This window comes from Caretta caretta, chromosome 2 (genome assembly GCF_965140235.1).
Source record: "Caretta caretta isolate rCarCar2 chromosome 2, rCarCar1.hap1, whole genome shotgun sequence".
In the NCBI taxonomy this organism is placed as follows: domain Eukaryota; kingdom Metazoa; phylum Chordata; order Testudines; family Cheloniidae; genus Caretta; species Caretta caretta.
Genome location: NC_134207.1, coordinates 268264856 through 268371774, shown reverse-complemented (window position 1 = coordinate 268371774; position 106919 = coordinate 268264856). Strand labels below are relative to the sequence as shown.

Below are 106919 nucleotides of genomic sequence, written 5' to 3'. Positions count from 1 at the left end.
ATTAATGTTGATTTTCAATAAGTCTTGGAACACTGGGGAAGTTCTAGAAGACTGGAAGAAATCTCATGTGCTAATTTTTTAAAAGGATATTTATAGGCCTGACATCAGTCTGGGGCAAGATAATGTAGTGGCTGATACAGGACTTGATTACCAAAGAATTAAAGGAGGGTAATGTAACTAATGCAAATCACCATGGGTTTATGGAAAACAGATCCTGTCAAACAAACTTGATTTTTTTTATGAGGTTACAAGTTTGGTTGATAATGGTAGTAGCAATGGCATAATATACTTAGTCTTCTGTAAGGCATTTGACTTGGTACTGCACGACAATTTGATTAAAAGACTAGAATGATATAAAATTAACATGTCACACATTAAATGGATTCAAAACTGGCTAACTGATAAGTCTCAAAACATAATTGTAAATGGGGAATTGTCATCAAGTGGGAGTGTTTCCAATAGGATCCTGCAGGGATTAGTTCTTGGCCCTACACTATTTAACATTTTTATCAGTTTCCTGGAAGAAAACATAAAATTGTCACTGATAAAGTTTGTAGATGACCCAAAAATCGGGGGAGTGGTAAGTTATGAAGAGAGCAGGTCACTGATTCAGAGCATTCTGGATCTCATGGTAAACTGGGTGGAAACAAATATGTATTTTAATATGACTCAGTGTCAACATATACATCTAGGAACAAAGAATGTCGGCCATACTTACGGGATGGGAGACTCTGTCCTGGGAATCAGTGACTCTGGAAAAGATTTGGTGGTCCTGGTGGATAATCAGCTGAGCTCCCAGTGCCCTGCTGTGGCCAAAAGGACTAATGCAGTCCTGGGATTTGTAAACACAGGACTCTTTTTTGAAGCAGCAGAGAGGTTGTATCTCTGTATCTGTATCTCTGTATCTGGCTCTGGTGTGACCGCTGCTGGAATCCTGGGTCCATTTCTGGTGCCCACAATTCAAGAAGAGTGCTGGTAAATTGGAGAGGATTCAGAGAAGAGCCATGACAATAATTAAAGGATTAGAAAACCTGCCTTCTAGTGATTGAGCTCTTTGAGTCTATCTATTTAACTCAACAAAGAGAAGGTTAAGGGGCAACTTGATCACAGTCTATAAGTAGCTACACGGGGAACAAATATTTAATAATGGGCTCATCAATCTAGCAGACAAAGGTATAACATGAGCCAGTGGCTGGAAGTTGAAGCTAGACAAATTCAGATTGGAAATAAGGCTTAATTTTTTTAATGGTGAGACTAATTAACCAAAAGGGTCGTAGTAGATTCTCCATCACTGACTATGGAGTGTTTGGTGAGAAAGCGCTTATCCCTGAAATCCTTCTCTCTCTGAGTGCAGTGGGACGGCATCTCTGCTGTGTGAAGGCTGGTGTGTTCTCAGCGAAGCTCCTCTCTTGCCATGGACAGCGGTAGAGTCTGTCTGCGTGGGTTTTGGAGCGCCTGGTGAGCAGATGTTTCTCAATGAAGCCCTTCCCACACAGAGTACAGCAGAAGGGCCTCTCCCCGGGTGGGTCCATTTGTGAATGGGGAGATACGATCTAAATCTAACACTTTTCAGGCACTTAGAGCACCGATACGGACTCCCTCCAGGCCTTCCAAGACCCTGCTCTTGGCTAGAGCTTTCCACACAGCTATATGGTTCCTTTGCCACGTGGGTCGCTGGTGTTCAGTAAGATCCAAGATGCATAGATCCTCACATTCAGTGCATAGCAAGAGTCAGAACTTTGGCACATTCCAAGAGATTCCTCTGCCTTTGCCCAGGATCCGTGGAGGTACATGGCCCCTCTTCCATGTGAGCGTCCTCCAGAACAAAAACAATGAGGAGTCCTTGTGGCACCTTAGAGACTAACAAATTTATTTGGGCATAAGTCTTTCGTGGGCTAGAACCCACTTCATTGGATGCATGGAGTGAAAATACAGGAACAGGTATAAATACATGAAAGGATTGTGATTTGAAAGGAGTTCACTGCAACCTCTCTTATACCGAACAGAGTCCTCAGGGTTCTTTCCAGTCCTGTCAGTCTGCTGTCTCTCTCAACTCTCATGGGTCATTTCCTGCTCTACCCTTTGGAAAACCTCTTTATGATGGATTGCCCACCCCTCACTCCAGGGTGCCACCTGATGTACTGGAGTCCCACTGAGACCACCTGTTCCACCAGCCTAGGCTCCCTCACCCCATCCTGCTATGCCAGGCCCTCAAGCCTCCTCTAGCACACACACAGGTAGGGACATGCCCAGCTGTAGGAAGACACAGACACTGAAGACTGCACTTGAGTGCTGGGCAAGCCCCAAGCTGAGTCTGCATGGGAAGACTCAGCTTGGGGATTGCCCAGCACTCAAATTCACGCCCCCTCTGGAGTTTAAATGCAAAACTGTATTGTTTTGCGCTGCACAGAAATCTGTACAGCATAAGCTCAGGAAAATCAGCCCCTCCCTCAATGTGGAGGAAGATATGCATAGCTTTTTGCCACCCTAGTTATTAATTGCACAAACTGGTTTATAGAAAACAAAAACAAGTGTATTAATTACAAGGAATAGATTTTAAGTGATTATAAGGAATAGCAAACAGATCAAAGTAGATTACTGAGCAAATAAAGCAAACACACAAACTAAGTTTAATACACTAAAGAAACTGGCTACAAGTAGTAATTTCTCACCCTAAATGTTGTTTTAAGCAGGTTGCAGAAATTCTTGAAGACAAACTTCTTTTGCTTGCAGCTTAGAATTCCAGATATTCCTTTCACAGACCAGACACCTTCTAGCCTGGGTCCAGTCCTTCCCCAGTTCAGTTTTTTTTAGCAGTCATCTTGGGCCGGGATTCAATGAAGAACCAACTCTGATTAACTCACACCCCAGCCTTAAATAGGATTTACATATGGCAGGAATCCTTTGTTTCCCAGTTTGAACCCCACCCCCTAGTAGTGGCAAAATACTAGCAGCCCAAGATGGTGTCCAGTAGCAGGTGACATGATCACATGACCCTGCAGTGTCAAAGCAGCATCCCAGGAGGCTACTCAGGAAGGTGGGAGATTAGCATCTTCAAAGTCCTATTGTTCTCCCTAATGGCCCATTCAAGCTGATTGCATACTGTCTGGTGGGCATTGCCCAGGTGTAAACACAGTTGTAATTGTTACTTTGTCAATATTCCTAACTTCAGATACAGAAATGATACATGTCTACAAATAGGATAATCATAGTCAGTACATCATAACCTTTCCAATGATACCTCACATGACTCATCTGCATAAAACATACCTTAGTTATGCCATATTCCTATCATAACAATATCTCGATGAAGAATATAGGATGTGGAGCACACTCCTCTTCTGAGCGTCCCCCTGGTGGTGGTAGGCTTTTAGGCTGCTTCTCAGTTTTGATCATGGTTCCCCCATCTGCTGGAATAAAGGGAGGATCTATTTCCAAAATCTCTTATGAGGAAAGCCTAATTATACTCAGTAATAATAGCCATAGAGTTGGGTGACCTCCAGCACAGGAACTAGCATAATCTTATGAATATGCTGGCTAAAGTGAGTCTAATCTGTTAACGACATCAAGAGTCTGAAATTGATGGTAGTTAAGAGTCTTTAAAGCAAATGTAAAAGGTTAAGTTTTTGGTAAATCACTTACCTAGGAGATCGAGAATTAGCACACAACTGCATCTCAGGGTACAAGGGAGAACAACAGGGACAGAGATTCCTTCAGAGTAAGGCCACCCATTAGAGTTGTCGAGTGGTTGGAACAGACCAAGGGGTCAGGTACTCTTGGACATACTCCTGGCTCCCCACTAACTTCCTGCCTTCCACAGGGAGCCAGTGACAGAACTGGGACTAGAACCCAGGTCCCCGACTCACAGTCATTTCCTATGACCACTGGAGAAAGCTGCCTCTGTTATGAAGCTGCCTCCGTATCAGTCACATGCACCTGTTCCCTTCAGAAATCTGTCTCTTGCCAAAAAACTAGAGCAATGGTGGTGCAGCTCCTCCCCTTCTTCTGCTTAGTAAGAACTTCAGAGTCTAATCGGTTTCATCTAAATCCTCACAGTTTCCTTATGCTCTTTACTAAAAAACTCAGACACTCACTTGGATGCACCTGCTCCTTCTCTCAAGATGAGTATAGCCCAAAAGAACAATAGCGTGTTGTGACGAAGTAGGACTGTTCTTAATGTTTCCTCTGAATAGTGTGGGGGTGCCTCAGTTTCCCCTAGGCAGTTCTTAAGTATCTAGGGGGTGGAGTAAGGGTGTATGATCATTGCAGAGCCCTAGAGGGCATGTGTGTGCAGGAGTCTGGACACAGAGAATGGCCGACACCCTGTTTCCTGGCAACTGATGGCCTGGGCCCTTCCCCCCCTGCAAGGTGAGAGCTGAAGGGTTGGAGAACAAAGGAATCAGGTGACCACCTGGCCTGGGAAAGGAACAAAGCCCAGAGGAGGAGGGGCTGGAGGGGGTTTTCAGTTTGGGGCTGGCTGGGACATGGAGTGAAGTGCAGACGTGGTTGTCTGGCTCACTGCCCCCCAAAATGGACCCAGCTGAGGGGTCCCGTTCTCTGCACCTGCAAGCTCTGTTTTAGACCATGTTCCTGTCGTCTAATAAACCTTCTGTTTTACTGGCTGGCTGAGAGTCACGTCTGACTGTGAAGTTGGGGTGCAGGACCCTCTGGCTTCCCCAGGAGCCCCGCCTGAGCGGACTCGCTGGGGGGAAGCGCACGGAGGGGCAGAGGATGCTGAACGCTCCGAGGTCAGACCCAGGAAGGTGGAAGCTGTGTGAGCTGTGTGTCCTGCAGACAGGCTGCTCACAGGAAGGCGACTGCCCCAGAGTCCTGACTGGCTTCATGGGGAGCAGTTCCAGAGCATCGCCCAGGGACTCCGTGACACGTGTAAAGAGTATTTGGCAAGAGTCAGCCCACCTCCCATTTGGGGCCCAGAGGGGACAGACTAGGAAGGCCATCGCTTCAGCTTGGTTTATGTCAGAATATTAGGCTTATCTAACAGTGGCATTTCATTATCAGGTGCAATCAGTTGCTTTGGTCGCAATGCTGTGTTCTCTGAAGTGACACATGTTCCCTTTCCCCACTCTAGCCACCCCTTGAGCCCCTCTCTGACGGGCTTTGACACATCACTGTGCAGAAGCTGTTTTCCATAATCTAGTTCTTGCCTCTGGTCATTGACCCTTCAGCCACTTTGGACATGTCTATCCTAGAGTTATTTGACAGGTTTCAGAGTAACAGCCGTGTTAGTCTGTATTCGCAAAAAGAAAAGGAGTACTTGTGGCACCTTAGAGACTAACCAATTTATTTGAGCATGAGCTTTCGTGAGCTCCACGGTATGCATCCGATGAAGTGAGCTGTAGCTCACGAAAGCTCATGCTCAAATAAATTGGTTAGTCTCTAAGGTGCCACAAGTCCTCCTTTTCTTTTTACCCTAGAGTTATGTCGCCCTACGTTACGTCGGCATATGGCCACGGCACTTAGTACATCGCTTGTGCGTGTGCATACCTGGCTGCTTGTGTTGGCGGTGCTCAGGGCCGGCCTTAGGGAAAATGGCACCCTGGGCGAACTTGTATATTGGCATCCCCCCATCACTCCTGGCCCCCACGGGCTCCCTGGGCTTCCCTCCCCCCATCACCTCTGGGCCCCGCTGCCTCCCGCAGTGTTTAATTTGTATTGAAAGAGATGCCAGAGCTGAGCCGTGGCTCAAATTAAGCACCGGCAGGGCGGCCTGATGCTGGCGGGTGCTGGCCGGGCGCCCAGCTCTGAAGGCAACTCCACTGCCAGCAGAAGTGCAGAAGTAAGGGTGGCCTGGCATATGGTGTGTTGCCACCCTTCTGCACCTTGGCTTGTGGTGCCTGATGCTCGGGCATGTGGCTCAAGGCAGGCTTCGCACTGTCGCAGGGTGACTGCATCTTGTCAGAGCCCACGGCCCTCCTGCAGCCCTCTGGCCACCCCTGGCTCACCCAGGGCACTGGTTCAGATTTTGGGGGGTGGGAGGAATCTTTATTCATGATTCCAGGGACTACTTAGGCACCTGAAAACTCTAGGGTTTTTTCAGATAATAATTTAGGGATTAGCTGACAGGAGCACTTTCTCTAATTGTTATATAAAGAAAGAAAAAATATATACAGTACAAATGCCAATTAAAGCCACGTTTAAAGTTTATATGTAAATTTAGAACAATCAGGAGATAATACAGCAAGATATTCCCCATCCCAAGCCTTGAGGTGTCAGTTCACTATCTTTAGTGGAGATAAATAAAAATAAATATAATCTGCTTACCTTCTCTAACAGAAACACTGTGTTACTGCCATTATCTCCTCTGTTCTAGTCAATTGTTGTTCATTTAAAACATATTTCAACATGTGTGAGTAAGGGTTTTTTTCTCTTTTATTAAGAAAGGGAATTAATTTTTCTAATTATCTCGGCATCTATGTTTACTGATCACAATCATGTCTGTGACTCACTAACATTTGACTCCATCATTGCTGTTGATATCAGAGCTGGAACTGCGTTTATTTTCATGCAAATTTTAAGCTATTTTACAGATATAACTAAAAATATAATTTGAACATAAGCCACCTTCATCTGCCCAGTGTCTAAAGTTATGTGTTTAGCTAATGTTTTTTAAACTGGCATTACTAAATGAGTACAAGCTAAAGGTGCATTCTAGGAGGATACTATTATTTGCTTGTACCACTTTAAATAATGAATGACAAAGCACAATATGATAATAACAGTAATAATTATAATTACTCCAACGAGGACAGGTTAGGCATTTTAGAACTCACTACTCAAAGAATTCAATGTAAGCATAAGAAAGAAATAAAATTATGAAATGCACAGACCAGTCAAAAAACTAAAATAACAGCACTTTGAAAGAATAAAATTACAGAGACTATATGTGTATTGCAGGAAGTACCAACAAGTACAAACAACAATATAAGTATGTGTTGGGGGGCGATGAGTGTGAAAGAGACAGCATTTGTGAGCTGCCGGCATGTGTGAGCTGGGGGAGTGTGTGAGAGACCGCGTGCTGCCCCTTGAAGAGAGCTGCACTCAAGAGTCTGAAGGAAAGCTCCTTCAGATACAGCAGTAGCCACCAGCAGCTCCGTCCCTCTCTTGGTGAGCCCTGTCCTCACACACACACCCGCCCCCGCTCTGTGGAGACAGGGTACATGGGCGGGGGGGGGGGGTGGAGGCAGCCTGACATCAGAGCCCCTCCCCGCCCCTTTACAGCAGACAGGAAGTTCCTGGGAGCAGCTGGCTAGGGGCAGCTCCAAGACAGGGGGCAGGAGCCATGGGGTTGAAGATGCCAGCAGGGGGAGGGGCACCCCTGCTCCGGAGGTGCCCCATTTGTAACAGTGCCCGGGCTTGCACCCCATTCACCCATGCCTAAGGCCAGCGCTGGCGGTGCTTGCACTCACCAAGAGCACTTGTACTGATGCAGAGTGAAGTGCACCATGGGTAGGTATCTCACTGGAGAACTCGCCACTATCCAGCACAGGGTCTTTTTGAAAGATTTTGCAATGCTTGATGGCTTTGGTGGAATGACAGTAGAATGAGCCTTTGGTCATTTGAAGGGTCGCTGGCGTAGTTTATTTACCAGATTGGACCTCAGTGAGAAAAATATCCTAATGGTTATAGCTGCCCACGGTGTCCTACATAATATGTGTGAAGCAAAGGGGGGAAAGTTTCCACCAGGTGGATGGTAAAGGTGGAGCGGCTGTCTGCTGAATTTGAACAATCAGATACAAGGGCTATTAGAAGAGATCAACGTGGAGCTATACATCTCAGTGAGGCTTTGAAAGACCATTTTAATAGCAAGCCAGAGTAATGTGTGTTGCTGCAGTGTGCTTTACCTGGCCTTGCTCTTTTGCAGCCTAGTCTGAATCTTGTGCTGATTGCTGTATATGTAGGAGTATTGCATTGTCAATGGACCTATTAATTTTGTTTGTGAATGATGTTATGAGTTGTGTGACACAGTGCAGTAACTGGGAATTGGTCACTTTCAGAACTGATCTGTATCAGCCAGCATATGTTGTGAACCAATAAAGATCAATTATGTTCAAAAATATAAAATGTTATTCTGTAGCATTCAAAAGAAAACCATTTCAAATTTTATAAACCTTAATAAATTTAGCAAACAGAACTTATGAAGGGGAAAGAACAGTCATTTCCATTTCAGGTACACATACATCAACTGGGGCTTTCACAGGTCAGTGTATGTGAAGCTGTGATTGTCTTGTCTATGCACTGACCCCTGATGCCACATGGAATGTTCAGGGGCAGGCCAAGGGAGGTCCTGATATTGAATTCTCTGTGGGCTCCAGAGGAAGGTGAGCATGGGATTGTTGAACCTGCAAGTCCACCAGAGTCTGCAGCATCTCTGTTTGCTGTCTGAGAAACGCAGGCATGTCCTACTGCATGTCCCTCTCCTTCTCCTGCATTTTTTCCCTCTCCCCTCTATCCTTCTCCAGGATGTCTGCAAGAGTGACCCTCCAGGCCCTGTGTTTGTTCTCTCATGCAGCACTGGCTTGCTGGATCTCCTGCAACTTGTCATCCTGAGCCCTCTTCTTTCTCCTCCTTATCTGGCGTAGACATTCATGGGTGAGTAGGAAGAGACCCTGAAGGCTGCAGTGGTAGCAGCTGTAGAGAAAACACACAGAGACACCGTGGTCATTATATTCACAATGGAAATCAAAACTTAAGAGGCGGAACTCACTCCCCTTGCTCTCCAAAAGTTGTAAGCACATTCTCACTTCTGCTTGGGATTGCTTGTGCACAGCACCAGTCACAACCATGGTGAATATGGTCTGTCGGGGTTGGGGAAATGAGGTGGGAATAGCTTGGTTACATGGTTCTAGTTGTATAGGGCAGCAGCACTGAATACTGGCACTGTTTTCCACTGTAATTTTAGCTGATATCTCACTCCTGAGGGTAAGAGGCAGACAGAGCTCAGTGGCTGCTGACATCCCCATGCTGCCTGGGCCTGTATACTGCTAGTCTGAGTGCTGCAATATTGCCTGCTGGAATAATCGCTGAGTGGTATGGGACAGTGTCCTGCTGCAGCAGAAGAAAGAAGGCAGCCCTCCCCAGAAACCTTTGGCAGAGGATTGCAGAGTACCTCCATGGAAGAGTCACTTAGATCTCTATGGAGGGTTCATGGGACATCTTAGTGCACATACACAAACTGCTCCGCATGGCCCCCACTAACTCTAGAGTAAAAATGAATAAATCAAAATATGAGTGCTGCTACTCTGGGGGGCCAGCCTTGTAATTTCAAAGTCAAGTGCACACGTACCCAAGGTTCCTTCCCCTGCATCAGGTTTGCCTGTGCTCGACTGATGGGACTGGCTGGACTGCGGTGGAGTAAAAAACAGGTCCTGGCTTGCTGCAGAGCTGGATCCCCCAGTTGCCTGTCCCCCATACTCCTCTTCTTGCTCCCACCTTCTCCTCCTCACTGTTCGAGGCAGGGGCCTGTGACTCAGGCTCTTCTGAAGTATCCACGGTGCTCTTGGGGATGGTGCTGGGGTCTCTGTCGAGGATGGCATGTAGCTCTTTGTAAAAGCAGCAGGTCTGCATTAGGCCAGGGAGTGGGCAGTCAGGCCTAGGCGATGGAGCCACAGTCAGGCCCAGTGGTTAGGGCCAGAGTCAAGGGTCAGAGCTGGAATCAGAAGCCAGGAACCAGAGCCACGGGTCAGAGCCAGAAGCCAGGAAGGCAAAGGAGCAAATATTCCTCTGTCATAGCAGAGCTGTTGGTGGTGGCATGTCGGCAGCAGTTGCTCAGGAACCAGTTGTTTCTAGCCCTGTAGAGTCTTAGCACATGAATGGGTAAAAATCCTTTTACAGATGGGAAAAGTGAGTCTCAGAGAAACTACAGGCCTGAATTTTCAGAAGTACTGAGTGGGGATACAAGAGCAGAGGGAAGGTTTGTGCTGGAACTTCCACTGTGACTCTCTCAGTAGGCTCACTGGACCATTGAGAACGTAGTTCAGACAGTTATCCACTGCATCTGATTAAATTGTGGACTCTGGTGCTGCAATAGCTTTGTCCCAACAACTCCAGCTGCGTGTTTTGTCCAGGTCGGATTTCTTTGTGGGCAGGATAGTAGCATTCCCTTTTTACTGTGGCTTTAGTCACTCTCAGAAATATCTACCATCTAGCAGGGGGTATTCAGAAACATTTTGAGTGGCTGCTTTCGCATCACAATTAAAAGGGAAAATGTTAACAGGGGCAGTGGCCTGGTAGGAGTCTACTACTGATCACCAAATCAAGAGGAGGAGGTGGATTTCCAGAACTAATAACAGAAATACCCAAAACACAAGAAAGACCTTGTAGTGATGGGGGACTTTAACTACCCAGACATCTGTTGGAAAAGCAATATGGCAAAACACAATATCTCCAGTAAGTTCTTGGAATGTGTTGGGAACAATTTCTTCTTTCAGACGGTGGAGACAGTAACCGGAGGTGGTGGTGGGGCAGCCATTTTAAACTTGATGCTGATTAGCAGGAAGGAACTGCTTGCAAATCTGAAGGTGGAAGGCAACTTGGGTGACGGTGCTCACAAAATGATAGATTTCATGAGGCTAAGGCCTGGTCCACGCTCCAAAGTAGATGGGAGGGAACAAATGCCCTCAAGAACTAAATCTAGGGGATGACTAAGGGGGACATGGGGGACATCCACCAATATCTGGGGCAGATCCTCAGCTGCTGAAAACCAGTGTAGCTCCATTGTAGTCAATAGGACTCTGACAATTTACACCAGTTGAGGATCTGGCCCATGCATCCATATTAAGGAAGCACAGGAAAGGGTTAGGGAGGAGAACCTTTAACTGATGAAAGGAAGATGAACCAAGAAAAAATCAGATTGGATCTCACCTTATTTTCCTCTAGGCGCTTACAAATTGTTTAATCGTTTGTTCCAGTATCTTGCCAGAGATCAAAGTAAGGCTGACTGTCTATAATTCCCCTGATCTTCCTTTTCCCCCTCTTTAAACATAGGTACTCTGTTTGCCCTTCTCCAGTCCTCTGAACCTCACCCATCCCCCAGGAGTTCTCAGAGACAATCACCAATGGTTCAGAGATGGCTTCACCTAGTTCCTTAAGTACCCTAGGGTGCATTGAATCAAGCTCTGCCAACTTGAATACATCGCACTTATTTAAATATTCTTTAACCTGTTTTTTCCTATTCTGGCCTATTTTCCTTCCCCTGATTATTAATATTAATCATGTTAAACATCTGGTCACAATTACCCTTTTTAGTGAAGACCGAAGCAAAAAGGTATTAAACCCTTCAGCCTTCTGTGCCATCTGATAAACTCTCCTTCTGTGTCATTAGCTCTCCTTTCCCATTAAGTAATGGACTTGTACGTTCCTTTGTCCTTGTCTTACTTCTAATCTATTTATAGAACCTCTTTGTCCTGCCTTTTATGTCCCTTGCTAGTTGTAACTCATTTTGTGCCTTATCTGTTCTGATTTCGTCCCAGCATGCGTGTGCTGTCTGTTTGTAGTCATTCTTAGCAATTTGTCCATGTTTCCTCTTTTTGTACAATTTCTGTTTGATTTTCAGGTTATTAAAGATCTCCTGCAGTAGCCATATTGGTCTCATATTATTCTTCCTGTCTTTCCTTCACATCAGGATAGTTTGCCATTGTGCCTTTAATATTGTCTCTTTTACAAACTGCCAGCTCTCCTGAACTCCTTTTCCCCTTAGATTTTCTTCCTATGGGACCTCCTTACCTACCAATTCCCTGAGTTTACTGAAGTCTGCTTTTCTGAAGCCCAGTGCCTTTGTTCTGCTGTTCTCACTCCCTTTCTGCCATTAGAATAACGAACTCTGTTATTTCGTGGCCACTTTCACCCAAGCTGCCTTCCGCCTTCAGATTCCCAACTGGTTCCTCCCTGTGAGTCAGAATCAAATCTAAAATAGTGCCCCCCGGGGTACATCCTCCACCCTTCTGAAACAATATATTGACAGCTCTATTTAATTTAGCCGGAGGAGTGGCGTTTCATGCTTAAAAGCAATTTTAGGGATGTCTGAGAAATATGATGGGGTTTCTCAGTGTAACAGCCACATCGTAGAGGTTCAGGTGCTTCACCACCAAGACAGCAAGCAACCCCTGCCTTCCCTTGGGGCCTGATCAGTTCTGTGGCTGCAATGTGGCTCCCTGTTAACAAACTGCTGTGGGAAGGCACAGGGTGGGATTGCGGTAAACCGGGCAGCTGGAACGTTTCATTAAACCACACCAGCATGGACTGTGACCTGGTGTGATTTTGCCATTTAGGTTAGGTCAGCGCTTGGCTGGGAGACCCCAGGGAGAAGCCAGGTACTGCAGAGAACAGTGTTCCTGAGGCAGGGGTGCCTCTCTTGTATCAGTCAGTATGGAGCAGTCCCCCAAGTTTTTAATTCCCCCAGGATGTCTGCACTGCCAATTCTCTGATCCTCAAGGGTCATTCTAGCCCCAGGACCTTGCACCCCCAGAGGACAAGGCAGGCTTGGAGTCCATGGGGTAATATTTAATCATCATGGCCGGGCGTCCTGACAATGGAGGAAGTTGTAGGAGGCAGTGGCAGATTAACTGCGGGAGCTTTGGAACCTGTGTAGAAGAGTGGGGGCATCAGTGCCGGAACTGTGGCCAGGCTCTCTGCTCCTCTTCTTCTCCCCAAGGATCCTCCCCCTGGCAAGGCTGGAAGCCAGAGCCGGGCCATGGTAAGAGCCGCCCAGGGAGCCCAGTCAGCTGTGGGGAGCTCTGGATCCTCCACCTGCCCTGCGCTCAGGGCCAGGGTGCCCGAGAGCAGCCCCTGGCCCATGTTCCTACCCCTCCTGGCATGCCGCCCAGGGCAGATGGAGAGTCCAGGGCTCCCCACAGCAGTCCAGGGCTCCTTACCATGGCCTGGCTCCGGCTTCCAGCCTGGCCAGGGGGTGGGGCCTCGGGGAGAAGAGGAGGAGTACCTCAGGGGGCAGGGCTCTGTGGCGAGGGGGTGGGGCTAACTTAAGGCCCATCTCAGCCCCCCATTGGGAAAAGGGAGGTGCTTTGTGGTGGGGGAGCTGCTCACCCTGCTGCGAAGCGCATCCCCTACTGTTCTGTACCTGTCCGAGGCGAGGAGGGACAGGAGGAGAGGCGCCCTCAGGGCAGCAGTGGCCTATGTGAGTTAAGCTACAGTCCAGTTACCACATCTCCACATCACAAAACCCCGCCATTAGCTAACTGGGTCCCTCGGCGCTCTGCATTTAAGGGGGATCCTTGCTACCACAGCCTTTGTTTGGGCAAAATGCACGTTACCATCCACCTTAAAACGTCCCCTGAAGGTCCCCTGAGGTCGCAGGGCAGTTGCCCCGTTGCATTTCTCCATCCCAGTGGGACATCGTGCCGTGTTTTATTACGGCACGAGGACACAAGTGTCATGGGGAAATTATGTTGACCTGGGAGACAAACTGCTTGGAATGTCTCCTGCTCTGTAACAGGTTGGGGCCGCCTCCTGTGCACCCCCTTGTGGCCACTGGCCGCTCCGGGGCACCGTGCCTCAGTTGCCATCTTCCTCAGGCCCTCAAACTCCACACACTGGGTCAGTGCTGGAGATGTGGCTTAGCCTTCTGGCCAAGCCACAAACAAACACGTCCAACTGAAAAGTCCCAGCACATAAAGGGTTCTTCTGCCCTTCATGGGCTTTTCTTCAGTCTGCCCTCTGGGCCCTGTTCTTAATCCCTTTCTGGGCTACCTTTGAGTCTTCTCCCTGCCCCAGTATAGCGCTCTCAGCCCCCAGGCTAGCTCCACTGGTATCCTGTCTGCGGACGCTGGCTCCATGCCTTCTACAGGAGGGGTCGGGCAGCCAGCCCCCTTCCTGTGATTCCTCTCCTAGCCTGAGCTCTCTCAGTCCTTGTAGAAGGCCCAGGTGTCCATTAAAGCATCAGAGGGCCCCTCTAGTCGCACCCCCTCAGACTGGGTATGTCTACACTGCAGCTGGGAGCGTGCCTCCCGGCCTGGAGAGACACACTCATGCGAGCTCTGCTCAGTGTAGTGTGCTAAAAAGAGCAGTGTGGACTTGGTGGCATGGATGGCGGCCGCCCAGGCTCGGACCCCAGGGGTCTCGGACACCAGTGGCTAGTCTGAGCTGCCGCCTATGCAGCAGCAGCCACATGGCTCTTGTTAGCATGCTGGCTCAAGTAGAGGAAGAGGTATGATATAGTAGAGGAAGTAGCTTACCATTTTACAGAAAGGGAAACTGAGGCACCAAGCAACTAAGGCCAAAATATTCTGACTTGGGTAGCTAAAGTAGACCCCTGTATCCATATTAAAGCACTTAAATAAGTAGCCTCATTTGCAGACAGGCTGAGTACCCAGCAACTCCCCCTGAAATCAATAAAATATAATCCAGTTCCATACCATTCAGCACCCAGGTTTGAAAGGTTTGGCCTAGCTCATCTACCCAAGGTCAGACAGTGAGTCAATTACAGAGCTAGGAATGAAGCCAAGCTCTCCTGATTCCCAGTTTTGGATTTCACCACCAACACCCTCCTCCCTGGCCCCTTCAGACAGACGTTGTGTCTGAAGACTGCACAGTGTGTTCTTCTGTTGCTGGACAATCTCACTAGCCTCTCCCACTGCTGAGGGCTCCGCGGCCGACACTTCTGAATCATGTGGTCTCTCCAGGTACTCACCTGGCCCCAACACCTGAACACCTCACGCTCTGTAATGTATTTATCCTCACAGCTCCTGGGAAGGTCAGGACGGGCTATTAGAATTGTATAGATGAGGAATTCAGGCCTGCCTGCAGGGGTTGGGTTTCTGTCCAGGAACCGGGCTTAGTTGCTGGCAGGAATCAGTCTCATGGCAGGAATCGGGCTCACCTTCTCTGTGGCCGGTGTCAGGGTCCTGAGTCCCAAAGAGATCTTGGCTCCAAGGGAGGTTGTGGAATCCCCATCACGGGAGGTTTTTAAGAACAGGTTGGACAAACACCTGTCAGGGATGGTCTAGGGGTTTATTTGGTTCCGCCTCTGCACAAGGGGCTGGACTTGATGACTTCTCAAGGTCCCTTCCAGCCCAGCATTTCTATGATTCTATGAAAATCTTCTCCAGCTCCTCAAAAAATGGACAGGTCATATTACTACGACCAGCACCCCTGGTTTTAATAAAAAGAAAAGGAGTACTTGTGGCACCTTAGAGACTAACCAATTTCTTTGAGCATGAGCTTTCGTGAGCTACATAGCAGTGGCCTATGTGAGTTAAGCTACAGTCCAGTTACCACATCTCCACATCACAAAACCCCGCCATTAGCTAACTGGGTCCCTCGGCGCTCTGCATTTAAGAGGGATCCTTGCTACCACAGCCTTTGTTTGGGCAAAATGCACGTTACCATCCACCTTAAAACGTCCCCTGAAGGTCCCCTGAGGTCGCAGGGCAGTTGCCCCGTTGCATTTCTCCATCCCAGTGGGACATCGTGCCGTGTTTTATTACGGCACGAGGACACAAGTGTCATGGGGAAATTATGTTGACCTGGGAGACAAACTGCTTGGAATGTCTCCTGCTCTGTAACAGGTTGGGGCCGCCTCCTGTGCACCCCCTTGTGGCCACTGGCCGCTCCGGGGCACCGTGCCTCAGTTGCCATCTTCCTCAGGCCCTCAAACTCCACACACTGGGTCAGTGCTGGAGATGTAGCTTAGCCTTCACGAAAGCTCATGCTCAAATAAATTGGTTAGTCTCTAAGGTGCCACAAGTACTCCTTTTCTTTTTGCGAATACAGACTAACACGACTGTTACTCTGAAACCTGGTTTTAATGTAAGTCCGAATGAACTGTTTGTTTTTATCCGGCACTGATTGGTGTCCTGGTTCTGGCCCCTCACAGTCATCTGCTTAGCAATGGCCACAAAAAGAGCTTCCTGTACCGACTCCTCTCCACAGATGTGATGAGATTCAGGGTCTCAGCATGGTTCCAAGCAACTGCTCAAGGCATGCTGTAGAGGCTTCTGGAGTAATATCACAGCAAGGCGGATATACTCAAACCCAGGACCAAGGGGGCAAAGTCTGGCCCCACACCAGATTTTAAATGGGGGACAGGACATCTGGTCAATGTGACCCCAGAGCAGCGGAGGGCACACAGGTAAACAGACAGGTCATTAATGGTTGCCTGCAAAGCAATGTGGGATAGTTGTTGGAGGACTGCCAAAGTAATACACTGCAACATTGCCTGCACGTGAGCAATTGCCTAAACTAACTCAATTTGCAGCAAACGTAGTTCTCTTTGAAAGAGGGCTCTTGTGTCCTTGATAAATCCAGAGTTTTAGTGGACTATAATGAATTGCATCGTGTGTACGCAAGTATTTTCAAACTGGTTTAACTCCCCCCAATCCTATGTCGACAAGCAGGCCTGGGCCGTATCCAAAGCCCAGTGAAGTCAGTGGGAATCTTCTGATTAACTTTAAAGGGCTTTGGGGCAGACCCCAAATAACTTGTTCAAGATGTGCAGGCTGTCCATGGCAGTGTAGGGCACTGAACCCATGGCAGAGCACTAACCACTGGGCCAGGCTTCCTCTCCAATCACAAATAAGCATGTGAGGTCTTTAAAATCATTTTGCGGTTCCCATCTTGTGATGAATGAAGCCCGGCTTGCTATTTCCTGGGGAGAGAAACACAGCTTCGCCAATGCTTATCACACGGTTTGTCCAAACTGATGCCTCATGGTCCATATAAGCTGATGCTGCACAGTCCATATAAGCTGATGTCACTGATATAATATTTAGCACTTTATTCTCAAAGTGTTTTGCCAACAGTAACTGCTCAGATACTACAGAGATGAATGCCATGGATATGCCTATAAATAAATATTAATGACCCGGATCCTGAGCTGTGCTTCGGACGCTTGCTCCTGGGGCTGTTTTATATCAGCTACCCATGGCCCCAAGGGGCCTTTCCAGTAGCCAGGGATCAGCATAACATAGGGATGCCTGTGCCACCCCCTGTTTTCTTGGCTATGTTCTCTGCTAAGATGGGGGCATGTAAGAAACATTATGGTGGCTCTATGCCCCCCAAGATACTCCCCTACACAGCCTTATACTGGGCTTCACAAGCCATAGTTAACCCTCCTGGCATCCCCCTGAGCTGAGAGGCAGGCGGAATTAGCTCCGTTTCTCAGGGGGAGGAAGTGAGGCACACAGAGCTTAAGTGATGTGCCCAAGGCCGCAGAGCATTGTGTTGCAGAGCCAGGACCAGGAGCTGGCTTAGCTCCTAGCCCCATGCTCAGGACACACCTCTCTCTGACGGACCCCCCCAACGACATGACACTGAGCTCCAGCTACTGACACACACAGACCATTTCTGGGCCTGGGGGCTGCTTTCTGCTGCAGCTGGGGAGGCGTGACGTTCCCATTGCATGCCTCCTACTGAGCTTGAGAGCCCCAGCCCTCGGTCCTACCAGGAGAGAGAGGCCTGGCTTGGCTTAATGGAGGGGTGCCAGGGCCTGGGAACGCTTTGGGGTTTACCTGAGAGTAGTGTGGGACCCAGAAGTCTGTTGGCAGGAGCCCAGCTTCATCGCTGTCCTGGTGCGGCAGGCCGAAGATCCAGGCTACCCCAGAAGAGGGTAAACAGGGTGCTCATCGGGAAGCCTAGAAATCCGTTTGCCAGGGGGAAAAAGGTGGAATTTGCATTTTTACAGAGAATCTTGAGTTTTTACATTGTGTGAAAAAATAAAAGCCTGTGTTAACAAGTCACTATTTTTTACTGACAGCACCTGTGTCCCCTAGTGAGTGCAACCTCCCCCTCCTGGCGTCGATTTTTGAAGGTGCTTTGAATGTACAGCGGAGCCCCGTTTATCTGCTGGACCTGGGCCCGGATGGATAACCAAAACTCGGGAGAACCGGGAGAACCGGCAGAGAGCTTTCCATCCTTTGTCCTCAGATTCTGACCGCTCCCGGCCCAGTTGCTGTCAGCCCAAGGAGGCCGGTGGTTCGGGTCATACAGGAGCCGGATAACGGAGGCTCCCATCAGTGGGGTTCTCCGGGGCATAAGGAACACATTGTGTTCAGCAGGGATACCTGGATATGGACATCTGTGGCTAGGGAAACTCACGTTCACTTTAAACCTGGAAAAACACGGATTTTTAGGGGTGAATTTGAGGGGTTTATCACGGAAGATCCGGATCCCCGGTGATCCGGTTTCGCACGCCTGGGGCCGCCCCAGCGATCCGGTTTAGCAGGCTGGGGCCGCCTGGCGCTCTTGGGCTCGATGATCCGGCGCCCCCTCCCGGCCGAGGCATTGCAGTGACCCGGGCTCTGTGCCATGGCCGCATGCCCGGAGCTCGCCCCGCCGCGCCGCTTTGTGTCCAGACCTGTGCGCGGCTGGTGCGGGCAGATCCGGAGACATCCCGGGTTCCGCGCTCCGCACATCGCCCGGCTCCGGCTCCGGCTCCGGCTCCGACCTCTCCCCGCTCGCCAGCCTTTGTCTCCGTCCGCACCCGCCTCTCGCCCCCGCCCCCTGCTCCAGTTCCAGCCGGTGCGCGCCTGAGCCCGGCTGCGGCTGCCCTGGGGAGCGGAGCCGCCGAGCGGGGCGGAGGAAGGTGGAAACCCCCCGCTGGAGCCGGAGCCGGAGCCGGAGCGCGGCTGTCTGCGGCTGAGCAGCCCTGGCCGCTTTGCCATCTGCCAGCCAAGCCTTTCTCCGCCCGCGGCCCGTCCGCGGGGCACCAGGACAATGCCTGGAGGGGCCTCGGCTCAGGTAGGGCATTTTACAATCAACTTCCCCGGTGTGGCCGCGGAGGCGGGTGCGGGGCGATGCGCCGCGCCTACTGGCAGCCGGGGCCGTTCCCCTCTGCACCAGGTACATCAGGGATGCGTGCAGACAGGTCCGGAGTGCCCGGAGCGCCGGACCCTGGAGGCACACGCAGACTGGCTGGCTAGCCACAGCATCTGAGCCTCTCCCAAGGGTTTTAACCAAACAAGTAACAGTAACAATGTCTTCCTTCCTAGCCTATGGGGGGAAAGAACTCGATTTATTCAATTGGGGGGGGGGGGGGCATATGTTTGTTTATGTGAAAAACTCCTTAAGGGACCAATAATGGAACAGTTCTAAAGCTACCAGCAGGATTTGAACCTGGGTGCTTCAGAACCAAAATAGGAGAGGCCACCACTTGAGTGGAAGGGGCAGCACTATTACATGGTAGCAATAGAAGGCTATTATCCTCTATGCAAATCAGCCACTGGCAGGAGGGGAGCACACTTCATAAGCATATTGCATTAGGATGTGGTATGAGTTTTGCATGGGAGGCACAGTGCACCGAGGCAGAAGATTGGTGCATACTCAGTGCAAGAGAGAATATCAGAAGAATTTGCGAGACACTGGGGAGGGAGTGGTCAGTAGGTGTGCATTGCACCTGGGAGAATTACAGTTCACTGGGTCCATGTGAACTGAAAAGATTGGAAACAGAAAAGGGACCAGATAGGAATAATCCGTCTGTGAAATCAAAAGATAAGGGCAGGAGAAAGGATGACCTTGCGGCAGCTGTCTGGGGTTTTTCTCTGGAGCTGAGTTAGTAACTGGGTTTTTGGGTCGGTGCCCAAACCGAAACAGCCAGAAAAAAATCTCATTGGCTTCATACCAAAGCTGAATTTTAAAAAAAATTCTCAGCAAAATGAAAAACACAGAAATTTCATCTGGGTCCAACTAAAGATTTCAAATGTCGATTGGAAACAAGATTTGGTTTGGAAATAGTCATTTCAGAACGAACTCGCCAAACGCTTCAAAATGTTCCACCGTTTCTGAAATGTTTGTTCGTTTTGGGTTTTTGTCCAAAACTATTAATTGAATTCGACTCACATCCACAAATCATTTCGGTGCCCTGGAAAAATGCCTTTTCCAGAAAATTCACTATTTGCCAAAAATATGTTGCCTGCATCTAGTTGTCTCCCAGCACCTCTCGTGCCAAGCAGAGGGGGGACTTCCAAGCCATCCTGCACTTCAGAATGGCCTGGACCCATCTGAGTAGGACACCTCATCACAGCAGCTAAGAGGAAGAAGAAGGACTTTGAAAATTATGGTGATTTGGGGTAACAAAAAAATGCTGTAGGAAAAGGTAAGGCCGGGCGTGAATGCAGGGGATGAAATCAATGAGGGCTCCACAATGGCTCGCCTAATAACGTGCTGCTTAAATCTGGCCATCGGTCAGAAAATTACCAAAGAGGAGGTGTGGTCGCCGAGGCTGGAGCTGTCGATGGACAGCAGGAGACGGGATACATGCAGAGAATCAGAATATATACAAAGCAGCTCATCCAGATAACATGCATTGTAAGGCTTGAAAGGAATTCGCTAATGACCCTAGAGGCCTGAGCAGACAGGAAGAAGGTAGATCTTGGTGCATTGAAAAAGAGAGAAAGCTTAGCAATCGCTGTGTGGTTTGTCACACTTTAATCTCTAGCAATGTCTACTGCTATATGGATAGATATTGATGGTAGCCTAGAGACTGACGTCAAGATCTGAGCCCCATTGCGCTAGGCACTGTAAAGACATGTGGTAAGAGATGGTCCCCTCCACCAGAGGTTACAGTCTAAATAGACAATGCTGGGGAGGGGAAACAGACAGGAGGTGTTTTGCCCAAGGTCACGCAGCGTGTTGCCAGGAATAGACCCCAAATCTCCTTCATTTCAGTCCAGTTCTCTCTCCACTGGATGACACTACCTTTCCTCAATGGAAGGAATATTAAGCGTTAAAAACCCTGTAAGCAACTGGAGGCTGGTGGAACCATGAGCAATAGGCAGCGAGGGCTAATAAAGAACCAATCACGCCAGACAAATGTTATTGCTTTTATTCGGATGAATTCACAAAAGTAGCGGCTGTCAGGAGCTCACTGGCAGCAGTGAAATTAGACGCTAAGGGAGCCTAAGTGCAGGGTGTCACGAAAACTTAAGTTTACCACTAATTGGAACTGGTTTGGCCACGGAGGTATGGCTTGGAAATAGGGGGTGCAGTGGGGTGGGGTTATAAACGGAAATTAAGGGGACTGCGTCACAACGCCAGGTGAAGCTGGAGAGAGATACTCAGGAGGGTTTTGCTGGGCTTGATTTTAGGCTGGGTTTTAGTTACGGCGTGTTTCATGATCTGGAAAAAGAGGGGAGAGGCCCACAAACTGCATGCACCAATGGCATTGCAATGGGAAGCCTTTTCAACGCCAGGGAGGACAGAGGAGGATATGAAGGGGCCTAGAGAGGTCGGTAGGCTGGGCTGGAACCCCACAACTGCCAGGGACAGGTGGTGACTGAAGCAGCAGGTGCTGAGCGTTTGGTGCTTGTGATTGCAGGTGCCGGTGACGTTCGATGATGTCGCCATCTATTTCTCCCGGGAGGAGTGGGAGATGCTGGCGGAGTGGCAGAAGGAGCTGTACCAGGAGGTGATGAGGGAGAATTATGCAAATCTGATTTCTCTGGGTAAGGATCAGCCTTCGTTGTTTTACTGGGTGCAGCAGGATCATTGAAATCCCTGGGCTGTCTTTAGTCTATTATTATTCATTATTTGTTTTACAGTAACCCCTAGGGGCAACCAATCCAGGATCAGAGCCCCACTGTGCCAGGTGCTGTATACACTGGCTTTAAAAAGCTAGTCCGTGCTCCAGGGAGCTCCCAGTCCTAGGATAAGTCTTGCCTACTAAGCATGCAATGGCCCAGATCATCAGCTGATGCAAAGGTCCGTAGTTCCATTGAGGTCAATAGAGCTATACTGATTGATCCCAGCTATGGTTCCGACCCCTGGCGTGGCATCCCTGGGGAAAGACAGTGTGCTCCTGAGGGTCAGTAACAGACGACCACCCCCGAGTGATGCTGCACCCCGTGCTGCTCCAGCCTTGACCCTCTAACCTCTTGCATGTGGGAAGCACAACCCTTTCTAATGCTGCGGTCACTGATGTGAGCCTCCGGCACCTACCCAACCCCCACAGAGGCTTCCTGTCTGAGCCCCACTTGGTAAAACAGGAAGCCTCGTTCTTGGAACCGCTCCGCAGCAAAGCAGGACACTGGAAAGCAGACAGGCGCTTTCGGCCCTCAGTGCTGCTCTGTTATCAGTGGAATGAGTCACAAGCAGAAGCAGGTCATTTCTCAGTTTTCCCGAATGGAGGGAGAGAAATTCGCCCATCACATGGCTAAAGGACCAGACGTGTCCCGCTCATGGTAGGGGAGTGGACTGCTATAGACCAGCAAATCGGGAGGAGGAGGTATTTTTAGAACAAATAACAAAAGCATCCAAAGGACAAATCCCAATGGTAACGGGGGACTTTAACTCCCCAGACAGCTGTTGGCAAGGCAATATGGCAGGGCACAGACTCTCCTAACAGCTTGGAATGTGCTAGGGAGAACTTTTTGTTTCTGAAAGTGGAGGAAGTAACTAGGGGGCTGCCATTTTAGATTTGATGCACGATTTGTACGCATGATTTCTCCCTGTCATATAAGAGGCTAACAACAAAAACAGCACCCCGAGCCCAGCGCCGCTCAGGCCTAGCACTCCAGGCTGTCGCCTGGGTCACCTGCCCCTAAATCCAGGCCTACCACAGAACACCCTGCCATAACAGAAGGAGGGGGTAAAACGTACTTTGTTGCGGGTGGGATGGGGTGGGCAAAAAAACAGACTGTGGGAGTTTGCAGGAAAACACTACATCTCTTGTCAGTTTACTAAGAGTAGCCTATTTGGGAAATTGCTCATTTTGGGAAATTACTCATTGCTCAATTGTTTGAGTTTCTCTTTCCCAGCCGTGTTTATTTCCCTCACTCCGAAGCCGGTGCAGTACACCAGCCCAAGTCAGGGCCAAGAATCACACTCCTGGGTCGTGCTGTTCTGTGATGCCACATATGCGCACTCAGTCCCTGGTGTATCAGCTTGCTGCCAGGGCTGTGAGCAGTTTTTCCGTTAAATGTTTTTTGAAAAGCAGTAATAATCCTGACACATAAATAACTTGAATGGGATGTTTCAAAGTTCTCAAATCGGTGCTCAGAGTCCAATATAGCTGCCTCAGGAGATCTTTAATGACCTGAAAATCAAACAGGACTTGCACAGGAAGAGGAAACATGGACAAATTGCTGAGGATGACTCTAAAAAGACAGCACCCGCATGCAGGGACAAAACCAGAAAGGCTAAGGAACAAAATGAGTTCTAACTAGCAAGGGACATGAAGGCATTAGGAAGACATTAATAAATAAATACATCAGCAGTCACAGAACACAAAGGAGAGTGTGGGTCCAGTACTTAATGGGGAAGGTTTTGCTTCAGTCTTCACCGAAAAGGTTAATAATGACCAGATGTTTAACACAATTAATATTAACAACAGGGGACAGGAACACAAGCAGGAAGAGGGAAAGAACAGGTTAAAGAATATTTAGATAAGTGAGATGTATTCCAGTCAGCTGAGCTTGATGAAATTCACCCCAGGGTACTTAAGGAAGTAGCTGAAGCAATCTCTGAACCATTGGTGATTATTTTTGAGGACTCAGGGGGGACGGGTGGGGTCCTAGAGGACTGGAGAAGGGTGAACATATAGCCGATATTTAAAATGGGGAAAAAGGAGGATCCAAGGAATTATAGACCAGTCAGACTAATTTCGATACCTGGAAAGATACTGGAATAAATTATTAAACCCATCAATCTGTAAGCCTCTAGAGGTGGTGAAGATGATAAATAATAGCCAACATGGATTAGGCAAGAACATATCATGCCAAACCAATCTAATTTCCTTCTTTGATAGGGAAATCTGCCTAGTAGATGGGGGGAAGCAGTAGATGTGATATATCTTGACTTTATAAAGGCTTTTGGGACATCCCATGTGACATTTTCATTAGCAAATTAGGGAAATGTGGTCTAGATGAAATTACTATAAGGTGGGTGTAGAACTGGTTGAAATTCCGTACTCAGAGTAGTTATCAATGGTTCGCTATCAAACTGGGAGGGTGTCTCTAGTGGGATCCTGCAGGTGTCCGTCCTGGATCTGGTACTAGTCAGTATTTTCATTAATGACTGGATAATGGAGTGTAGAGTGTGAAATGTACAGATGACACCAAGCTGGGAGGGGTTGCAAGCACTTTGGAGGACAGGATTAGAAATCAAAACAACCTTGACAAATCGGAGAATTGGCTGAAATCAACAAGATGAAATTCAGTAAAGACAAGTGCCAAGTACTACACTTAGGAAGGAAAAATCAAATGCACAGCTACAACACGGGGAATAACTGGCTAGGCAGTAGTATTGTTGAAAAGGATCTGGAGGTTGGACTGGATCAGACTGAATTGAATATGAGGGACACAGGGTGGGTGAGGTAATATATTTTATTGGACTAACTTCTGTTGGTGACAGAGACAAGAAGTTGGTCCAGTAAAAGATATTATCTCACCCACCTTGTCTCTCTAATATCCTGGGACCAACGCGGCTACACCACATCCCGCTTTGCTCAGCACTGGTGAGGCCCCAGCTGGAGTTCTGTGTCCAGTTTTGGGCACCACAATTTAAGAGATGTGGGAAAACTGGAGTGGGTCCAGGAGAGCGACAAAATGATGAAAGGTTTAGAAAACCTGACCTACGGGGAAAGGTTGAAAAAATTGACGTGTTTAGTCCTGAGAAGATGGGGGCAGGGGAAGGGGGATGGACCTGATAACAGTCTTCACATATGTAAAAAGCTGTTATAAAGAGAACCGTGATCAGCGGTTCTCTATGTCCATTGAGGGTAGGACAAGTGGTAATAGGCTGCATTTGTAGCCAGGGAGATTCAGATTAGATATTAGGAAAAACTTTCTGAGGATGGCTCAGCCCTGGAACAGTGACCTCGGGAGGTTGTGGAATCCCCATCATTGGAGGTTTTTGAGATCAGGTTGGACAAACACCTGTCAGGGATAGTCTGGGTCTACTTGGTTCTGCCTCAGCGTGGGGGCTGGACTAGATGACTTCTTGAGGTCCCTTCCAGCCTGACATCTCTAGGATTTGGGAAAGCATATGCTGGCTTGAGTGGGACTTACGTTGTGCCTCAGCCACATGCTGGCCCCCTGCACAGGGTAAATTTCACCATTTCGAAATCGCTTTAAGATTGTTGCTAAAAAATCCACCTTCTGCTGTTACTGTGCACGACTTTGAGAGGGTCAACAAGCACGTGGACAAGGGGGATCCAGTGGATACAATGTACTTAGATTTCCAAAAAGCCTTTGACAAGGTCCCTCTTTGACAAAGGCTCTTAAGCGAAGTAAGCAGTCATGGGATAAGAGGGAAGGTTCTCTCATGGCTCGGTAACTGGTTAAAAGACAGGAAACAAAGGGTAGGAATAAATGGTCAGTTTTCAGAATTGAGAAAGGTAAATAGTGATACCCCCCCACCCCCGGGGGTCTGTACTAGGCCCAGTCCTGTTCAACATATTCATAAATGATCTTGCAAAAGGGGTAAACAGTGAGGTGGAAAAATTTGCAGATGATACAAAACTACTCAAGATAGTTAAGTCCCAGGCAGACTGCGAAGAGCTACAAAACGATCTCTCAGAACTGGGGGCCTGGGCAACAAAATGGCGGATGAAATTCAGTGCTGATAAATGCAAAGTAATGCACATGGCACAACATAATCCCAACTCTACATAGAAAACGATGGGCTCTAAATTAGCTGTTACCGCTCAAGAAAGATCTTGGAGTCATTGTGGATAGTTCTCGGAAACATCCACTCAAGGTGCAGCAGCAGTCAAAAAAGCAAACAGAATGCTGGGAATCATTAAGAAAGGGATAGGTAAGATGACAGAAAATATCCTATTGCCTCCATATAAATCCATGGTACGCCCACATCTGGAATACGGTGTGCAGATGTGGTCGCCCCATCTCAAAAAAGTTATATTGGAATTGGAAAAAGTTCAGAAAAGGGCAACAAAAATGATTAGGAGTATGGAATGGCTTCCGTATGAGGAGAGATTAATAAGACTGGGACTTTTCAGCTTGGAAAAGAGACAACTAAGGGGGGATATGACAGAGGTCTATAAAATTCTGACTGGTGTGGAGAAAGTAAAGAAGGAAGTGTTATTTACTCCTTCCCATAACACAAGAACTAGGGGCCACCAAATGAAATTCATAGGCAGCAGTTTTGAAATAAACAAAAGGAAGTATTTTTTCACACAACGCACAGTCAGTCTGTGGAATTCATTGCTAGAGGATGTTGTGAAGGCCAAGACTACAACAGGATTCAAAAAAGAACTAGATAAGTTCATGAAGGACAGATCCATCAATGGCTAATAGCCAGGATGGACAGGGATGGTGTCCCTGGCCTCTGTTTGCCAGAAGCTGGGAATGAGCGACAGGGGATGGATCACTTGATGATTACCTGTTCTGTGCGTTCCCTCTGGGGCACCTGACACTGGCCACTGTCAGAAGACAGGATACTGGGCTAGATGGGCCTTTGGTCTGACCCAGTGTGGCCGTTCTTATGTTCTTATCACTCTCAAAACATTGTGGGCCAGACTCATTCCTGATGTTCAGGGAAGTCAGTGGAGCTACTCCAAGGATACATGTGAGTCTAGGATTTTCCTTCAGTTTATCCAAGAGACGGTTAAGAGATGCCTAGATCACAATCTCTGAGAACCTCCATGGAGAGGAGATTTTTGATAGTAGATGCCTCTTTAACCTAGCAGACAAAGGCCGAATGGTAGGTGAAGCAAGGGAAATTCAGGTTATAAATAGGTCACACATTTTGTAACAGACAGGGTAATTAGCTATTGGAATAACTAACCTAGGGATGTGCTCACTTCACCATCACTTGAAGGCTTTAAATCAAGACTGGATGTCATGCTAAAAAGCATGCGTTAGCTGGCCCAGAAGTTTTGGTCTGGATGTAGAAATCACTTGGTGAAATTCTCTGGCTTGTGTTCTGTAGGAGGTCAGACTGAAAGATCGGAATGATCCCTTCTGGCCCTAAAATCTATGACTCGTTACCACCACCCCATCCATAAATAATGCCTGGACTCTTTTCTCCGTCCAGCAGGGGACTGGCCCAGGCAGAGAAGCAAGAAGAAAAATGAGGAGGAATGTGCTGAAAAGTTGGAAGCCCCTGAGCTTCCGACTGGAATCGGCTTGGCCAAAGGCTCAGAGAAGGCAAAGATCTGCAGCACTCGGATCGCCTGCGTCCCAGAGCCAAGCAGCGAGGAAGGCGGCTGGCTGGGGCAGCTTGTTGAAGGTGGAAGAGGGAACAGCCACTGCATGCGGCCCAGTGGGAATCAGGGACCCAAGAAAAGGGCGAGACCACACAAGTGCGATGAGTGCTGGAAAAGCTTCACCTGGAGATCGGAGCTGGTTCAGCACCTCAGGACTCACACCGGGGAGCGGCCGTATAAGTGTGCTGAGTGCGGGAAGGGCTTCAGTCAGCACGTCAACCTGACCATCCACCAGCGTATCCACAGCGGCGAGCGGCCCTACCGGTGCAGTGAGTGTGGGAGGGGCTTTACCCAGCATATCAACCTGACCCTCCATCAGAGAATCCACACTGGGGAGCGCCCGTACCAGTGCTGTGAGTGCGGGAAAAACTTCATCCGCAAATCCAACCTGGCCAAGCACCAGAAGATCCACACGGGCGAGAAGCCCTTCCAGTGCGCCCAGTGTGGGAAGAGCTTCGTGCACAAGTCCGGCCTGGTGTCGCACCACAGGACCCACACAGGGGAGCGGCCGCACCAGTGCGAGGCGTGTGGGAAACGCTTCGGCCACAAGTCGGGCCTGCTCTCGCACCGGAAGACCCACACGGGCGAGCGGCCCCACCAATGTGCCCAGTGCGGGAAGAGGTTCCGGCATAAGTCAGGCGTGGCCTCACACCAGAGCACCCACACGGGCGAGCGGCCTCACCAATGCTCCCAGTGCGGCAAGCGGTTCTCCCGCACCTATGAGCTCGTCTCCCACCAGCGCCTGCACACGGGGGAGCGGCCCTACCCATGCGCCGACTGTGACAAGAGCTTTGTGCGCAAATCTAACCTGGTGAAGCACCAGCGTGCGCACACGGGGGAACGGCCGTACCAGTGCGGCCAGTGCGAGAGGAGCTTCTCCCAGAGGTATGAGCTGGTGGCTCACCAGATCACCCACACTGGGGAGAGCCCCTATACCTGTGCCCAATGCGGGAAGATCTTCAGCCAGAAGTCAAACCTCGTGAAGCACGAGCGCATCCACACCGGCGAGAGTCCCTTCCCCTGCACCCAGTGCGGGAAGAGCTTCAGCCAGCGCGCCAACCTGGTGAAACACCAGCGGATCCACACCGGGGAGCGGCCATTCCAGTGCGCCCACTGCGGGAAGAGCTTCAGCCAGAAGTGCGAGCTCGTGTCGCACGAGCGGATCCACACTGGGGAGCGGCCATTCCAGTGCACCCACTGCGGGAAGAGCTTCAGCCAGAAGACGAGTCTGATCGCTCACCAGAGGATCCACATGGGTCAGCGACTGAGTGAATGTGCCCAGGGCGATGCCCTCCCATCCAGCTCTGTCTGGCATTCCAGCTGATGCCATGGGGGGCTGACGTGCAGATCAAGGGTGGCGCTGGGTATGGATCCATCAGTAAATATCTTCTTGCCTACCAGGGAGCAAACAAGGGAGGAACTAGGGCTTTCAAGTGGGGACAGCTTGAGATTTCCAAACACATCCGAGAAAGATTTGAAATGGCTCCTTGAATCTCCCTTGTCAGGAGAGGGTGGATATTTCAAACCTGTCTTCCGGTTAACAATCAGCAGATTGGGAAACACCATGTAATTGTTGAGAAGTCCAGGAAACATCTGGCAAAGCAGGAACCATGTTGAATAGCAGAGTGTTCCCCCAGGAGAAGAGGGGGCAGATTTGGAAGACGCAGGGCTGATTCAAACCTTGGGTTTTCCAAATGTCTGATGATGAACCTTGTGAGCTTGACTGACTCTCAGGAAGACTGTAAGATGGGGGTAGACCCCTCATCAGTACCCTCAACTAGCCAATGGGAACATGGAGGGCTGGAAGGGGTGGAGAATGATTAATGGGGTATGAAGAACAGCTGGTCAAATAATATTCAGCAAATATATGATCTGGTTCTTGTTGAGCAATGAATCAAAGAAGTAACTTTTTGAAGCGTTCATTCAGCTGTTGAAAACTGTTCCTCAAAGAAATTATATGGGGCCAGGTTCACAAAGGTGTTTAGATGCGTAAAGATGCCGATAGGTGCTAGTGAGATTGACAACAGCACCTAGTGAGTCAGGCACCCCACTCCCCTTGACTCTCAGTGGTATCTCTGGCCCAGGTCCTCAAAAGTAGTTATGCACCTAACTCCCAGTGGGAGTTATACTTGGAGGATCTGGCTGGAGGCACCTAACCTGCTTAGGAACTTTTAAAAATTCTTGTATGCGCTTAGCTGCATCTCTAGACACCGAAATGCTTTTGTAAATCTGGCTGTTGACCAGGGCTGGCCATACCATGAGGCAATCTGAGGCAGCCACCTCAGGTGCCAGACTGGGGGCGGGGCGGCACCACTAGGACCCAGAGTTTCAAAGTTTTGGCCCAAGAGAGGGGGCATAGGGGCGTCATTTTGAGCTCCCCGCCTCAGGTGCCAAAATGTTGTGGGCCGGCCCTGCTGTTGACCAATAACAGCAAAGGCCAGTGCGTAATGCTGAGCCCTTTCCCTGGTCTTCTCCCAGAGGCAGTTCTATTTCTGTGTGGCAGGTTTAATCACATCCTGGTGCGATCAAAAGCCATTATGCCTGATGCTCTTTCAGTGGTGAGTAAGAAATAATGTCAAAACTATCCCAATAATAGTTATTTCCTGGATGCTGAATTGATTAAACTTATCCCAACTACTTCATATATATAAACCCGTTCTTTCAAAAACATCAGTAAAGGAGGACACTGCCCTGATTATGTGGAAATATATATGCTATGACATGGCTAAGATCATGAAACCATGTGTTCTGATAGCCTTCTCTCCAGTGTGGTCCCCACACATAACCCATTAACTGAGAGACTCTTTTCAGAACCATTGTTTTAAATTAACAGTATCAACTGGATTTAAATTGGTGTCTTCTTTAGCCCAAAGAGGAAGTTATATTTTCTTCTGATCTGTCTGGATAAACTTAACACAGTGGCCTCAAACTTGTAAAACTGCCTCTCAGGCTGGTATTCCTCTCTGCGCTCCTCACACGTGATCTGACTCACCTCTTTAATGAATGCTGTTTCCTTTTTATTTATGCACTGATCTAATTATTTCCATTATGTACCATATAAAAAAGCCTTCCCCGTGTTAATAGATGCCTTTTTAAAGCACAACGTGCAGTTCAAAGATAGGAAAATTCTTCACGGTCTTTGACTCATTGGCTTTTTTTGGTCTGCTTTATGTTTTGCTTCCTGTAGTGTAACTTCCATGTCTTGCTGCCTGCACGGAGGCCTTGGTGTGGAGCAGGGAGCTGGCTTGGTTTGAACTCTGCAGTCCTTATTGCCCAGGGGTTGGGTTATAATTTGGGTATGATTCTGTAAGTGCTCCGTGCCCGGGAGTCTGGTTGACTCCGAAGACAGTTCTGTGATTGGAATGCTCATGGGACTGGGGCCTGGTGTTTCAATTCCTCTTAGCCATGGATGGCTCCCACCTCTACGTCACCTTCTCATCTGACAGGAATGCTGTGACTTCCATTACGCCGGAATGGAGAGCTGGGCAAGGAGCAGCCGGCAAACGCTCAATCCAGACAAGGCACAGAGGTGATGCAAGTGGACAGGGGAAGTGTTTTGAGGAACTGTTTGCAAAGGTGACCTGGCCCTTCACTGACAGAGTACGTTTACCCTGCCACTCACAGCAGAATCCTGCTTGGTTACTCATTGCTCTTGAGTTTCAGCTAGCTGCGGCGATCAGAAAAGCCAGCTGCTACTTCCCATTAGCCAAACAATTATGCTCATTCCTTTCTGATGTGGACCCAGCCACAGAGACCCAAGAATGTGTTGCAACCTTCTCTATCTGGGCTTACCAAGGAGCTGCATCTTCTAAGCAAAACTGTCTGGCATCAGTCAAACAATGGGTCCATTTCTAGGTGCTTGCCCTGAATGGGCTAGAGTCCAGAGACCTCTGGGACCACCTGTCTTCTCCATTCCCCGCTATCCTTCCTACACTCAGCGGGGACGCTGAGGGTGACAGAGCCCAGATTTCATCTTGTGGCAGCAGAAGAACAAGGTTCTTGGTGAAAAGCCCACGCTTGTGACAACCACTTCCCCAGCACATCAGCTCGATACACACATCTCACTACCTCGAAAGGATGCTGTAAGAAGACACCTGCTTAAACTAGCATTTCCCCATGCAACCAGGTTGTAACGACGCCGTTCTCACACATCATCAGCTACCAGTGTCAGAAAACAGATTAAAGGGAGAAAGGTTCAGAGTTTTACCTCCTACATGTAAAATGAAGGCTCAATACCCTGAGTCACTCCGCCCCTAGCGATGAGTGAGACAGCAATACCTACGGATAAATGAAATCAAATAGTGCATTCAGGGAACAATGCCAAAGCCTCCTTGTCGCTAACTTCACCATGTCAGTTCAGATACAGGGCAAGAACAGGCTGTGTAGCTGAGTGGACAAGGTCTCTGGATCAAATTCTTCCTGGACATAAGCAGACAAAACTCCCATTGAAATTGCTGGGAGTTGCCACCACTCACACCAGAGTGGGACTGGATTTCGGGGCTTGCAAAGGTGGTGAATTCAAATCCTGTTACTTGAGGATACTTTCTTGTCTTGGCATCAGATCAACTGTTATGTTTTCACTACTTAATTATCATCATCAACCAAAAATGTGACTTTATCCTTCAAACACTTAGTATCTGGAGTGATGCTTTCTATCATGTAGGCAGTTCTCCTCCTGTCATGAATATTTACGGGATCAGAGTCTTGCTTTGTGTTCAATGAAAGTATTTAAATAGTTTTCAGAGTAACAGCCGTGTTAGTCTGTATTCGCAAAAAGAAAAGGAGGACTTGTGGCAACTTAGAGACTAACCAATTTATTTGAGCATGAGCTTTCATGAGCTACAGCTCACTTCATCGGATGCATACCGTGGAAAATACAGAAGATGTTTTTATACACACAAACCATGAAAAAATGGGTGTTTATCACTACAAAAGGTTTTCTCTCCCCCCACCCCACTCTTCTGCTGGTAATAGCTTATCTAAAGTGATCACTCTCCTTACAATGTGTATGATAATCAAGGTGGGCCATTTCCAGCACAAATCCAGGTTTTCTCCCCACAAACCCACTCTCCTGTTGGTAATAGCTTATCCAAAGCGATCACTCTCCTTACAATTGGCGAAAAGAAAAGGAGGACTTGTGGCACCTTAGAGACTAACCAATTTATTTGAGCATAAGCTTTCGTGAGCTACAGCTCACTTCATTGGATCCTTACAATGCGCACGATAACCAAGGTGGGCCACTTCCAGCACAAATCCAGGGTTTAACAAGAACGTCTGAGGAACAGTGGGGGAAAAAACAAGGGAAAATAGGTTACCTTGCATAATGACTTAGCCACTCCCAGTCTCTATTCAAGCCTAAGTTAATTGTATCCAATTTGCAAATGAATGGCAATTCAGCAGTCTCTCGCTGGAGTCTGGTTTTGAAGTTTTTCTGTTGTAATATCACAACTTTCATGTCTGTAATCGAGTGACCAAAGAGATTGAAGTGTTCTTCGACTGGTTTATGAATGTTATAATTCTTGACATCTGATTTGTGTCCATTTATTCTTTTACGTAGAGACTGTCCAGTTTGACCAAGGTACATGGCAGAGGGGCATTGCTGGCACATGATGGCATAGATCACATTGGTAAATGTGCAGGTGAATGAGCCTCTGATAGTGTGGCTGATGTGATTAGGCCCCATGATGGTTGCCAACTGTGCCCACATATCTATTCAGGGGACACCAACAGGAGAGTGGGTTTGTGTGTGTGTGTGGGGGGGGGGGCATGGGGAGAAAACCTGGATTTGTGCTGGAAATGGCCCACCTTGATTATCATACACATTGTAAGGAGAGTGATCACTTTAGATAAGCTATTACCAGCAGGAAAGTGGGGTGGGGGGAGAGAAAACCTTTTGTAGTGATAAACACCCATTTTTTCATGGTTTGTGTGTATAAAAACATCTTCTGTATTTTCCACAGTATGCATCCGATGAAGTGAGCTGTAGCTCACGAAGGCTTATGCTCAAATAAATTGGTTAGCCTCTAAGGTGCCACAAGTCCTCCTTTTCTTTTTTAAATAGTTTGTTTCTCAGTGAAGTAACTAATCATACAGTACATCATAGATGGTTTGTTTGGTTATTAACTATTGTTATTTGATTGTATTATTTATGTAGTACCAACGCTGTACATTAAATGTTACATGCATGCAGGTCGTGGTCTGAAGATCCTTGCTGGTGTCTATCAGATTAGCTCTACTGGCTTCAAGAGCTGAGGATCTGAGTGGTGGAGAGAGGACTTTGCAAATCTATTCCTACGCATTGTTTAGTTATTGGCCATAAAACGCTTTGAAACTGGCAGGTGCTGTATTCCATAGAGTGGTTGCCATTTGTAACAGGTCGGGGCACTCACTGACACAGTGCCTCCTGCTGGTCAGTCCAGGAATTAGCTCATCCAGCTCAGGAGCGCCCTCTTCTGGCCGATTTCCCTGCCCTTACCTGCCTCTCTGTAGTCCCTTCATCTCCACCACATATAGGCCCCATGTCCATCCTGGACCACGGTGCCCCTTACCTTGGGGAGCTGCCCCTCACCCAGAGAAACCCACTCTCCTGAGCCCACCTCATCTCAGTGACTACTGCCAATTGTCATCTAGCCCCTTCTCTCAGGGGCACACCGAAGTCTGAAATGGCCACTCATCACTGGCAAGGGGGTGGTTGGACCTGCTGCTTTTTCTTGCCCTGGCTGCCTTCCTGCAGCCCTAGTACGTCCTCAGGCCTTTGCTGCAAGGCCTCAGACTGGGAGGTCGCCAGGCCAGAGCTCCCCAGCTCAGCCTGCCCTTCCCCAGCACTGCTCTGTCCAAGGTACCCCTGTCCCTACCCAGCAACTAGGTCCTTCTTGCTCCACTACTGGAACAAGACTCACCTCCTTCTGCCCAGGAGCCTTTCTTATACTGGCCCAGACGGGCCCTGATTGGCTGCCTCCAACCCGCTCATGATTAGCTCCCTGGGGCAGCCCTCTCCCAGGGCTGTTTTTAACCCCTTCCAAACCGGAGCAGGGTGACCGCTCCACTACACCATTATACAGCCAACATTTATCGTCACCCTAGAGATGATGTCACAGTGATTTCCTATGCTAAGCATGTCTCTGATAGGCCAAAGTTGGTAGCGGCTTGCCTTTCATTGGTGATCATCAGGGATCCTAGTTGTCAGTGATAAACAAACTTCAAAATTCTCCAATAAAAAAAAAATCCATGTTTTCCCACGATTAAAATTCAGGTTATGTTTAGCGCTTTCCGTGTGTCTACAACTGTCTGCCTTCTCACAGAGTCTACAGCCTTGCTGTGTACAGTACCACACAGCACAGTGCCATCCACATGACATTTGTCCTTGCCAAACTCAGGGACACGGGGTTAGGGGTGGTTTTCAGGTTTGTGGCCTCTTTTCATAACTTAATTACTCACGGCTGGAGGCTGAAGTGAAATTTGAGATGCATTTAAACACGAAGCTCTATACACCAGAAGCAGTTTGTTGGAGTGTGTTTAGCTATGTACATTTAAAGCACATTCAAAAATCAACCACAAGAGGGGGAGGCTGCGCGCACTGAATACGTGACACTGGTACTTTCAGTAAAATCTAGTTAATAGTTAATATATGTTTTAATTTTTTCAGAAAATGTAAAAAACAAGATTCTCTGTAACAACACAAATCCCGCGTTTTTCCACGGCAAGTGGATTCCTAGGATCCCTGGTGATCATTGTAAGAATCAAGCACTATTTTTTAGGTTTGATTTTTAAAATAAGCAGCCTGATCCAGCTGCCATGACCCTTGCTCAAGCCAGCTGTCCCACTGAAACCAGTGCCCCTCCTGATCCCGGTGGAAATACTCCTGCTGACTGACACTCGCATGAGCCAGATCAGAATTCAGCCCCTTAAAGTCAATGGGGTGACGTTTTTCATTCATATTATTGTCATTATAGTCGCCTCTGGAGGGCCCTCATATCGAGTTCTGCACAAACACACAGTGAGAGAGATTTGCTGCCCAGAGACCCGGCAGTCTAGCCAAGACAGCTGCAGGGCTGTAAGGCGACAAAGACACAAAGTGGTGCAGCGACTTGGCCGAGATCACACAGCTGGTCAATGGCAGAGGTGGGCCTGGAACTCAGGTCTCTGAAGGGTCAGTGTAGACCTCTGCTTACAGCCATCTTGAGCAGGGAGCACTGCCATGGGGACGGGTTGCAGGCTCAGGCCCTGTGTTTGTATCGCAGACTAATACCTCGGCGTTACAGACACGCTAGCCAAGGGGGCATAGCCTGGGGGAAGAAAGGCCCCGAGAGGAACATTTCTTCCCTTTGGACTCTTGCATCCCTCAGTGCTCTGCTGCATTACTTGTGCCGGGTGAAATCCACGCCCTAGGGCTTGAGTGGCATGTGGAAGTTTCCTAGGTCTCCCATAGCCCCTGGCTCAGAGCTGAGCCCCAGCTGCTGTGCCAAGACCTGGCCCTTCCTATTTATTGCAGATGTTTAAAAAAGCTTTTGTGTTGCAGAAGCAAAAGCGCACAGTGAGGGCTGGTTTCTTTGTAGGGGCTTGCGCATGGACATAGGTCTCAGCGTGACCCAGCGAAATTACTTTGTAGCCCTGCTCTTTGGTTTGGATTTTTCAATGTGGAATTGTCTCAGTATGTTTCTGTTGCATTCAGGGCACCTTCCCTTTCGGGCCTGTAACTGTGGGTCAGTTGTACCAAAGGACTGTGTAGCCTAACGGGTAACGTGTCTGGTTTGAACTTCCAACTCTTACTGGGGTTATACTTTTATTAAATGTCTAAGCAGACTGCTCCATCACTGTGCTTCTAGATAAGTTCATCCTTGAACCACTTCTGTAAAGGGGAAAAAATCCAAAACGTTTGCAACATCAGTAGATCCAAGCTGGAAAATAAAAATTTCAGCCATATAGAGATGCCTATGCAATCCACTGGCAAAGCATGTGTCATGTCCCCCTCAACTGGCTGGCTCCTATAAGGATAACGGCCTACTACTGCTGTTGCTGTTGAAGTTACTCCTTTAACTCAAGTGGTAGAGGTTGGTTCAGTAGAGCTGAAGGTTTGGGATGGAAACCCTGCTGAAGACCTATGAGGCAGGGGTTCATTACATCTCAGCAGCTCGGTTAGAAAAGGGTTAACATATTACGTTTAAAGGGCAACATGCAGATACGGTAATTTGGTCTCCCCTTCTGCGATTGACTGAGGCTTGATCTACACGACGTACCTACTTCAGTCTAACTATGTCGCTCAGAGGCATGAAAAATCCACACCCCAGAACGATGTATCTATGCCGACCTTCACCCCCACCCCCATGTAGACAGCGCTATTTTGCTGGGAGAGCTTCTCGGGCCGGCATAGCTGCCGCCTCTCCCATCGGCTTAGAGCGTCTTCACCAGATGTGCTACAGCGGTGGAGCTGCGCCGATGTAACTGTAGTGTAGACCTGCCCTAACTCACTCCTGGGAGCTTTAAACTGGGGAGTGACAGCTCCGTGTGTCACATCAGCCACCCAGCAGGGCATAAAGTCTAGTGGTTAGGGACTGAGATTCACGTCTTCTGGGGTCTGGTCCTCTCTCTGCCCCTGAGCAAGACACTTCCCCTCTCTGTGCTATAGGTTCCTCAGGTGTCAATGGGGGATTGTATTCATTGCACAAGGGGGGCTTCATTCATTAAAAGCTCAATCTTGCCAGCCCCTTACTTAGTCAATGGGAGACATTCCATGTACTGAGGGCTTGCAGAATAACATGGCTGCTTCTTGAGATATCAGGGCCCAGATCCTCAACTGGTGTAAATCCTGTCACTGCCCTGACTTTACACCACTAAAGATTTGGCCCCACATCTTCATAGGGCTGAACTCTTTATTTTCCTATTTAGGGTTTTTATTAAAACCCGTGAGATATGCTGGATCAGACATGGTGTCGAGATCCCCACTGTGTTTATCGAGATCCCAGAGGGGCAGGGTCGTAATAGTGCACTGTATTATTATTTCTACATGGCTGCCTACATGATTCCAAATCAAATGGAGGACAGGTCGAGCAAGGGCTATTAGCCAGGATGGGCAGGGATGGTGTCCCTAGCCTCTGTTTGCCAGAAGCTGGGAATGGGATGGATCACTTGATGATTACCTGTTCTGTTCATTCCCTCTGGGGCACCTGGCATTAGCCACTGTCGGAAGACAGGACACTGGGCTAGAGGGACCATTGGTTTAATCCAGTATGGCCGTTCTTATGTTATATTCTTAAATACATCAAACAACTATATCCAGTACTATGTAATATTCAGATTCTAATTAAATGAGCATATGCAGAGATATATTGGCTGCCGTTCATTCTTGTCTCCTCTCACACCTCATTGCTTCTGCCTTCCAGAGAAGTAAATAACAATGGGGAAAATTCATCCTTGGTGTAATTTAGCTCAGGGGGTCAACCTGTGGGTCATGACCTAAAATTGTGTCACCAGAATGTGTCAAAGGGTCACATAGGAGGCCTGGGCATTGGGGAGGAGGTCAACTCCAGCTTCTTGGCAGGGAGACCCTGGCGTGGCGGGGGGAGGATGCAGAACCTGCCCTGCACCACCCCACAGTGACCGCTCCTGTAGGGCTGGCTGGGCTCAGGCCCCTGCTCCGGGCGCTCTGAGCTGGTGCACAAGGTTGTGGTGTCACTCAGGTTTGGCCCAGCTACCTCTCCGTCATGGTGACAGGGTGCAGCCAGGCCAAATCTGAAGGCGCGGCAGTGTGACCCATGCACCGGATCACAACACCAGTCATGCAAATGTGGCCTGGCTGGCCACCCGTCAGCAAGGGCCAAACCTGAGCAGCACTGCACCCCTGAAGGTCACAACACCGGGAGAGGGGACCCAACCGAGCCCAGCCAGCCCCATGGGACAGGAACCGCAGGAGCCACCACCATGGTATGCAGGGTGTACCTAGTTAGTACTTTTTACATTAATGTGTATATTGTGGATGCGAAATGTGTAGTAAACCAGATGTTTTTTGCATTAAAGCTATTTACTGGGTCATGGCGGGCCGTCAAGGTTACAAATGGGTCCTGAGCCCAACCAGATGGAGAACCGCTGGTGTAGATGGACTGGAATTCAGTCCAGTATTTTGTTGCATCAGGATCCAGCATGTGGGTGGTCCCTTGGCTATTCATGAGGAAGCAGCAAGTCCCAAGTGAATTGCTTGTATTCAGTTATTACACCAAGAACATAGTGGATGAAATAGCTCACTGAGCAACTCCAAAGTCTGGCATCTCCTTGTGTCACCCTAGCCGGTGTCCTCTCGCCTTCGCACCTCCTGCTGGATACAGGCAGTGTCCACAAGATGGCACTAAGGTGCAGTCTCCACTCTAAACAGATGAAGAAGATGTTTATTTCTTCCTGGGACCCACCTCCTGTTTCTGTCCCACTCTACTCAGTACTGGGGAGGCCCCTGCTGGAGTTGTGTGTGCAATTCCGGGTACCACACCTTAGGAAAAATGTGGACAAGTAGGAGAGAGTCCAGAGGACAGCAGCAGAAGTGATAAAAGGTTGAGAAAACCTGACCTGTAAGGGAAGTTCTAAAAAACTGGGCAAGTTTAGTCTTGAGAAAAGAAGACTGAGGGGGCCCGGGTAACAGTCTTTAAAGAAGACAGTGATCAGTTGGAACAGGCTCCAAGGGAGGCTTGGGAACCCCATCACTGGAGGTTTTTAAGAACAGGTTAGAGCAGGGATTGGCAAACTTTGGTCTGCGGCCTGCCAAGGGAAGCCCCCTGGCGGACCGGGCTGGTTTGTTTACCTGCCGTGTCCGCAGGTTTGGCCGATCACAGCTCCCACTGGCCGCGGTTTGCCGCTCCAGGCCAATGGGGCTGCAGGAAGCGGCAGCCAGCACATCCCTCGGCCCACGCCGCTTCCTGCAGCCCCCATTGGCCTGAAACGGTGAACCACGGCCAGTGGGAGCCGCGATGGGCCGAACCTGCAGACGCGGCAGGTAAACAAACCGTCCCGGCCTGCCAGGGGGCCGTGTGCCAAAGCTTGCCAATCCCTGGGTTAGAGAAACAGCTGTCAGGGATGGTCTGGGTTTCCTTGGTCCTGCCTCAGCACAGGGGGCTGCACTAGTTGACCTCTCGAGGTCCCTCCCAACCCAACATTTCTATGATTACATCTTTCTTGGTGTCCTGCTCTGCAGCATTAAAACAAAATAGCTTCTGACTCTCTGCTTGTGAAGAAAACCTTCCTAATGTGACACAATTCATTGCTAGCTGCAGACAAAGAGCCTGAAACATTAGCTCTGAAAGGTGTGAGCTGCTCTTGATCCTATCCATGGACTGTTAACTGGCACTCCGCGCTGGGTTCCCTGCCCAGTGCTTACCCAGGTGCTCACAGGGTTGCCAACTCTCATGATTTTGCCAAGAGTCTCATGATAATGATTGTTTCTCCAGCCCCGGGCCCCGCCCCCCCCCCCCCGGCCCCGTGCCCACTCTCTCTCTCACACACACACCGTGCTGCAGCAGAGCCATGCATTGTACAGCGAAAGCTAGAGGGAGCAGCTCGCGCCGCTGGTGGGGAAGGCTCTGCTCATAGGGAAGCGCTGCCTCTTCCATCTCTGCTCCTCCTCCCGGAACCAGACACATGCACAGGCCAGATGTGGCAGAGTCAGCCTCTGCAGCCCCTCTTGTTGCCCACTGGGACATAACTCACCCTGCCTCAGTTTCCCTCAGTCCGTGGTTGGCCGCTGCCTCCCACGTGGTCGGCCGCTGCCTCCCACGTGGTCTGATGCTGCGGCAACTTACCCCTCACCCAAAGTTCCCCTCCCAGGAAACCAATGTTCCCAAACAAATATAACAAAATCAACAGAAGATGCTCTGTCCCAGCCTTGGGCGGGACCCCATCCTTCTACTCGGGTTTAGCTAGTTACCCCTCACCAGCGCTCCCTGCCTCAGGCCTGCCTTTCCTCCGGGGAGACTCCCAGGCACTGATCTCTCTCTGTGCCGGACACAACCTTAGACAACAGTCCCAGGGGCAGCATGAACAGAAGGGCCTTGGCCCCTCGTGGGCTCAGCACCCTGTTCTTTCTGCTCCTCTCTCAGGGCTTCCTCCGGGAGCCTCCCCTCTTCCGGGGCCGGTCTCCAGAGCCTTCCACCCTTCCGCAGCGCCTTGCCCTAACAGCTCTCTCGCCCTTTGTTGGCATTGCAGGACCCCTTCCCAGCCGGGTTTAGTAACTGACCAGGGCCGCCTGCTCCCTAGCCAATCGGGGTCAGCTGGGGGAGGTGATCTGTCACAGCCTGGACCCGACTCTCCCTAATGGGCCAGCCGGCCTGTGACACCAGGCCTCTCCCTTCGCATCCAGTCCAGTGGGACAACTGGTGGAGGAATCTCACCTCCCAGAATGGCCTGCGTGCCAGCAGCTTCCTCAAGGGCTGGTGAGTCCGGGAGAGTCCCTCTGCCAGCCTCTCCCACTCCTGGTCCTGCAGAGCTGGGCACTATCATGACCACGGCTCCTTCCCGGAGCGAGGCCCCTGCACTGCGCCCCGAAAAGTGGGGTCCTGCAGGCCAAGGAGTGGGGAACACGGACGGGAGTGGTGCTTGGCTGCGCTCGCAATGCATCGGGGGATGGGGGAAGGGCGCGCCCCTTGGTCCCCGGTCCCGTGCCTGGCGCAGTTTATTCCATCCCCTCCGTCTCCTTTGACTGCACACAGTCAAGCGCTCGGAGGCCTGTCCCCAGCAGGGCCAGCTCGCCCCGCGCTCCCAGAAGCTGGAGGTGCTGCTGGCAGCCAAGGCCCTTCTCAGGCCAAAGTGCTGTGGGTGCCTTTTATTTCTGCCTCTTCTTTTCACCCCCTTCCTGGCCCGGGTGCCTATGGGAGCAGCGCTCCCAAGCGAATGGAGGAGAGGTAGAAATAGCAGCCTGGCCAGCAAGCACCAAGCGGGCAGGTTCACGTCCAGCAGATGCCAGTTACCCGAGCTGGGGCTGCTGAAGGAGGCTGGCGTCCTCTTATTGCTATCGCCCAAGGTGCCCAGCCAGGGGCGCTGCGTGGGCCCTGCAGGGACGGGGCTCTGTGCACCAAGGGCAGAGCTGCAGGGTCTCCTCTGCCTGTCGCTCCCCCATAGAGACAACCCGACATCTCTGCCTCCAGACCTACCCACCACCATCCAGCCCCAGATCCCGCCTGCCCCGCTGCTCCTCTTCTCCACTCACCCCTGAGTTCCTGGCACCGTCTCTGCAAAGGCCCTTAGGCCAGGAGAGAGAAGGACCTGGCTCAGCCCGACCCGTCCATTACACTGGCTGCTTTGCCACCTCCCAGCTGGGAACTCCAAGCTTCCTCTGGTGAATTCAGGGGAGAGGAGGAGGAAAATCAAGGGCACCATTTCAGATTTTGGTGAAGGGGGGGAGGCAACTTTAACTGTGATTCCAGGGGTTACGTAGGCACCTGAAAACTCTAAGGGAGGCAGATAACGTAACAATTAGCTGACAGGAGCCCTGTATCTAATTCCTATATAAAAGAAAGAACATTTAAATAAATATTAAACCCACTCAGCTCTAATATAACATGTTCTTGTTGTGGCAAGTCACTTAAGGGACACCAATTAGGTTTAAAATGTTAATATATACTCTTACTTTGTTACTAATTCTGCAGAGAAAGAGAGACCCCATCAGGACTCCTGGGTTCTATCCCAGCTCTGGAAGGGGAGTGGGGTCTAGTGCAGGGGTGCCATTTAGGAGGAGGTGGGTGGGCTCCTGTCCCCACATTGAGTTTCGAACCAGAGATCTGCTCACAGTGCATGCCCTAGGCCAGCTCTGGAAGGGAGTGGGGTCTAGAGGGTTACAGCACGGGGCAGATACATCTGGGTTCTATATAAGAACACCAGAACGGCCATACTGGATAAGACCATTGGTCTATCTAGCCCAGTATCCTGTCTTCTGACAGTGGCCAGTGCCAGGTGCCCCAGAGGGAATGAACAGAACAGGGAATCATCAAGTGATCCATCCCTTGTCGCCCATTCCCAGCTTCTGACAAACAGAGGCTAGGGACACCATCCCTGCCCAGCCTGGCTAATAGCCATTGATGGACCTGTCCTGCATGAACTTATCTAGTTCGTTTTTGAATCCTGTTCTAGTTTTGGCCATCACAACATTCTCTGGCAAAGGGTTGGACTGTGAAGAAATACTTCCTTTTGTTTGTTTTAAATCTGCTGCCTATTAATGTCATTTGGTGGCCCCTAGTTCTTGTGTTATGTGAAGGAGTAAATAACAATTCCTTCTTTACTTTCTCCACACCAGTCAGGATTTTATAAACTCTATCATATCCTCTCTTACTCCTCTCTTTTCCAAGGTGAAAAGTCCCAGTCTTATTAATCTCTCCTCATACGGAAGCCGTTCCATACCCCTAATCATTTTTGTTGCCCTTTTCTGAGCCTTTTCCAATTCCAATATATCTTTTTTGAGAGGGGGCGACCACATCTGCACACAGTATTCAAGATGTGGGCGAACCATGGATTTATATAGAGGCAATATGATATTTTCTGTCTTATTATCTCTCCCTTATTATCCCTTTCTTAATGATTCCCAACATTCTGTTCGCTTTTTTGACTGCCGCTGCACCTTGGGTGGATGTTTGCAGAGAACTATCCACAATGAGTCCAAGATCTTTTTCTTGACAAGTAACAGCTAATTTAGACCCCAGCATTTGTATGTAAAGTTGGGATTATATTTTGCCATGTGCATTACTTTGTATTTATCAACACTAAATTTCATCTGCCATTTTGTTGCCCAGTTGCCCAGTTTTGTGAGATCCCTTGTAACTCTTCACAGACAGCTTTGGACTTAACTATCTTGAATAATTTTGTATCATCTGCAAATTTTGCCACCTCACTGTTATCCCCTTTTTCCAGATCATGTATAATAAGTTGAACAACCCTGGTCCTAGTACAGACCCCTGGGGGACACCACTATTTACCTCAATCCCTTACAAAATACTGACCATTTATTCCTACCCTTTGTTTCCTATCTTTTAACTGGAATGCCTGGCAGTGCTTTCAGTATCATCTAATAATCCTTAATTTAATTTAATGACAAGCCTTTTGTTATCTTAATCACCCAGCCTCTGTTTATAACAAACTCCCTGCCCCAAGGGGGAAGCTGAGAGCAGCACAGAACTCATCACAGTCCACACTCAAGCTCTGTCTGGGGCTAGGGCATGTGCTGTGAGCAGACCTCTGGTTCAAAACTTGGGGGGAGGGGGGAAGGAGCCCCCTCAAAATGGCGCCCCTGCAGGAAGACTAGGGTTAGGGGTCCAAAGAACATCCCTGGGCTGATGCCGTTGGCTCCACCAGGGAAGATTTGGGACAGACAGCCAGCGTGGAGAAGTGAAGCTCTGAGGAAAGTTTTGAAAGCAGCGGAGGCCTGTTAGATAGAGAGTGGAGGCCTGGCAGCGCAACCGAATAACACAGCAGCATGAAAAGTCCTAAGGGCCAGAATCTCAGCTGGTGTCAATCAGCAGAGCTCATTCATTGAAGACTTGGAGCTATGCTGATCAACAGCAGCCAAGGATCTGGCCCTACATGATTAATTCGACATTTTAAGATAGGTTTCAAACCAACAAATCCAATATTGTTGCATCTCTCCTCCCCTGCCAGGCCTTTCATGTCCCAGGATAAGTTTATTTTCCTGCCTTTTACCTTCCAGCACCTTAGTGCAAATTCAGCTGCTCTCATGGGAGGAAAGATCAGGCTTCCAGCCTATCACAAAAGACAGAGAGCAAAATGCGCTGCTGACAACCATGGTTCTTTAAGCCACTTATCCATACAGCACCTAAGACTTTACGGTCCAAATTCTGGTCTGTCGAAGCCAATGGCAAAATTCCCATTGGCTTCAACGAGACAGGGGTCTGGCCCTTCCTGTGCAAAGCACTGTGGAGATATTGACTAGTCCACGGTAGGTAAAAATTGATTTCCTCCTTTTACAGATAGGGAAGCTGAGAGACACAGAGATTAGGGAACTTGCCCAAGGCCCAGCTGCAAAGCTGGGATGAGAACTCAGGACATCACGCCTCCCGGGCTCAGATACATCCCACGCAGCGCCCCCTTTCTCTTCTCCATATACACTTTTATGAATCCATCCCTGGCAATGAAAAGCAGTGCTGGGTTTGTATCTTTTAATAGAGCACGTGGGTGGCTGTGAAAGGGAAGGGCCAAGTCACTCCTATTTCTCCTGGAGGGTGTTCTCCCCCAGCAGACGAAGACTCTTGCTCCTGGAGGATTTGCTGCTCTTGGTCTTCAGCAGCATAGCCTGGCTGTTGGGTAGGATCCCCCCCTGGAAGACAGCATCGCTGCCCAGCAGTAGTTTGTGGAAGTCCTTGTTACGGCGGATGGCAAGCCGCAGGTGCTGCGGCGTGATACATCTCCTCGGGTCGTCCCGGGTGGCATTCCCAGCCTGTGCCAAGAGCTCAGCGGTCAGGTACTCAATCACGGCAGCCAGGTAAACCAGTGCTCCTCCTTTGATCCGCTTGATGCAGTGTCCCTTACGCAGCATCTTCTCTATATGGTCCACAGGGAACTGAAACTTCTCCCGAGAAAACTGGGACTTGGAGTTTGCCTGAGGTGCCTCCCTGGTCTTCCCCAGCCCAGACATGACTGCAAATTCCTGCGGCTCAGTGGCACTCCGTGCAGTAAACAGCAAGAAGAGCGAAAGAGGCTCGGATTGAGGATTCAACGCTATGGCGGTGGGGGAAAGGGAGGGAGGAAGGATGGCAACCTTACATTTTGATTCGTTGGGTATGAACCAATGGGAAGCAAGATCCTTTATTAGCCAATGGGGATATTTCCTCTCTTTATGATGTCATTTTCATTAACAGCCTGTTGACCTTTGCAGTTTCAAGGGAGAGGTGAAGACGAGCATAGGTCTTTTTAGACAAGCTCTTGTGTAATATGATCTTAATTTACAGGATAATTCCTTTAACTCATCATGTTTACACACATCATGTGCAGAGGGGTGGGAAGATGTTGGCTTCCCCTAGCAAATACTTCCTTCTCAAACATGAACCAGCATGGGTTCTTCCCTGCGCACTCCTAGCTGATGGTCTCCTCGTCACTGAGCTACACAAGTTGGAGATGGACAAGATCGAGTAGTAAACACTCCCAAAGGACGGAGCCATGCCATCCACAGCACTTTACAAAGATGGGTAAGTATCACGCAGGATAAGTGACTACACTCACAGTGTGGCAGAATCCAGTCCTGTATTCTAATCCTTAGACCACACTGTTTCACATCTAGTCAGGTCATATCTAGCCCTTCTCCAGTCTTTTCCCACTACTTCCCTTCGGAAACTCTTCTGCACCCTCATACTTCAGTATAATGAAGGCACTCAGATACTGCGGTGATTGGCAGCAAGATAAGAACCTAAATAGACAGATGGAGATTACTTGCTGTCAGTAAGCTTTCCGGATATTCATCATATATCTGCCCTTTCTTAATCCGTCCCATTACAGCTAGTTCTCTCTTTATAACACCCTAAACAATTCCTTTTCCTGCTCGGTGTTTATGAGATCCTACTGAAACTCACCCACCTCACAGACCTTTGAAGCATGGAACTGACGTGCTCCATACCTGCCATTCCCCTCCAAGCTAAGAAACCCCGTCTGCTTCATCCACCATCTACAGAGTCATTCTGGTCACCACACACGACCTTGCCCATCCTCCCTGGGTGGATGGAAGATGCCCTCCTCCCAGCCTTCAGAAACATGCCCCGGAAACACCTTTGTACCAGGTGCAACGTGCCAGATTGACAGCTCTGGATCCTGAGCAAAAAGGTGCAAAGCTTGAGGCTCAAAACAGCCTATATTTCCCCATACCAACATGCCTCAACGTTGGCCCATGAACCGTAGGTGCCCACTCCGTGGGTGCACCGGGGCTCAAGCACCCATGGGGGAAAAATAGGGGATGTTCAGCACCCACAAACCTCAGCTGCCCAGCGAGGCTGACGTTTGGCGGCTGGCGGGAGGCGCTCGGGGGAGGGGGCATACCGTGAGTGGGAAGAGGCGGAGCAAGGGCGGGGCCTCAGGGGAGGGGCTGAGCAGGGGCAGGAAGAAGTGGAGTGAGAGCAGGAAAAGGGGGAGCGTGGGTGGGGCCTGGGGATGGAGCGGGGATGGCGCACCCACCGGGAAAAGTACAAGTCAGAGCCTGTGCTCATGCATCACCAGCAATAAAGACTGCCATGGGGTGCCACCCCAAATAGCCCAGCGTGGCCCCGCCCATGCTCTGCCAGGAAGGCCCCCTGCTGCTTGCCCTTCCCCCTCGGCCCCCCAGCCCAAGCAGGCTGGCTGCTCCTCTTCAGGGAAGTGTGCTGGGGCTAGGGCTGGAGCTAGGGGACTTGGAGTGGCTGGGGCCACCCAGCGCTGGGGAGTCCCTGGGTCCTGGGGGTGCGCTGCCTGGCGCTCAGGGGGGATTGCGTGCTGCCCGCCTGGGGGGGCTGCATGCCGCCCGCCCTGCTTGGCACTCAGGGGGCACCCACCTGCTTGAGGGCTGGGGGGGCCGCGTGCTGCCTGCCAGGTGCTCGGGGGGGGGGAGGGCTGGCGACTGTGGGGGTGGGGGCTCTGGGCTCTGGTGGGAGGGGCAGGGCCGGCCAGGGGCTAGTCTCCGCAAGCTGGTGGGTCACCCACCACTCATGAAGACTGCACAATTAGAACATGGTTAACATTCTGCTGATGATGCCTGAGGTGGACTAAAATCCAGCTCACTCACCCACTCTCCGCCACTGCAGGGCTGACAGGAGTAAAAACCAGTAAAAACTTTAGAGACTAACCAATTTATTTGAGCATGAGCTTTCGTGAGCTACAGCTCACTTCATCGGATGCATACCGTGGAAACTGCAGCAGACTTTATATATACACAGAGAATATGAAACAATACCTCCTCCCACCCCACTGTCCTGCTGGTAATAGCTTATCTAAAGTGATCATCAGGTGGGCCATTTCCAGCACAAATCCAGGTTTTCTCACCCTCCACCCCCCCACACAAATTCACTCTTCTGCTGGTGCTAGCCCATCCAAAGTGACAACTCTTTACATAATCAAGTCGGGCTATTTCCTGCACAAATCCAGGTTTTCTCACATCCTCCCCACCCCCATACACACACAAACTCACTCTCCTGCTGGTAATAGCTCATCCAAACTGACCACTCTCCAAGTTTAAATCCAAGTTAAACCAGAACATCTGGGGGGGGGGGGGTAGGAAAAAACAAGAGGAAACAGGCTACCTTGCATAATGACTTAGCCACTCCCAGTCTCTATTTAAGCCTAAATTAATAGTATCCAATTTGCAAATGAATTCCAATTCAGCAGTTTCTCGCTGGAGTCTGGATTTGAAGTTTTTTTGTTTTAAGATAGCGACCTTCATGTCTGTGATTGCGTGACCAGAGAGATTGAAGTGTTCTCCGACTGGTTTATGAATGTTATAATTCTTGACATCTGATTTGTGTCCATTTATTCTTTTACGTAGAGACTGTCCAGTTTGACCAATGTACATGGCAGAGGGGCATTGCTGGCACATGATGGCATATATCACATTGGTGGATGTGCAGGTGAACGAGCCTCTGATAGTGTGGCTGATGTTATTAGGCCCTGTGATGGTGTCCCCTGAATAGATATGTGGGCACAATTGGCAACGGGCTTTGTTGCAAGGATAAGTTCCTGGGTTAGTGGTTCTGTTGTGTTGTATGTGGTTGTTGGTGAGTATTTGCTTCAGGTTGCGGGGCTGTCTGTAGGCAAGGACTGGCCTGAAGCAACCTGCAACCTGAAGCAAATACTCACCAACAACCACATACCACACAACAGAACCACTAACCCAGGAACTTATCCTTGCAACAAAGCCCGTTGCCAATTGTGCCCACATATCTATTCAGGGGACACCATCACAGGGCCTAATAACATCAGCCACACTATCAGAGGCTCGTTCACCTGCACATCCACCAATGTGATATATGCCATCATGTGCCAGCAATGCCCCTCTGCCATGTACATTGGTCAAACTGGACAGTCTCTACGTAAAAGAATAAATGGACACAAATCAGATGTCAAGAATTATAACATTCATAAACCAGTTGGAGAACACTTCAATCTCTCTGGTCACGCAATCACAGACATGAAGGTCGCTATCTTAAAACAAAAAAACTTCAAATCCAGACTCCAGTGAGAAACTGCTGAATTGGAATTCATTTGCAAATTGGATACTATTAATTTAGGCTTAAATAGAGACTGGGAGTGGCTAAGTCATTATGCAAGGTAGCCTGTTTCCTCTTGTTTTTTCCTACCCCCCCCCCCCAGATGTTCTGGTTTAACTTGGATTTAAACTTGGAGAGTGGTCAGTTTGGATGAGCTATTACCAGCAGGAGAGTGAGTTTGTGTGTGTATGGGGGTGGGGAGGATGTGAGAAAACCTGGATTTGTGCAGGAAATAGCCCGACTTGATTATGTAAAGAGTTGTCACTTTGGATGGGCTAGCACCAGCAGAAGAGTGAATTTGTGTGGGGGGGTGGAGGGTGAGAAAACCTGGATTTGTGCTGGAAATGGCCCACCTGATGATCACTTTAGATAAGCTATTACCAGCAGGACAGTGGGGTGGGAGGAGGTATTGTTTCATATTCTCTGTGTGTATATAAAGTCTGCTGCAGTTTCCACGGTATGCATCCGATGAAGTGAGCTGTAGCTCACGAAAGCTCATGCTCAAATAAATTGGTTAGTCTCTAAGGTGCCACAAGTACTCCTTTTCTTTTTGCGAATACAGACTAACACGGCTGTTACTCTGAAACCAGTAAAAACTTTGTGTCGCTAAAACGTAGCAGCTCAGACGCTGCCCGTGCAGAGGGAGTAAGGAGCAAGACGGTGCCACTTTAAAGTTCCCGCCACAATGAAGTTCAAGAAGAATCAAAATTCAGGTAAGCACAGGGCATTAAACCTACTATGAAGCCTGTGACCAAGTGGATTTTTCCTCCTTATTATGTTGTATGCAAGCCTATGTGAATCTTACCCTTTTACACAAATACTGTGTGCCTCAGTTTCCCTGTGTATTGCACCAGTGCCTGGGTGGTGGGGATAAGGGTGTGTGACTTTTGCCGAGACCCCCAGGGGCAGGTGAGGCAGCTCCAGCTGCCTGCACATAGGCGATGGCCAATGCCCTCCGTAAGCAGGAGGGGGATGCGACCAGGTGACACTTTGCCCTGGAAGCGAGAAAAAGACCAAGAGAAGGGGCAACAAGTGTGTCGGAGGTTGGGTTGCTGGAAGCTGGGCAATCTCCTGTTTGGGACTTGGAGTCTGGCCCAGGATTCTCCAAGATGGACTTTGCTGAAACTCACTGATTTCTGTGCTAACAAGCTCTGTTCTACGTGGTGTTCCTGGTGACTAATAAACCTTATACACTGTGTTATACACTGGCTGAGAGTCACGGCTGGCTGCAGAGTGGGGTGCAGAGCCCTCTGGCTTCCCCAGGGGTCCCGTCCATGTGGACCCGCCAAGGGGAAGTGTGCGGTGTGAACAGCGGGGCTGAATGCTCTGAGGTCAGACTGGGAAGGCCGTAGCTGAGGAGGTTTTTTGCCCTGAACAGCATGCCCTGAGGGGAGTCACGTTACCCAGAGTCCTGGCTGGCTTCATACAGAGCAGTTCCAGAGCACCGGGCCTGTGACTCCGTCACAAAGCCCAAGATGAAAAGACACGTGGGAGGAAGGATGGTTTGGTCATTAAGGCACAGGGCCAGCATTCAGGAGACATGGTTTCAGTTACCGACTATCACATACATTTCCTCTGGGGCCTTGCGTCCATTGCTTAATCATTGTTTAATCTCCAGCCCAGTATCTGACAGCGGCCAGTGCCAGGTGCCCCAGAGGCATAGGCGCCAACTCCGTGGGTGCTCCGGGGCTGCACCGGCAACCCCCCATCAGCTCCCTTCCACCCCCCAGCACCTCCCACCTGCCGGCGAGCCCCACAAATCAGCGCCCCCACCGTCGCCCATTCCCAGCTTCTGGCCAACAGAGGCTCGGGACACCATCCCTGCCCAGCCTGGCTAATAGCCACTGATGGTCCTATCCTCCAGGAACTTAGCTAGTTCTTTTTTGAATGGAGATACTAGCACCGACATTCCCCGTGGGGGGCTGTTATAAAGATAAAATCACTCCTCTTTGTGAGCTTCTCTGCTCCCTCTATGCCGAGCACCCCAGGAGAGCCTAAAAATAAACCTGACTGTATTTGGGATCAAACACCATACAGAAGCTTGTGTGGGAGAAGGGGAAGGAGACACATACCCGTTGCAAAGCCCCAGCCCCGGGGCAGGTACATTATATCAATGAAACTGAAAGGGAGGTGAGGAGATTTAAAATTGATAGCAGGAAATATTTTTCACACAATGCACACTTAGACTGGGGATCTGCCACATGAAGTCTAAGAATGCAGTAAAATTCAAAGAGGGATGTGATGTTTATATGGCTAACAAGGACAGTCAGAGTTTCGATAGTTAATGCTAACCAAAAGGGAAGGGAGCTAAACCTTGCACTTCACAGTTTAAAGCACTGGTTCTCAACCAGGGGTATGCAGAGGTCTTCCCCGGTTCATCAACTCATCTAGAGATTTGCCTAGTTTTACAACCGGCTACATAAAAAGCACCAGAAAAGTCAGTGCAGTACAAACTAAAATTTCATACAGACAAAATGAGACAGTCAGCACTGTTTCCGTAATAATGCACTGGGACACTTTTGTATTTTTATGTCTGATTTTTTAAGCAAGTAGTTTTTAAGTGAGGTGAAACTTGGGGTACACAAGACAAACCCGACTCCTGAAATGGGTCCGGTAGTTGAGAGCCACTGGTTTAAACCAATCTCTAATGATCGGAGAAGAGGATAAAACTCCTCATGGGGCAGATTATCCCACATCTACTGTGCGGTTTCTTGCCTCTTCCTCTGAAGCTGCCCAGTGTCAGAGAGGGTACTAGATCCCCGGTCTGACCCAGTGGGGCAGTTCCTGCTCTCATGTGGCGTAGACCCCAGGCTCCGGCCTCTTGAAACAGACTATCACAGCTTGTCAGGCCCTTAACCAGAGCCCGGGCTGGGGGTTCCCAGTACCAGTGCCCGCAGGCTCCCCGTTTTTAAGGGTTGCCCTGCCCAGGCTGGGCACGGGTTAGCGCCTCCCCCCTGAACTGGCCAGCGGCCACAGCCGGGAAGGGCGGGGAAAGGGGCTGGGGGCGCAGAGCTGCAGGACACCCCGAAGCCCAGCTGCGGGCGGCGCGGCCCCGGGGGCGCGGGGCAGGACGCGCCGGGAAGGGGAGGAGACCGGCGGGCGGGCGAAGGGACCGCTCCCGGCAGGCCGGGGCTATGCCGAGCGGGGCCGCCAGGCGTCCCTGTGGCAGGACTCCCGGCCCGTCTCGCCCGCCCCACCGCTCCCTGCTCCGGAGCTCGCTTCCCGTCCTCCCGGGGCGCGGCCGGCAGCCCGGCGCCATGGGGCGGAAGAGGCCGCGGGCCGGGGCGCCCCCGGCTCAGGTAGGCCGGGGCTCAGGGCCCAGCTGCGGGGCGTGCGAGTGGGGAGCGGCCCCTGGCCCCGCAGCCACCACAGCGGGGCCTGGAGCCTGCTCCGGGGGACGGCCGCCTTCCCCGCCCCGCTCCAGCCCCGGGCTCCGGGGGGCGGCCGCCTTCCCCGCCCCGCTCCAGCCCCGGGCTCCGGGGGGCGGCGTGGCGGGAGCCCGCGGCCGGGGGAAGGGGCGGCCGGCAGCTCCAGCCCGCCGGGCTGGGGAGAGCCGAGCCGCCTGGCAGCTGGCGGGACGCACCGCCCCGCGTGCCCGATCCAGGCCCGGGCGAGCTGCGGGTGTGTCCGCGGAGTCCCAGGGATGGGCTGGCCCCTGGGTCACCGCGGCCGGAGACCCGCCTGCAGGCGACCCCAGCGCAGAGCTCTTCGGAAACCAGCCCGGCTGGGCTGAAACCTGGCCGGGGATGGAGAATCCGCCCGCCCCGCGGGGGTTCATTACCCCTCCCCATTAAAGTCCCAGAGCCTTGGGCCAGCAGGGACCGATCCAGCCCCAGCATGTCCCGGTGTTTTCTAATCATGGTTCCTTTTATGGGGTGGAATTTGTTAGGTTGTTTTATCCATTTTGGGGGGGCAGGGCGAGTCCTGCCTACCCCCAGTCTATGTGGGTTGGTGGGAGGCCTTAGGGTGGGGGGCGTGTGGGGTCCTGCCCCCAGGGCGGGAAGGCAGGTTGGCTCCTGTCTTTTTTTCTGCATTTCTTATCTGCTAATGTCCGTTGATTGCTGTCTAGCTTCCCTTCTTTTCACTTTTCTGTTGATTTTTATATCTAATTGTTGCCTTCACCTTTGAACCGGGATGGCTGTTAGCCAAAGCTGCCCTCTTGATTTGCGCTACAAGGGGGGGTGAGGTCCTATCTTTGACTGGACCGGCTTCTGTGGGGGGAGAGAGGAGCTGTACAGAGCTCTTCTTCAGGTCTGGGAAAAGTACTGAAGCCTCGCAGCTAAATACAAGGTGGAAGAGATTGTTTAGTGTAATTAGTTGGGACCATTCAAGGTGGAGTGGCTCATTAACATATCTGCAGTCAGAGGACAAAAAAGTTTACAGATTGTTGGGTCTCTGTTTGGTCCATGATTTTTAGTACCCAGCAGGGTTGTGAATTTAATCTCCCAGGCTCCTCTTTTGAAAGTGTTGTGCAGGTTGCCTTTGAGGACGAGGACTGAGAGGTCGGATGTAGAGTGATCACTTTGTGAGACGTGTTCACCCACCCACAGCTGACAGGGTGTTTTTGACTTTTATCATTTGCCTGTGCGAGGTCATTCAAGAGTGTCGTGACCGTCTGGTGTGACCCACATGGTTGCTATCGGGGCATTTAGTACACTGGATGAGGTACACCACATGTTGTGATGGGCATGTGTAGGATCCATGGATCTTGAAAGGTGTGTTGTAGGCGGTGTTGAGCATTGTAGCAGTGGAGATATGTCTGCAGGTTTTGCATCTGTTTTGACAGGGTCTGGTGCTGCTTTGAGTTGGTGTGACCAGGTCTGTGGGGAGCTTGCTTCTGATGATGAGCCTGGAGTTGTGGGGGGCTGTTTGGTTGCCAGAAGTGGGGGTTCAGGACAGATTTCTTTCAGGATGGGGTCTCCATTGGGGATGGGTTGTTTGATGATTCCCCATATGGGTTCCAGTGTGGGGTGGTAGGTGACAACTAGGGGTGTATAGTCAGGGGGCTTTATTTCTGAATGGAAGCAGGCTCTCTCAGGGTATGTGGGTGGCCTGTTCCAGGATACAATCTACTTCTCTGGTGGAGTGTCCGTGTTTGGTAAAGGCGGTTTTGAGTGTGTTAAGGTGTGAGTTCCGGATTTTCACCTCCAAGCATAGTCTGTGGTATCTGAGTGCTGAGCTGTAGATAACAGATTTCTTGGTGTGTTTTGGGTGGTGACTGGATCTGTCAGGATAGGTGTGGTGATCCATGGGTTTCTTGTATGTAATTATCTGTAGGTTTCCATTGCTGAAGGTGATCGAGGTGACCAGGAAGTTGATGCTGGTGTGGGAGTGTTCCAAAGAGAGTTTAGTGGACGGGTGGTGGTTGTAGAAGTTGTGGTGAAAATCTATGAGGGAGTTAGTCGTCTGTCCAGAGGATGAAAATATCATTGGTGTCTCTCAAATATATCATTGTTTTTGGGGTGCACTTGTCTAGAAATTCTTTTATGTATAAATAGGGTGGCACATTGGGGAGCCATCCTAGCACCCAGGGCTGTTCCCATGCTTTGCACTAAGTGTTTGTTGACTGTAAAGTTGTTAGGGGTGAGGATGAATTGGATGAGTTTGGCGATGTGTTTGGGGTGGATCTCTGAGGGTTGTCCATTGTCTTGCAGCTATTTGAGGTAGTCAGCGATACTGTCATTGTGAGGGACGTTGGTGTTAGGGAGGTTGTTAACGTTGCGGTGTTTGTGGAGGAGCTCGTAGCGTCCTGGAAGAAGCTGGCCCTTTGTGTGGTGTGCGGTTTGAGGACGGCTTCTGTGAGTCCTGATATTCCTTCAGTAGGAGTGCCGTGGCCAGATATGATGGGTCTGCCTGGAGTCCCCTGTTTGTGTGGCTTTGGAAGCATGTAGAAGGTCCCTGGGGTGGGTCGTGGGGGGTCCATTTGTAGGATTTCTCTTTCTTCATTGTGGAATTGCAGCTTTTTGGCCCTCTAATCAACTCTTGTTAAAGAACTCCCCATTTTCAGACACATTTTTCTGTCTGCGTTTTTCCTCCCAGTCAAATTCACTGAAAATTTTCCTCAGCTTTGGGAAATTAGCCCTTCTGAAGCACCATGTATATGTATTACTGGTTGGGACTGTCCTCCGTTTGCCTATATTGAATGTAATCAGGTCATGATCACTGGTCCTGAGGCAACCACAGCTTCCAGGCTAGCGGTTAATTTACCTTTGCCAGCCAGAATGAGGTCCAGAATAGTTACCTTGTGTTGGGGGCAATACGTTTTGGGTTAGAAAAGTAACAATGGCATTTCTGTAGTGTCGAGAAGCGCTTGTCAGACCAGATGCCGTTCGTCGTACTGTACAAACAGAGAACAAAAAAATGGTTCCACATCTTTAGAAACTCCTAGTGATGTTTTATTATTGGCTGCATGAGGCCCCCAGCACATCATTCCAAGCGGAAGTCCCTCAGAGCTGCCCAGTTTTTCTTTCCCCACATTACAGACAGGTGCCTACGGAGAAACTCCCTCTGTTCCTTGACTTGACAAGGTGGCGTGTACCAGACCCCTCCCTGTGCTTTGAAATTAGCACATTGATCCATATGCGTTCAAGACCCTGAGGTTCTGAGTTATCAAAAACTCTAAAACAGGTGTAGAAATCCCCCTCCCCCCGTTCTTTTAGCCCCGATGTTCATCCTAAACAGGTTACAACCATTCATTTTAACATGCCAGTCTTGCAAATTGTCCCACCAGGCTTTAGTAATTATAGAATCTGGACTGGAAGGGACCTTGAGAAGTCATCTAGTCCAGTCCCCTGCACTCAAGGCAGGACTAAGTATTATCTAGACCATCCCTGACAGGGGTTTGTCCAACCTGCTCTTAAAAATCCCCAATGCCGGAGATTCCACAACCTCCCTAGGCAATTTATTCCAGTGCCGAACCACCCTGACAGTTAGCAAGTTTTTCCTAGTGTCCAACCTAAACCGCCCTTGCTGCAATTTAAGCCCATTGCTTCTTGTCCTCTCCTCAGAGGTCAAGAAGAACTATTTTTCTCCCTCCTCCGTGTAACAACCTTTTATATACTTGAAAACTGTGATGCCCGTTATATCACATCCCTTCTCATCAGTGAGAACTTCCAATTCCGTCTGCTTGTTACCCAGACTCCTACATTGGTATAGAAGCAATGGAAACATTTCTTCCCTTCCTCTCTGTCACATTCATTCAGATTGTTTGTGAGACACGGAGTCTGACCTCCTATCGCCTTTGCCTCCTTAGCACCCTCCCCCTTTATTGTTAGTTTAATGCCCTCCTGGCTGCTCCAGCTAGTCTCCAACTGAGCTTAGCCCCCACCACCTGGGATATGCAGGCCGTCTCCTGCATCTTCCTTTGAGCTAATCAGTTCCTGTGTTCCCTTCCCTCCCACTTCTGCCCTGTCGTATGCTGACGATGTATAATAATTAGGGCCCTACCAAATTACCACAGCCATGAGAAACGCTTCACGGACCGTGAAATCTGGTCTCCCCATGTGAAATCTGGTCTTTTGTGTGCTTTTACCCTATATTATAGAGATTTCGCGGGGGAGACCAGTGCTTCTCAAATTGGGGGTCCTGACCCAAAAGGGAGTTGCAGGGGGTTCACAAGGTTATTTTGGAGGTATTGCGGGATTGCCACCCTTACTTCTGCACTGCGGCTGGCGGCGGCTCTGCCTTCAGAGCTGGGCTTCCGGCCAGCAGCCGCTGCTCTCCAGCTGCCCAGCTCTGAAGGCAGAGCCACCGCCAGCCGCAGCGCAGAAGTAAGCGTCGCAGTACTGAAAACCCGCCCCCCCAACTCCTTTTTGGGTCAGGACGCCTACAATAACAACACCTTGAAATTTCAGATTTAAATAGCTGAAATCATGAAATTTACAATGTTTAAAATCCTATGACCGTGAAATTGACCAAAATGGACCTTGAATTTGGTAGGGCCCTAATAATAATGTAAGAAAACCCTATCCCCAAATTACAGATCTAAACAAAAAATATTGTGGAAGGTACCTGACACTTTCATGGTTTGCTCTGCTTGTACGTGGAAGTAACTGGCTTGGTGGCAGCTGAAAAGGAGCCGGGGGTTAGAGTGGGGCACACACTGAATATGGGTCAGCAATGGGATGGAGTTGTGAAAAAGGCTAAGAACATTCTGGGGTGTATTAACAGGAGTGTCGTACGTAAGACGCAGGAGGTCATTGTCCTGCTGCGCTCAGCACTGGTGAGGCCTCAGCTGAAGTACTGTGTTCAGTTCTGGGCACCACACTTCAGGAGAGATGTGGCTACAAACACCTGTCAGGGATGCTCTAGCTTTATTTGGTCCTGCCTCAGTACAGGGGGTTGGACTTGATGACTTCTCGAGGTTGCGTCCAGCCCTGCATTGCTATGATTCTATTATTGTGCGCTCCTTTCCCTGTTCATGTTTGTCTTGCCCGCTTACGTTGTCAGCTCTTTGGGGCCGGGACTGTTCCCTAGTCTGTGTGTGTGAAGCACCGAGTGCAGTGGGGCTCTGAGCTTGACTGGGGCCTCTGGGCACTACTGAAATGCACGAATTAGATAATAAAAGCCCCGGGTGCAGGGCCTGAGCGGAGGCTGGACTCAGGCCTGGCTTCCCTGTTAATAGCCCAGGATAGTATATGCACCATCCGAATAAGACATGAGAGAGCTCTGAACAGGCCTCGGATAGTGTCCATCAGCCCAGTGAGCCCTGAGAAAGCAAAGGGTGCCTCCTGTTCCCTTCCAGGACCTTGACGTTACACCCATGTGAGGTGGGCTGCCCTTAGGACAGGTGTCTGCTGTCAGGCGGGTGCCCACAGGTGTGACCCTCCTGCCGGGCTGAGTCTGGGGCAGCAGGAGGTGGAAGCAGCAAGGGCTGAGCATGGAATGCTTGTCATTGCAGGGCCGGGTGATGTTTGAGGAGGTGGCTGTCTGGTTTTCCCGGGAGGAGTGGGAGATGCTGGCAGACTGGCAGAAGGAGCTGTACCGGGCCGTGATGCTGGAGAACTATGAGAATCTGTTTCTTCTAGGTAACAAGTGACTTGGGCTGGAGGACATGGGATTTTGGAGGCATGTTCACTGCTTCAGACACATTCAGAATCCCTTCAATAAGCATTTGAAATATCCTGGGATGGCCTGAAATAGCCTGTGCCCTTTGTAACACTCACTCAGGTGTTAGCCAAGCAGCCACCCTGCTTGCCAATGCAGGAATCAGTTCTGTTGCAGGGAGCTGGCCAGCAGCCAGGAGAGAGCCCTAGCCCCAACCAAGCTAGCCTGGCTAGCGCTCACTTTGCTGCCGATTGGTTTGGTGACCTCCAAATATGCAGGGATCCACAGATGTTTCACAGATCCCAAGACTGGTTTTCCCCTCCCTGTACGTTAACCCTTTGTAGGGGGCACCATCAGTAATCAGCGATACACTTCCAACCCTGATGATCAGTGAGACTTTTGAAGCCGTCTCTGCAGTACAAGAGTAGAAACTGATGTTTCCCTTCAGTGAAAGTTAAAACCAGCTTCACATTTAGAGCCCCAAAATCAGGCAGACAAGTGAGCTCTGCAGGTGCCAGGGACTGGCTCTGTCCAAATGCGATTTTCTCTCTAAATAAACAGGCCATGCAGATGCCAAACCTGAGATGATAACCAAGCTTGAACGAGGGGAAGAGCTGTGTGTCGGGGACCAGCAGGCCCCGGAGGGGAGAGAAATTCTTCCAAGTGCTTCCAGGGGTGAGTATTCCCAATGACTGCTTATACCCAGCTCTGTCAGCCCTGCCAGCTCAGCCTGGGACTTTCCCTGAGCTACAATATCAGGATTTGGGCTGTTGAAGTTAATGCAAGGTTTGCCTGCGTTGAGACAGACCAGAACCTGAGAAGTGAATCCAGAGCGCAGCCCGTTATAAACTGGGAGTTTTCATCAAGATTAGTGCAGTAAAAGCAGCATTCTATAAATGAACCTCTGCCCCTTGTAGGACCTTGGTACCTAAACACCATGGAGACTGGCTGGGGTAACAGTCTTTTCCTACTGCCTGCTAACGTGATTCGTCTAGTAGCTCGGGTGGGAGACGTTAGGTAGCAGTGCTAACAGCTCGGGGTTCACACCTGACTGAAGATGCATAATAGAGTGGGGGGGGTTGCTGCAGTTGAACAGAATATCATTGTTTTTTTTCCCTGTTGCCATTTAAAAAATAACTAGGAAATTTCATTACAAAATCCATGTTAAAATAGCGTTATTTGGGTTGCAGAGTCAGACACTCCAAAGCTAGGAAATGCCAAATTTATGTTTACCCGTGCAACTTAAATTCAGCCCCTTTTGTATCATTAAGATCTTTAATTACATGATCACATATTGGTTTTGCACAGGACCCTGGCCTTACTCAGTGCACAGGACATCTGTCAATCTGAATTTTCCAACATTCTGATGCTTGGCTTTGCCACCTAAATAACGTTCCTTTAATGCAGTTGTTCTGCATGGAATATGTATGAATTTTACCTTGAGAGTGTCTGTAACTTGACCTTTCACAGTGGTTAGACAGGTAATTCCCACCTCATCATGATACAGATTTCTAATATGAAGCCTATCATCTGTGCAGAATTTCTCTGTAATTTTCCATCGGCAAATTGGTCCAGGAAGAAAACTAAAAGGGAGTCGGACTTGGAAGAATGTCATGGAAATCCAGATGTTCAAGGGACCTCATCAAAAAAGTTCAAAGAGAAAGTTTTGTGCAAACAAACCAGAAGATCCAGCAAACTCACCAGTGACCCTGATCTCCAGAGCTGCGGCACAAAAGAGAAGCTGCTGAAATGTACGGAGTGTGGGAAAAGCTTCACCAGGAGGCAGAATCTGAGCACGCACAAGAGAATCCACACTGGAGAGAGACCTTACGAGTGCAGCGAATGTGGGAAGAGGTTCAGCCGCATGCAGCACCTCGTGTCACACCAGCGAATCCACACAGGAGAGCGACCGTACGAGTGCACCGAGTGCGGGAAGAGCTTCAGCCAGAAGTCCAACCTTCTCACGCACCAGACCATCCACACGGGGGAGAGGCCCTTTAAATGCACGGAATGTGGGAAAAGGTTCAGCCAGAGAGTCTACCTGACCCAGCACCAGAAAACCCACACAGGAGAGAAGCCGCATAAATGCATGGAGTGCGGGAAGAGTTTCATCCAGAGGAAGGTGCTCCTGACGCACCAGAAAAGTCATGCCGGGGAGGGAGGGCTGTACCTATGTGCCGACTGTGGGAAATGCTTCACCACACGGCCAGGACTGAGGTATCACCAGAGAATCCACACCGGGGAGCGGCCGTACCCCTGTGCCCTGTGCGGGAAAGGTTTCGCCACCAATTCCCGCCTGAAATATCATCAGCGGATCCATTCGGGAGAGAGGCCTTATCAGTGCAGCGACTGTGACAAACGCTTCCGGCACAAGTCGGCTCTGGCCTCCCACCAGGGCATCCACACCGGCGAGAGGCCTTACAAATGCACCGAGTGCGGGAGCAGCTTCCGCCGCCGGAACGGGCTTGTCAAGCACCAGAGGATCCACACAGGGGAGCGACCCTACCCATGCGCGGAGTGCGGGAAGAGCTTCAGCACGAGGAGCACACTCACCGATCATCAGAGGACCCACACCGGGGAGAGACCCTACAACTGCAGCCACTGCGGGAAAAGCTTCAACCGGGTCTCGCAGCGCCGGAAACACCAGAGAATCCACACGAAAAAGCGACCGGAATGTGCCGAGTGTGGGAAAAGTTTCCGGAGTGAGAAGGAGCTCGCCACGCACCAGAGGGTCCACACTGGAGAGAAGCCATACCAGTGTCCCCAGTGCCAGAGGCTCTACCATCGGAAGAACGAACTGGCCAAGCACCTGAAAAGCCATGTGGGGATGAAGCCATAACCTCGGGCTTATGGAAGGTGGGTGTGGACAGACCCACACCAGACACGTACCAGCCCTCCAGGCCCAGCACTGCTCCATTCCAGGAGTGTCTCGAGGAGACGTATCTGTGAGGTTAGGAATGTGGGGAGGGAGAGGGAGTGGTCTTGCGAGGGCAGGGTGTGGTCAGGGAAGTATCTCCCTACTGCTGTCCCTGTTCAGGGCCTGAGCCGGGATTCCAAGGGGCAGGCGGGGCTGGAAAACCCTCTTTCACCAGACCCACAGAGCAAGGCAGTCCGGGAATTGTAGGCTCCAGAGAGGCCAGGACTGTAATAGGCCTGTTGAGAAAGGGCTGGGTTGGGGTATATAAGAATCTACCTTCCCTCAAATGCAGGAGAGACTCAGAGGGAGCCAGGAGGGGTCTCTGAGAAGAAGGGGCAGCTTATCTATCGTTTGGTTTGGTTTGCTCATTTTACAGAGACAGAACTTTTGATTTAGGGGTTGTCTACACACAAGTTTACACCAATTTAGGTAAGTCAGAACAAACCCCTGTGTGGACACTCTTACTTCAGTTTATTTGAGCATAGATTAAATCTGTTCCTGGCCAATTTAACATAAATGAAGTAAACCTGGTTTAAAGAGAGAGAAAAGTGTTCACATGGTTTTTTAGACCTTTTAATTAAAGAGGATCAATATCAGACCCTCTGTCAAACTGGTGCAACTGAGCATGTAAATGTTTGGGATTTGAAATGACTGTGGGACATCCCCTACCTCAAGGGGGACTGTCCTAATTCCAGAAAGATCGGGGAATGAAAAGCCCTGAACCGCAGATTGGGGTAAGGGAAAGGTGTTTTGTTTTAGAGGGGACCATGGCCATGGCTCCTTGTTTGGTTTAGCGGGGTAACTGTATGATAGCAGTGCCCCAGCTCTGGCCTCCTGTGGCTCTGCTAAAGTTAAGGCGGAGAACTCCTTTCTCTTTAAATGTTGGCTCTTCTGAGTGCTGTAACTTGAATTGCTTGGAAAGATACATACGCAACCAGGTGGGGAAAGTTTCCCTCCGAAGTCAAATCTTGCACAGCCCCTGAAAATTCCCACAAGAAATGGCTGCTTTGTAATAAACATGCTCTGCTTCAACCACAAAATACAGGCTTGGTGCAGGAATTACGGGGTGGGGTTCTGTGGCCTGGCTGTGCAGGAGGCCAGACTAGATGATCACAAGGGTCCCTTGTGGCCTTAAAATCCACGACTATACCTTTAGCTGTGTGGTTTGTGCAGAAGGAGGAGAACCCTGAGTAACTGTCTGTACCACACAGACCCCTGCAATAGCCACAGTGCCAGGCCTTGCAGTGGGTGGGACAGGCAGCCTCCACCTGCCAAACCTCATATAGCAGGGCTACCGAATCAAGGCCTAATACTGCACTGGATGCAAAGTCAGAGTGTCAGGCTAGGGAGCTCCCCAGATTGCAGGTAGAAGCCAGGGATGCTGAATATCAGTAACTGAATGTGTCAGCAGCTGGAACGGAGAGTGGGGAGGAAAAATCAAACCGCAGAGCACAATGGGGTTGGCAATTGCAGCTGTTGAGAACCTGCTCTCGGAACAAGCTGTGTGCTAAGCAGTTGCATGGAAAACAGCCCGTCTGTAATATTCAGCTGGCTGGGGTCCTAGGGATGCTCTGGTCTCTGGCTGTAAAACAAAATGTCCTAGAGCGAAATGGGAGAGCTACAGAGACAAAGAGTTGCTCCCAGCAACAGCTCAGGGGAAGTGAGATCAGACCACCGACGTGAATAAGAACGGACACACTGAGTCAGACCAAAGTATCCATCTAGCCCAGTATCCTGTCTTCTGACAGTGGCCAGTGTCAGGTGCCCCAGAGGGAATGAACAGAACAGATAATCACCAAGTGATCCATTCCTTGTTGCCCATTCCCAGCTTCTGGCAAACAGAGGCTAGGGACACCATCTCTGCCCATCCTGGCTAATAGCTGTTGATGGACCTATCCTCCAGGAATTTATCTAGTTCTTTTTTGAACCCTGCAGAGTGAAGGGATTGTGTTATTATTTTGTAGGGTACCATGTTGACTGGTAAAGATCGTAGAGATGCTGGGGGCATCCATGCCCACAAGCCCCTGAAGATGCAGACACTTGGCCCTTCTTGTATTGAGCAGTGTAACTTACCTATGGCTGTGGGGGCCGCTCCTCTGTGTTCTGCAGGGAGGCACGGGAGATGAGTACACTTGGTGCCTCTCTTCCCCAGCTGAGAAAAATCACCCCAACTCCCCCTAGCACCCAAACACCTTGCTGACCCCATCTCCCTACACGGAGTCTCTCCATGCAAAGCCAATTGCTTCCTGGCCGGCCCAAGGGAGCCACCTCCTGCTGGGTCCCAGCCTGAAGACACGCTCAGGATCGGGCGGCAGGACGGTGGTTCAGGGCAAGACAGGAGGGTGGAATCCTACTAGGGAGGGAGGTTTTGCTGAGACTCCCACCCGCATTTCCCAGCAGCCAGGAATCCTCCCATTCCCTGCTCCAGCATGGCAGTCCCAGCCTTTAACATAAGAATGGCCATACTGGGTCAGACCAAAGGTCCATCTAGCCCAGTATCCTGTCTCTGACAGCGGCCAGTGCCAGGTGCCCCAGAGGGAATGAACAGACCAGGTAATCATCAAGTGATCCATCCCATCGCCCATTTCCAGCTTCTGGGAAACAGAAGCTAGCGACACCATCCTGCCCATCCTAGCCATTGATGGACCTATCCTCCATGAATTTATCTAGTTCTTTTTTGAACCCTGTTATAGTCTTGGACATCACAACATCCTCTGGCAAGGAGTTCCACAGGTTGTATGAAGAAATACTTCCTTTTATTTGTTTTAAACCTGCTGCCTATTAATTTCATTTGGTCAACTTTGTCAACTCATCCACCAATATTAACCATTTCCCTGGTGCCAGCCTCGTTTCCAAGGGTTACAGTGTGTTCTTCTGATCTGCTCAGTGGCTGCTCATTAGATACAGCAATGCTATGACTGATATCCGGGTGTCTCACAGTGAAGGGGAGCCAGGTCCGGGTATAAAGCTCGCCTGGAAAAGGCTGTTTCTGCAGCTCTGCTGCTGTGTCCCTCTGTGACTGGGCAAGTCACTTCCCTTCTCGCTCCGTTTCACCTCTGAAATAGGGACTCTCGCGCTGACTTAGTGCAGAGGCTTCTGTGGGGGATAAAGTTTGTCCGATGCCTGGGAAGAGGTCAAGTGTTAAAGAGCTCTGATAATGAAACAAGTTCAGCTGTTCTAACTGGAGGCAAGAGGATGAACGTGAACTTGGACCAGGCAGCTGTAGAGGAGCTAAATATTTACTACTATTAAGCTTCTCTCGCTTTCTTTGCTGGGCATTTGGTTTTGTTCCACCACGAGGCTGCAGCCTGACGTTGCTGAGTGGAAAGCCTCGAAATGCATTTCCCTTTGAGGATCAAAATGTGCCCACAGTTGGTAGGTCAAAATCAGCTCCCACCGCCCTCCGAAAGCACCTGCCAGACAGCTAAGAATTGAAGAGCTGTGCGTGGCTGGAAAGCTTGTCTCCCCAATAGCAGCTGGTCCAACAAAAGATATTACCTCCCCCACCTTGTCTCTCTAATCTCCTGGGACCAACACGGCTACAACAACCCTGCCATCAAGGCAGTTCTGTTCTATATACAGGGACAGCACTGGGGGGGGCTAGTGTCAACCCAAAATTTGCCTTAGCCCTCCCAGAGCCACCCCTCCCAGAGCTGGGCGCCCAGCCAGCAGCTGCCACCATCTCTGGCCACCCAGCTCCCGCCGCCAGGGCAGTCTCCCCTTCTGTGAGAAGCTGATCCATGGCTAGTGTGGCACTGGGGGAGCTTGCCCAATGCTAGAAGTGGGCATTCCCAGGTCGGTCTCTGCTGAGCGGGGAGGCTGAAGGGGGCCTCTGGCTCAGGAGTGGGAGCTGCAGCTGCTTCTGTACTGAACAAGCACTCGGGCTCCTGAGGGCTTGAGTTAAAGACACACTCACACCACACACAGTCTCCCTCTCAGACAGTCTCCCGTACGCACTCCCCCAACACACACACTTTCTCCCTCCCTCCCTCCCTCCCTCTCTCTCTCTCTCTCACACACACACACTCCCTGCAACACACACCATTTCTCTCGCCCTCACACCCTTGTATTGTTGTTACTTCTTGGTACTTCCTGTTGAAATGCGCAAGGCACATATATTCTCTGTCCTTTTATCTGTCAGAGTTCGTTAAGGATCACAGTGCTGTTATTTTAGTTTTTGGACTGGTCTGTGCATTTCCTAATTTTATTTCTCTCTTATGCTTAAGTTTAATTCTTTGAGTAGTGAGTGCTAAAATGCCTAGCTTGTCCTGGCTGGAGTAATTATCATGGTTACATATTGTGCTTTGTCATTTATTATTTGAAGCGGTACAGTCAAATAACAGTATCCGTCGAGAATGTAAATTTAGCTTGTACTCACCTTAGCAATGCCAGTTTAAAAAAAAAGCTGAACACAGAATTTCAGACACTGGGCAGATGAAGGTCGCTTATTTTCAAATTGTATTTTTATTATATCTGTAAAATAATTTAATACGTATGAAAATAAATGCGGTACCAAGTCCGCTACTAATAGTAAGGACAGAGTCAAATGTTAGTGAGTCACATACATGATTGTGCTCGGTAAATGTAAATGCTGAATTTATCCAAAAAATAAATTTCTGTTAATAAAAGAGAAACTTAACCACATGTTAAAATTATGTAAATATGTTTATAGTGGAGTGAGAAACAATTGACTAAAATAGAGGAGATAATGGCAGTAACACAGAGTGAGTCTGTTAGAGAAAGTAAGCAGATTTTAAGCAAATTTTATTTATTTTTATTTATCTCTACTATCGATAGTGTACAAAGTAACAAACGTGTGTTTCTGAGACCTGTGTTAAGGCTCCAAAATTGACACCTCAAGGTTTGCGATTGGGAATATCTTGCTGTATTATCTCCTGATTGTTTTAAACTTACATATAAACTTAAAATGTGGCTTTAATTGGTGTTTGTATATATATTTTCTTTCTTTATATAGGAATTAGATGCAGGGCTCCTGTCAGCTAATTTCTAATTATGATCTGCAAAAAAACGTACAGTTTTCAGGTGCCTAAGTAGCCCTTGGAATCATGGTTAAAGTTGTGAGACACCACCCCCCCGCCCCCGGCAAAATCTGAAGTGGTGCCCCTGTGAGGAGGGCCATGCAGGTTTGTGGAATTTAGGAAAAAAGGTACAAAATTTGGGGATACGCATAAAGTTACGGGATGGTGAACACTGCGTTATGGGAAGTTGATCCCATGCTCCCAATCACCTCTGTGTGACCCATTTGGGCCCCAGCATGTGTTCCCAAAATACAGTGCAGTGGACGGGGGCGAGTTGCACAGTGAGATATGTACCCACGATGCACCGCACTCTGAATCAAAACAAGCGCTCCTGGTGCGTACGCTCACCGCTGACACAGGGAGTCAAGTAGGAGAGCACTTCAGTCTCCCTGGACACTCAATAACAGACTTAAAAGTGGCCGTTCTTCAACAAAAAAACTTCAAAACCAGACTTCAACGAGAAACAGCTGAACTGGAATTAAATTGCAAACTGGACACCATCAAATTAGGCCTGAATAAAGACTGGGAGTCACTGGGTCACTTCAAAAAAATAATTTCCCCTTTGTTGACACTCACACATTCTTGTTAACTGTTAAGAATGGGTCACATGCACCCTAATTGAATTGGCCTCGTTAGCACTGACCTCCCACTTGGTAAGGCAACTCCCATCTTTTCATGTGCTATATATTTATACCTGCCTACTGTGTTTTCCACTCCATGCATCTGATAAAGTGACCTGTAGCTCACGAAAGCTTATGCCCAAATAAATTTGTTAGTCTCTAAGTTGCCACAAGGACTCCTCGTTTTTGCTGATACAGACTCACATGGCTGCCACTCTGAATACTAACTGGCAACTGTATGCTGACATAACTTGAGTTAACATAAGTTTGTAGTGTAGATATGGCCTTAGATATATGAATTGTGCGGGAGAGGTAACAGCAAAAGTATGAGGGGTTTAGGCTCCTACTTTTGTGGATCTGGACCTACTGCAGCCGAAAGGCTCAGGAACAAAAGGGCACATAAAGAGAATCCCATAGCATTTATTTGTTTTTAAAATTTCATGACTTGGGGGTGTAAACTCATGATTTTTGAATTTGTGTGGTTGTCAAGCAATCTGGGGGCTGTAGATGTGTGTTCATTATGTTGTAAAGGCCAAAACTATAACTGGGTTCAAAAAAGAATTAATTAGTTCCTGGAGGAAAGGACCATCAATGGCTATTAGCCAAGATGGTTAGGGATACAACTCAATGCTCTGGGTGGCCCTAGCCTCTGACTCCCAGAAGCTGGGACTGGAGAACAGGGGATGGATCACTCAGTAATTGCCCTGTTCTGTTCATTCCCTCTGAAACACATGGCACTGGCCACAATCAGAAGACAGGACACTGAGCTAGACAGACCATTGGTCTGACCAGTATGGCCACTCTTATGTACAGTAAAAATTACAGTAGATTTTTGCCTTTGAGAAGGATTTAATATGAGATAGTATGCTGCCCTTAATGAATATTTGGGAACCAGGTTCGACACATGTGAAAAAGCACTAAGGGCTGGATTGAGAGGCAAAATAAGAGTTGAGAAAGGCACTCCCCATTGGTAGATGAAATGAAAATGAAGACGTTTTGACACCAGGCCAGGAAAGCTGTCAGACTGGAAATCCCACGCTCCACCAGAATACATTTGTGCTAGAAAAAGAAAAATGTTGAATTAAAATTTCCAAATGAAAAATCACAGCACACTCTAGGAAGTGCACTATGAGAAAGGCAGCTGTCATTGCTAAAATGACTAGCAGCTATTCACTTACCTTTTCAATGATTATTTGCTATTAAGCTATAAATTAACTAGCACAATGGTATCCATCTGCACAACGTTGACAAAGGTAAACGATGAAGCGCGAAGAGTAATAAAAACATTTTAAAAAGTAAATTAGAAGGAGCAAAACTATATTTAAAATTCATTACAAGGAAGTGCAATTCAGGGAATCAGCAGCGGATAAGACACATTTGTGAACTGCTAGGAGATGTTATGCAGATATAGAGTTAGTCCTTAGCAGAGGTAAGCGCAGGTGGGGGGGGGGCGAGAGCAGCCCCCGGCCCATGTCCCAACCCGCAAGGGCATACTGCCCAGGGCAGGTGGCGGGTCCGGGGCTCCCTACAGTGGCCCAGATTGACCTGCTCCAGCCCGTGCTCCTGGGCCATGCCCCCCCTGTCGTCACTACTCCCTGTGCCTTGGAGCCAGGTCCCCCCTGCCCAGACAAAGCTTACGGACCGCAAGCAGTTGAAAGGTGGTGGAAGCTGAGGAGCAGCTGCAGCCCTCAGCAGCAGCAGGAGGAGATGGGAGCACCACAGCTGCCCGCTCCATAGAGTCATCATAGAAGATCAGGGTTGGAAGGGACCTCAGGAGGTCATCTAGTCCAACCCCCTGCTCAAAGCAGGGCCAATCCCCAATTTTTGCCCCAGATCCCTAAATGGCCCCCTCAAGGATTGAACTCACAACCCTGGGTTTAGCAGACCAATGTTCAAACCACTGAGCTATTCCCCCTGCCCCCTAGAATCGTAGGACTGGAAGGGAACTCGAGAGGTCATCTACTCCAGTCCCTTGCACTCACAGCAGGACTAAGTATTATCTAGACCATCCCTGACACCCAGGTGTTTGTCCAACCTGTTCTTTAAAATCCCCAGTGAGGGAGATTCCACAACCTCCCTAGGCAATTTATTCCAGTGCCTAACCACCCTGACAGGTAGGAAGTTTTTCCTAATGTCCAACCTAAATCGCCCTTGCTGCAATTTAAGCCCATTGCGTCTTGTCCTGTCCTCAGAGGTTAAGGAGAACAATTCTTCTCCCTCTTTCTTGTAACAACCCTTTACGTACTTGAAAACGGTTATCATGTCCCCCCTCAGTCGTCTCCTTTCCAGACTAAACACACCCACATTTTTCAATCTTCCCTCATAGGTCATGTTTTCTAGACCTTTAATCATTTTTGTTGCTCTTCTCTGGACTATCTCCAATTTGTCCACATCCTTCCTGCAATGTGGTGCCCAGAATTGGACACAGTACTCCAGTTGAGGCCTAATCAGCATGGAGCAGAGCAAAAGAATTACTTCTCACGTCTTGCTTGCAACACTCCTGCTAATACATCCCAGAATGTTTGCTTTTTTTGCAACTCATATTTAGCTTGTGATCCACTATGACCCCCAGATCCCTTTCTGCAGTACTCCTTCCTGGGCAGTGATTTCCCATTCTGTATGTGTGCAACTGACTGTTCCTCCCTACATGAAGGACTTTGCATTTGTCCTTACTGAATTTCATCCTATTTACTTCAGAGCATTTCTCCAGATCATTTTGAATTTTAATCCTATCCTCCAAAGCACTCGCAACCCCTCCCAGCTTGGTATCATCTGCAAACTTTATAAGTGTACTCTCTATGCCGTGATCTAAATCACTGATGAAGATGTTGAACAGAACCGGACCCAGAACTGATCCCTGCGGGACCACACTCGCTATGGCCCTTCCAGCATGACTGCGAACCACTGATGACTACTCTCGGGGGATGGTTTTCCAACCAGTCATGCACCCACTTTATTGTAGCTCCATCGAGGTTGAACGCCATTATCCTTATTGTGCTGTTTCCCCTCCTACCATTCAAGCTGTTCTCTCCCTCTCCGTGCTGTAAGTCCGGGGAAGCCACCCTGTATTCTTCACACCACAGAGAAAGGTTGACTCCAACTGGGACACTGGCAGCCCCGGTGCCAGCTCATGCCAAGGCCCCTAGGCCCCAGCTGAACACTGACCGTGCAAAGCTAGAAACCAGGCTGGCTCCCTGGTGTGTCACTGTTGTTCAAGCAGATGTTAAGCTTCTAAGAATGTGTTTAGACTTTATGAAACGCTTGTCGGATGCTGCAGGTATTGATCTCCCTGCGCAGCAGCCCGTGTCCTACGGTGATCATGTTTGCATTGTAAACCTCTGCCACGGTCAGTCACCACACAGGAAAGCAGCATTACCTGATGGCAGCTGCAGGGTTCTACAGGTGATGCTCGGTCCTGCCCACCACGGAGGCCCATTGAAACCAAATGAGTCATTGTGAAATATGAACACTGACTTTAATTGCTTTCCTCCCCCCCCCGCCCCCACCAAGAGGAAACCTGCGTGTGAATGATCCCAGCAGCTTGGACTCTGGGGAGAAGGGAATAAAAAGCCCCACCCAGGAGAACTTGGGATCCCCCAGCTGCTTGAGATTGGGGAGGGCAAAAATTTCTAAGCATGAGGAACGGAGCCCCGACTGTGTTATCTGGGTTAGCCCTAAAAAATGTCTAGCACTGCCATATTACAGCAGCGTTATCACCTCCTGAAACCTAGGACCGGAACTCATTTGTGCGTGCATGTTTACCTGCTTTAACCGTGTAAATAACGCCCATTTCTTTTCCTTACTTAATAAAGCTCTAGGTAGTTTACTCTAGGATTGGCTACAAGCCTTGTCTTCGGTGTGAGATCTAAAGTGCAATTGACCTGGGTGAAGTGACTGGTCCTTTGGGACTAGGAATAACCTGAATATTGTTGTGATTTTTGGTGTAAGTGACCATCTTTCACACAGGCAAGCTTGCTTGGGTGGCAAGACAGACCAGAGTACCCAAGGGGACTGTTTGAAACTCCATGGTAAGACTGTTACAGTACGTGAGGAATTTATACTTGGTTGGTGAAACCTAAGTATAGAACTCACAGCCAACTTGGAGTTTGTGCCCGGGTTTTTAATGGTCTGCCTTGAGGTTGGTACTCACGCCCCTCCAGAAAGCTTAACGTAAAGCAGATTCCCTGCTGTATGTCGAATACAGGGTAAGGTCGAAACCAACTTTCAGTGAAAAAATCAAAGTAAAACCAGTATCAGCAAGACCTACAGCAGACTGGTTACAAGCTGTCTTCAACCTAAACTTTGAGCTGCCCATTTACTCATTGACTTGAATGGGGATGGACGGTCAAAAGCAAAAAGCTCCAGAAATTCCCTTAGCATATTCAGTGTCACGTGATCTATACCACCAGTTTTGCAGAGATAGCCACACGTTTGGGGCCTACCAGAGCGCTACTGGTACCAGAGGCCCGCTACCCCCTCTCCTTAGGGATGTGCCTCTGTGCAGGAGCCCTGGCACCCACACTGCTGCCCACCCCCCAGCACTGTGATCATGAGCCTGGGGCCAGGAGCAGCTCAACTTCCTTGCAGGTCGGAGGCGAATGGGAGGCAGCAGACAGGGGCTGGTATTCTGCCGCTGGTACCTGATAGCTCCCCCCAAAGGTTGGGAGATGTTGCTGTAAGTTCATCGTGGCCTGCCTGGTTGAGCATTTCTACCCCTCCTGGTGCAAATGTTCTCTCCTCACTAGCCCCAGGCTTCAGCCTTGCACAGCAGCACCTGCTGCGTACGATCAATCCACTGAAACTCAATTGGCACGACGAGTCATGATACAAGTGTTGCCGAAGCACAAGAAGAAGAAAAAAAAAAGTACAGGCCCCTCGCCTGTCTCTCGGGGAGGATACAATACACCCAGGATAGAGTAACTGTCCATGGCCATGTGATTCTCACCGGGAGCTGGATTACACGGGTATTACACCACTATAGCTCTGCCTGTCAACTTTGCCATGGAGACAAGTCCTTACCCTGCGCCCCTCCTTAGAGCGATTCGCGATAAACCTGGGAAAGCAGCATCTCAGCTGCACAAGGACAGAGAAGAGCCGGGTGGGAAATGGAAGCATTTATCAGGGGGCTGAAGATTTGGTTTTCGAAATACTCGTGGAGCTGTCCAATCCCTTGGATGAAGCAGGAGTGTAAAAAACCACTGCCTGGGGGAAAGGGCTACTTGATGTTATTGTTCATTGCCAAGTTCTAGGTCCAGTGTCTGGTTCTTTTGACAAAGTAGAAAATAAAACAGGCCCCGGAGCTTTCCCATTCCCAAGTGCTTTTTGTCCAAACATTTCAAAATGCTTCATTAAGTCTCACTACCCTGCTTTCAAGCAGCTGAGTTTTACTCTGGCTGCAGCTGGGGAAAGTGGAGCACAAAGAGATTAAGCGGCTGGCCAGGGTCCCACACACAAATACCTGGGGCGTCCTGACCCCCACTCCAAGTCCCTCTTTCCTTCCTTGTGGAAAAAATGGCAGTCCAGAATGTCCAGACTGGACTGACCCTCATAGTAAAGACTTGACAGCAAAGCGCCGAGGGGCTCTGGCAGATATCCTGGGGAAGGAGTTCCCCGAGTGAGGTCCCTGGCCAGAAAAGACCCTACCCTCAGCCCCTTTCAGAGGGAAAGTCAGGCCAGACAGCACGTACCACCCTGCTGAGTTTAACTGCCCTAGCGGGCCAGAGGGGCGCAGTCATGGGATTAGTAGAGTGGTTGGCACGGGGGGGGGGGTACAGTGGCACAGGTGATGCACAGCAACTCCCTGGAGTTTCACCATCATTTTGATCAGAGCGACAGACCCCAGTGGAAGCTCTCCTGGGCCCCTGATGGACTCAGACCTATGACCTGCATTTCCCCTGTGCCTTGAGCCAGTCAGAGCCCTCTTTCATTTAGGTGAGGGTCACTTAGCCCCACGGGTTTTTTGCTTTTTGTCCCACGCCCCAGTATCCCCGTAAAACCGTATTTATCAAAAGTCAGTCTCTGAATCTTCAGTCCTCGACTCGGACCCCTAGACACACTGTCCCCACAAGTACAGCGACTACTTGTGCTGCCACCAATGGGGGGCCGGGGGGAGGCTGAGTTAAGGGGGCCAAGGAGAGTCGACACAGCTGAGCTCCCAAGGAGCGCAGAACAGACCCAAGAAGCCAGACCCAGCAAACCTGATTCAGAACCCCCCAGCCCCCACCACAGAAAGGCCACGTGGAGAGCAGTCAGCTGAGGGTTACTCTAGGATTCCCCCCTTTTGTTTCGGTTCGGTGTCAGCCCATTCTGACAGAACACGGATACCACCCAAAGCGTCAAGCCACCTCAGCTACGCGGATTGCTCTTCCGGTCCACCGCCAACTTCCTCAGGGCGGAACGAGCCAAGAATACCTAGCTCAAATGCACTTTGCGCTCAAGTGCTAGATAACCCTCCTAACCCCCAACCCCCGCAGGAGGTGGGAACCTGCTATCAGCTCTGCGACTGACCGATCAGGAAATAGTAAGCGATCTCCCCAAAGCCCCCAAGGGAGTCAGCCTCAGAACGCAGCAGCTCAGGGCTCCTAAGCCATTGCTCACAACATACCTGCCTCTGTGGCTACAACATTCTGGGAGCTCTGCTCGCTGAAGCTAGGTCTACTCTATGAGCGAGGGGCACGAGTCTCCTGCTTGTGCATGCACACTCGTGCTTGCTCGCACCAAGCTTGCACACGTATCAATAGCCACGGGTAGCGGGGACGCGGCTGAGCCCTGCAGAACACAGGCCCGCTGCTTTCAGGCGCGTTTGTGACCGGCCCGACTCAGTCGTGCCACCCGGGCTGCTGCAGCCACCCAGCTAGTGATACCTGTGCTCGCTCGCTGAGCGCTCGCGCACGCCGGGGCACCCCAGCCCTGGCTCCTAGCGCAGGCAGAACCTCGGGGGGAACTCGCCTCTGCTCCCGCTGGCTGAAGTGGGATTTGAGTGGTGCATAGGCCATCTGCGTGGGCTGAATTTCCCCCGCAATTCTCTCACTTTTAGACGTGCTGGACAAAATTCAGCCACAACTCCTGTTGAGGGCAGTCTATTTATTGGCCCTCTCCCACACGTTCCAGGCTTGCACTGCACCTGTGGAGGTCAGGGATCCTCCAATGCCTGCTCTCTCTTCTGCCCACCTCCCCTGCTGGTGGTCAGAGCTGACCTCTCACTTGCACCCGACTTGTGCATCTTCTGGAAAAGAAATCCAGGGTGCTGGGCGCTGAGCCCCTCCCAGGCGGTCCTGCATGCTCTCCCTGGCACCGGCGGGTGGGCAGAATGCTCAGCGCCATGAGGAGCCCAGCCCCCCATCTTTATATGGCTCTTCTTCACGTGGTGTCTGCCCGCCTCCCAGCTTCATCCCACGAGCTCAGCATCGCAGGGGCTGCCTCTTGTAACAGGCCCTCAGGACCGAGAGATCCTGTTCCATGAGGCTCCCTCTGCACCTGCTGGGACAAGGAGCTTTCTTCAGCCTATCTGGGGTTACTGGGTGTGTTTCCACTTGACCCTTTAGGGTGCTCCATGATGGGTGCTATGAAAGAAACAAAACCCGTCTGTACCCCCTGGTCGGGTCTTGTCTCCAGATCAATTAGAAACGTACCAAAGTTTCATTGCCTTGAAACAAAGCACAGGGGATGTCCTGCACCCAAGAAGTTTGGCGGGACGACTGGTTGGCATGTCTGCGACACCCCGGCCAACCCGCCTCTTTAAGTAGCAGAATGTACACAAACACTAGCAACTAGTCACCTCCTGTCTATGGTATGAACCTCAGGGCCAAACAAATCACTGGTGCATTGCCACTGAAGTCAGGAGATTTACATCAGGGATGCCTTTGGCCTATAGATTTGAGGAGGACTCATTCTCAGGAGCACTCCTGAAATTTGCAGGGCGATTACTTGGCGCGTTGTCAAACTCACGTCCTTCCTCTGGGCACCGCTTTGAAGGACAGCCCGATCCTCAGCTGGTGTAAACTCGCATAGCTCCTTTGAGGCCACTGTTGATCCACCGGTTCACACCAGCTGAGGATCTGGCCTTACCTGGGCACCCTCTCTAACAGGAGGTGGGCTGGGTTTGGTTTTCATTTCCGGCTGTTGTACCTGAATCCTGGTTTCTCCCTTCACTGCTCTGCTGCGGATGGTAACTTGATTTTGCAGCTGAAGACGAGAGAGATTCAGCCACCCCAACCACTCCTCCCCTTTTCCCTGGCAGCAAAGCTCCCCCAGGCTTTGCTCAATTTTCTTTCAAAAGGTCCCAGCTTTGGGGCTTCCACAGCTTCCTCTGGGAGACTGTGTCACAGACAAGTAGGTCTCCCTTTCGGAAACTGTTATTCAGCCTACATTTACCATTGCTCCGTTTCAGCCTGTTGTCTCTAGTGAGTCCCCCTTTACCACACTAGACATTTTTTTCTCCTCCCTTTGGTTATTACTCTGCTCAGTGATTTCCAGTCATACACCCAATTGGTCCATTGATTTGGCCTCTCTCCTGTGTGGGCTCCCTTGTGCTGAACTGTTCATAGAGAGTGACTTTCAGAAACAAGCAGACAGCCTTCCCTGGCTGATCAGAAGTTCATACACCTGAAAGAGTTCCTTCCACTCCTAAGTCCAGAAGGCAGCCCACTTTGAGGAGGAGTTCTCCCCCAGATATGTATTTGTGCGTCTTCCCATATTTAGAAGGGGTAAATGGTTACCCTGGATTTCTTGTGGCTCGTTAGACGTTCACGAAAATTGGGAGCGTCTCCAATATCTTTTGGGTGAGTGAATATCAACAAAAGATTTTCCTGGATTCAGTTCCCAATGATTGAGATGTTCACCTGCCATCTCCTTCCGTATGGGCTATTACCCCAGTGCCTCATTGCCAGGAAAAGGAAAGTTGTCGACCATGACCACCCGGAATGGGAGCTTCCCACTCAGCTCTTCCGCGCACAGGTGAGTTTCCAGGGGACATTGCAGACGCTCACCCTGGGGGAAGATGGGTGCATATCCCTCAGCCACATGTGCTCTGTCCCCATGGTGGGTTCTCTGGTGCAGGAGGAGAGGATGCTTCTGAATGAAGCCCTTTCCACACTGGGTGCACCAGTAAGGTCTCTCTCCCGTGTGAGTCTTATAGTGACGTTTCAGGTTCTCCCCCTTCTGGAAGCTTTCCCTGCCCTCGCTGCAAGGAAACGCCCTCTCCCCCCGGTGGGTGCTCTGGGGTGTTTTAAAGCGGGCAGACGAGCTGAAGCTCCTCCCACACTGGGGGCAGTTATACGGCGCCACCCCTGAATGGGTTCTCTGGTGCGTTACCAGATGGTGCTTTTGGCGGAAGCTCTTTCCACACTCCGGGCAGGGGTAGGGTCTCTCCCCGGTGTGCGTCTGAAAGTGGCGTTTCAGATTCCCACGCTTCTGGAAGCTTTTCCCACATTCGCTACATTTGTGAGGTTTCTCATCTGGGCTGAGCTGCTGTGGATTTGCGGTTTCAACATGCTTTCCTTTCAGGTGGGCTTGATTTAGTTTGTTTCTCCTCCCCACAGCAAGGCTGCCCTGACCAGTGCGGTTTACTCCCTGGATAGAAAAAAGCGAATGATATTCCTTTTCAGAGTCTCAGAGTGGTGTCTCGAGTTGTCCCAGGTTCTCAGCATTTTCCCTATCATCCTCATCCTCCTTCTTTAGGAGCCTGAAATCAGCTGCTGGAATGAAAAAGAAAAAAGTATTCTGGGCATCCACATGTGTTGGTTGCAAAGACCAAATTTGTTACCACCTAACACTTGCTCCCAAGACATTTCATCCCTTGACACGCAGGTCTGCTATGCCTGCAGCTCAATATACCGTGGATAGCAAGTGTGAGCCTGGCCCAATTATGGGGCTGATTCTGCCATTCTTGCATTAAGCACTCCCACTGAAACCAGTGGGACTATGTGGCCCAGGTCAAGATGGGGGCTCTTAACCCAGAGAGCCCAAATTGCAGCTCTCCAGACTGGAGCGCTGGGAGAAGACCCGATCCCAGTTTGACCCCCGGGGGTTTTGGGGTGGCAAAAGGGCACGGGCCACATAAACCTTCCCACATGCGGCATGCGAGTGCTATCGACCACCCCCGACCTAAGGCAGGGCGTGAAACTGGAAGGGCCTGGTGTAACTCCCACCAAGGAATGGGAGAGATGCTGGGGCATCCATAGGAATGTTGGTGGGTTCGAACTTCCCCAGGTCACTGGCTAAAGTGACCTCACTCAGTTCGGTCTCAAAGGGGGGAGAGATGTGACAAAGAGGGACTGTTCTTAATGTTTCCTCTGAATATTGTGGGGGTGCCTCAGTTTCCCCTAGGCAGCTCTTAAGTATCTAGGTGGTTGGATAAGGGTGAATGATCATTGCAGAGCCCTAGAGGGCAGGGGTGTGCAGGGGTCTGGACACAGAGAATGGCCGACACCCTGTTTCCTGGCAACTGATGGCCTGGGCCCTTCCCCCCTGCAAGGTGAGAGCTAAAGGGTTGGAGAACAAAGGGATCAGGTGCCCTCCTGGCCCAGGAAAAGGACAAAGCCCAGAGGAGGAGGGGCTGGAGAGAGTTTCAGTTTGGGGCTGGCTGGGGACATGGAGTGAAGTGCAGACATGGTTGTCTGGCTCACTGCCCCCCAAAATGGACCCGGCTGAGGGGTCCTGTTTTCTGCACCTACAAGCTCTGTGTTAGACCATGTTCCTGTCGTCTAGTAAACCTTCTGTGTTTCCGGCTGGCTGTGAGTCACGTCTGACTGTGAAGTTGAGGGGCAGGACCCTCTGGCTTCCCCAGGAGCCCCGCCTGAGCGGACTCGCTGGGGGAAGCGCACGGAGGGGCAGAGGATGCTGAATGCTCCGAGGTCCGACCCAGGAAGGTGGAAGCCGTGTGAGCTGTGTGTCCTGCAGACAGGCTGCTCACAGAAAGGAGACTTCCCCAGAGTCCTGCCTGGCTTCGTGGGGAGAAATCTTTGGAGTAAGGTGAGATAGGATGACAAATGTGGCTGTACCTTAGAACAATTTTCCAAACAGTGTGTGGTATTGAATTAAGTTTGAAGGTCCATGTAGCTAAGGGCTTCTCTGAAGCAGGCTTCAGGAGAACACTTGCTGTGAAACCTGTTATCTGAACAGGACTCACTCCTGCATGGACCCCTCAGTGAGTTTTCCCGGATACTCTGATCTCAGCCCATTCTGCGTGTGCTCTAACATTCCTTGAATCCTCTACTCCAGCTCCACAATCCATTGGATCTCATCCTCCAATTAATCTCCCCGAAACAAAAATTCATTCTTTTCACTAAACAGTAAACTCTCCCATGGGCCTCTGGGATTGATAACGGCCTGGATCACTTTCCCAATATAGCCCAGCACGAGCACTCCTCTCTGATGGCTGCTGTTGTCTCCGGTGGTAGCAATCTGTTCACTGTTTCTATGGCCAGGAAGCTATTAAAGTTCCTACTCCCTCGCCGGTAATTCTATTTCTTCCAAATCCTGATGCTCCCAGAGCGATGGCCCTTCCTCCGGATTGTGCAGGGACACAAGAGCAGATCTGGGAACTGGATACCCTGTTCACAAAGACAGGATGACACACCTGTCTGCAAGGTTCTCCTTCCAGCCTATGCTCTATTCCCCTATTCCCCACCCCTGGAGCAAGAGGCTCTCCACAGCGATAGCAATCCACACCCGCATCTGAGCAGCATCACTCGTAGCGGGGCCAGGACTCAGCACTTCAATGTTCATTTGCAAAAGCTCTATGGCTTTTTATGTACCAGGAAAGCTGGGGCTCGGATATTCGTCTCAATCTCTGATCCCATCCAGGAATGTCAAAGCTCCAACACGCAGTCAAAAACAAAGAAAACTGATCTTTACCTAGTGAAATCAGATGATTGTAATTCTCCCTCATCACCTCCTGGTACAGCGCCTTCTGCCATTCTGTCAATTCCTCCCACTCCTCAAGGGTCAAATAGACAGTGACGTCCTCAAATATCACAGGCACCTGAAATCAAGAGGAACATGCGCTCAGCACCTACTGCTGATGCCCTGAGACTCAGCCAGGCAGAGGGAAGTGTTTGTAGAGCGTCTTTATATTCTGCTCTGGATGGTTCATATATGCAGTCTCATTTCTGGACACTTGTAAACTCCCAGGAATAGGAACTGGGTTTTGTACAGAGTCAGTGCTCTCTAATTTATCCGGTGGCATCTGAGCACCTCAACAAAGAGATAAAAAGCCCCAAAGGAGCTTAGAAGTTGTAGTCTGAACTTTACTGCTGCTACATGGTTTCCTCATTGCTCCATCTCTACACACACAGGCCTCTCCTCCACTCTTCCTGGACATCTGGAGCTCTTAGTCTCACACAGTGCATTGGCCAATCACTTGCTACAGGCCCCTTCTGACCAATCAGAACCTCCAGAGCAACGTCCGGTCAGTGACATAGGAGCTTGCATGAGAGAAAAGTAAAGTCCTGATTGGTTGGAGGCACTTTACTATCCAGAGGTTTTGTCTGTTGAGTAGATAGTTCTGCACCCAGCCCTTCGGAGCCCCAATTAGTGGGTTATTCCTTACAGTGCATTGAATCCATCTCCTCTATAAACTGCGCATATAGAATCTCCACACCTAATCGGAGATTACGGCTTCTCGCTGAAACACGTCTGCATGTTCTGTCTCACAGCGGGCTTGGTCCAAAGCCTACTGAAGTCAATGCAAGTCTTTCTAGGACTCCAGTGGGCTTTCAATGAGGCCCAAGACCCTCGCATCTTTTCCCTGCTCTTCGCAGCCCTGAACTCGATCCTTTTTTTGGAACATGTTGGGGTGATACTGACGTTTATTTTTGTCTTTTAAGGGTTGGGTGAGGGAGGCCCAGTGTTTACAGCACCAGCGTCCCTGCATTTTAGAACACGAGCAGCCGGCTGCAGGCTATGAAGTGCTGTAGCCCCGTTACACAGTTGCCAATTTTCATGCGGTAAATAAGCACCCCGACTTCCACAATAAGCCAAAAAAATCAAGCTAATCCCACTTCAAAACAAGGCCAGAACAAGCCAATCCCTAAGAACCCCAACACGCTATGTGACTGGATCCCCCCGGCCTGCAGTCTGGGTCCGTGCTGGGCCCGCTGCGCGCCCCTGACTCTCTCCCCGCTTGCCCTTGCTTGCTGGGAACCGATCGAAAACAATGACACAACTAGCTACAAGCCAAACAAGCAAAAAACTAGCCAACAAGCAACTCACAAGCCAATTAAGCCAAAAACAAGCCCAAATATCCTGCGTTTTTTTCACGGGTTTGGCATGTCTGCCCTGTCAGTGCCAGAAGATTAGGGAGACAAGGTGGGGGAGGTCAGATCTTTAACTGGAGCCGCTTCTGTTGGGGAGAGAGCCCAGCGGCTCCAGTAAGGGAGACGCCCTCACCCACCTTGTCTCTCTGGCCAGCCAACAGAGGGGGAAGCGCAGAAGGGTTGAGCGTTACCCCTGCAGGGGCCCGGGGACACGCTGCATGGAACGAGCGCCCTAGGCGGGCTCTTGGCTCCGATCTCGGGCCCCGATCCTGCCGCGTGGGCGAGCCCCCGTGCTGGGCGAGGCCCCCCTGATTGCAGGATCCGGGCGGCGCGGGGCCTTCAGAGCCTGCGGGAGTGGGGCCGGGGGAACCCACCCCCTGCCCTGCCGCGGTGGGGGGGGGTGCCTCTGCCTGGGACCAGCTGAGGGCAGCCCTCGGAATCCCCCGTTCACAACCCCGTGCCCGGGGGCCGCCCCCCAGCGCCCGAGGGAGAGGAGGGAGCGGCAGCGGGGCACGTGTTCCCGGCAGCCGGGGAAGCTGCTCCCCCCCCCCAGCCCCAGAGGAGGCCGCCGGGGCCGTGCAAACTCCGCCCCTGATCCCGGGGAACCGCGGGGTGGACCTGCCCCGGGCAGCTGCCGGCCCAGCCCCTTTCCCCGGGACCCTCCCTCGCCCTGCTGGGACCCACCCGCAGCATCCCCCGGCTCCTACCCGAGGGCGGGCCCCGTCAGCCATCGCCCGGGCGCTGCTGCAGCCCAGCGGGCGCCCCGCTCCCGAGCCCGGCTCCCGGGAGCCCCGGGCTCCCCGCACGCTCCCGCTTTGCCGGGGCGATGCCGCCTGCGGGGCTCGCGGGCACCCCCTAGCGCCCCGTGTGCGTAACCACCGGCCGGGCTGCGCCGGGAGAGGCCACCCCTACCTGCCGCCGCCGCCGCTTTCAGGCCCCCCTCGACCGGGTGGGGTTCGGGCCCGGGCTTGGGCCGGCCGGGTGTGCGGAGCCATTCATAAGAGTTGGTTCTGGGTCCAAAAACCACCCGCGCCTAAAGCATGTGAGGGGCCGGGGGCTGGTTCCTCCCGTGAGCGGCTTGCCCCAGCCCGGGGTGAGGGGTGGAGGTGGCCACTGGAAGGGTCCGCGCTTCCTTTCCCGAAGAGCTGGTTTGGGGGTCGGTCAGCGGCGGCAGTTTCCCTTGTGCACGGTGATGATGCTAACCAGGACGGGCGAAGGGCTTTTTCAGCCCTGGACTTTGTTAACATGGCACAGGGCGGAGGGGCCGCCGAGCCAAACTCTGATACCTCGTGTGCAACGTGCGGCGCTGTCTATATTCTGCTCGGCTCCCAGTGGAGTCACTCCGGATTTATAGCGGTGTCAAAGCAAGAGCAAAATTTCACTGGAGTCTCTGGAATGATTGATCCGTTCTCACTTCTCCCGCCTGCATCCGACTGTAGGAGAACTCCAGGACAACCGCTTCATGAAGGAATAGCCAGCTCCGTGACCCAAGGCCCTCTTGGCACAGCGGTACATACGGGTTGCAAGGATCCCCTGGGTCTGGTATGTTTGTGGTAGCCTGCCCATTAATGGTATGTAGGGTCTCCAATGAAAGCCTGTGTCACACGGATTATCAAAATCATTGCGAGATGTACGGAAAATAGGTGAAGAGTTCTGTTTTATGCTAAAAACTCTGCTCTCTGGGGCAGTGAGTTAAGGCAAGTCACTGACAGGTGATCCACAAACTCCTGTCAAGCGGGGGGAAGAGACATTTATCTCACTCTGGCTGGTCACATGCAAGTTAAGTACTGTACGACTCACAATGGACGGCCATTTACGGTCTGAGCAAAATGCTAGTCACTAGGTGGTGGAGGTTGCTGGACAAAACAAGAACAGCCGGGGTTCTCCTGTTTACAGTAAGACAATGAACTCTTGAGACTAGATTTGGGGTGCAGATAAACCCCCAGTTCTCCTTCCGTCTATGTGAACAAACCACCAGCGGGTTTGATCTTATGGGAAGGGGTCTCAGCCAAATCGGCTGAAAAGGCTGGGGAAAGGACAGAGGACTGGGTGGGGGAGTCAGCTACTCACAGGAGCCAGGGCCAGGCCTTGGGAGTCCTATTTAGGGGCTAGGGAGCCTGTTCTGATTTTGTCTCATACGTAACCATGTGTTTGGGGGCAGGGATAGCACAGTGGTTTGAGCATTGGCCTGCTAAACCCAGGGTTGTGAGTTCAAGCCTTGAGGGGGCCATTTGGGATCTGGGGCAAAAATTGGGGATTGGTCCTGCTTTGAGCAGGGGGTTGGACTAGATGACCTCCTGAGGTCCCTTCCAACCCTGATATTCTATATTTCCAACATTCTGTCTGCCCCTCACTTGAATCTCGGTTCTCTGATTATAAACATCTCCTCCTTGTCGCTCTACGTCTACCGGAGCTGCGTGACGCAGAGCGGGGACCCTGAGCGGGCGTGTTCTGCTCCTTTGGGAGCAGCGAATCCGAGAGCTCTGCACTCAGCAGGGTTAGGAGTGCACGGCTGTTCCTCTGAAACCAGTCATAATGTAAGATTCAGGCCTGTATTTCCGCCTGAGACAGAATTTTGGGCCCTGTTGGCCTGTTTGATTCTTGATACACTTATATTCTTACTAATATGTGTGAACAAAGGGATCCTTACTGAAATGTGTAAACAAAGGGCAAAAATGTGGCTTCTGCCTGGCCAGGTGGGTTTGTTGGTGTAACAGGAACAGATAAGAGCAGTTAAAGTGTTACTGGGCATGGCGGGCGGGCAGGTGTGTAACAGACAAGCACACACTTGAAGATTGCCTCAGCTCCTGTCTCAAGAAAAGGTCAAACAACCAGTCGGGAGGGGCAAGGAGGATTGGGGGAAGGTATAAAACACGAAAAGGCCAAAGAAATGCCTGTCCTGACCATAGCACAACCTCGCTCCTTACCCCTCCCATGGGGTACAAAAGAGGTGGGATGAAGACCCCAGACTCAAGGCCCCCCCAAAATGGGACACAACCATAAACTGTAAGGGTATGCATTGCAGGTATAATTATGCCTACTAAAGGGGAATGGGGACACGGGGTAAAGGCTCTGCGGCGTCGGAGCCGGGAAGGGGGACGCGGGGTAAAGGCTCCGCAGCATCGGAGCCAGGAAGGGGGTGGTCGTGCCCTCAAGTTAATTAGATCTGCAGAAAGAGATTCTGTTTGTAATGAACTATTTTTATTGCTCCAAACCCCCTGCACACAATACAAGAGATTACACAGGATTCACAGGTATTGCTGTTAGGAATGTAACTATCGTTTAAAGAAGTACCCGTTTAAACTATTAAAATTATATTGTTAACTGTTTCATCGTTAACCATCTACCCCTGGTGGGGGCTACCCACCCTGCTGTCTCTGGAGTGCAGTGGGCTGGGGGATCATTTGCGTGTGCACGGCTGGGCGTTGCCACCCCTCGCTCTCCCAGTTTCTAGCCACTGCCTAGTGCGGCTAGTTCGGCAGATCGGTGCCAGGGCAGAGCCAAGCTTTCCAGCAGATCCAGTGGTTCCCAGCCAGATCCACTGCTGCAGCCAGTTGCAAGAGAAGCAGAGCTGGGGGGCTGCCCGCGACGGTGCCCTCTCTGCCGGACACAGGCTGATCCAATGGCCCCCCAAGCCACGAAAGCGTTGCAAGCTCCCGCGCTCCCCGGGTATTGCTGTGACATTTTTGATGTGCGCATTAGGTATTACAATGTCACAAATTATTTTACCAACTGGTTTTAAACGTTAATTGGAATATATTACCGGTAAGACTAACGCTGATCGGCTAACCGTGTAACATTTTACCTCCCTAACTGCTGTACGGTTCTACCACACGCGACAACACTGCAATAAACCCCTTCTCTCACCCCTAGAGAGAGACATTGGTTTCTGCCATTGCTACTCACAGCAGCGAGCAATTACTGAGTGTTCCGAGTGACGTCTGCAGCACGCGCCCAATGCCTCCGCTGATGCCAGCCGTTCTTGTGCCTTCCAAGCTCCCACAGAGGAGGAGGTGCAAAGACAGCAAGATCAAGCCCTAGCCTGGCTCAGAGAAGCACCGGGCACACAAACTTCACACTAGATTTTTTTAAAAAGCATCCAAATTTTTGTGTGTGTCAGCGTGGTGCTGGAGAAAGGTGACAGCCCAGGAGACAGGCTTCCTCTACCCCCAGAGCATGTACACAGACAGCGTGGCACAAGCAACCCAAACCATGCTCTTGATCTGGGGAAGTCCAGTTCTAGCAGGCAGGACCGTTAATTCGGCACAACTCATTCAAACCTCAGCCTCTCTGCTGGGAACACCACGAAGGGGGCTAATTTGGGAAGGGTACATGGACATCTGTCCACTGGTAAAATGGCTGAGACCCGGCATACTCATTTCCCATGGGCCACTTTCCATCAATATCAACCCCAGTGAGATTTAAACGGGTAACCCAGCAGTAGAAAGCTCTCCCTCTCATTAGGAATTGCTATTCAGTTCTCGACTTTTCTAAAAATCGCCTGTGTAGATCCTGCAAAGTCTGGTGTCTCCATCAGCTCTAACACCTCAGCACGTTATGTGACCTCACACCTACCAGAAAACCGCTAAAGCACTGAGCCACCCTAAAGGTCACAAAGCAATTCCTGGAGACTTTCCCAAGTGACAGATCTGCGTGTGCGGGACTTTAACGATAAAGCTGTCTACTACTTGGACTCCTCTTAGTTCTCCAGAGCTAGACCAGCTAAGGGGGAAGAGAGCTGGATTCCAAACCCTCTTGGACATCAGTGGGAATTATTGTGGGGATTTCCTCTGGCCTGTGTTACCCAGGAGGTCAGACTAGATAGTTGCAATGGTCCCTTCTGGCCTTGGAATCTAGGAATCAACAGAATTGTTTAAGTTCAAAACATTTTCACAGGGGCAAAACTTCTGAACATAGTAAACACACAGCCAGCAGACGTGTTGAGCAAGAACGTGCCAGTTTTACTTTTCAGAGTAAAACCACCCTTTAAATAGTTCCACTCAAGACCTACGTGCTGATATACGGTGATTTTATTAAGGGTGAATTGAACAATGAGCTTTAAAGTGTCCATCCCATCAGATGGGTGGGAGAATATTTCTTACACTTTTTGGATGCTGTTCCTACCTTGGGAACATAATATGTTTCCATTTGTCAGGGCAAGTTTTCCCCACGTGCAACAAGATGTTGCATTTTTGTTCTTTCTGTGCAACTTGCGGCCCAGCGGATTAAGCCTCATGGCTTGTTTTATTGTAACGCACAACAGGAAAAGTGAACTTTGGAACCGTGATCACCGAGACCAGCGTTTCTCTTGCATGAGTGACCTGGTGACGCCGAAGATCATGAATGGCTTGAAAACATCTCCCACACTCTCTGCACAGGCAGGCGGCTTGGTTATGTGGGTCTCCTGGTGCCTGAGCAGCTGTTGCTTCTGAATGAAGCACTTCTCACACCTGGTGCATTTAAACCGCTTCTTCCCTGCGTGGACTCTCAGGCGCATTGCCGGGTCTCGCTTTTGAGCAAAGCATTTCCCATATTCAGCGCGCATGTGGGTCCCCTCTGCACGAGCGAGCTGGTGACGGTCTGGAGCTGCATGATTTGAGAAGTGCTTCTCACATGGGCTCCTTTTCTTCTTGTCCTGCTCCAAGGGATCTGGGATTGTAGCTGACCTCTTGTCGCTCAGGCCGGACAGATCTAACGTTACGGGCAGCCTCCTGTTCTGCTTGGAGACGTTGCTCTCACTCGGGCAGGCTTCTGCCTTGACGGAAGTCTGCAAGGCATGCTCCCTAGAGTCCCGGGGTAATAGACTGACTTGTCGCAGGCTTACATCATACGCTTCGTCATGCCTCTCCGCCTTGAGCTGGACCCCGAGAGCATCTACAGGATTAGAATCAATGGCCGGACAATGGTCAGCGACAAAGCACTCTGACATGACAATAGATTTTGTTTCACAGGGGGATTCCAAGACACAGAACCTTTTAGAAACTTAGTATGGTCCTGCAAGGGGGCCAGCTCGGGACTCACAAATCCACTTGGCAAGAGGAACTCTGCAACGTGTAGCCTCAGGCTCTTAGACCAGAACACAAGGGCTCTTCTCAGGCTTTGCTTCACCAACAAAGGTGGCGGTGTGCACAGTTCTACGTCGGTGGGAGACGTTCTCCTGCTGACATAGCTCCCGCCGCTCGTTGGCGGTGGTTTAGTTCTCTCCCGCTGGCACAGAGCGTCTACACAGAGATCTTACAGTGGCACAGCTGTGTAGACATGGCCTAAGCTGGACAAAATTGACTCCGCAAACCCACCGGCATGTTTTGGCAGATAATTTGTTATCCAGACACTGTGCTCTAGACCTGAATTGTAAAAAAGATCCCCCACCACCATCTATACCAAGATGTGAATTCAACAGTGAAATGAATACAACTCCCCCTGAGGTTTTGGGCCTGGATCTGACCCACATCACTTTCCCTGCTGAGTGCGGGTAGAGCAGAAGCCATTTCATCAGGAACAACAGACCGGCAGGATTTTGGTTTTGGCAGAGGGAGACAACTGGTTACATTTCTAGTTGCCCTGACTCCAACCATTACTGGGGGTTGCAAGGTTGGTCATTCCAGCGCAGCTGAACCTTCTTCCCTGTTACTGGCTGGAGGAATATAGGTGCACAAAACTGCACCGAGTTGCCCAAAATACAGGGCAGGAATTCCATATTAACAGAGATCACTGTAGACACCTTTTCTGAGCAGTGTGGAGCACAGGAAGGGATCCCTATCCGGCCAGACACCACAGAACCCACCGTAAACTTCCCATTGATAAAGGGAGACAAGAAGGGAAAAAAAAGCAAGGGAACATTGGTATGATCCAAGAGGGGCTGTGATGTAGGCATGCCCAGACCAACCCAGGCAGGCATTAGATCTCCTGCACGTCCAATCACCCTCTTGATACTTCACCTAAGGGCGGGGTAGTGTGTGGTCTCTGCCGAAAGCTCAGAACTCGCTGATCATCCTGGATAATATGAGAGGTTTGTACGGGAAATATTTTAAGAGCTATGGAAAGTGTAGGATGTTACCTGTTGGAGAGAGGCGGGGCGGGGATTTCCCCCGCTGCAGGCGCCCCTGCCAAAGCGCCTCTCCCCTGCGGAGCCAGCCTGCCCGGCCCGCGGTGGCCGTGGGCCTCCTCCCCGGGCTGGGGAGCCCCGGCCGCGGCCAGCCCCCTGGCGGGGAGGTGCACGCAGCTGTGTTGCCACCACGGGGGTCACCCAGCCGGGGCTGCAGCCTCCTCTCACCCCCCAGGGCTGCAGGGGGGCTCGGCCCGGGCCATCCTGGCTGGGATGATTTAACTGGGGATTGGTCCTGCTTCGAGCAGGGGGTTGGACTAGATGACCTTCTGGGGTCCCTTCCAACCCTGATATTCTATGATTCTATGATTCTATCGCTTGCTGGGCCCCCCCAGCAGTCGCAGCTCCCCGGCGGGGCCAGTCCACTAGCCAGGGCCCCGGCGCATTCCAGCCCCTACCCGAGCCGCAGCCATGGCCAGCAGGCTCCGCCCGGGGCGCAGCGGAGGGGCCCGCGGGCGGCCGGTCCCAGCTGAAGGCAGCGGCAGCCGCTTGGCCCACGCTGCCTCCTCCCCCTGGTCCCGGCCGGCTTGCCTGCGAGACGCCTGCGGCCCCCGCGGCGGAGCAGCGCCCGTGCCCGGCCCGGCTCTCGGCCCGGGTCCGGCGTCTCCTCGCAGCTCCGCGGGTCCGCTCTGCGCCGCTTGGCGGGGCCGCCTGGGAGTCCGGATTCAATCCCAGCGCCGCTGCCGGAACCCGCTGCCTCAGTTTCCCCTTCTTTAAAATAGGGAGAGCAGCGTCCCTGGCAGCGTCCCTGGCACGCTGGCGCTTCGTTGAGCGAGGGGGAGTCAGGTGAGATCATGTTAGGGAAACCACTAAATCGCAGGGTCCTTAAGGCTTCCGAGGGGGGCTGTGGGTGCATGTCACTGGAGGTGTTTAAGAACAGGTTGGACAAACCCCCGTCAGGGTTGGGCTGGGTTTACTCAGTCCTGCCTCAGCACAGGGGGGAGCTGGAAGTGGTGACCCTCCTCCCTCCCACATCCCTTCCAGCCACCCCCCCCCCCCCGATTCTGCGATTTTACAGCTTGCCCCTTCGAGAACGCTGAGCTCGGCAAACCACAAATGTCTACAAACCAGGACAGGCTGTGTTAAGGTACACGCCAACATAACCTTAACGCTGCCCTCTTTTAGTGCTGCCGATAACGCGCACCGTCCCACTCTGCCTTTTCCCTGTACTGGACAGGGCCCCGCCTGCATTTGCTCTGTGCTCGGACAGTGACTCTGCTTCCCCCACAGAAGGCCACATTTGGGAGATTTAACTACCCCGTCGGACCCTTTTACAGCCCTGTCACACCTGCACACAGGATACCACCTAACCCTGTACTATCCCCTCTGCGTTGCTGAATCCACAGACTGCTCTCCTGTCCCACCTCGCTCCTGGCACTGACCCAGAAGTCACCCAATTTCAAGGCTGTATGGGCTGAACTCTGTACTGCCAGCTTTTCAGAAGTTGAGTTTCATTGAACTCCACATTCTGGAAGGGCCGGAGCTGTCACCAGGCCACCTTAACTCTGCGTTCACAATGGTTTTTGCCATTTAATAATGTATATTGTAATAGCTGGGGAATCAGAAGAATTTCCCTGCCCCTACTTGGCAGTGAGGTGACATCACACACCAGCTGTCTGCCATGCTCCACCCCAGAGGTGACTGCATTTTGGTAATGAAGTGATTCCCTGATATATAATTTGTTGTGGGATTCTGCCGAATGGAGGCTATTTTAATTTTCCACCTTTTCCTTAATCCTGAGAGTGACAGTAACCACTGGATGGAGAGCGTTATACATCTTCTGTAACCCTGCCTCAGTTCAGTCTGTCTCCAGCACTGTCACCTCTCCCACGTTAACCCATCACGATAGAGTCTGAGAAACTCACAAACACTGATGACCACATCCTCCCAACACCTCGGTGGTATAGGGGACCTTTATTAGGCCAGTTTTTACAGATGGGGAAACTGAGGCACGGGGCCTTGAAAGGCCAGATTCTGCACTGTGCAGAACAGAAGGTGCAGCATGATGGGGGTGGACAAGGATGTCTCTATGCCACCTTTGTTCCTTCCTAGATTCTGGGCTGCTCTGGGTTGAAGGGGTGTCAGGTGGGGGTGGCCTACTCTCACATACAGCAGCTAATTTAGGGCCTATTCTCACATACAGCAGCTTCCCAACTGCTGCCAATGTGCTGCTCCACAGCCAAGAACTGGCAGAGCACGGAGGGGGATGGGAGGGGGCGAATGAATGCCTGCCCTACTCTCCCCTAGGAGCGCCCTGCCCCCTCTACACCACTGGAGCATCATAAAGCGGTCCAGAATCTGACCCTAAGTCACATGGGAAATCTGTGGCAGAACTGGTACTGGCCCCAGATCCCCTGAGTCCCCATCCAGTGTATTAGCCGCAAACCTCCTTCCTCGCACCTGAAAGGTGACAGCTACCTACTAGCACCTGAAGGGCTGATGCTCCAAGGGTGGAGAAGAATTGTTTGGGATGGCTCGGGTGTCCAGGTAATCTCCCATGCCTCCATGGATGGGTTTAGTAACAGGCTGTATTTGTTTGGTCAATAACATGTTTTAGTTGCATTTGATTTTTCTAAAGTTTAGGAAGAGGTAACAACTAGCACAGGAGTCAATGCACACAGACCTTCTCATCTGACAGGTGTAACTTTTATAACCCTGACCCAGTCAGGTGACTGGGGCCAGCAAATGACTCTCACACTGAGGCTAGTCCAGTCTCATTGGTGGCTCTGCTCGCATGCTAAGCTTTCCCCCTCTCTCTTCACTTTGCCCCAGCTTCCCATTGACTACAGACATCCCAGGAACTGTGGTCATGTTTGTTAAATTCAGGAGAGTTCCCTTTGATTCTTGGCCGCTGCAACCTCCATTTATGCTCCTTTCTTTTTCCCTCTTTCCCCGGAGGACCCATCAGGAGAAGGATAATCTTAAACACACATGCTCGGTGTGAGGGACTGTGACGCATTGCCAGAAAGGGTTAAACATCCTGCAAAATAAATAACCCTCAAAAGACATGTGGGGAGATAATGTTTGTGTTTTTGTGTATTTACATATGTATGAGTAGGGTGAACAATGTAATCAGCAGTCCCTGTCTATGCTGAATTCTGATAATTCAGAAATGAAAAGTACATCCTATCATGTAAATGAATTGTAAACACAGGATATCTCGGTATTCATCTCTCTTTAAAATATACTGTGAATGGGGCAGGAATGAGTAAATGGCCTTATGTTAATTCATATAGCTAAGTGCTGGTGATGGACCTCCTTCAAAGTCATCCTAATTCCCAACTTGTCAAAAGACATGAAATTACATAAAAGATCCTTGGGTCCTGATTCTGTCATCTCAGATCTGCTTAGGTTTCATCAGGGAAGTTTAAGTTGCAAGACTGAGGTCCCCGTTATGCTGGTACGCCCTGAGTATGAGATTTGGACATTGGACTATGACCTATGAACTATCTCTAAAAGAACTCTTTGCAACTACAAAGCTCACCATCTCTGCTATGAATCTGAACCACAATGGTTTGAACTCATGTCTGTATGTATATTGGTCTTTTAACCATACTCTCTCTCTTTTGTTTTTTAATAGATTTTAGTTTCGTCTATAAGAATTGGCTGTCTTGTGTATTTGGGTAAGATCTGGAATATTCAATAACCTGGGAGGTAATGTGTCCGATCCTTTTATATGATGAAGTAAGATGATGTAAGATTTTCAGGAATCTTCATCACATTTGGCTTAGATACCTGGAAGATTTGACTTAGATACCTGGAAGGAGGCCTGAGGCTGGATCACTTTTGTTAAGGAAAAGTTAGCACACGTGATTCCATTTTGGTTTGGGGCCCACCATTGTTTAAATGCCAGCACATCATACACCAGGAGGAGTGATCCTTAGATACTGAATCCCTGTGAAAATCCTCCTCCTTGTCTCCAGCCTGCCTTGACTCCCAGTATCTGGTTTTTGTCAGTCTCTAACTCCCTGTCTCTTGGCCTTGATGTGAGGCCTCCCATTCTGATAATAAAAGTTACTGATGCATGGCTTTAGGACCATGCTGTGTAATTAACATATTGGTATAGCACGAGGAATGCACCAAGCAGGGATAGGTGGTAGATAAGACAAGGGTTTGTTTATTGGCTAAGGTTTCCGATGCACGAGGGCAACATGCTTTGCTAAAAAGTATATAACCTTTGTATAATCTGTGTTCAGGGTCCCCCCCTGGCTAGCAGGGGGGCACCACGCTCGAGCGTAATAAACTTAGTGTTTTTTGGGAACTCTGCAGTTGTGGACTTTGTTTCTGTGCCTCAGCCTAGATTCGAACTGTGCGTGACCTATCAGGTGTAATTCACAGCATTGGTGTGCGTGTCCTACCAGGTGTAATTCGCAGCATTGGTGTGCGTGTTCTATCAGGTGTAATTCACAGCATTGGTCCTATCAGGTGTAATTCACAGCATTGGTGTGCGTGTCCTATCAGGTATAATTTGCAGCATTGCTGTGCGTGTCCTACCAGGTGTAATTCGCAGCACTGGTGTGCGTGTCCTACCAGGTATAATTCGCAGCAGTTGTATGCGTGTCCTACCACGTGTAATTCGTAACAGTTTTGGCGACCCAGATGGGACTCTAGGCTCGCCCCAACAAGCGAGACTACACTCCTCCTCTCGGACAGCTCCAGCCGGCACAGGGTGAGTTCACCTTTGAGAACTCCGAGGAGTGGGGGGTGTGAGCCGTCGCTTAGGCGATAAGGTGGCACATTTTGTGTTCTTTTGGTAGCCCACTGGGCAGAGTGTAAGTAAGGGGACCCCTTTGGCTGAAATTCTCGAGAATTGGGGGAATATTTCTGGCACCCATGGGTTAGGTAGGAAGAAAGCTGTTATTTTATATAAGGTTGAGTGGCCAGCACTAACAACTCAAACATCTGTTAAATGGCCACCGGATGGGTCCTTTGCTGGGGATACATTAACAGCGCTTAGAAGGAGGCTGGAGGACAAAGCTCCAGCCCAGATGGATTATTGGTATGTATGGGACAACTGGGCTTATGCGCATGCGAAAGGACATCCTCTTTCCTCTTCCTTTTCTTATTCATCTAAGGAGTCTCCAGCGCCGCTCTGTGCTATGCCTGCTTCTGCCCCTCCTCCGGCTTACCCTCGGCTTTCTGACTTATGCCCGTCACCTTCTTGCTTGCCAATTGCCGTGCTTTCTGTCCAGGTGACAAGCCTCATGTGGGGAGGACTCGGGTAGCCCTTGTAAGTGAAAATATTTAAGAAAAGAGACCAGGAGGGCTGGGGGCTAGTTAAGAAGCCCACCCTCCTTGTTAATTTGGTAGTGAAACAAAGCTGGTGCTCATGGAAGGGACAGTTCAGAGAAAAAAAACAGGATCGGGCCCAAGCGGGCAGGCAACAAATAAAGAGATTGGAAAACAGGTTGGAAACTTGAAGGTCATAGTGAAAAAAGAGGAGTAAATAATTACAGGAATGGAAAACATAAATCCCGGAATAATACTTGGAATCGTAAAATCTAAGTTAATTGGGTGTCGTTTTAAAAAATAAGCAAGTAATTTAAAAAAAAAAAAAAAAGTAAGAAGTTAACTCTTTAGTTGCTGGAAAAAATTAAGCAGTTGAACTTTGTAAAATACTGGAAAGAAAAAAAATTCTTGGTTTCTTTGCAGCCATTTTGGAAAAAAATGGGCCCTTTTCCAAAGAAATGCAATTATACAGTGCTACTTAATTAATATCTTATTAGGTTCCAAGGGGCTACAATAGGTGGTGTCTTCCTTTTCAGGTCGCTGTGTGTTTGACAGCAGAAGTTAAAAGTAAAAGGCAATCAAAAGTCTGGTAAAGTTTATTGTGCCCTTTTTAAAGTAAGAATCTTTAACCTGTGGATCCAAAAGCAAGCCGGAAAGCATTTGTTTTAATGTAAATTACCTAACTAATAAGGTAGAGGCCACTGAAACCTGGGCTGCCTATAAAACAAATACAAGAAAATATGGGTAATTCCTCTGTTTTGCCTGCAATTAACAAAGGTATTTGTATAAAAAAAAAACATTTTAAGCAATGACTGACTGCCCAAAAGGGATAGATCTGTGTTTTTTTTTGTCTTTCAGAAAATCAGAAAAAACTGATGCCAGCTGAAAAGCAATTCAACATCTCATGAATTTACTGGCACAATAGGAATTCTGTTCTGTGTTCTATGTCCTGTCTTGTGGTGTTTGTCTTGTGGCCAGAATTGCTGTGTTTAATTTTTCATAGGACAGTTTAGTTTAAAACTAAATAAAAGGGTTAAATCAAAATGCAGATACTTGTTTTATTCAACTTGGAATACAAAGTGTTTAAATAATATCAAAAAATGTAATATACTAAAGTTTAATACATTTGCTTATGTAAAAAAAAATTTCATTGGCCAGATCTTTTAATTAAAAAAATTGTTAAAATTTACACACCAACCTTGGAAGCAAGGACATGAAAGGTTAACCCACTCCCCATATTATACATGAGATCCTTCTGGCTACCTCACATTTCTAGCCAAAGGGCTGAAAAAAAAGGAAAGCTATTGGACACCAGAAGTTGTACCAAGTGGACTCCTCAAAAGTGGGTGTGCTTGTCCTGGCTTGTTGCTCCAAAGCTCTGTAATAAAGTCGTTTTCCTAGAAGGGTGTATGTGGCATACATTAAACAATAAGACTAAAGTGCTGTATAACGGGCAATGTACATATGTTCCTTTTTAAACAAAAGTGTATAAGTAAAAAGTGAAAGTTTCCTTTGCAGGTTAATAAAAGCCAAAAAAAACCCCAAAAAAACCAAAGAACAAGCTAATTCAATGCTGTAGCTGGCAGGCTCGGTCCAAAAATAAGACACTGGCCTGCCCAAGGACACTACTCACAGCTAGGATTTGGCTAACAGCCAAGAAAGAGGGGGGCTTAAATGTGCCCAAGCAGCTGTGAGATCTGCAACACACTGCCAGACATTAATGAAATGTGTTAGGTCTCTGTATTTACAGGTAAAAGAAGTCCTGCTTCAAGAATCCTGAGCAAACCTGCCATTTGTTAAAAGCAGGTGACTGGATCTACATAAAGGTCCATCAACAAAAGACTACTCTGGCCCTATGCTGAAAAGGCCCTTATTAAGTCCTGCTAACTACCAACACCGCTGTGAAGTGCCAAGGACTGACTGCCTAGACCCATGCTTCTTACTGCAAAAAGACCCCTCCACCTCGAGGTGACTTCACTCGACTACTGGTCAGCCTGTCCCTCCTTCTGGGTTTTTTTTCTTTCCTCCTTTTAAACAGCAAAAAAAACCAAGGTAAAGTGCTAGTAACCTCTCCCTTGTCCACTGACAAAGCTAACCTGCATTCAGTATTTGCTAAAAAAATCCCCAAAGCACTACAGGGTGACGTGCTAGTAACCTCTCCCCTATAAAATGCAAAACCATGCCTGTTCCAAAAAAAAAAAAAAGAAAGAAACACCTGCTCTGCTAAAACCACCAAAATCCAAGGATTCCTGACTGCAAAAGACACTGAGAATTGGCCTTGATGGCAAAGACGGAGCATTGTACATTGGCAGAGAAAAAGTTGCGGAATGTATTCTTGGGAATGTGAAGTAAAGTGGTGGGGTGGGTTTATTCCAGAGGCTGGAACCTGTGCTTGTAGGCAAGTATAAATACCAAAAACGCCTTACAGCCACGAACATTACTCCCACCATCTGCCACCACTCCTTTGCAGGTAAAGGTTCCTGGATCCATCATAGCTACGTTAAGTTGGCGCTGGGACCCCCACCTGACCCTGACAAGCCATTGGATGAGCCACTTCACAAATGAACACCACGACCAACCCATGGACTGAGCTTTCCAGCTACTGGGACCTTCACAGCCCACCAGGACTTTTTGTGTTCCTGTTTATTGGACTTACATTGGGGGTAGTGTTTTTTGTATGGTACAGGGGAGGATGTCGACATTGGTATGGTTTGCCTGGGGGGATCCTCTCCCTATTCCCAAGTCCAGTACAAGGATGAGAGGGCAATAGCTTCTTGAATTTAACCCGTGCTATCAAACAGGGTGTAAATTGAACGCAGTGTTGGATTTGTATTCGTACCCCCACATATTTAGGTCAGGGGGTCCTGTTGGTAGGGGTACCTATCCTTAATCGAACACTCCAAGCTAAGCTATGGACAAACACTACATTTAACTTGAATGTTACAATCCAAATATGGTCTATTGATATGGTGGCCCAGGGTAATTATGCTTCATGTGTGTCACGACGTAAGGGCATAGAAAATACAGTTTTTGTAGGGAATTTTGTGGGGTGCAAGGACACCACCCAAATCAGCTCTGGTGCAGGAGGCTCCTCTACCTACTCCAGGACCCCGTGGCCAGTCCCCGAGGGGTCTGGCTGGTATTGGTTATGCAATCACACAGCCTATAAGGTTCTCCCAGCAGGATGGTGTGGTCCATGTACCTTAGGGGCTATAGTACCCGCCGTGACAGTTCACCAGAACCTGACCCGGGGAGAGATCCGCAATCTAGTATGGCGGGACCGACGAAGTATTCCTTTAAACCCCCTTTCTTATCGGCCCAAAGGCTTTCACTCCTTTGTGCGTTGGTTTCTGCCATGGTTGGGAGTCAGCGAGCTGGAAAAAGCTATAGTTAACATTTCAGCTGCTTTGAAACTAATGGCAAATGCTACTGCAGATGCTCTCTTTGCCCTTCAAATTGAAGTCACCCAGCTATCCCAAACTACATTGCAAAACCGCCTAGCCCTGGATTATCTCCTTGCAAATCAGGGCGGGGTTTGTGCTCTGGTCAATTCAAGCTGTTGTGTATGTGTAAATCAGCACCACAGGGTGGAAACTGACATCCACATCCTCAAGCAACAGGCAGCCCTATTCCACCCAGCGCCGGATTCCAGGAGGTCTGGGACTGGCTCACCTCATGGCTACCGGATGTGGGGACTTGGGGACGGCGTATTTTGTATTTACTTTTTTTTGACTGTTATTGTTTTTGCATTATTTTTTGTATGCCTACAACGCTGCAGTATGTGCTGTCGGCAGTTGCTAACCCTGCAGCGCGGTTACTCAGCCCCGATATAGCTTACTGACGTACAAAAAAAAGGGAGGACTGTTAAGGAAAAGTTAGCACATGTGACTCCATTTTGGTTTGGGGCCCACCATTGTTTAAATGCCAGCACATCATACACCAGGAGGAGTAATCCTTAGATACTGAATCCCTGTGAAAATCCTCCTCCTTGTCTCCAGCCTGCCTTGACTCCAAGTATCTGGTTTTTGTCAGTCTCTAACTCCCTATCTCTTGGCCTTTGATGTGAGGCCTCCCATCCTGATAATAAAAGTTACTGATGCATGGCTTTAGGACCATGCTGTGTAATTAACATACTGGTTTAGCACGAGGAATGCACCAAGCAGGGGTAGGTGGTAGATAAGACAAGGGTTTGTTTATTGGCTAAGGTTTCCGATGCACGAGGGCAACATGCTTTGCTAAAAAGTATATAACCTTTGTATAATCTGCATTCAGGGTCCCCTCCTGGCTAGCAGGGGGGCACCACGCTCGAGCGTAATAAACTTAGTGTTTTTTGGGAACTCTGCAGTTGTGGACTTTGTTTCTGTGCCTCAGCCTAGATTCGAACTGTGCGTGACCTATCAGGTGTAATTCGCAGCATTGGTGTGCGTGTCCTATCAGGTGTAATTCGCAGCATTGGTGTGCGTGTCCTATCAGGTGTAATTCGTAGCATTGCTGTGCGTTTCCTATCGGGTGTAATTCGCAGCATTGGTGTGCGTGTCCTATCGGGTGTAATTCGTAGCATTGGTGTGCGTGTCCTATCAGGTGTAATTCGCAGCATTGCTGTGCGTTTCCTATCAGGTGTAATTCGCAGCATTGCTGTGCGTGTCCTATCAGGTGTAATTCGCAGCATTGGTGTGCGTGTCCTATCAGGTGTAATTCGCAGCATTGGTGTGCGTGTCCTACTAGGTGTAATTCGCAGCATTGGTGTGCGTGTCCTATCAGGTGTAATTCGCAGCATTGGTGTGCGTGTCCTACCAGGTGTAATTCGCAGCATTGGTGTGCGTGTCCTATCAGGTGTAATTCGTAGCATTGCTGTGCGTTTCCTATCAGGTGTAATTCGTAGCATTGGTGTGCGTGTCCTACCAGGTGTAATTCGCAGCATTGGTGTGCGTGTCCTACCAGGTGTAATTCGTAACACTTTAAGGGAACTGTGTTGTTGGGACTTCTGAGTAACCAGTGAGGTAATAAGAAGCTATTTTAGTCTGGCTTGGTAAATCTAAGTATTGGAATATCCACCAGCTTTATGAGGATTGTCTGCCCCATTCTTTGCAGTTCACCCTAATTGAGTGATCTCAGCTGGCCCCCACTAGGACCATCGGTCACAGAGACAAACTGAGATGCAGTGATTCTGGCAGAAACTTTTAGAGCTGCGTTTGCCCTCTAACAAGGTCCATGCAGCTTTAGGCTGCACATGGAGGCCTTACAGGGCAGGAGGGCAAGAGTCCTGTTGTATACAGCTCTGGTTCGACTGCCCTGAGTGTTCTGTTCTGAGCACCACTTTACCTGAAAGACATTGACGAGCTGAGAGAACGCAGAACTGGGGAGGATATAGGCCCGATTCTCCATCGCAAGGTGTCGTCATTCCTGCCAGGGCTCCGTGGGCGTAAATTGCTACCAAATCAAAATGATGGCATTTTACACTGGTCTAAACAATGACACTGGTAGGTCCCTGCTTTCAGGGCCAGTCCCTTGCTGGTTTTGCAAGATACAGTGTTATTCCTCCATTTCTGTGAATGCCTGCAGACTGGCCACCTCCAGGAGCACCTATTGAGTTCTGGGAGGAGCTTGTGCCTGCCCACACCTGAAGGCCCCTCCCACAGCCTAAGGGGAGGAGCTACCAAACCCAGGGCTCAAGTGAGGTTGGGGGATAATGACAGACAGGGTCAGGAGTGAGGGTCATAGGTCCAAAATCAGAGATCCAGAGGGGGACACCAAGCAGAGAACCCCAGACAGCGCCCACTGCTCCTCGAAGGTGTCTAGGGAGCCAGCAGACATGGCCCAGAGGAACTGCTCAGACGCGTGATCGAAGGAAGGAACAGAAGTAGTCCTCACAGTCCCACAGCACCTCCCCATCCAGTATCCTCCTCCTGGTGGAATCGATGGCCTCCTTGGCCAGCACCAGGAGGAGATTGACAAGGAGGTCTCGTGACTTCGTGGGGCCACGGAAAGGGTGTGCGTAAATCAGGAGGTGCAGGGAAAAGCACAGCCAGAACCGACGGAGAAGATTCTGGAGGAGAAGAAAAAGGGGCTACAACCTGGCGCACTCAAGGTAGATGTGCATCAGGGTCTCCCTTACGCAGCAAAAGGGGCAAGTGTCAGGGAACCCTGCCAGGTACATGCCCTTGATCACAGCTCCATGAAGGAGCTGCCAACTAATATCCCCTGTGGGCCATGGGATCAGGGCAGAATACAGACTGGCCCACCAGGCACTTCCAGGAGCAGCTGAGACAGTGACAATGATGGTGTGAATGAGCGGGTGGGGAGAAGAGGAGGGTGAGAGCTGGGAAGGGCTGAGGAAAGAGGGACTAGATCGAAGGATAAGGGAAGAGAAGAGGAAGGAGCAGAGGGAAAAGAGGATTAAAAAGTCGAGAAAGTAAAAGAACAGAAGGTTTCAAAGAGGAAGAGAGAAGACAGGATTTGGAGCTTGGAGGCCCCTAGTTGAAGAAAGGCCACAAGAAGATTGAGGAGGCTGGAAGGATCAACATATGCGTTAAATCCTCCAGCCTGGGCTGAGAGACATTTGAGAGGGAGACATAACAGTCTACCAATATCTGATGGGGGTAAACACCAAAGAGGCACAAGAAATAATTACCGGACAGGGAAAAGTTTCTTTAGTTTGTGATCGATTCCCCGACCCCCCACTCACACCCAGCCGAACAGTCTCTACTGCAGTGCAGTACTTCTCAATTACCAGAATGCAGTGACAGGCACACAGCATCACACTGCTGCTGCGTACTCAGAAATTCACTAGTCACTATGGTGTGAGAAACACCCTCCGTGGCTGCTAGCGGGGATGCGACAGGGCATATACTGCATAGACCCATGGAGAATAGCGCCATCTCCTGCTTTCCCCCAAACTTCCCGAGACCGTTGTATTTCATGCCAGTCTGCAGCATGGATGTGCAAAGCCTGCCCAGGAAATGCAGTATTTCACAATCAAGACGTTAAGAAGCTGCCATGGAAATCGCTCTGGCACTCAGCTACAAGGCTCCTAAATAGCAGATAAAGGCTCCCCTCCACAGCTCAAATTATCTTGCAGTCCATTAAAAACAGGATAACAAAGGTTCAGCACATACGCACTGACAGTATGGACCACTCTGGTGTTCAGACTTGCCAAGATTTTAAGTCATTGTAAGTCATCATGATTCCTACTTAGGGACTAGGGCCCAGAGGAAATTAGGAGCCTGAATATCTTTGTGGATCTGGGCCTATTTTTTTTCTGCTGGTCTCTCATCTTGGGTGTACGACTGCTTGGGAGCCCAAATGGAGACATCTGTCATCAGTGGTGACTGAAAATTTGAGGCTGTATAAATCTGTGATCAAAAGATTCCCTCCTGCAGCGCATCTCTGTCAGGAGCACACGCTGTTCCACACTGCGCACCCAGCACCGCACCCAGCTGTGTCATCTCTGCAGCTCTCCCACCCAGGAGACCATGTCCAGCGATGGTTACCATTCAGCTCATTGCTCATCAGTTACAGGAGGTGGCAGCTGAGGACTGCAAAAAATGTTAAGATCTATTCAACGACAGACTGCCAAAACCACACCTCGACGTCCTGCTGCTTAGTTAGGCCCTCCTCCAGCAAACCACTTAAGCATGTGCAATGGGACTATTCAGGGATAGCTCAGTGGTTTGAGCATTGGCCTGCTAAACCCAGGGTTGCAAGTTCAATCCTTGAGGGGGCCATTTAGGGATCTGGGGCAAAAATTGGGGATTGGTCCTGCTTTGAGCAGGGGGTTGGACTAGATGACCTCCTGAGGTCCCTTCCAACCTTGATATTCTGTGATTCTATTCGTATGCTTAAAATTAAGCACGTGCTTAAGTGCTTTTCTGGCTCAGAGCCAGAGTACGTGTCCTTGCAAAACACAGGTGTAATCTGGTAGACTGGATTTCACCGTTTCACCGATGAGTGAGGGACAGTGTAAAACTGGTTTGGAGGCAACTGCTTGGGAGATTTGATCGGTGTTTGCTGGTTTATATGTTACTATACTATATGAAACATCATGAAGCCTTATTCGTCATTTAGCAAACCCACACGCAGACTTCAGCTCCCTACATCTCCAAACCAACCTCTGCAAAAAAAGAAAAGAAAACCCTTCCACTTCTGGTTGCTTGGTTTGGCGTCAATCCAGCAATGCACTTAAACACATGCAGTGAGACTGCTCACATGCTTAAAATTAAGCATGTATTGAAGTGCTTTGCTGGAGAGGGGCCAGCAGGTCTGGGCTCACAAATCACTGACGGATGCTGTGATGAGAAAACCAGACATCAGGCTGGAAGGTGCCTCTGCAGCCCTGGGTAGGGGACCGTGTAAACCTGCCTTGCACACAGCTGGCTGGAAGATTAAACCAGTGTTATATGTTGGTTTAGATTTTGTAACAATGAAACATCATGGAATCTTATTGAATCGCTGAACCGATTTCACTAAAAAAAAAGTCAGCTCCATTCAACGCCTTGTCCCCACCTCAGCTTCCGGCTGCTTAGCTTGGCCCCAGTCCAGAAAACCACTCAAGTGCATGCAGTGGGACTATTCACATGCTTAAACTTAAGCACATGCTTTAGTGCTTTGCTGGACCAAGGCCAGAGCGTGTGGTCTTACAAATCACTGCTGGGTGCCGGAACAAAAAAACAGATGGATTTTGCCTTTGCAATACCAAGTCAAGGACGGTGCAAAGCCGGCTTGCACAAAGCAGCTTGGGAGAATCGTAACAACTCCATAGTAGAAGTTGAGTTCTGGAATGCACTTGAAAACGAGACACAAATTCTTGGTTGTTTTTATATGGAGGCAGCCTTATTCCGTGTGACATTTCCTATGGTGTTAGCTGTTACGCCCTTTGAACTTCCGGAGCAGTTTTGGCTGGATTCTGTGTAATCCATTTGTAATGGGTGGCACAGGGGCCGACTTTCATTTTTCTAGGTGGGCGCTGCATCCTGGCTCTGCCCTAGGGTTGCCAACTTTCTAATTGCACAAACCCAAACACCCTTGCCCCGCCCCTGCCCTGAGGCCCCACCCCTTCTCTGAGGACCTGCCCCCACCCATTCCAGCCCCCCTCCTTCCGTCACTTGCTCTCCCCCACCCTCACTCACTTTCACTGGACTGAGGCAGGGAGTTGGGGTGCAGGAGGGGGGTGAGGGCTACAGCTGGGGGTGCAGGCTCTGTGGTGGGGCCAGAAATGAGGGGTTCAGGGTGCAGGAGGGGGCTCCGGGCTAGGACAGGGAGTTGGGGTGCAAGAGAGGGTGAGGGCTCTGGCTGGCGGTGCAGGTTCTGGGGTGGGGCTGGGGATCAGGGGTTTGGGGTTTAGGAGGGGGCTCCGGGCTGGGGCCAAGGAGTTTGGAGTGTGGGAGCGGGCTCAGGGTGGGGACAGGGGATTGGGGTGTGGGAAGGGGTGTGGGCTCCAAGAGGGGGCTCAGGGATGGGGTAGGGGTGTGGGAAGGGGTGCAGGAGCAGGGTCTGGGAGGGAGTTTGGGTGCGGGAGGGGGTTCTGACCTGGGGCAGGGGCTTTGGGCTGCAGGCTCCAGCTGGGCAGCGCTTACCTCAAGCGGCTCCCAGTCAGTGGTGCAGCGGGGCTAAGTCAGGCTCCCTGCCTGCTCTGGCTCCACGCTGCCTCCGGAAGCGCCCGGCATGTCCGGCCCCTAGGCAGAGGGGCCAGGGGACTCTGCACAGTGCACACTGCCCATGCCCACAGGCGCCGCCCCCGCAGCTCCCATTTGGCCACAGTTCCCGGCCAATGGGAGCTGCGGAGCCAGTGCTGGAAGCGGGGGCAACACACTGAGCTTCCCTGATCACCCTTGCACCTAGGGTCCGGATATGCCGGCCACTTCCGGGGATCTGCGTGGAGCCAGGGCAGGCAGGGAGCCTGCCTTAGCCCTGCTGCCACATCGACTGCATTTTTAATGGCCCCAGTCAGCAGTGCTGACTGGAGCTGCCAGGGTCCCTTTTCAACCAGGCATTCCGGTCAAAAACCAGATGACTGGCAACCCTACTTTGCCCCGTGGCCCTGCCCCCACTCTGCTCCTTTCCCCAAGACCCCATCCTCGCTCCCCCCCTCCATCTCCACTCCATCCCTTCCCCAAGCCCCTGCCCTTGCTCCACCTCTTCCCATCCCCACTCCACCGCCTCCCCACAGTACCTCCCACCTGCCACCGAACAGCTGATCGGCAGGGGCCGCTGGAAGATGATTGGCTGGTGGCTGGCGGATGCTGAGCACCCTCTATTTTTTCCCCATGGGTGCTCCAGCCCCGGAGCACCCATAGAGTCGGCACCCATGGGCATGCTGAGGGCAAGGCGGAGAGGATGCAACATTGCAGCTCTAGCCATCTGGAACTGGTTTTATACCTGGCTCAAGAAAACACCATGAAAGGGGCCTACCCTGAATTTTCCCTTATTCAAAATGGCCACCATCTCTTATTACTGCCAATGGGTTGAAGCCGGAAAGGTCGCCGCCATGGCCCTATGGGCGGTATCTCCCTATGGAAGAGTGAGACTGCCCTTAGTAAAGATGGCTGCCACCTCCCACTGTATTCAATGGGATTGAAGCCCTGACCACAGGCATGATGGCTGCCACTGTAGGGTTCAGGGGGCTGGACAGGGCACAGGGGCTGTGAGGAGCAGCAGAGGCCTTGTGAAAGGGGGACAGGGAGAGTGAGGGGCAGCAGGAGGCAGATTTAGGGGGTGCAGAGGTTGTGGGGGGCAGGAGGGAGGGTGATGGGGGACCAGGGGAGTGTGGGGCAGCAAGGAAGCTGAGGGAGATGCAGCCGGAGTGGGGGGGCAGGAGGGAGGCTGAGTGGGGAGCAAGCGGGAAGTGTTGTACAGGAGGGAGGTTGAGGGGGGAACGGAGGTTTTGGGGAGCAGGAGGGAGGCTGAGTGGGGAGCAGGGTGGTATGGGGGCAGGAGGGAGGCTGAGGGAGGAATGGGGGATTTGGGGGCAGAAGGGAGGCTTAGGGGGAGCAGGGGGAAGTGTTATATAGGAGTGAGGCTGAGGGGGAATGGGGGGATGTGGGGGATAGGAGGCTGGCTGAGGTGGAGCAGGGAGCAGGAGCATATGGGGACAGGAGGGAGGCTGAGGGGGGAGCAAGGGGGAAATGTACAGGAGGGAGGTTGAGGTGTGAACGGGGGATTTGGGGAGCAGGAGGAGGCTGAGCGGGGAACAGGGGAGTATGGGGGGCAGAAGGGAGGCTGAGAAGGAGCAGGGTGAAAGAGTTGTATAGGAGTGAGGCTGAGAGGGGAATGAGGGGCAGGAGGGAGGCTGAGGGGGTGCACAGGACAGTGATAGAAGTGGGAGATGGACAGGATTGGATGGCAGCTCCCCCAGCCTGGGGGTGGGGGTGCGGAAGGGGAGTCCCCTCTGAGCAGCCAGGAGAAGGAAGGCCGTGCTGCAACATTGCTATGTCTACACTGCACTTTTGTCATTAAAACTTTCGTTGCTCAGGGATGTGAAAAAAACACCCCCCCGAACAACAAAAGTTTTAACAACGAAAAGTGCTGGTCTGGACACTGCGTCGTCCCCTGCCGCCAAACTACTGCCCCTCGTTGGGGGTGACTTTATTTTGTCATCAGGAGAGCTCTCTTCTGGCGACAACGAGCAGCTGTGCCGTTGTAAGGTGCACAGTGTAGACGTCGTCTGACTCTCGTGACTGATGACTAGTGCGTGCCACAGGTTGACTGTGCGTTATGTGTAGCACTTCCTTTTGTTTGTTTTAAACCTGCTGCCTGTTCATTTCATTGGGTGACCCCGGTTCTTGTGTTATATGAAGGGGTAAATACCGCTTCCTTATTTACTTTCTTCACACCATCCTGATTTTATAGACCTCTGTCGTAGCCCCACTCTGTCGGAGTCTGAGTACCCCAGCTGTGATAGTTTCAGGATTAATCTACTCCGCATTTTTTGCATTATTCTTGTGGGTGCCATAAGTAGCAGGAAGTTTTACAATGCAGAGAACTTGCCCAGTGGAGTCTACAGCCAGAATGTGCAATGTAACACATTATGTTTCATTTATTTATTAGCTTCAAACAGCCCTTGACAATTTACCCTTATCCAAATGAGAATATTGGTTGGAACTCAAAGTCAATGTTATGTTTGTTATCATAGACTCATAGAATATCAGGGTTGGAAGGGACCTCAGGAGGTCATCTAGTCCAACCCCCTGCTCAAAGCAGGACCAATCCCCCAATTTTTGCCCCAGATCTCTAAATAGCCCCCTCTAAATAGCCCCCTCAAGGATTGAACTCACAACCCTGGGTTTAGCAGGCCAATGCTCAAACCACTGAGCTATCCCTCCCCTCTTTATAATTTGTATAAAGAACTTGTAAGGGCATAATTGCATGTGAGACTGAGCGTATCTAAGGGTAGTTAAATAAAGTTAAAGTAGAAGATATGGGATAGTGTCTCTGTTGTGTTCATTTGGATGTTGGAAAAATACGCCTGCTCCTTATTATTAATTGCTGTATTATTAAATAAACACTGACAACCTGAAATCTAGTCAATTTCAAAAAAGTCTCACTGCCAAATTTTGGGTGGTTTTGTTGTTGTTTACAGTCGTCGTTTCCTATTTTTCCAGACATCTTTCTCTCCCTTGTTGCTGAGTGAAAGTCCGGCACAAGCAGTAGGGGAAAGTGCCTGACTATACAGAAGGAACAGTGACACCAGCTTAACCCAGAGAGCTGTTGAATGCACAAAACTCACTGGAAGAACAGATTTTTTCTCTCTGACTTCTTTCCGCCACAGCCCTCGCAGGTGTTCCTTGTAGTAACTGGAGATAAAACTGTCAGACAGAAACGTGACTTTATTTTAAGTTGATGCTGTCTATTTAAGCAGAAGGCTGCATAGATCAAGATGGACCATTGCACACTGGCACACACAGGTCCAGATCCACAGCCCCTCCTCAGATCAGGGGCTTTAGACCCTAAGGAGGTACCTCAGCAGACAAATACAGAAAACGAGGCATGTAACACCATTAGCAATGACCCAGTTCTCACTGTCTCAAGGTGTTTGACTACACTGTGAACATACCCTAAGAACTAAGCCACATAGCTTTTTGGCCAAGAACAGCTCTTGGCCCTCAGTCCCATGGAGGCCTGGCCGTGGGCCCTCCAAATACTGCAGCCCTTGATGTTCTGGGGCCTCCAAATATGTTCCCACTTTGTCAAAGTGGCCTGAATCCTGTGGCAGCTCTGCTGTGCGATCAGGCCAGCTTCCATGTGCAGTCAGTGACTCCTCCCCCTCCTCACTAGGCTCCTAGGCAAATTTCCTTGGGGTACCCGCAGCTCCCCCAGTTCCCAGGCGGGGAGTCTCCTGGCTCTCTAAACTGCTAGCTTATGTGCCACTGCAAGTGTCACCCTTCGTGGGGTCTCTCCTAGGGGAGACCCATTCCTCCCCCTGCGGCCAGATTGATGGGCTGGGATCCTCCCGGTAAGTTCCTGTGGAACTGTCCCTGCACAGAACTGTCAAGCTTGCCCTGGTAGACAGAGTGTGTGTATCTGTCTTCTACTTTGAGGCACGTTCCTCTGTTGGTCTGCCCTGGACCAGCCTCAGTAGTTCACAGGGGTGAGGGCCCGCGGTCCCTCAGGCCCTCCTCTCCCAGCCAAGGGACCACTCCAGTCCTGAGCTGCTTCCAGTCCTGCCTTTGCCCATGGAGCTTACTGCAGAGACCTGCTCTCCCAGGGCAGCCAGAGCACAAGCACCTCAGCTTCCTACTGCCTCCCTGCCGGCCATCCCCATCTCCTTGGGGACACCTCCAGCTGTCACTGCATGGGGACCTTCCCTTATGCTGGGGTCAAGCCGGCAGCCAGTTCTGCACTGTCTTGGGGTGGGCACGTCAGGCTGCCTGTACCTGCCCCGGGTCACCTTCTTTTGGCTGTCCGTGTAGCTTTACCTCTCCCAGGAGCTCACTGGCCCAGATCAGGGTCTTTGGGGGCCTCCCCTCACCCTGCCCCATCCAGTCTCTGGCTGGTCCTTCCAGCATCCCTGCCAACAGCCCCACAGCCACCCTAGAAGGAAGAGGGAGTGGCAGTCAAATGGCCATCATGGAATTCCTTGTTTTTGGAGGGTGGGGTGAGGAGAACAGAGGAAGGATTTAAGCTTGGCAATTTTTTGAGCCAGACTCCACTTCCGATGCTGGCATTTTCTGCTGCTGGCCACAAGTTCCCAAACAGAGCAAGTTTGAGGGCAGCCCTCGAATCATGGGAGATGGCTCCTGAACCGGCTGGAGGCAGAGAGACTATTATTTATGTTACAATAACATGTCGACGCCCCAGTCAAGACTCAAGGTGCTTGATGCTGTACACCTCTCACGATCTAGGCTTAGGATAAGCACTGCAGACAAGGGGGAGAGAGAAGGCTGGGTAACATTAGAACAAGGATGATTTTGCAGAAATAAGCAGGAGTCGCAGCTCAGCACCTGCCTGGCCAATGTGAGCGGCCAGTGTCCAGGCAGAGGTGAGTCTTCGGGGAAATCTGAGGGAGGATAAGGTGATGCCCAACAGTCCAGCTTCACAGAAGAACTGCCACCTCAACTCTGCCCTTGTGGGAAGCTTGGGGAAGGAGATGCTATAAGTCTGAGGCAGTTCGGGTTACAGATGCGATCTGTCGCGTATGTTGGCTGTACTAATAGTGAAGTCGGATTCCCATTTACACCAAGGATTTTCACACTGCGCTGGCAGTGGGGGTAAATGTAACTGATACATTTTAAGGCCACTTTTCCCTGCAAGAGCTAGAGCCTGCCACCGTAGCTACACTTCCATTTTGAGCGCACTAGTTTGATCTGGAAATTACCCCTCCAGCTCCAGGGCAGACGTCCCCTTTGTGTGACTGGGACGAAGGCTGACATCTCTGGAGGGGTCTGTATTGTGAGGTGGCTCAACTTCATTCCCTTGCTGTGCAGGTTGTACGTGAGGGAGGTCTATGTGTAGCAACACACAATGCAGTGTTGTTTCTGCAGGGTTTTCTCCCCCTGTTCCTGAGTGGGATTAGAGCAAACAGAGACCCCTGTCCAGCAAAGCACTTAAGCATGGGAGTAATCCCATTGCACATGCTTAAGGCCCTGAACCAGTCAAGCACTGGAGTCATGTGACTATCCAGCCAATGAGATGACTCACATGCTAAATTAAGCACGTGCTTAAGTGCTTTGTTGGAGTGGGGCCTAAGTGCTTTGCTGGATCAGGGGGTTTTTTTGTTTTTTTTTCTGCTGACAGCAGCAAGTCATCAAGGCGCTTATCCAGCAAGGCACTAAAATGTGTGCTTAATTTTAAGCACGTGAGCAGTCCCATTGCACATGCTTAAGTGCTTTGTTGGCTTAGTGCCTAACTAAGCAGCAGGAAGCAAAGCGGGGGGGGGGGGGGGTT

At 50.3% G+C, this 106919-nt stretch overlaps 3 protein-coding genes and 2 long non-coding RNA genes across 5 annotated transcripts; 2 read left to right on the top strand and 3 right to left on the bottom strand.

Moving 5' to 3' along the window:
• Nucleotides 1-6143: 6143 nt before the first annotated feature.
• On the bottom strand, nucleotides 6144-18443 carry LOC125633038 (uncharacterized). The gene is made up of 3 exons (XR_007355467.2): nucleotides 18326-18443; nucleotides 17481-17603; nucleotides 6144-8649 (listed from the first exon to the last, which is right to left on the bottom strand). It is a non-coding gene; the product is annotated as an uncharacterized LOC125633038 (long non-coding RNA).
• A 108-nt stretch (nucleotides 18444-18551) lies between these two features.
• LOC125633035 (uncharacterized) lies at nucleotides 18552-66114 on the top strand. The gene is made up of 4 exons (XM_075124715.1): nucleotides 18552-18708; nucleotides 21284-21410; nucleotides 26959-28418; nucleotides 59135-66114. Exons 1-4 carry the CDS (start codon nucleotides 18685-18687, stop codon nucleotides 60212-60214), a joined length of 2691 nt encoding a protein of 896 aa, XP_074980816.1. The 5' UTR covers nucleotides 18552-18684; the 3' UTR covers nucleotides 60215-66114.
• LOC125633032 (histone H2A-like) lies at nucleotides 44164-45003 on the bottom strand. Its single transcript, XM_048842157.2, has one exon. It carries the CDS (start codon nucleotides 44742-44744, stop codon nucleotides 44316-44318), a length of 429 nt encoding a protein of 142 aa, XP_048698114.2. The 5' UTR covers nucleotides 44745-45003; the 3' UTR covers nucleotides 44164-44315.
• Nucleotides 66115-66780: 666 nt separating the features above from the next.
• LOC125633024 (zinc finger protein 92 homolog) lies at nucleotides 66781-80069 on the bottom strand. Its single transcript, XM_048842149.2, has 3 exons — nucleotides 79915-80069; nucleotides 77808-77934; nucleotides 66781-75646 (listed from the first exon to the last, which is right to left on the bottom strand). The coding sequence occupies exons 1-3, from the start codon at nucleotides 79936-79938 to the stop codon at nucleotides 75561-75563; spliced, it is 237 nt and encodes a 78-aa protein (XP_048698106.2). The 5' UTR covers nucleotides 79939-80069; the 3' UTR covers nucleotides 66781-75560.
• Nucleotides 80070-90645: 10576 nt separating this feature from the next.
• LOC142070716 (uncharacterized) lies at nucleotides 90646-95878 on the top strand. The gene is made up of 2 exons (XR_012666666.1): nucleotides 90646-90981; nucleotides 92400-95878. It is a non-coding gene; the product is annotated as an uncharacterized LOC142070716 (long non-coding RNA).
• Nucleotides 95879-106919: the final 11041 nt, after the last annotated feature.

What these genes read in the sequence shown, in the direction of transcription:
- LOC125633035 (XM_075124715.1), top strand. Translation starts at nt 18,685, where the DNA reads ATGCCTGGAGGGGCCTCGGCTCAG. An exon ending in TGCAAATCTGATTTCTCTGG is followed by an intron (nt 21,411 to 26,958) that starts GTAAGGATCAGC and finishes TTCTCCGTCCAG; the next exon opens with CAGGGGACTGGCCCAGGCAG. An exon ending in GTGAATGTGCCCAGGGCGAT is followed by an intron (nt 28,419 to 59,134) that starts GCCCTCCCATCC and finishes AAATGTACGGAG; the next exon opens with TGTGGGAAAAGCTTCACCAG.
- LOC125633024 (XM_048842149.2), bottom strand. Translation starts at nt 79,938, where the DNA reads ATGGCTGACGGGGCCCGCCCTCGG. An exon ending in CTGACGGGGCCCGCCCTCGG is followed by an intron (nt 77,935 to 79,914) that starts GTAGGAGCCGGG and finishes TCTTGATTTCAG; the next exon opens with GTGCCTGTGATATTTGAGGA. An exon ending in CAATCATCTGATTTCACTAG is followed by an intron (nt 75,647 to 77,807) that starts GTAAAGATCAGT and finishes TTTTCATTCCAG; the next exon opens with CAGCTGATTTCAGGCTCCTA.
- LOC125633032 (XM_048842157.2), bottom strand. Translation starts at nt 44,744, where the DNA reads ATGTCTGGGCTGGGGAAGACCAGGGAGGCACCTCAGGCAAACTCCAAG.